This window comes from Oryctolagus cuniculus, chromosome 7, assembly GCF_964237555.1.
Source record: "Oryctolagus cuniculus chromosome 7, mOryCun1.1, whole genome shotgun sequence".
NCBI classification, from domain to species: Eukaryota; Metazoa; Chordata; class Mammalia; order Lagomorpha; family Leporidae; genus Oryctolagus; species Oryctolagus cuniculus.
Genome location: NC_091438.1, coordinates 27643544 through 27787722, shown reverse-complemented (window position 1 = coordinate 27787722; position 144179 = coordinate 27643544). Strand labels below are relative to the sequence as shown.

General features: G+C 42.3%; 3 protein-coding genes across 21 annotated transcripts; 2 read left to right on the top strand and 1 right to left on the bottom strand.

The window, feature by feature from the left end:
• The first annotated feature begins 31143 nt into the window (after positions 1-31143).
• Positions 31144-72626, top strand: SCYL3 (SCY1 like pseudokinase 3). Of its 13 annotated transcripts, none has more exons than XM_051858400.2 (13): positions 31144-31378; positions 37610-37824; positions 47299-47484; positions 50341-50454; positions 52050-52106; positions 54222-54324; positions 56581-56692; positions 59081-59158; positions 61307-61446; positions 63001-63146; positions 65938-66109; positions 70592-71268; positions 71951-72626. In XM_051858400.2, the coding sequence occupies exons 2-13, from the start codon at positions 37660-37662 to the stop codon at positions 72008-72010; spliced, it is 2010 nt and encodes a 669-aa protein (XP_051714360.2). In that variant the 5' UTR covers positions 31144-31378; positions 37610-37659; the 3' UTR covers positions 72011-72626. The 13 variants fall into 13 exon arrangements, with proteins under 13 accessions (XP_051714360.2, XP_008262311.2, XP_051714361.2 ...); XM_008264089.4 differs by having other exon boundaries at positions 62962-63146; XM_070076865.1 differs by having other exon boundaries at positions 31187-31378; positions 37610-37850; positions 62962-63146.
• FIRRM (FIGNL1 interacting regulator of recombination and mitosis) lies at positions 71964-134852 on the bottom strand. Of its 4 annotated transcripts, XM_051858392.2 has the most exons (24): positions 134657-134840; positions 130022-130062; positions 128478-128566; positions 125971-126075; positions 125373-125513; positions 124287-124452; positions 121664-121748; positions 119931-120069; positions 114163-114243; positions 105558-105622; positions 101778-101926; positions 101134-101263; positions 99313-99499; positions 98367-98449; positions 97980-98031; positions 90757-90846; positions 85734-85919; positions 82251-82373; positions 80774-80869; positions 78150-78263; positions 75778-75882; positions 75136-75216; positions 74094-74213; positions 71964-72968 (listed from the first exon to the last, which is right to left on the bottom strand). In XM_051858392.2, the coding sequence occupies exons 1-24, from the start codon at positions 134764-134766 to the stop codon at positions 72783-72785; spliced, it is 2724 nt and encodes a 907-aa protein (XP_051714352.2). In that variant the 5' UTR covers positions 134767-134840; the 3' UTR covers positions 71964-72782. The 4 variants fall into 4 exon arrangements, with proteins under 4 accessions (XP_051714352.2, XP_069932962.1, XP_017201192.3 ...); XM_070076861.1 differs by lacking the exon at positions 80774-80869 and having other exon boundaries at positions 130022-130061; positions 134656-134841; XM_017345703.3 differs by lacking the exon at positions 130022-130062 and having other exon boundaries at positions 134531-134821.
• On the top strand, positions 134842-137198 carry METTL18 (methyltransferase 18, RPL3 N3(tau)-histidine). Of its 4 annotated transcripts, none has more exons than XM_070076869.1 (2): positions 134842-135092; positions 135854-137198. In XM_070076869.1, exon 2 carries the CDS (start codon positions 136061-136063, stop codon positions 137153-137155), a length of 1095 nt encoding a protein of 364 aa, XP_069932970.1. In that variant the 5' UTR covers positions 134842-135092; positions 135854-136060; the 3' UTR covers positions 137156-137198. The 4 variants fall into 4 exon arrangements, with proteins under 4 accessions (XP_069932970.1, XP_051714366.1, XP_051714364.1 ...); XM_051858406.2 differs by having other exon boundaries at positions 134845-135007; XM_051858404.2 differs by having other exon boundaries at positions 134845-135063.
• Positions 137199-144179: the final 6981 nt, after the last annotated feature.

The window sequence follows — 144179 nt, the reverse complement described above, 5'->3', positions numbered from 1 at the left end:
TTGTAAGGGATAGCCAGTCATCTTGCCTCTTTCCAACTTCTAGTCATTGCTGGCAAGCCCCTGCATTCTTTAACATGCACATGCAGCACTCCAATACTATAGCAATATGTCTTTTTTTTAAAAAAAGAATTAGTTTATTTATTTGAAAGCGGAGTCACAGAGAAAAGTAGAGCCAGAGAGAGAGGGGTCTTCCATTCCGCTGGTTCACTCCCCAAAAGACTGCAAAGGCCAGAGCTGAGCTGATCCAAAAGCAGGAGCCAGGAGCTTCTTACAGGTCTCCAACGTGGGTGCAGGGGCCCAAAGACTTGGGCCATCTTCCACTGCTTTCCCAGGCTATAGCAGAGAGCTAGATTGGAAGAAGAGCAGCTGGACTAGAATTGATGCCCATATGGGATGCCAGCACTGTAGGTGGCGGCTCTATCTGCTATGCCACAGTGCCAGCCCCGTCAGGTACTTTTAACTGGTCTTGCATGAATAATTAAGGATTCGATTCAACATAAAGATGTCACTATAATAAACATATAAGCACCCAATTAAAGGGCACCTGGCTATTTAAAAGAATTGTTAATGACTCTAAAGGGAGGCATAGACTCCAGTAGTAATGGGGGACTTAAATACCCCACTTTCAGCAATAGACAGATTAACAAGAAAGAAAATCAGCAACGAAACAGCAGAGTTAATCAACACTATAGACCAAACAGACCTAACAGATATCTACAAAACTTTCTACCCTACAGCCACAGAATACGCATTTTTTTCTCAATAGTGCATGGAACTTTCTCTAGGATTCACCACATGGTAGGCCATAAGCAAGTCTCAGCAAATTAAAGAAAAATGAAAATCATACCATGTATGTTCTTGGACCACAATGGAAAGAAGCTGGAAATCAGCACTCAGGAATCTAAAACATAAGCAAACACATGGAGACTAAACAACATGCTCCTGAATGAACATTGTGTAATAGAAGAAATCAAAAGAGAAATCAAAAAAGTTCTGAAAACAAATGAAGATGGCAATACGATATATCAAAACTTATGTGATGGCCGGTGCCGGGGCTCACTATGATAATCCTCTGCCTGTGGCACCAGCACACCGGGTAATAGTCCCGGTTGGGGCACCGGATTCTGTCCCAGTTGCTCCTCTTCCAGTCCAGCTCTCTGCTGTGGTCGAGAGTGCAGTGGAGGATGGCCCAGGTCCTTGGGCCCTGCACCCTCATGGGAGACCAGGAGGAAGCACCTGGCTCCTGGCTTCGGATCAGCGCAGCGTGCCGGCCACAGCGCACCAACTGTAGCGGCCATTTGGGGGGGTGAACCAACAGAAAAGGAAGACCTTTCTCTCTGTCTCTCTCTCACTGTCTAACTCTGCCTATCAAAAAAAAAAAAAAAAAAACACTTATGTGGTATAGCAAAAGCAGTGTTAAGAGGAAAGTTTATAGCAAGAGGTGCCTACATCAAGAAATTACAAAGGCATCAAATAAATGAGCTATCAATGCATCTCAAGGATCTAGAAAAACAATGGCAAACCAAACCCAAAACTAGTAGGACAAAAGAAATATTTAAAATTAAAGAAATCAAAACTGAAACAAAAAAAATACAAAAGATCAACAAAATGAAGAGCTCGTTTTTTGAAAAAATAAATAAAATTGACACCACCATTGGCCAACTAACCAAAAAAAAAAAAAAAGGGAGAGGGAAGACCCAAATCAATAAAATTAGAGATGAAAAAGAAGATGTAACAATAGTCACCACAGAAATAAAAATAATCATCAGAAATTACTACAAAGAGCCATATGCCAACAAACTGGAAACCCTAGAAGAAATGGATAGATTCCTGGACACATACAACCTACCTAAATTGAGCCATGAAGACAAAGAAAATCTAAATAGACCCATTACTGAGATGGATATTGAATCAGTAATAAAGACCCTCCCAACAAAGAAAAGCCCAGATCCAGATGGCTTCACTGCTGAATTCTGCCAAACATTTAAAGAAGAACTAACTCCAGTTCTTCTCAAGTAATTCAAAACAACTGAAAGGGAGGGAATCCTCCCAAATTCTTTCAATGAAGCCAGCATCACCTTAATTCATAAATCTAGAAAAGATACAACAGAGAAAGAGAACAACAGACTAATTACCCTGATGAATATAGACACAAAAATCCTCAACAAAATAAGCCAATTGAATCCAACAACATATTAGAAAGATAATTCACCTAGACCAACTGGGATTTATCACTGGTATGCAGGAATGGTTCAACATTCATGAATCAATCAATAACATACATCACATTAACAAACTGAAGAACAAAAACAATATGATTATCTCATAGATGCAGAGAAATCATTTGATAAAATACAGCATTCTTCATGATGAAAGCCTTAAGCAAATTGGGTTTAGAAGGAACATTCCTCAACAGAATCAAAGCGATTTATGACAAACCCATAGCCAGCATCCTATTAAATGGGGAAAAGTTAGAAGCATTCCCGTTAAGATCTGGAACCTGAAAAGGATGCCCACTCTCACCATTGCTATTCAATATAGACCTCGAAGTTTTAGCTAGCCATTAGGCAAGAAAAATAAATCAAAAGGACACAAATTAGGAAGGAAGAAGTCAAAGTATCTCTATTTGTAGATGACATGATTCTATATACAGGGGATCCAAAAGACTCTGACAAAAACTATTGGAGCTCATAAAAGAGTTTGGTAAACTAGCAGGATATAAAATCAACACACAAAAAGCAACAGCCTTTGTATGTAAAACAATACCATGCCTTAGAATGAACTAGCCATCACTAGCCATCAGGGAAATGCAAATCAAGACCACAATGAGGTTTCACCTTGCCCCACCCCACCCCACCATTAGAATGGCTTTCCTACAGAAATCAACAAACAACAAATGCTGGCAAGGATGTGGGGAAAATTGTACCCTAATCCACTAATGATGAGAATGTAAACTGGTAAAACCACCATGGAAGACAGTGTAGAGATACCTCAGAAATATGAGTATAGACCTACCATATGACCCAGCCATCCCATTCCTCGGAATTTACTCAAGAGAAATGAAATTAGTTGCCTGCACCCCCATGTTTATTGTAGCTTAATATGCAATAAGATATGGAATCAACCAAAATGCCCATCAACTGAAGACTGGATAAAGAAATTATGGGATATACACTCTATGAAATACTATACAGTGGTAAAAAAAAAATAAAACAATGAATTTCTGTCATTTGCAACAAAATGTATGCAACTGGAAAACATTGTACTTACTGAAATAATCCATTCCCAAAAAGACAAATACCATATTATCTTCCTGATCTGTGGTAACTAATAAAGAACCTAAAAGATTATCTAGGGTTAGCGTTGTGGCATAGTAAGTAAAGTCATCACCTGCAGTGCTGGCATCCCATATGGGAGCCTATTTGAGTCCTGGCTTCTCCACTTCTGATCCAGCTCTCTGCTGTGGCCTGGGAAAGCAGTAGAAAATGCCCAAGTCCTTGGGCCCCTGCACCCACGTTGGAGACCTGGAAGAAGCTCCTGACTCCTGGCTTCAGATCAGCCCAGCTCTAGCCATTGCTGCCATTCGTGGAGTGAACAAGAAGAAGGAAGACCTCTCTCTGTGTCTCCTCTCTGTCTCTCTTTCTCTGCCTCTACCTCTCTCTAACTCTGCCTTTCAAATAAATAAATAAATAAATAAATCTCTTTTTTTAAAAAAAGTTAATCTATAGAATTGAAATTGACACTTTGAGATGTGATGACTGAACAGCCTTTGTCCCGACTGTCGAACATTTTTTTTGTGCTATTTGTTGAATTCTTTACTTAGTGTAAGACTCATTTTATGTGCATAAAGTTAATTGAAAATAGATCTTAGTAAAAAATGCAAATGAGAATAGGAGAGGGAGGAGGAAGAGGGATGGGAGTGCAGGTGGAAGGGAGGGTAGGATGGGAAGAATCACTATGTTCCTAAATGTGTATGGAACTATGCCCCTGTAGGTGGAAGTACACCCTGGCTTTCCTGGTTCTCTAGCTTGTGGGTAGCATGTCATGGGACTTCTCAGCCTCCATAATCTTGTGAGCCAATTCCTACAATAAATCTCCTCTTATATATCTCTCCGTTTATCCTATTTACTCTTTATCTGAAAAGCACTGGTATACTCAGTGAAAATATCTTCCAAACATGAAGGTGGAGAAAAGACATTTCACGCACAGAGAAGTTGAAGGAAGCCATCACCCGCAGACTCACAGAACATTTGTGTTAAAAGAAGCTTTTTCAGCTGAAGGGAAATGAGAGATTAAAAACGAACTCCACAAGGGAGTGATGAAAATGGTAACTGCATGGCAAATAGTCTCTATCTTTCTGATCTCAAAGGCAGAAATTCCTACTGTCACTTCTTAAGGCAAGGGGTGGGGGTGAGGGGAGAGAGGAGGAAAGAACAAAGGGAAAGAAGTAGAGAAAAAGAGAAGGAAGAAAAATATGTCTGATAAAGTATTATTAGCCAAACAGCCACGTGGCTAATTTTAGCCCTTCTGGAAAAAAAAATTTAATTCTCATGGAAATGCATCAAGCATTAGCCTCAGGACAACTAATTTCTTCTTTACAAAGGCAAATAATAGCATCAGACCACAGAGTTCTTCTCCAGCTTATTTATAATAATTGTCTTTGTCACTCATTAGTAGAAATAAAATGATGCTTGCTAAAACCCCATCAGTGGCCAACGCTGTGGCACAGTGGGTAAAGCTGCCTGCTATAGTGCCGGCATCCCATGTGGGCACTGGTTCTAGTCCTGGCTGCTCCACTTCTAATCCAGCTCTGGCCTGGGAAAGCAGTGGAGGATGGCCCAAGTTCTTGGGCCCCCTGTGGGAGACCTGGAATAAGCTCCTGGCTCCTGGCTTCAGATCCGTGCAGCTCCAGCCATTGTGGCCAATTGGGGAGTGAACTAGCAGATGAAAGAGCCCTCTTTCTCTGCCTCTCTTCTCCTTCTGTGTAACTTTAACTTTCAAATTAATAAATAAATAAATCTTTTAAAACCAGGAAAAAGAGGACACTACAATATTGTTAACAAAAGATATATTTGTTCTTTTGTGACAACTTTGACCACATTGTTATGCCAGTTAATTGCATTGTGGTGGTGGCAACATTTATCAGTCGTGTAATTCATCTGCCATTTGTGATGGCTACTAGGGCAGTTCGTTTTGTGTTTTTCAAAATCAAAGCATTTCACCAGTGCAGCGGTTCTCAAACATCAGCTTGTGTGAAGTCACTGACGGGCTTGCACCCAGTGCTTCTGACTCCGTCGAGGCAAGGTGGGACCACAACATGTACATTTCTAACAAACTTCCAGGCAATTCTGCTGGTTCTGGTCCAAGGACCACATTCTAAGAACACTGCACTAGTTTATTGTATGGATTCTGTTTTTTTATACCAGTTTACACGGAACAGAATCATCAAAGGGGCTTTTTAAAAGATTCTGATCCCCAAATGCCAACTCAAGCAAATAAAATCATAATCTTTGGAGATGGAGAGCATGCATCTTATGGTTTAAAATTGTGCCAGGTGGTTTTCATGTGCATCCAGAATTGAGAATTACTAGTTTATAGGAAATTAATTGGTAGGTATACCCTTATTTTCTGAAACCAGTAAATATATTGAGAATGTCATGCAGTTTGTTTTAAATGGCTAGGTAGGTGCTTATTCATTCACCCAAGTTATAGGTTATTGTCCAAATTATATGAGAGAATGGGCACGTTGGCAAGCGTGTAATTATTGTGCTTGTAGATACTACACCTGGAGTATTTGTTCCAGCCGATGTAGGAGATGCTGATGTTGTAACCGCGCTTCAGGCACCAGGACGTATAGGTTCTACTGTCACATAAAATTCATTACTTGACCTAAAAGCATCCACAGCAAAAAGTACCAGCTTGAATATCTATAAGCATACAATATATTATACACAAAACGAACTGCCCTAGTAACCATCACAAATGGGTGTTGAATTACACGACTGATAAATGTTATCACCACCACTAATGCAATTAATTGGCATAACAATGTGGTCAAAGCTGTCACAGAAGAAGAAATCTATCATTTGTTCATTATATTGTAGCTTATTCATCTTCACCAGATCGGAGTCAGCTGATCTCTCAATTATCTGTTTCTATTCTTCCTTTCACTGTTTCCATTTCTTTTAGGCAAGGCTTTCTCTGAGGAATCAAGCCTCTAGTCATACAAAATAAGTGTCTTCCTCCCCTAGTGGGCAAATTAATTGTCTGATTGGCGGGACAACTCCCAACAATGCTTTGTCTTTTGCTTAGGAAAGTATCCATAGAGTAGCATTAGCTACAGAGAGAGAGAGAGAGAGAGAGAGAGAGAGAGAAGAAAAGAGGAAGGGATGGAGAGAGAGGGAGAGAAGAAGAGAGGAGGAGAGAGAATAAAAGGCAGGTAGGCAGCAGGCCAGGCCAAAAGATCAGTAAATGCAATTAGGGACATCACAAGCTTTTCTAAAAATTAATTTTCTCTGCATCTGGTCAGGTATCACTATGTGATGGAACACAGACATACCTGAGATTGTCTTGCAGGGGGTTCCAGTCTTCATTTATTTCACTAATTTATTGCTTTGACCATTTTGCTCATTTCAGATAAAATCAGGTCCCAGGTGTTTTCTCACCTGTCTTTTTAAAAAGGACATTATGTTCTTCCATTATTCCAGTTATAGTCAAGTATAAGAAAAAAAATTTAAATTCCATTGACTATCCATGTTATTTGTTTGTTGCTGAATAGATTTTGTGGCAAAAAGTTGGGGGGGGGGTGTCAGGACATTTCCTTGATCAAACTCAACAGTTTCAGGTGTGTCTTTCAGACACTTCTGACCTTTTTATTTCGTTTTGACAGTCACTGTAGCGAAAGCAAATGTAGCTCAGAGAGCTGAGTGCAAGCGTAGGACAGTTAAGGCATAGTGTGTGCTGTTACTTCTCATCAGAAGTCCTATGTGAGGCGGGCATTTGTGCAGCAGTTAAGATGTCATTGGGACATCCATATCCCATATCAGAGTGCCTGGGTTTGAGTCCCAGCCCCACTTCCGAGTTCAGCTTTCTGCTTATATGTACCCTAGAAGACAGCAAATTATGACTCAAGTACTTGGCTCCCTGTGACCCATATGGGAGACCCAGATTGACTTCCAGCTTCCTGTCTTTGGCCTGGTTCCCATTGCAGACATTTGGGGAGTGAACAGTAGATGTAAGAGCGCTCTCTCTCTCTCTTTCTCTCCTCTCTCTCTCTCTCTCTCTCTCTCTCACACACACACACACACACACACATACACACACACACACACACGCCTTTCAAATAAATAAAAATGAAGGGAACAAAAGAAATTCCTGTAATCTGCCTACCATGTGACCTCAGAAATAGTCTCTGGGAACACAACCTTAGGATTTATTTCTAATACCTGTCAAGCCGCAGCAGTAAATTAGAGTCGGTTTCATGTAGCTTTCACTAATCTAGATCCTATTTTTGTTATACTTCAGTTATATATACAGGCGGTGCCCAACACTGGGGATGTTGTATGAGTTCACCTTGGTAGCATTTCCATGAAAGGATTCAGTGATGAAACTTACTCTGTTGTAGTTTTCCTTTCTAATGCTTATGGCTCAAGTCAGAGCATCTATTTCATTATTATATGCATAAGCCTCTCCATCATCAACTTGGCTCTCTCTAAAATGGCCAGAGCTTTTGATAGCTCTTTTCCAAAACTAGTTTTGCATTACTTATCGAGTTATTTGGTTCCCATCTCCTTGGCCAATCATCCATTAGCTATAGTCTAGCAATCACTTGACTTCTTGTACTGTCTGCCTTAAACTTACTTGGAACCATGCACATTGTGCCAATTAGCTTTGTACACCTATGAGGGAATACGGGATGGAAGGCAAGCCCAGCATTTGACCTAATTTCAGATTACAGTGGCATTGTTATCGTTGGCCCACCACTAGTCTCTGTCTTCCACTGTAGAGTGTACTAGGGTTGCATCATTTCAGCAGGGGCTCCCTTTCCTCTCAGCTGACGCAGACTTCACGTGGAATAGTGGAAGAGCAGTATTTGCTTGTCACCTTGGTTACAGTCTGGCCCTTTCATTAAAGTACTATTATTATTTTAGCAGGATCTAGATCGGGGCCATGCTCTGGGTGGTTTAAAGTTTAATATGATCAAAAGCATAATTAGATGCCTTGTTGTGATGTCTATAGGAACCAGGTCCATGAGGCTTTCTAACTCAGACAGGTCCAACCAGATAGACATGACTGTTTTACTAAAGGTATAAATTTACCTGCGTCCCCTTGCATTCCTCACATCCCCAGTTGGTGACTTCTGCTCCTTTCTTGACCTTATAGGGATTATCCACAATTCTAAGATCCAAGATCCAAGATCCAAGAAGCAACTAAAGAAAACTCTGGGACGGATTTGTTTAGTTACTTTTAACTGGTCTTGTATCAATCTGAGTTTGATCAGAAAAATAGAAGCACTTTGAGTGATAAAGCCAGTGGAATTGATTATAGTTTATATATAAATTAGATATAGGCAAGATTATTATATTAAATTACATATAATGTAGTATACAATTGTGGGACCTAGTGGAGAACTCTGGGAAAAGCTGTTTCTTCTGTGTCCTGAAATCACAGAACTTGATTGAAGTTGTTATAGGTCATCTGAGCTGGAGTTGGGACTTGAATAGGAAACCATTCCAAGGAACCAAAATGGGCTCCAAGTAAGGAACATTCCCTGACCCCAGAATAAAGAGAACTAGCAAATGTGCTGGGCAACTTTACAGAATTTCTATTGACCACTTAGCTCCTACACATCTCTAGTTCAGTCCTTTTTCAAGGAGAGTTTACCTTGTAGTTATCCTGGTCGTCCCTGCCTCACCAGTGTTTGCTGGCTGGGACTGGAGAAGTGAGGTAGCAGTAACTGTTTTCAGCACACAGGTTCCTGCATCAAGAGAAGATATACAAGAGGAGACCACACCCAAAGGGCCTCATTCACACCTAGATATGATTTTGAGGTTGAGATGCTGCACTTGAAGCCAGTGTCTAGTCCGACAGTGGTGAGATGTTGAGGGGAAGAGACGTGCATATTTTGCATGTGGACAGAATGTAAATATCGGTAGCAGAAGGTGATGTGTACTTGATTGAAAAAGATGGCCATGATAGCCTTCAGCTCATTTTGTCAAGAGATGGACTCTATTTCCTCACTTCCTGAAATTTGGCTCCTCTCGTATTGTGCTTCAACCAGTAGAATGACAGAAAAGATGTGTGAGTTCTGTATCTGTATCTCAAAAATATTGTTAGCTTCTGTGCCTTTGCCCTTGAATGCCCCTCTGACTGTCATGCTGTGAAAACACTTGGAGAGGGGAGCCCAGCCATCCCAGTTGACTTGTGAATAAAATTCAGTCATATGAGTGAGCCCAAGCAAGACCAAAGGACCACCCTGTCAACTCAGGAAATTGTGAAAAGCAATGAATTGGTTTTTTAAACCTGTAAGTTTGGGGCAGGTGTGCCACATGCATTCTCAACAGATGCCCCCAAAATATACTCCATCCCACATGCTCATCAGATGATGTGATAGACACTCCTCCCATCTAGTGGTAGAGTCTGTATGTCTTTCCCTTGAACCTGAGCGCACTTTTTTCTACTGTTTCAACCAACAGAATTAGGCAGAAGTGATGCAATCTGACTTCCTAGGCGAAGTCATAAAAATACTTTCACCTCTGCCTTGCTCTCTTGGAACGTGCATTCTGGAACCAGGTGCCATGCTGTGAGAAAGCCGAGTCACAAGCAGACTCCACGAACAAGTGTGTTGCAGTAATGGTCCCTGCTGAGGCCCTAAGGGCAATCAGCCCCAACTGCTAATGATTAATGAGCCCTTAGATGATTCCAGGCCCCAACCTGCAAGCTACCCCAGCTGATGTCACGTGAGCCAAGGTGAGCTGCCCTGGCAAGCCCTGCTCAAAGTGCAAATTTGTGTGCAAAATATGATTGGTATTGTTTTAATGAACTAAGCTTATGATGTTATGAAGCAAATGATAACTGGCTTAAGTTAAGTCAAGGAAAGATATATCCAAATGCCTATTCAAATTGTTCAAATCATAGCCACTATAACTTCCTTAAATCTCTTCACTCTCTCAACTTTTATCACCACCACTGGCATTTCCCAAACATACAAAGGTTACAAGGTGGAAGTTTTTACCAAAATGAAGAGCAATAGGAGACAACAAAACATCACCCAGGAGTAGCTGTAAATTAATTTAAGTTCATTCCTCAGCAAGATGATCAGTTACTATAAATCATGATCCCTCAAGGCCATGTAGAAATATTTTGATACTGGACTTTGCCTTATAAAAAGATACTTGTATTGGATTCTCATGACAGCTTAATATAAAAACTCTGTAGTCAATGAATTTGTCCAAAATAATATTTAGTTCATATATTACCTCTGCTATGAGCACAGTAGGACTTGTTAACCCAAAACTTATGCAAAATGTTTAAACTTTGATGTCTTAATATTAATGGTGGATGGGTTAAGGGTGGAGATCTAACTGTGGTGGCTAGGAGGTGGGAGGGTTTTAGGTCACCAGCAGCTTGTCCTCAGAGGGTGGTTCTCATGGGAGTGTTGATTTTTTTTAACTTAAGTTGGGACTAGTTTCTCTCTCTGCTTCCTGGGTCACCATGTGATTGTTCCTTTGCACCATCCTTAGCAGCATCCACAGACACCACACAACAGGGCTGTCTGATCCTGAACTAAAACCTCCAAACTGTAAGCTGAGATAAAACTTTTCTTCCCCCAGACGCTCCGCTCAGGTGTTCTGTTAAACTGATGAAAAGAGGAATGATACACCCTCTCTGATGCTTTCCTTTGTAAGTCTCTGCATCTTGGAATATTGAAGTAGATGATTCTGGAATCTGAAAGCTGGTTACTGCTACTTGAAAGCTGAAGAAATATTTCGCATGAGTGCAGCTCTTCGTGCTCCCCCGTTGACCACTGTTTCAAGTCCGCTGTGTACTCAGCACTACACTAGTTCAAGAATATGAAGCTGAATTGCACAGGTTGAGAATATTCCAGCTTGCACCAGGTAGGACGTGGAGGTGCTCATTAAGCCGCTGAGTCCAGGAGCCAGCGAAGGAAATGCTGCCTTTCACTGAGCTTAGCTTTCAGAACTCATTTCCTGTCCTAGATGATGGAATCAGGTTGGGTTTTTCCCCGGATTTACTGAGGTATAATTGATTAACAAAAATTATAAACACGTAACATGTACACTGTATGACTTGATACATGTACACAGTGTGAACTGGTTACTGTAATCAAATCAACACATCCATCACAGTCATTGTTTGTGTGGGGAGGCTGGGGAATCGACTCTCTAAATTGTAAGTAGACAGTGAAGGATTAACTATGGTAACCATGCTGTACATTAGATTCCCCAGAAGTTATTCCTATAATTGAAAGTTTATAGCCTCTGTCCAACATTTTCCAGTTGCCCTTCCCACCAACTCCATCAGCAATCATTGTACTCTCTGTGAAGAGTTTTATTTTATTTACAAATCGTTTATTTATCTGAGAGGCAGAGAGACAGGAGAGCGCTCATATCTGTCCCTAACTGCTCACAATGGCCTGGCCTGGGCCAGCCAAAGCCAAGAACAGGGAACTCAACACAGGTCTCCCACCTGGGTGGCAGGGACAGTCACCTAAGCCATCACTGGTGCCTCCCGTGGTCTGCGTGAGCTGGAAGACGGAGTCGGGAGTTTGAACTCAGGCGCTCTGATGAAGACTGCAGGCATCTTAACTGCCAGGTTTAACGCCTACTCCAAGGAATGGTTTTAATCTGATGATTTTGAAATGGAGAACCCCATAAGTTGAGGGGATCAACAGATCTGCAAACTCCAGAAATGCAGTGAAATACTTCGGAAAGGGAAGCCATGCCCATCAAACACTTCTCCCTGAAATCAGTAAGTCTGGCCACTTTGGTTTTACACTGTATTATTTCTCATGCTTTCTTTTAATACTATGTCAAATTAGTTTTCATTTTTTGTTAGACCCCACTTTATTTATTTACTTACTTATGGACTTGAGAGACAAAGATAGAGAAGGTGCTCCCATCTGTGGGTTCATTCCCCAAATGCCCTCAAGAGCCCGGGGGCTAAAGCCATGAGCCAGAAACTCAATCCAGGTCTACTACATTGTGGCATGAACCAAATTACCTGAGCCATCACAGCTGCCTATTATGATCTACATTAGCAAGAAGCTGAAATCAGGGACCAGAGTTAGTGGGACACAGTGCACTACCAGTGGCTTAACTGCTATTTCAAATGTCCAGCCCCTCCAACCAGACTAATAATAATATAGAATATGATGATATCAGGCACCTGCAATTGGTAGAGCTCTCTTTTGTTAGAACGGCTGCACTATGACTTGATGAATATGATATTCATTTCCTCTTCATGTTCATGTGTGCTTCTGCTCATATACATATGAGACACAGAATCTTTTCATTGAGAATAATTCATATACCATAAAAGTCACAAGTTTTTTAAAGATGTATTTATTGATTTGAGAAAGTTACAGAGAGAAGGGGAGAGAGAGAGAGAGAGAGAGAATCTTCCATCTGCTTGTTCACTCCCCAAATGGCCACCATAGCCAGTGCTGGGCCAGGCCAGAGTCAGGAACTGGGAGCTTCTTCCTGGTGTCCCACAAGATGACAGGGGCCAAAGCACTTGGTTCATCTTCCACTGCTTTTTCTAGGCCATTAGCAGGGAGCTGGATCATAAGTGGAGCAGCAGGGACTCCAACCGGCACCCATATAGGATACAGGCATCACAGGCAGCAGCTTTACCTGCTATGCCACATTGTCAGCCCCAAGTCACGGCTTTAAGATGTAAATTTCAGTGTTTTTGGTATATTATTTAGGTTGTACAGTCATGACCAGCCTCTAATTCCTGAATATTTTCATCACCTCAAAAAGAAATCCCTCAGCCATTAGCAATCACATCCCATTCCTTTCTGTTCCTAGCCCCTGGCACCCACTAATCCATTTTCTTTTTTTTTTTTTAAGTTTTATTTATTTATTTGCAAGTCAGAGTTACTCAGAGAGAGGAGAGGCGGGGGGTGGGGTGGGGAAGAGATCTTCCATCTGATGGTTCACTCCCCAATTGGCCGCAACGGCCAGAACTGCAACAATCCGAAGCCAGGAGCCAGGAGCTTCTTCCTGGTCTCCCATGCAGGTGCAGGGGCCCAAGGACTTGGGCCATCTTCTACTGCTTTCCCAGGCCATAGCAGAGAGCTGGATTGGAAGTGGAGCAGCCGGGACTAGAACCGGCGCTTCAGGCCAGGGCTTTAACCCGCTGCGCCACAGCGCCAGCCCCTCCACTTTCTATCTATATGGATTTTCCTATCCTGGACATTTAATATAAATGGACTCATGCAATGTGCTGCCTTTTGTGTCCAGCTTTTTTCAGTCAGCATAATGTTTTCAAGGCTCATTTATGTAGTAGTAAGTATGAAAATGTCATTCTTTCCTATGAACAAAAATATTCCATTGTATCAAGATGTTCATCCATTCAACAGTCCAGCTGCTTTTTAGGCAGCAAGAAAAGTACTCAAGATGAAGACGAGGTAAATACCCAAAAGCACAGGTCTACCCAGGCAACTGAGTAGCCATCACTACAAGTCTACCACCAGGGGGAGCAGAAGAGCTTCAAGGAACTGAGCTCTCCGGTGAGACCTGACCAAATATAGCCCCAGCGCAGCCTGTGCTCTGACACTTCACTTGTGGGTGTCTTCTGTTTTAGTTGTGTTTTGGTCTCCTTCTGTTTAACTTGTTGTGTTTTAAAAACTGACAGTGTAATCACATTTCCACGTAATTACTAATTACCCTTCTTGGCCTGATTTCCTATTATTAAAATGCCCTGTCGGGGCCAGCACTGTGGCATAGCTGGCAAAGCCACTATCTGAAGTTCCAGCATCCCTTATGGCAATAGTTCAAGTCCCGGCTGCTCCACTTCCGATCCAGCTCTCTGCTGTGGCCTGGGAAAGCACTAGAAGATGACCCAAGTGCTTGGGCTCCTGCGCCCAACATGGGAGACCTGGAAGAAGCGCCTGACTTCTGGCTTCTGATCTGCCCAGCTCTGCCACTGCAGTGATTTGGGGAGTGAAGCAGTGGATGGAGACCCCCCTCTCTCTGCCTCTGCCTCTCTGTAACTCTGACTTTCAAATAAATAAAAAAGTCTTTAAAAAAAATGAAAGTCCAGTGAGATACCATTTCTAACTTGCCAGTTGGAAAAATATCTCCCACAGTGACAACATAACCTGCTGGTGAGGCTGTTGGGGAAAAGGCTCTCTCATAACACTGGTGGGAATTTGACCACATCTAGCAAACTTCCAAGCACACTGATCATCTGGCCTAGATAGCTCACTTCTAGAAATATGAATCCAAAATACAGTAGCAATAAAATCGGAGACCTATAACAACTGCTTATAGCAGTGCTTGTAATAGCGATGGAAATAACCTAAGCGTTTATCATAATAAATCACTGGGGCTAGTTGAATAAATCATGCCACACACAGTAGAGTACTATGCATCTGTTTTTAAAAAGAATACCTCCATAAATTGTTAGCGTGAGATTTCTCAAAATATGTTAAATGAAAAACAAGAAAGTGAAACAAAGAAAAAGTGTAGTATTCTGCTATTTATCTAAGAAAGCCTATAATTGTATTTGTATTTCCTTAAATTTTTAAAGACAAACCATAAAATCAGCCCAGTAATTACATCTAAAGGGAGGGATATTACGTGCGGTAGAAGACAGGACTAGAAGCTAGTCTTCTCAGACTATATACAATTGCATATATTTGATTTTGGAACTGTGTTTTATGTGAATATATGACACAGTTAAAGGGAAAACAAAAAATGAATCTCTGAAATTTAAAAATGACATTAATTTTTTAAAAAGAGTTTATTTATTTGTTTGAGAGGTAGAGTTACAGACAGTGAGAGGGAGAGACAGAGAGACAGAGAGAGAGGTCTTCCATCTACTGGTTCACTCCCCAAATGGCCACAATGGCCGGAGCTGAGCTGATCCGAAGCCAGGAGCCAGGAGCTTCTTCCTGGTCTCCCACGGTGGTACAGGGGCCCAGTGACTTGGGCCATCTTCTACGGTTTTCTCAGGCCACAGCAGAAAGCCGGATTGGAAGAGGAGCAGCCAGGGACTAGAACCGGTGCCCATATGGGGTGCTGGTGCCGCAGGCGAAGGATTAACCTACTGCACCACAGCGCCGGCCCCAAAATGACATTAATTTTAATGAACCACACTGTATGTTGAGCTGGAAACTTAACCAAAAGTTGAGAAATTGTTTCAAGTAACTATTTGCTTTTATTATTTTTTTATTTTTTTGACAGGCAGAGTGGACAGTGAGAGAGACAGAGAGAAAGGTCTTCCTTTTGCCGTTGGTTCAACCTCCAATGGCCGCCACAGCCGGCGCACCGCGCTGATCCGATGGCAGGAGCCAGGTGCTTCTCCTGGTCTCCCATGGGGTGCAGGGCCCAAGCACTTGGGCCATCCTCCACTGCACTCCCTGGCCACAGCAGAGAGCTGGCCTGGAAGAGGGGCAACCAGGACAGAATCGGGCGCCCCGACCAGGACTAGAAGCCAGTTTGCCAGCGCTGCAAGGCGGAGGATTAGCCTAGTGAGCCGCGGCGCCGGCCTATTTGCTTTTATTTTAAAAAAGATTTATTTATTTTATTTGAAAGACACAGTGACAGAGAAAGGGAGAGACAGTGAGAGGCAGAGAGAGATCGTTCATCTGCTGGATCACTCCCCAAATGCCTGCAATCGCCAAAGCTAGAGCCACACCCAAGCCCAGAGCCAGGAACTCCTTCCAGGTGTTCCACATGGATGGCAGGAAACCAAATTCTTGGATCATCGTCTGTTGCCTACCAGGGGCATTGGTGGGAAGCTGGATTGGGAGCACAGAGCAGCTGAGACTCAGACCAAGCACTTCAATATTTGATGCGGGCATCCCAGGCCATGGCGTAACCTGCTGCCCCACAGCACCTGTCCCTCAAGTAACTCTAAAATCAAATCATTCAACCTACACGTACTTATCCCTGGTGTGATATATCATGAGGCCACCAAATAATTAAACTAAATAAAACAAATCCAGGTTTTTTTTTTTTTAAGTTATGTCTACTAGAAAAAGAGCTGGAAACCATTTTTAAGCTAGAAACAATTACTTTCCTAGCTCCCAGACTGAGGCCTACAATTATGACTTCTTATAAAAGAGACATACAAAAAGAATATGTAAGGAGGAAAAGAGATATGACCAGAGGACTTTTCACAAAAGTGATGACCAGACCCCCAGTGACTGGAAGTTTGTCTGGAAAACAAACTTGGGAAGACACTAGGGAGAGACAGCAGAATGAAGAAAATGTGTAGAGATATTATCTTTTGGGTAACCTTTCTAAGTCCTTTAGGCACATGTAGTAGCACAAGATGAGGCTAGGAAGATTGTTGAATGCAGAACTTGAAGAGGTTTCCCTGTCTTAGAGTTTCCCCTTATTTTCTAGACAATGTTGAATGTATTTCTAAGGTGGCATATGTTATGAATACAATGCTGATCCAGAGAGAGACCTCTTAGCCGTCTGGGGTATGGGACAGACGTGGCTCCTAAGAGAATAAAATAAGGGAAGTAGGTTAGAAGGCACCGTTTTCCAGAACAGAGGTATTTTGTACATCTGAGGAGTTACTGGTGGTTGTGGAGAAATAGCAACAAATAAAATCAAGAGATATTTGGGAAAGAGAATTGGTGGGACGTAGAACAAACTCATAAAGGTTACAGAAGCTTCTAAAGTGCAGAAATGGATGAAAATCATTCTATTTGTCAAGGCAGAGCAGGATTAGGTGAACAGATACTTCGATAGTGCACATAACAAGTTTGAGGTACACCTAAGTTCTTTTATTGCCATAAATGTCATGACCTCACTCCCTGCAAAATTGGAAATGGAAAACAGTGAATACGGTAAGGTTGAGGGTTGAATTATAATTTTCAAATGGGGGTTAGGAAAAACAAATCAGAACAGCAATGGTTACATAGAAGGGTGGGATTTAAAGTGCAGAGTGCCATATGGAAAAAGGACAAATTTGAATGATAGGGATAGAAATTATGCATAATGCAGGATGTGTAGGTAAGTGTCCTGGGCAAAGTATGTTTATTATCCTCCACAGGGAGGATCTATAGAAAAATATTTGGCCGGCGCTGCGGCTCACTAGGCTAATCCTCCACCTAGTGGCACTGGCACACCAGGTTCTAGTCCCGTTCGGGGTGCCCGATTCTGTCCCGGTTGCCCCTCTTCCAGGCCAGCTCTCTGCTGTGGCCCGGGAGTACAGTGGAGGATGGCCCAAGTGCTTGGGCCCTGCACCCCATGGGAGACCAGGATAAGTACCTGGCTCCTGCCATCGGATCAGCGCGGTGCGCCGGCCACAGCGCGCCGGCGGCGGTGGCCATTGGAGGGTGAACCAATGGCAAAGGAAGACCTTTCTCTCTGTCTCTCTCTCTCACTATCCACTCTGCCTGTCAAAAAAAAAAAAAAAAAAAAAAAAGAAAGAGAGAAAAAAGAAGAAAAATATTTAAGATATTATTACAAGGAAATCAGAAAAATCAAGATCAAATTGGAGAAAATGAAACATGTGCAAGGCGGTTCACGCCACCTTTTTGAGGCTCCCGCTAGTACTCCACCCTTTAAGGATGCTGAAGGAATCACTGAGTTCTGGGGTCTGGAAGATGGGGCATTTTATAATCCAGTCAGGGAGGGACACTGCAGAACCTGTACTTGCCAGTTCCTAGGACTTGCTGTACCTACAGGCCCCAGACACAGGCAGACTGCTTCCCAATCTTGCTGGCTAATGTGAGTGAGATACCGACATAGCTTACCAGGACCAGGTCCTGCTCACTTTTGCTTTATTGTTATTACCTGCAGAGAGTAATTCTGATCCACAGAAGAAGATGATTGGAAGCAGGAAGAAATGAGAACCACAAGTGGAAAGAAAGGTAATTTCCAGATCGCAGAGAATCTACTACTAGATAAGGAGTACCCATGATACTCACAGTTTAGTGAATGGGTTCTTATGCTTCTCTACTACTCTCTTAAATAGGATAAAGTTAATATTTTTAGTGCCTTAGCTTATCTTTAAAAAATAGATGATGATGTTAAATATTTTTTTTTAAACTTTTTTTTTTTTTTTTTGGACAGGCAGAGTGGATAGTGAGAGAGAGAGAAAGAGAGAAAGGTCTTCCTTTTGCCGTTGGTTCACCCTCCAATGGCCGCCACAGCAGGCGCGCTGCGGCCGGCACACCGCGCTGATCCAATGGCAGGAACCAGGTACTTATCCTGGTCTCCCATGGGGTGCAAGGCCCAAGGACTTGGGCTATCCTCCTCTGCACTCCCGGGCCATAGCAGAGAGCTGGCCTGGAAGAGAGGCAACCGGGACAGAATCCGGCACCCCGACCGGGACTAGAACCCGGTGTGCCGGCGCCGCTAGGTGGAGGATTAGCCTAGTGAGCAGCAGCACCGGCCTGATGTTAAATATTTTGATCATGGATTGTTTTAGTATTTCTTGAATGTTACTGTTAATGGAATATAAGATTGCATAGAGGAAAACAGAAACTCTGCAAAGAATTTTAAGCAACACAGCATGTCTGTAGACTGTTGAGAGATCGATGTAGCCATATAGTTATTTCTTGAACCAAGGGCAAAGTTGCAATGATTGATAAACTCTGTAGGCACAGGATAAATAAATCTTAAAAAAAAAAATTCACACTGGAAGGAGGTAAACTCATGAGACACGGCAGCCCTGAGATTCCTTGAAAAAGACTCAATGAGAGTGGCATAAGCAGAGCAAATAGTCTTTATATCATCCTGAGCTAGAAGTACAGATTAGAGAGAACTGAGAAAGTGGCAGAAATCACAAGTCACTATTTCTTGGCATAAAGACATTAACTTTAATGCCTTCTACCTTAACAGAAAATGCACACTTGCTGCATCCTGTCCTCTTTCTCTTTCAAACACTTTGCGTCTTCTGTCACATGACCCCAAGATTGTCATCAAATAATGAAGCATTACAGTAGCAGATGTTTCACAGACCATAGGAGCCTCCAGGGTAAGTGTAGGAGAACAGAATGTCACCCCAACGTATGCCTCTTTAGCGAAAGATTGGGCTGAACACAACTGAGACAAACAGATGAGGAAAGCTCTCTTTCCTTGCCCCATCTCCTACTTCTCTAAAAGCAGGACATAAATTTACAAACGTGTCCCCCCTCTCTCTGCCAGAAAGGACAGGGATTATCACTGAAGATGCCTGCAGAGCCGTATGAGCCTGGAGAGAACACCAGAGAATCCATGTAACAAGCACATTGTTTGCCTTTCCACAGAGCAAGTCCTTCTCTTTCATCTACCACTTCCCTAAAGATGGCTTGTTCTTTGCTGAAGACGCTACATTTGCCTGAGTTCTAAGCCATCTCTCTGAGACCTGCTCTTTCTCAAGATACGGCCTGTGTATATATGAGCTACGCATGGTAATACACTTGCTTTTCTCTGTCATTCTGTCTTTGAGAGTCCCACAATAATGAACTTAAGAGGAGCAGAAGGAAAGATGATTTTTCCTTGCCTATGCAAATTTCCAACTCTTTATTTAATAAACATTAAATACAAAAGTAATATATACTTACTGTAACACAAAATGTATACATTCATTTATTATTTATTTATTTGAAAGGCAGAATGACAGAGGGAGAGAGACAGAGAAAGAGATCGTCCATCCACTGGTTTGCTTCCCAAATGGCTGCAATTGTCTGAGCTCAGTCAGGCTGAAACCAGGAGCCTGGAACTCCACCCAGGTCGCCCTGTGGGTGGCAAGGGCCCAAGTACTTGGGCCATCTTCTTCTGCTTTTCCAAGTGTACTAGCAGGAAGCTGGATTACAAGTGAAGCAACCAGGATTTGAACTAGCACTACTTCACCTGGGTCTCCCATGTGGGTGGCAGGGGCCCAAGCAATCAGGCCATCCTCCACTGCTTTGCCCAGGCCATCAGCAGGGAGCTGGATCCGAGGTGGAGCAGCCAGAACTTGAATCAGCCATCATGTGAGATGCCAGCGTCACAAGCGGCAGCTTTGCCTGCTATGCCACAACAGCAACTCCGGCTTTCTTAACATGCTTCCAGATGATGCGTAAGGTACACTTCAAATATTAACTGCCCCGAAGAGAAAAATCTAAATTAACATGTATGTATCTCTCTCAATGCTGAAGGATGTTAAAAATTATTTTCATTGTATTTGAAAGGTACAGAGAGATACATAGTGACATAGACAGAAACACAGAGATCTCCCATCCTCCCGTTCACACCCTAAATGTCTCCAACAGCTGGGGTTGGGCCAGGCCAATACCAGGAGCTAGGAATTCAATTCAGGTCTCTCATTTGGATTGCAGGGACCCTGACCTATCACCTGCTGCCTCTCATGGTGTGCATTAGCAGGAAGTTGGAATCTTAAGTGGAGCCAGAACTGGAACCCAGCCACTCTGGTATGGGATGTTGGTGTCCCAAGTGGCATCTTCACCACTGACCAAACACCTGTCCCTCAATACTGAAGTATTTCTTTCTTTCTTTTTTTTTTTTTTTTGACAGGCAGAGTGGACAGTGAGAGAGAGAGACAGAGAGAAAGGTCTTCCTTTGCCGTGGCCAGCGCACTGTGCTGATCCGAAGCCAGGAGCCAGGTGCTTCTCCTGGTCTCCCATGGGGTGCAGGGCCCAAGCACTTGGGCCATCCTCCACTGCACTCCCTGGCCATAGCAGAGAGCTGGCCTGGAAGAGGAGCAACCGGGACAGAATCCAGCGCCCCGACTGGGACTAGAACCCTGTGTGCCGGCGCCACAAGGCGGAGGATTAGCCTATTGAGCCACAGCGCTGGCCTGTATTTCTTAAGAGGTTTATTTATAGGACTGGTGTGGCATAGTGAGTAAAGCAGCCACCTGCAATGCCAGCTTCTCATATGGGCTCGGTTTGTGTACCTGCTGCTCCATTTTTGACCCGGTTCCCTGCTAACGCACCTGGGAAGGCAGTGGAAGATGGCCAAAGTGCTTAGGCCCCTGCCACCCACATGGTGACCTGGAAGAAGCTCCTGGCTCCTGACCTTGGCCTGGCCCAGCCCTGGCTCTTGCAGCCATCTGTGCAGTGAGCCAGCAGATGGAAGATCTGGTTCTCTCTGTCTCTCCCTTTCTCTCTGTAACTCTTTCAAATAATATATCTTTAAAAGATCTGTTTATTTATTTGAAAGGCAGAGTTACAGAGAGGCAGAGAGAGAAAGAGAGGGGTCTTCCAACACTGGTTCTCTCCCCAAATGGCTGCAATGGCCAGAGCTGCAATGATCTGAAGCCAGGAGCTTCTTCTGGGTCTCCCACGCAGGTGCAGGGGCCCAAGGACTTTGGCCATTTTCCACTGATTTCCCAGGCCAAAGCAGAGAGCTGGATCAGAAGTGGAGCAGCCAGGACTCAAACTGGCACCCATATGGGATGCCAGCACTGCAGGCGGTGGCTTTACCCACTACGCCACAGCTCCAGCCCCTCAAATAAATAATCTTAAAAAAATTATTTATTTGAAAGGCAAAGTGATAAGGAGGGAAGGAGAGAGGGGGAGAGAGAGGAGAGAGCAAGACAGACAGAATTATCTTCCATCCTCTGTTAAACTCTCCAAATGGCTTCAACAGCCCAGGCTGGGCCAGGTTGCAGCCAGGAGCCTAGAACTCCATCTGGGTCTCCCTGATGGGTGCCAATGGCTCAAACACTGGGGTCATCTTCCACTGCCTTCCCAGCTGCATTAGCAGGGAGCTGCGCCATAACACAGGCCCAGTGCTGAAGTGTTTTAAAGGTTTTGACAATGTAATGTACCCATTGTTTGTCCCAAATCTTTCTCCTTTCCGGAGCAAGAGTCCAAGTTAAATCATGTACATTTTGAGGCTGAGAGGTGTCAGTAGCTGAAAGATTACCAATGGAAGTCCGCACTCCATGGGCAAACATTACAAGCGCTTTGGCTATCTCTAACTCAGAACACAAGTGGCTTAAACGTGTTAAAAGTGAATTTTCAGGGGCCAACTCCGTGGCTCACTTGGTTAATCCTCCGCCTGCGGTGCTGGCATCCCATATAGGCACCAGTTATAGTCCCAGCTGCTCCTCTTCCAGTCCAGCTCTCTGCTGTGGCCAGGTAGTGCAGTGGAGGATGGCCCAAGTGCTTGGGTCCCTGCACCTGCATGGGAGACCAGGAGGAAGCACCTGGCTCCTGGCTTCGGATCAGCATAGTTCCGGCCATAGCGGTCATTTGGGGGGTGAACCAATGGAAGGAAGACCTTTCTCTCTATCTCTCTCACTGTCTATAACTCTGTCAAATAAAAAAAAAATTAAAAAAAAGTGACACTTCGAGTCCGATGGAGTAAATAGAAACTTTGGCAAGTATCAATGTTACAAGATCAGAGTGTCAGAATCCAGTGTGTCCTGTGGATGATAGCGGATGAAAGGTGTGCATTATCTCTTCCTTCTGAAAGACCACCTCACCAGGTGGAAAAAAAACTAAAGTAGAGGCCAGTGCTGTGGTGTAATTAGCTAAGTCTCTGTCTTCAGTGCCAGCATCCCATATGGGTGCCGGTTTGAGTCCCAGCTGCTCCTCTTCCAATCTAGCTCTCTGCTAATGGCCTGGGAAAGCAATGGAAGATGGCCCAAGTGCTTGGGCCCCTGCATCCACATGGGAGAGCTGGAAGAATCTCCTGGCTCCTGGCTTCGGATCAGCCCAGCTCTGGCCATTGCGGCCATTTGGGGAATGAACCAGCAGACAGAAGATGTCTCTCCCTTCTGTAACTCTATCTCTCAAATAAATGAATAGATCTTACAAAGAAAAAAAAAACCACAAAAAACTCTACAACAAAGCAGCAATTACATCTCGGGTGAAGTCAGGTGACAGCTATAACCCAGCTGTAGAGATACTGACAAACATACTAGAAATTCCGACCTCATTGAGCAGAAGACTGAGAGCTGATCCATAGCTCTCAATCTCCAGCTGGGCATAACTATCTTGGTTAATAAAAGAAATGAGATTGGAAAAGAAGGGTTAATGTTTTCATTATTGACAGATGAAAGAATGATCAACATCAGTAAAAATATGAGAATACTTCAAAAATTTATGGAAAGTAGAATTGAAAGATAAATTTATTCCCTCATGATGGCTCAGTGGACTGGGCTGCCACCTGTGATGCCAGCATCCCACATCAGAGTGCTGGTTTGAGTCCCGGCTGTTCCACTTCTGATTCAGCTCCCTGCTAATGTGCCTGGAAAAACAGCAGAGGATGGCCCAAGTACTTGGGCCACTGTCACCCATATAGGTGACCCCAATGGAGCTCCAGGCTCCTGGCTCCAGCCTGGCCTATCCCTGGCCGTTGCAGTCATTTTGGTGGTAAGCAGGTAGACAGAAGATCTCTAACTCTGTCTCTATGTTATTCTGCCTTTCAAATAAATCTTTATAAAATAAAAAATAATAATCTAGTGAACCAAGGAATCTATACACTTTGCAAGGGGCCTTAGGTTTAATATTGCAAACCAGCCCATATACATGCAGCAACTTATAAAAATATGTTTTTACTCAATCTAATTTGGATAGCTGAATCCACTAGAATACTGTGCCATCTTCCTGCACTGGATAGATCTTTCATGCAAGGTGCTGTCCAACTCTGACCTCAGAATCACTCTTAACACTTCCTGGTCTGGCTGTAAAGCCCATGAGAGCATTTCAGGCATGGAAAGCCAAGACACTGTGGCAAAAAAATGTTCTACATGAAGGATCTCTGTGAGACCCTAGTGGAAAGAAGTGGTCATCAAAGAAGGATGTACTATTCTCTAAAGGAAGGAGAGAACTTCCACTTTGCTTATGGCCTTGTCCAAATACTGATAGAGTTTATATACATAAAAGGCCTCCATAGCATAGGCAGCTCTTGTAAAGAGCCTTGAGTGGTCACTGACATCATACATAGGAGTGCTGATTGTTAAATTAACAACAGGAGTCACTGTGCACTACTCCCTATGCAGGACCTCTGTTCTCAGTGTGTTGTATTATGAGAGTTAACTGTAAAACTAGTTATCAAACAGTGTGTGTGTCTGTGTTCAAATTATTGAAATCTTCACTTAGTATAGAGTTGGTCTTCTGTGTACAAAGTTAATTGAAAATGGATCGTAGTGGAGAATGGGACTGGCAAGGGGGGAGGGAGAGGATAAAGGGGGGGAGGACAGGTCTGGTGGGAAGAATCACTATATTCCTAAAGTTGTACAGTTTAGCACATGCTCAATCGGACTTGCACCAAACAGTAGAGTTAGAAATGTGCCAGGGGATTCCAATTCAATCCCATTAAGGTGGCATGTACCAATGCCATCTCTAGTCAAAGTGATCAGCTTCAGTTCATAACTGATCATAATGATAAGATTAACAGTCAAAGGGATCACATAAACAAGACTAGTGTCTGCTAATACTAAATGACAGAATTAAAAAGGAGAGAATGATCCAACATGGGAAGTGGGATACACAGCAGACCCATATAATGGCAGATGTGCTAAACAGCACTCTGGCCTCAGAATCAGCCCTTAAGGCATTTGGATTCGGCTAAAAAGCCCATGAGAGTATTTTAGGCATTGAAAGCCAAGACACAGTGGCAAAAAAAAAAAAAAAAAAAAAAAAAAAAAAAAAAAAAAACACCTAAATGAAAGATCTCTGTGAGTGAGATCCCAGTGGAAAGAACTGGCCATCAAGGAAGGAGGTACCTTTCTCTGAAGGGAGGAGAGAACTTCCACTGTGACTATGGCCTTGTCTAAATAAGGTCAAGTTTATGAACTCAAGAGGCTTCCATAGCCTTGGCAGCTCATGACAAGAGCCTTGGGTGGTTACTGATGCCATAAATAAGAGTGTCAAATTGTTAAATCAACAACAGGAGTCTGTGCACTTACTCCTCATGTAGGATTCTGTCCTTAATGTGTTGTACTATGTGAATTAATGGTATAACTATTACTCAAACAGTACTTTATACTTTGTGTTTCTGTGTGGGTGCAAACTGTTGAAATCTTTACTTAGTATATACTAAATTGATCTTCTGTATATAAAGATAATTGAAAATGAATCTTAATGTGAATGGGATGGAAGAGATGGGATGGTTGCGGGTGGGAGGGAGGTTATGGGCGGGGGGGAGGAGCCACTGTAATCCAAAAGCTATACTTTGGAAATTTATATTTATTAAATAAAAGTTTAAAAATAAAAAATAATTTTAAAAAAGTAAATAAAAAAAATGCTGTCCAAGCTTTTAAACAAAACAGTGGAACCTCACAGAGCCACTCCAGTGACTGTTGATAAACCTTGCTAATCACCTTTTGACTGTGTAGTGGAATCCCCCAGACTCTTGCTTTCCTTTTATTATTGTGGCTGTAGCGAGGTTACAGTGGAAAATTTTTGAAACACTCACATTCTGTAGGAATTTTCCGTTATCTACACAAATTTCCTAAAAAGGTCAAGGTCTGTTTTCTAGAGGTATTCACTACATATGGATGGTTTATATATTTGTTGGAAGGAGTGTTTGTGCTTCTGTAAAAGGGGTTATGTCCTTTTATATATCCAGATTTTAGCTGCAAAGGCATTAGTGCAACTGCACAAACTACTGAGGTGGTAAATTTAAACAGAAATAAGTCCCACCGTTTTTACTTTCCTGATTTTTTTTTTTTTCAGGAAGAGCTTATATATAGAGTTTAGTTCAAATCAAGGTGGATGGTTAGTGCTTTTTCAGGAATATCTGCAAAGTGCTCACAGTCTACTTGGGAGTCCAGGGTAGAAACATGAGTGAGTAACCAAAAGACAACCTAGAAGTGAAACTGAATAGAAAGTTGACAGGCTCTACCTTGAATCCAGATGAGGACTGACAGAAGACAAAATTCAAGTTTAGCCTTAAATATTATCATGAGGAAATTATTTGTAATAGAAAACATATTCTTTATAATCATTATATATTTATAATATATGTCTAATTAAATTATGATTTATAATTGTCACATTCCAAGGACAGTGAATCTGGGTTGCTGCAGATTCTTTTCTTTCCTGGCCCTGAAAGGAGTATTGAGGGATTAGTGAACACATGCAAGATTGGTGTACATAGAACATATATAAAGAGCTCAGAGGGAAGTTTCAGGGGACTCAGAACTGGAAGCAGAGCGACAGAGCAGGGTGGGTAAGAGCCTAGGAGTGAGAGATTCAGAACAAAGAGGCACAGAAAGGCAAAGGGAAGATGCTGGGTATACATAGCAGGCTCTCAAGCAACTCATCTTTGTAATGTTTAATGTGTATTTAGCAATGTTGTAGGCACTGGGTTACATGCTAGATATATGATAGTAAAGAGAGAAAGAGAGAGAGAGAAACCCTTTTCTCGGGGAGCCAATGTTCCACGTGTGGGACAAAGATATTGAACAATTAAATATGCCCATTGGTGAGAAGCATAAAGAAGAAAAATAAAGCAGAATTAAAGGCAGAAAAAAAAAACAGAAAAAGTTATATTTTAGATAGTGTGGTTAGGGAACTGTCTCTGATAAATTAGGTTCAAGTGGAATTTTCAAAAAGTAATCATGACTTTCATGCATGTATAAAATCAAGACATCATTTAATGAGAAAAAAAAAAAAACAAAAAGATTCTAGGACTATTTTGAAAAGCATTTGAGAAGCTAAATATTTATAGGTAACTTAATAACCCTAAGCTTTGAGATTCTTTCCTACTGGACAAAACTATGTGCATCCCTGTGGGATGAAAAATGTGCATGTTAACCTGAGACTTCAATAACTATTCCATATTTAATCAGTAGACTTAACAGGTGACATCTGTTCAGAGACTGGAGTGACATCAGGGGCACATAAATGAGTAAAGGAATAATGGGAGGGGTGGCAGAGTATGTCAAATCCCTTTGCTTCTCTCTCCAATGATCAACCATAAAATACTCTTTCCTCATTAGTATTTCAAAGAGTGGGTTTTCCTCGGGAAAACGCGAAGAAGTGCAGAGTCCTGCTCACCAGGCTGGGGAAAAAGGACAGATACTACGAGGAGCTGAGCCGCATCTGGACATTAGATTATGGATCAAGGAAAGGGATGCCCACAAGAACTCAGAGAGGAGCACACTGGGCAGAGCAAGGGCAGGTGAGCAGCTATGCTGACCACAGAAGCTTTCAAGCACCTGTTGAAAGCACTCATCTCTATTCCCTTGTAGAAGGATGAAAAACATAACGACCACACCCCCCCCCCCCCGCCCCAGGAGCTGCATGAAATGCATCAAGAGAATACTCCTCCTTCCATCCTGCAACTGGACATGCCTCACACTTCCGCTTGTAGTCTCATGGTGCTTGGGCAGCCTCTGCTGTTCCCCAGCCCCCACATTCATTTCCCATACCAGGAAGGCAAAAGCTTTCCCAAATGAACCCGCACTCTCCCCCAACTCCTCCATGACTTTGGCTGCGTCTCTCTGCCCTGAACTTGTGACCAACCTGCTGCAAGGTAGGCTCAGAAAGTGGTCGTTTTGTTTCTTACACAGTGAAGTGAGAAGGGAGAAGGGTGGGGATGGATGTTGGTGCTCATAAACCTACGATCCCTGTGCTGTTGCTGTGTTCCTGACTCTATTCCCTGAGAGAGGTTACAAACGCTAGGCCTGTCCTGATAGGGTCGAGGATGTTTACAATGTGCACTTCACAGGGTTCTTCTTTATCCTGCTGCAGGGCCTGACGCACCAGTGTCAGATCCATGACAGGCATTCGTCTCAGAGAACACGTGTCTGTACCGGCAGGTGCCCTCGCAGCTCTTGTCCGATCCACGTTCTGTTTATTCCTACCAAGATGGCCAGTCTTCAGGAATGTCCTGAACAGGAAAGAAGTTAGCTTCAGGTGTATCGTAGTCAGGTGGGACCAGGGAGGCGACTCGACAACACACATGACATAACGGAATTACTTGTAGATCCAGAGAGAAGACAGAAGCACATCTCATGGGGCCAAATGAATGGGGAAAGCCACCCTGGACCTACACTCAACCAGTGGATGTGAGGCAAGAGTGAGGGAGGACTCAGTGGGCCAAAACCTTCACTGGGGTCCTGGTGTTTCCCAACCAGGAGCCCCTTGAGGAGGCCAATCTGCTGTGTTTAAAGCGAGCAGGCGTGAGTTCGAGGGAGTCAGACTCTGAGAAGTGGTCACTGCAGTGTAACTGCCTGGTCTAGGTAGTGTGGGAGTTAGCAGGGAGAGCCAAGCAGTTGTACCGAGCTGACAGATAACCAGGTCACCACTGTGAGAAACTGGAGGAGGCAGAGAACCAGGAGTATCCAGGGTGACAGAGCCCCGCTGCTGGTATGAGAAAGTTAAAGAAAGCAGATTTCACATGGATGCCAAGGCAACAGAGAACTGTAAGAATTCACTACAGTCTGGCAGGGGCTTGAGCAAATGCTGATCTATTTCTATGGGAATGGTAGAAAGTTAAGGTGCTTCTGTCCCAGGATGCTGGTTTTCCTCTGAAAATATCATCAGCTGACAGTTGAGGAAGACAAGGGGATGGGAGGGGAGAATTACAGGTATCATCGGGACTTTGATGAGGAGGAAAGGCCAGAGTGCAAGAGTGAGAGGCACGCGCACCCTGGCAGAAGCCATGTCCCCATGTGCCTACATGGGTGGCACAACAGCAAGAACAGCACCTGATATTATTGAAAGTTAAACATGTGGTAGGTAGCCTTCTACATTTCGTACCACGGCTGACCCCCACGACACCCCCGAGAGGTGAGTGCTACTTTAATTCACATTTTGCAGCTCGGTACATGGAGGCTGAGCAAAGTCAATGTGCCTAGGGATACCCCATGGAGTAAGCAGCAAACGTGGGCTGATGTTAGTCTGGTCTCCAAAGCCCAGGCTGGCACTGGGCAGTCACTTACAAAGTACTTGCTGACGATGTAGATGAAAGAGGAGCTGTTGCCAGAGAAGGCTCAGAAGAACCTAAATGTAGTCGTTCAGTTCATATTCAGCTTCGCACAAGGAGCCTGACACTTATATCTTGGTCATGAGGCAGGGCACTCTGCAAAAACTAAAATAAAATCTCTAGTACTGGGTTTCTCATACACAGCCAATTGCCTAAAAAAAAAAAAAATCCACATTTGGGCCCCTCAAAGAACCCACTTTTCTGTAATGACTGTGGCATCTTCCTTCTTTTCTGAGTGGGCAGTGCCTGAGTGGCACAGAAAAGCTATGTGTTGAATATCTGTGGGACAAACACAGTGTGTAACAGGAGGTGGTTGTCCTACAACACACGTAAAGTGCTTACATGTAGCTTAGAGAGCAGGCCAATAGCCCTTACAGAAACACAGATGTCTGTGGCTGATTCTAAATTACTTCTGCACAGAAAGTGTAATGTTCTGTGAGGTTTTAATTGGTTGAAATTACACCTTAGGAGCAGCTAGCATTCTGGTTATCAGGAATTCTCACGCCAAGGGTAGTCAGCCAGCATCACACCAGAAAGGCCACATTCCAGAGACAGAGCCACAAATACATTAACCAGATGACACCAGAGGTTTTGGCAATTAATCAGGGGGAGTGTCAGACATAGGTTTTTACTGGCAAAATGACAATTTATTAATTATTATGTATTTTACAGATGGTCTGCTCAAAAAATTCAGGGTAGATGAATTGGACAAAAATGCTTCGACAGAGTACTCTCCGTTCTTGAATAACCACTTCTAAAAATTCAAGAAGTCCTCAGTCTTGGGAGATGCCCTCTGGGGCTTCAACCCTATTGTCCTGGCTCTCCCATTGGTCTGGGGGAGGATTTCTGTTTTCCAGTTGCTGATGACTATGCTGGTAAGAGAATCCAGTTGTTTCTCAGCTCTCTAGAGCAAGGTGGGGTCAGAGTCCCCAGATCTGCACTCTGTAAGACAACACTCCCTAGCCAAGTGTGCTAAGAGCATTAAAATGTGGCTGGTTTAAATTGTTTAAAAGAATTCTCATTTTGAAGGTAACACGTTACCTTTATTATACTGAGTGCACTTCTACATAAGTCTTTACAACATACAGAATTAAAATAGGATACCACAGGCCGGCACCGCGGCTCACTAGGCTAATCCTCCGCCTTGCGGCGCCGGCACACCGGGTTCTACTCCCGGTCGGAGCACAGGATTCTGTCCCGGTTGCCCCTCTTCCAGGCCAGCTCTCTGCTGTGGCCAGGGAGTGCAGCGGAGGATGGCCCAAGTGCTTGGGCCCTGCACCCCATGGGAGACCAGGATAAGTACCTGGCTCCTGCCATAGGATCAAAAAAAAAAAAAAAAAAAAAAAAAAGGATACCACAATTCTTCACTTCATTCTGTTTTTAACGTAGCTACGAGAGAAATCTCAAATACATTTGTGGCACGGGTGCTATTTCCATAGGACAGTACCGACCTAGGAAAGAGAGCTCGGACTTCAAGATCGTAGGATGACTGAAATTAACTGGCTGTGCCTGTCTCCTGATGCATACTTAATAATTTTAAATCGGGGCAATATTTAGTCTGACATTATCTTTTAACCCGGTGAAGGCATTATCGGGTCCTTAACCCACCTTGAACCCTGTTGGCCACGGTATCAGAAAGCACCAGCAGTTACATGTGACCAAATGTCTCAGCTGTCAACCGTGGGGGGTGTGGTACGCAGATAATGACGTCGGGAGCAAGCAGGTGCCACGCTGTCTTAAACCTACCACCTGTACTCTCACGACATCCTATAGGGAGGGGACCACCACTATTAGTACTAGGGACTGCTCTTACTGATAGTCTCCATTTGACTTCTTGCTGATCTAAGTGCGACTGGAGGTTTTCCGTCTCAAAGGCAGAAGCCGGCAATACCCACAACCGCCAGCGGCTGCCTCCGCCCAGCGCCACTCGGGCCCGCGCGGCGCAGCCAATGAGGGCTGCGGAGGCGACAGACGTCAGTCCCTCCAAAAGCCCTCGCTAATTTCCGCCCAGCTTTCTCTCGCCCGGCCCCTGTACTGGGGCATTGGGCTGAAGCCACTGGCGGCCATCTTGGGTGCGGGCGGAAATGAAATTAAAACTCACATAGTAAAAGTCTGAAAGTTCAAGTCAGCAGCGAGTGGCACGTTCGACCCACAGGTCCAGAAAACAGACGTCGCAGAGCGACTAGGCGGCTGGAAGCAGTGAGGGAAACGCTAAGCTCGGCACCGGCGCCCATACTCAAGATGGCAGCTGCCTGAGAATCACCTGTGCGGGCGCTCTATCTCGGTTCCGGGTATGTTCGCCTCTCTGGTGGCGGCAGAGGGGTGAAGGCTGGCATTCCGTCCTGTTTCCGGGGCCGTCTCTAAGGTGTCGCAGGGACCCGACCCTAGAAGATTGTGGGTGTAGTGGGTACATCTCACGGGGGAGGCGAGGGTGGCTGGTGTCCACAGGGGGCGAAGAGGGGAACGGAGCCACGACCCCCGGCCTCCTCCCCCGCCGCCCTCCCGCAGGTAACTGGGAGCCCCGCGCTGCGTCCTCCGTCCGTGCGAGACCGGGCCGCGGGGCAGGGGGCTGCGACCCGGAGAGGAGGCGGTGGGCGCGCGCCCCGCTCGCGGGTCCGCGCTCGGCGCGGCGCCGGCTGCCGGTTGAGCTCCGCGCTCCACCGCCAAGCCGCGTCTCCTTGCTCTTTGCGGGGCGCCCTTCCACTCGGGGCTTCGCGGGAGATCGGGGCTCCCGAAGGAGGTCGGGGAGTCGGCCTCGCGGGGAGGTGTGGAAGGTGAGGGGCCAGCAAGCTAAAGCGCCTCCCGGCCCCTGCGCTGCCCGGCCGCGGTCGCGGCGGGCGGGCCGGGACGGTGCCCGGGGGAGCCTGGGGTCGCCTCTGCCTTTGGCAGGGAGGCTTTAGTCGCGTTCCAAGACCGGTGCCCGGGCGCCCGAGGCCCAGCTGGCCCGTGCCTTTGCGTGTAGGATAAAATGAGACATTGCACGGAAGGTTGTGTTTAGGAAACCATGTGAGCTAACAGAGTCGGATCCTGGATTTTGGAATCACGGTTAGTGTTGTATTAAAGGACGCGTGTGCATATCCAGTGATATCGCCAAGCTGAATCATAGTTATTTTGGTCCGTAAAGACTTCGTGTATTGCTGCTCAGCCAGCAGTGCTGGACTGGATGCTGAGCCGTATCATAGGTTATCATTAGATACGGAGGTTTTCTGTTTTTCAACGCAGTGCACATCCTTCGAACTGACCCTGGAATCTTTATCTTTGGAACTTCAAGCCTAGGGAGCTAGGATTAAATAATCTGGATTAATTGCTGGATAAAACAGAGATTTTTTTTGAAGGACACAGGTTTCTTAGCTGAGTGTCCGAGTTGCCCGGGAAACTAAACAAGGGCTTTCGAAATCCACAGGTGTTCCAGAAACTTCGTGTGTTACCTAAGCAGGCAGAAAGGTGGAGAGAGGGAGGGAGGTAAACGGATCGTTACGGGGAAGACGGAGATGTATATTCAAGTCAGACACTGAATACTGAGTGTTTCCTTGTGGGGTGAGAGGCTAAATTCTGCAGAATCCCTGTGCTGTGAGATTAGAACGTCCTCTTCACCTTCTCCGGACTTTTCAGTTTCGAAGCTAAGAAGGTTTTGTGTTTTCACTCCTTAAAACAGCAAAAAAAGAGAAAGTTTTGGAAGTCCAGGTGTTACCGTTTAGCTCTTAAATTTCAGCAAGTTCATTTTAACGGAATTATTTTTAAAGTATTGGTTGTATCAACAGTATTTTTGCTCCTTTAGATACAAATACTCCTTTAGATACCCATGTGTGAAGTGAAGAATTAAGAGTTCCTAATGAAGGCATTCTCAAGCTGGAATCAACAATGCATCTTCCTGGAATAAAGTTTGCACTGGACATAGAATATAACCCTGACACTCTGTCAGATCACACTGTATGTTGTTACTGGACATCTGTCAACTGTAGCCATGCTTTCACAATAAAATGGCAGCTTTTCTCATGAGTTTTTTAAAGAAACTGAGTAATCCCCTTTTCATTGATTAAAAAAATATATATTTTTAGCTTCTTTAAAAGACACAGAGAAAGAGAAACACACCAGAAAGAGAACTGTCATGTGCTGGCTCACTCCTCCTGTCCATCTGGGTCTTTCATGTGGGTGGCAGGAACCCAGCTGCTTGTGCCAGCTCCTGCTGCCTCCCAGAGTACACATTAACAAGAAGCTGGCTAGGGAAGGGACTGGAATCGGGTGCTCCAGTCTGGGGGTGCAGGTGCCCCAAGTGATGTCTTTTTTTTTTTTTTTTTTGACAGGCAGAGTGGACAGTGAGAGAGAGAGACAGAGAGAAAGGTCTTCCTTTGCCGTTGGTTCACCCTCCAATGGCTGCCGCGGCTGGCGCCCTGCGGCCGGCGCACCGCGCTGATCCGATGGCAGGAGCCAGGAGCCAGGTGCTTTTCCTGGTTCTCCCATGGGGTGCAGGCCCAAGCACCTGGGCCATCCTCCACTGCACTCCCGGGCCACAGCAGAGAGCTGGCCTGGAAGAGGGGCAACCGGGACAGAATCGGGCGCCCCAACCGGGACTAGAACCCGGTGTGCCGGCGCTGCTAGGCAGAGGATTAGCCTAGTGAGCCGCGGCGCCGGCCACCAAGTGATGTCTTTTTGCACCAGCACTCCTTGCCCCCTTTCATTTTTAAGTGACATTTTTTAGGGTGTTAAAATGCTTTCATAGCTCGAATTGTTGGTTATCCTGTAGTGAAGTCCATAATACTGGATCAAAAGTTCATGGATGCGATGAGGTCCAATAGTCCCACAAAGGAGTCTTTTGCTATTTAGAAATTGGTCAGTTATGGGCCCATTGCCATTCTCTCTGCTGACTGCCATGCATCTAGCCAGGGAGCACTGCCCTGGACTCCTCACCGAGTTATCTCCTTTGTGGACTCCTAGTAAAACCAAACTGCAAGGGTTTCTGCCAAGGTCGTTCCTTGTCCTCAGTTTTGCTCCAGGTGTTGGTCTCCACAAGCTGTATTTTGTGGTTAAGAAGCCATCTAGACTCCCTTCAGGCAAATACTTCAGAGTAACACTTCAGCAGCTCATTCCTCTAGAGTAACCTGTCTTTCAGGCGGGAGTTAAGAAGTAGGTTTTTCCGTTTCTGAAATGGCAGTTGGTTTCACCCAGGCTACTTGAGGGAAGGGGTGCTGAGTGTGAGTGAGGGAAGTGACTTTGAAGCCGGGCTTCCTGTACCTTTGAGATGGAGGGCAGTATTGTGCCCCTGTTACTGTGACTGAGCCACTGCCAGTGTGTGTTTTGCTTACTCTTCGCTGCCTTTCTCTGTGCTTGCCCAGCTTCCTGCTTTCGTGTGGCTTCTGCTTGCTCTAGCCCCAACTCTTCCTCCTGGTAACCCTCTGCCTTCAGCTGTTCCGGCAACAGAGGAAATATCTTCTTAGTTCAGATTCCTGGGGGGAGAAAGTGACCTGGTCAGTTTATCTCTTCATTCAGGCCATCTGTGAGTTGATGTGCTTTGGCCCAGGGTAGGTACTCAGTAACTGTGCCCTAAAAAAGCCCTAAAAAGCATCTGGGTGCTAAACCTGACTCTCCCTGCTCAGCAGGAGGTGGCTACAGGCTGGACAGGCCCTACAAGGTAAGCTGCAGCACAGGGCAACTAACTGAGTTACTTTTCTTCACAATCCTGTATAAACTATTTGTAATTCCAGTAGAGGTGAATATGTTTTATACAGTTTTTTAGAACTTTTTGAAAACTTCTCTATCATTCTTAGGAAAGATAAACTAGTTAGGTAGGCTTTTTTTTTTTTCCCCCAAATCTGGGTTTGTTACAAAGTAAATAAACTTAGTTCCTACTCATGATACTTGTAGATGTGTGGGCGCTTTGAGATTTCATTTTAGGCCATTAAATACTCAGGTCACAGAGAAAGTGTTATAAGAAACTTGATCAGAGTTGGGGGTGATACAGGTGATCCAAGTAGAGAATCGATGTGTAACGATTATTGGGTATATGCTTATCTAAGGAATACAGGTTTTTAACTGAAAATTTAAAGGTCTTTTTAGGATTTTTGGTTGTGTTATTTGGAAGTAATAACTTCCTTGACACATTGCCAGTTGTTAAGAACTCTTTATTTAAAAAATTTTTATGTTATGATAAAGCCAGAACCAAAAGCTGACAGCTACAGATTTTTCAGTTAATGTTGTTTGAGCTACACATGTTAAAAAAAAATTGAGGCAATATTGAATAATCTGAGATTTCCACATCAAAATGCAAGCACATGGTTTCTCATGATGAAAGGCGTCATCTGACGACCCTGGAACTTCTGTCCTGGGTGGAACCTTCTAGCAGTTCCTTTCATCCGAGTGCAGGTCCTCACACTGCTGGGCATCCGTTGCCTCTTATAACCGTATGAGTTTGTATCTGTGTTGCAAAGAATGGTGTGTTCATGTCATAGAAGATTTGGGAGGTGAAGGCAAGTGTGTTTTGTGTATGTGTATAAAATTACCTGTAATCTGACCCCTGACAGCAAGCTTCTCCTTTATCGTAATTTTTGCATTTTCTTTTTATTATTATTATTATTATTTTTTTTTTTTTTTTATTTTTTGACAGGCAGAGTGGACAGTGAGAGAGAGAGAGACAGAGAGAAAGGTCTTCCTTTGCCGTTGGTTCACCCTCCAATGGCCGCCGCGGCCGGTGCGCTGCGGCCGGCGCACCGCGCTGATCCAATGGCAGGAGCCAGGAGCCAGGTGCTTCTCCTGGTCTCCCATGGGGTGTAGGGCCCAAGCACTTGGGCCATCCTCCACTGCACTCCCGGGCCACAGCAGAGAGCTGGCCTGGAAGGGGGGCAACCGGGACAGAATCCGGCACCCCAACCGGGACTAGAACCCGGTGTGCTGGCGCCGCTAGGCGGAGGATTAGCCTAGTGAGCCGCGGCTCCGGCCTCCATTTTCTATATATGTATAAATTGATGTATTTTTAAAAAAGATTTATTTATTTGAGAGGTAGAGTTACGGACAGAGGGAGAGACAGAGAGAAAGGTCTTCCATCCACTGGTTCACTCCTCAAGTGGCAGCAAAGGCTGGAGCTGGGCCAATCCAAAGCCAGGAGCCAGAAGCTAATTCCAGGTCTCCCATGTGGGCAGGGGCTCAAGCACTTGGGTCATCTTCCACTGCTTTCCCAGGCCAAAGCAGAAAGCTGGATTGGAAGAGGAGCTACCAGGATTTGAACAGCGCTCGTATGGGATGTTGGCACTGCAGGCCGAAGCTGAGCCTACTATACCACAGCACCAGCCCTCTTGTATGTCTTTTTAAACCTTATTGAAGTATCATTAATATGGAAGAAGCTGAACATCAAGTATACAGTTTTGTGAGTTTTTCTTTTTTACAGGCAGAGTTAGACAGTGAGAGAGAGAGACAGAGAGAAAGGTCTTCCTTTCCATTGGTTCACCCCCCCAAATGGCTGCTATGGCCGGTGCGCTGCGCCGATCGGAAGCCAGGAGCCAGGTGCTTCCTCCTGGTCTCCCATGCGGGTGTAGGGCCCAAGCACCTGGGCCATCCTCCACTGCACTCCCCGGCCACAGCAGAGAGCTGGACTGGAAGAGGAGCAACCAGGACAGAATCCAGCGCCCCGACCGGGACTAGAACCCGGGGTGCCAGCACCGCAGGCGGAGGATTAGCCAAGTGAGCTGCGGCGCTGGCAAGTTTTGTGTTTTGACATTTGTAATCACCCAACTCCATCATCAAAATGAAGATGATATATCCATTCCTTCCAAGTTCCTCGTGTATCTCTTAGTATTCTTTTCTTCCCGCCGCCTCCTAACTGAGCCCCCTCCCCAGGCATCTACTGCAGTTTTCTTTCATAGGGTAGTTTGCATTTTCTGGAGTTTTATTTGTGTGGTGTGTTGGGTTTTGTTTGTCAGAGGTTATTCATTCCTGAAGTTTCCCTGTTGTTACCTAGCATAATTTTGAACATTAATGAGATGGAGCTTTTTCCCATGTTTATTGCCATTTGCATTTCTTCAGTGGCTTGTTTTCTTTCCCATCATTCTGTTGACCTTCAAGTGTTTTACTTGCGTTATAAGAGCTCTCCATTTGTTGACTTTTTAAATCAGTGTTACAGATATTTTCCGAATTGTCTTGTTTTTCTTATAATTTTAAGTTACTTTAGGCATTCAGAAGTTTTCCTGTTTCTGAATAATCAAGTTTTGCCACCTTTTTCTTTTTGAGGTAGGAATGTAAGTGGGTTAGGGAGTATGAATTATTCCGTTTTTGCCTTTCCACTCTGAAACCGTGTGTGCTGGAGTTGAAAGAGGAGCAGTAACTGCCTAACTGGTAACATGCCGGTTCTCTGGAGGTGTTGTTAGCAAGCATCGCTGGTAACTTGCTGAGCATTTCCCATTTTTATTGTCCAATGTCTCCATTCAGAGGGTTGCACAAACTAGTAGTTTTGAGTGACTTGATATCGTCAGTATCTCTTGCTCATGTTGTAGACAGAGATTTAATGTTTGAAATGGTTTTCTGTTTTCTTTTAGGTATTCTTGGCTTAGAGGAGGCGCTTCAGTACTGCCTTACTGCTTAAGGGATGGGATCAGAGAACAGCGCTTTAAAGAGCTATACGCTGAAAGAACCGCCATTCACCTTGCCCTCTGGACTTGCTGTGTACCCCGCTGTCCTGCAGGATGGCAAATATGCTTCCGTCTTCGTGTATAAGAGAGAAAACGAAGACAAGGTTAATAAAGCTGCCAAGGTACCATAATAGGGGACGGCCCAATAGTTAGTACCTTTTACTATCTTGTTTTCTATTTTTAAAATGTGAAATTAAACAAGGTCAAGGGAGGGAAGGGTGTACAGAGTAGCAGTTTATTCATGAAAGCGTAGTGTCCCTCATGAGGCTATCTCCAGCTTCTGGGCTGCTGAGATAGCCATCACTGGAAGCCTTCATAAAACTCAGTGAGAGAAGTTGTCAGTCATCCTAGTGTATTTTTCGGGGAGAGCACTGGGGAGACGATTTTGTGTGGCTAGTAGAAATGGAGATGAATCTAGTTTAGCAAAATTGCTGTTAAGTATTGACAGCATTTTTTAAATTTATATTTATTTTTATTTTTTAATTTTTGACAGGCACAGTTAGACAGTAAGAGAGAGAGAGATAGGTCTTCCTTTTTCCGTTGGTTCAACCCCCAAGTGGCTGCTACGGCCGGCGCACTGCGCTGATGCGAAGCCAGGAGCCAGGTGCTTACCCTGGTCTCCCATGGGGTGCAGGGCCCAAGCACTTGGGCCATCCTCCACTGCCTTCCCGGGCCACAGCAGAGAGCTGGCCTGGAAGAGGGGCAACCGGGACAGAATCCGGCGCCCTGACCGGGACTAGAACCCGGTGTGCCGGGGTTGCAGGCGGAGGATTAGCCTAATGGTACCGACCGACAGCATTTTGATTACTGTGCTAGTGATAGACGTGGAAATAAAATATTTTAGGAACTTCCTGATTTTTCTTCTCTTTCTGAAATACTGTGATGGCCTAAAAAGCACGTTAGATGGGAATGGTGCGTGGGGTGCCACAGAGGGAGCGTTGGACAGGAACAGTGGGCGGGGTGCCAAGGAGGGAGCGTTGGACGGGAATGTGTGTGGGGTGCCACAGAGGGAGCTTTGGACGGGAACAGTGTGCGGGGTGCCACAGAGGGAGCGTTGGACAGGAAAGGTGTATGGGGTGCCACAGAGGGAGCATTGGACCCAGACCCTTCTCGCTGAGGGGCCTTCCACAGGCCATTCCCCTCTGGAGGCTGCAGTCTCCTCCCGAGGAAAAGGGCCATTGTCACCATTGTACCCAGGGAGGGGTCCCGTGCTTTGGCCTGCTGGCTGATGTACTGTCAGGGAACCCCAGCCTCTTATTAGACAAAAGGACTCTAGCTTGTAGTGTAATTCAGTGCAACACCCAGGAGTATTAACCCTTCAGTGTTTACAGTGGCAGGCACACTATTTCCAGGTTAAACTTGATAGCTTTATTTCTGTATTACCTTGATTCTCCTTGTAATATCAACAGGCATGGGACATCTTTAAATGGTTTTACTTCTTTAAATGAGTATAAAGGATATGTTAGTAATCTAAAGTTGGCATTTCATTGGTCACACCAGGTAATGCTTTTGATGTTGTGTCTTTAATTAGGCCCAAATTAACGGTTATAAAAGGATTCCTCAGGAAAAAGACATGTGTAGCAGTCCTCTAAGGATGCATTTTCTAGTCATGGTTTTGGTAAAAACTAAGAGTAACTTTTGTCAGTAAGACACTAGAGATTTATAATCCTTTATTTATTACAACTAATTTTTTTAACTTTTATTTAACAAATATAAATTTCCAAAGTATAGCTTATGGATTACAGTGGCTTCCCCCCCACCACATAACTTCCCTCCCATCCGCAACCCTCCCATCTCCCACTCCCTCTCCCATTCCATTCACATCAAGATTCATTTTCAATTATCTTTATATACAGAAGACCAATTTAGTATACATTAAGTAAAGATTTCATCAGTTTGCACCCACACAGAAACACAAAGTGTAAAGTAAAGTACTATTTGAGTACTATACAACTAATATTTTTAAAAATTGTATTACTCTTTAGGGAGCATGCACTAAGAAAGGTGAATAACTCAGATCATTTATTTATTTACTCATTTGAGAGGTAGAGTTACAGACAGTGAGAGGGAGAGACAGAAAGGTCTTCCTTCCGTTGGTTCACTCCCCAAGTGGCCACAACAGCTGGAGCTGTGCCAGTCCGAAGCCAGGAGCCAGGTGCTTCTTTGTTGTCTCCCATGCGGGTGCAGAGGCCCAAGCACTTGGGCCATCTTCCACTGCTTTCCCAGGCCATAGCAGAGAGCTGGGTCAGAAGAGAAGCAGCCAGGACTGGAACCAGCTCCCATAGGGGATGCCGGTGCCATTGGCAGAGGATTAACCTGTGCCATGGTGCCAGCCCCCCTAAGTTGTTTTAAAGAAAGAAACAAAAATCTTTTTTTTTTTAAGCTTGAAAGAGGAGAGACAGAAAAAGAAAAAAGAGTGCTCCCATTGCTAGTTCACTCCTCAAATGCATGTAATGACTGGGTCTAGGCTGAAGCCAAAGCCCAGAACCAGGAATTTGATCCAGGTCTGCCACTTGAGTGGCAGGGACCCAACTACTTGAACCATCACTTGCTGTCTCCTAACAGGAGGCTGAACAAAGACTTCCCCTTAATGTTTGATGATTTCTGTGCTATACAAATTACAAAATTTGAGAGGAAAGATTTTTCCCCTTTACCATCTGTAGATACCCTTGTAAGATATGAATCAGTCTTTGCAAATAGTTCATATTGTCTCTTGTTCAGCCATCCCATGACTTTGAAAACCTTAGAGAAGAATCTGAGAAATTTGAGATGACAGAATAGTAATAGGAGTTTAGATTGTCAGAATGTTTCCGATGATCTCAAAAACAAGGTCATAGTACTTGAGAAGTGTCGCTCCCCCTCTTCATGGAGGAACGACACCAAGCCCTGCCTAGGCTTCATATCCGAGTCACGGCACCATTATGTCGCTCCCCGTCTTCGTGGGGGAACGACACAAGACCCTGCGCTGTTCTTTCGTCTGCTCGGCCCTCCCCGGGTTTGCTGCTGGTTCTTCCCGGGTTGGCTACTATCCCTTCCACCTCCGTGGAAGGGCAGTTCCCCCTGGCCACATTCCCCACTTCCGCAGGGGAGCGGCACACCGCTGGCCGGCTTTCTCGGGGGCTGCACGGGTTCCCTTAGATGTTCCCCATAGATGTTCCCGGTGCATGCCGTCTCTCTCCTCCTTTATAGTCCTCCTCCGCCAATCCCAACTCGGCTGCCCACACGCCGAGTACGCTGCTCTCCAATCAGGAGCAAGTCCTACAGTTAATTGGTTGAACTGGAGGCAGCTGTGCGGAAGCTGTTTACTTCTCTCCCAGCGCCATATTGTGGGAGAGCAGATGCATAGAATAAGTCTTAATTCCAGTAACTCAGTCTAGTCCGGATTGCTCCCCACAAGAAGTGTATGTCATTCAGTGCATCTAATGTTAGGAATTTGATGCCATCAGTATCTGAAATACTGAAACAGTGTAGTCAGCTCACTTCACTCTCTAGAGTTTGGGTTTCTGATCAGCTTTGGATAGTTTTGATGACTAGCTCAAACAGGTGTATTGTTTTCCTTGAAAATATTGGGTAACAATTTTAATCTTTACTGTTATAAATAGAAAATAACCGTCACAGTATACTGTTAGGCCTCTGAAATAACATGAAATGCAAGTATAAGCTCTGATTACAGAAAAACATGGGAAGTACTTGGGTCTGACATAGCTTCTCATTCTCATCTCACTTTTCTGTTGAATTCATCAGCTATACTTAATAGTATAAATTGCTCACTGGTGATTACAACTCATTTTTTTCTTCCTTCCCCCCTCTCTCCCTTGCTCCCTCTTTCTCTCTCTCTCTCTCTCACTCTCTCTTTCACTTAAGAAAGCAATTATTTATTTATATATTTGAAAGGCAGAGTTAGAGGAGAGGGATCTTCTATCTACTGGTTCACTTCCCCAGTGGCCACAATGGCCAGGGCTGGGCAAGGCTGAAGGCAGGAACTAGGAGCCAGGAACTTCTTCCAGGTCTCTCACATGGGTTCAGAGGCCCAAGCACTTGGGCCATCTTTCACTGCTTTCCCAGGCCATTAGCAGGGAGCTGGATCAGAAGTGGAGCAGCCAGGACTCAACTGGTGCCTGTATGGGATGCCGGCATTGAAGGTGGTAGCTTAACACACTATGCCACAATGCTGGCCCCTATGACTTATTTCTAATGAATTGCTTATAAGGAATGATAGATTCTAAGTCAGAATTTGTTATTGTAGTTCACTGTAATTTAGTTAAGGCTTCATGGAAAGTGCAAGCTTTTAAAATTGATTCCTAGGTGTCTTTATGCTAGGAATCATATAGGCGTCCAGAAATAGGTATATAGATACTAGTAATATGTATTGTTCTGGGAGACATTATCCCTTTCTCCATAATGCACTCGGTTGTGGAAGGACTGGTTGACATATTTGACAACCACATTGTGTGTGCTTCACAAAAAGGTGGAAGAGGTTTTTGTTTTTGTTTTTGTTTTTTTTTTTTTTTCCAGAGGCAGAACAGCAGTGAAAAGTTAAGCTTCCAAGGCTTGAGTCAATTCTCCAAATAGTTGTGTCATAACTGATTCTTGGAAAGTGGGAATAATTTATATTTCAGGCTAGAATCTCACATTTATGTTTTCTATGTGTGAAGATTAGTGTAAATAGTATTAATAGTCACAAATTATATGGTATTATTCATATTTAGCAATAAAGATTCTTACTCAGAATAGTGCTTGAAGGATTAGCTTCTAGTGCAGTGAATGGGATTGTGATACGTGTGTGTGTGTGTGTGTATTTTTAGGTTTTCATGTATGGTTCTTGGCTCATAACTCCCCAAGACAGGCCACAGAAGCTCAGTCAGTCATAAGACACTCCTCATTCCAGGAAGGAAGGTGGAAGAATATGGAGAGACAAGCCTTGTGGAGCTTCCCCACCAGTGCCTGTGCAATGAGGTTTTCATAAAACATGCGTCTGGGTAGCTGACATGAGGACATTCCTGGAGGGTAGTGAGCTGGAGAGCGTATGGAAGCTCCTTGCTCCTTCCCTCATACCTCTCTCTGTTCCTCCTTTCATAAGTGCTCTTTGTAGTATTGTTTATAATAAGCCAGCAAATGTAAGGAAGTGTTTTCCTGGTGTTCTGCCAGCCACTCTGTGAGCAAATTGATTGAATCTCAAGGGCAGTTTAGACAATCTCAGCTTAAAGCCACAGCTAGTCAGTCAGGCACAGGTACCTGGGGCTTGTGACTGGTATCGGATTGTGGAGGGGTGTTGGGGGAGGCTCTCTTGGGGACAGAGCCCTTGTTTGTGGGGGTATGGTGCTGTCTGTCTCCAGGTAGATTGTATCAGAATTAAGTTGACTTAAAGGACACTCGGTTGCTTGCTTGCTGGTGGGGAGAAGTTGCCATACATTTTGGGATCACAGACGTCTTCTGTGTTGACTTTGTGGAGTGAGAGCAGAGAAGGAAAAAACGGGTGATTTTTCCAACAGAGGATATAATAGGCATTAAGTAACTTTGAGGCAGATACTTGGAAGTCACTGTCATTCAACAACAGGTCACCTTTCTGCACCAGAGCAAGAGACATTTATCTGTTCAGCTGATGTACACTTTGAGAAAATATTCCAGTTATGCAGAGTGCATCCCTTGCTCCCTCTGTTCTTTGGAGCAGCAAAGGCTTGATTCAAGAAATGTTTGTGTGTGATTCTTAACTGGTAGTCTTTCCTGTGAGTCTGTATGCATAATTTATGCATCCTATTGAATGGGCCAAAGGAGTAGCAAGTAAGGTTCTTACAAAGTTAAGTGCCTTGTGTAGAATCCTGCCTTGTGAATCATTTCTTCCTTTACTACACAAGCAGAATCTCACTTTGTATCAAATATTTTGCACATAAGGTAAAAAAAAAAAGCAAAAGCAAAAATAAAACTTAAGATTTCATTTGTTCATTAGAGGTACATTTATTGGCTGTATTTCCCTGCCAGCATGGTACCTGGGACACTTCCTCTGACTTAGAAGTCTCCCCTGGGAACCAGGAGAAATCAAAGAGGGTCCATAAAATCAGAGGAAAATTTTGAGATCCCTGAGACATAAAAGCTGAACAAAGAATTTTCCCTGAACAATCAGAAGTGTTTCATGCTTGGCTTGTTAGCTATTTGGAATGATTCTTCAAGCACAGAGTTGAAGGAGGCTGCATAATTTTACATAGAATTTGCATCTCAGAACACACTTATAAGAAATTTTCCTCAATTAACCACACAACATACCATGTGCCAGCACTATTTTTGGCTCATGTTGATCTTTGCTGTATTTAATTGTATGAATTGTTTTAAATGCAGGTAAGCAAATTAATAAATCATAGTTACTAGTTACATTTGTACATATATTTTATATGAAAATTTTCTTCAATATTTTAAAATTATTTCTTGTTTATTGGAATGATCTAGGGGTGGGTAATAGCTTCCTTCTTAAGAAAATAAACAGGAGATCCTATTAGAGCTATTTCTAGAATTTGCAGAATTTGGAATTATAAGGAAGAGAAATTAGAAGGGTAAGCATTTGAATAATGGTTAAAATGCTGCTTGGGACGCCTGTATTCCATATGGAGTGCCTGGGTTCAAATCCTGGCTCTGCTGATTCTAGCTTCTTAGGCGAACTCTGGAAGGCAACGGGTGATAGCTAAGGTAGTTTGGTCTCTGCCACCTATGTGGGAGACCCAGATTGAGTTCCAGGCTCTTGGTTTCCACCAGGCTCAGCCCTGGCTGTTGCAGACATTTGAAGATGAACTGGCAGATGAAAGATCCCTCTTTTTCTCTCTTTTCTTCCCTGCCTTTCAAATAAATAGAGAAGAAAAAAAAAAAGAGAGAAATTGGAAAAACCAATCCACACATTGTCTTTTCCCCCTGCTCAACTAATATAAAAGTTGTGCCACTGCTGGGTTATGGACTCCTAATGCGATCTGTATTCTTCTAAGAAGGTATTTTGGAATGTTCAGTGCTAATTGCTAGTGAAAATGAAACCTAGTGTTTGATTGAAGGTTGTTCTCCATCTGTGTCCTCCCAGTCTGATGATTTGTTTACGAGGCTTCCCCAGTTACTAGTGAAATTGTACAGGGTGGACCCTAAAGCCTTAAGGTTGTGTAATTTCTTCTGGAGTGGCTGGGTAATTTCTAAGGAAAGCACCGTTCTGGCAGCTTAGGCTTTGCTGTAAAGACATGGTGAGATTATTATCTGGGCTGGGAATTTTAGACTCTGGTTCTCCTGAGTTAGTCAAAAATGGACAGGGATGGGAAAATTCAGAGCATATGGAGACCAACCAGAGGAGGAAGGAAACCCCACAGATTAACCTCCCATGTTCAGACACAAATTGTCTTATACTTCTCTGTGTGCACCATCTGAGTAACCAAGTGGGTAGAGCCAGTGCATCTGATAGGGGCACTGGTTCAAGTCCCAGCTGCTCCACTTCCAGTCCAGCTCGCTCCTAATGGCCTGGGAAAGCAGTGGAAGATGGCCCTGCACTCATGTGGGAGACCCAGAAGAAGCTCCTGGCTGTTGCAGCCAGTTGGGGAGTGAACCAGCGGATAGAAGAGCTCTCTGTTTCTCCCTCCCTCTCTGTAACTCTGCCTTTCAAATAAATAAAATAAATCTTAAAAAAAAAAAGAAAAGAAACCAAGTGGGGGGATGGGGAATATTTCATATTAGGAGTTTTTAGAATTGGAAGATTTCATACCCAAGTGATTGTACAACATAATTCATTTAAGTTTTGGAAAAAATTTAAATTCATTTTTTATCTTTTGGTGTTTTCTGTTTTGTAGTTGTATTATAGTTTATACACACACACACACACACACACTGTATCTACTTATATACATGTAAGTATCATGAGAGTACTTCAGAAAGTTTGTGGAAAAAATAATTAAAAATAAGTTTATTTTGGTGCAAAAAATTTTGAAATCATTGCATAATTTTTAAATAATATACATTTTCCATGAACTTTTTGAAAACTTCATTTATAAGGTACTTGCCTGACATTTTTATGGGTCAGGTGTGAGAACAGAAAGTTTGGCGTTTTTCTAGAAATAAAAAGATAAAAGTTTAAAAGATGCTCACCTTCTTTAAGAGAATTAAGTACTTGATAAAAAGGTAAAAAGAAAGAAAACAAGAAAAAATTGAAATCTTTTATAAAAGTGAGTAGTTCATGTTTACTGGTGATTCAGCCCTGGATAAGCTAAGGATAGTGCTTATATTTTTAAAGGGCTGTTAAAAAAAGAGGGGGAAGGAGGGGAGACTAGGTCACAGAGACTCTATAATCTTCAGAGCCTAAAACACCTGTACTATTTGATGCTCAGTGAACTTCTTAAATCTGTACATTCAAGATCTGCCCAAATAGAAGTTTCCAGCCATTTTCTTATTTATACCCTTTCTTCTTTTTTTCTTGTTTGGGGAACTTCAGTTGTTTGCACTAGATCTTTTATTATTGTTATACAGATTCCGAAAACTTTTATAATTTTTTTAAAAATCCTTTTTGTTCTTCAGACTGATTAACATCTTTAAGATTCACTGACTCTTTCTGAGTCATTCTGTTCCTGAGCCCATATTTTTAATTTTAAATTTCCAGCATTTTAATATTTATTTCTAAAATTTCCATGTAGTTATTTTACATAACTTCCATTTTTCTGCTGAGAACATCTATCTTCTATTTGTTTCATAACTGTTTTCCTTTATCTCTAGGAATGTGATTATAATAACCACTGTAAGTTTTTCTGATAATTCTAATTTCTGGGTCATTTTAAGGTTGATAGTTTTGGGTTATTTTTCCACTAAGAGTAGGTCACATTTTCATTGTTTTTGGTGTGTTAAGTAGACATTTTGGATTGCATCATGGACTTCTGAATCTCAAGTTACATAGATTCTTGGTTCTGTTATAGTCTTCTGGAGAATGTTTAATCCCCTTAGGCTCAAACTTCAAGTTTTTGAACTCTCCTCCCGTGTTTTCTGTAAACAGTCGTTTAAACTTAGTTTGTTCCTCAAAACTTTGCTCTGCTAATTTGGGTCTCTGCTTGCATAACTGGCCCAGGGGTTGAGTCTGAGAATTTGTGGGAGTGCAGAAAATTGGATTTTGTCCTTCTCCCACTGTCTTCCTTCTGGGATATCCTCCTTATACTCTGGCCTGCTAGGTTGCTTTCTGCGATTCTTGGCCAGAAACATGGCAAAGTTTTTAGTGGAGTTGAAGCACCTTTGCTACACTGCTCTGCAGCTTAGGCCTGCATTCAGTGCCTGGCTCTTAGAGTCCGCTGTTGTTTCTGACCCTTTGTTCAGAGATTATGTAGTCAGTTGTTAGGTCTGGGCTCCTAGGGGGCTTACATTGCCATAATGGAACTGGAAGTCTTTGTGGAGTTTAAGTGTTGGTAAGTTGCAGAAAGTCAGAACATAAAGTTGTGGGTCCTCTTTTACCTACCAAAAATTTGGAAGAAGGTAGGGAGCTTGAAAGGACTTTGAATGCAAGTACACACTCTTCTTTTTACCATGACTTATATGAAAATATAGTTAATCTGGCTTTTGAATCATTAACTTCATCACCTCTTTTGTCTGTATTTTTGAAGCACTTGAAGACACTTCGTCACCCTTGCTTGCTAAGATTTTTATCCTGTACTGTGGAAGCAGATGGCATTCATCTTGTCACTGAGCGCGTGCAACCCCTGGAAGGAGCTTTGGAAACATTGTCTTCTGCAGAGGTCTGCGCTGGGATTTATGACATATTGCTGGCTCTTATCTTCCTTCATGACAGAGTAAGTACCCTGCACAATGTGCCTCACAAGCTGTGATGTAGACCGGGGGTTGATGTCTAGGGCGGTACTTGTGTGTATAGAAATTAGTAAGTGATTATAGTGTTATTATTAGAAAATTTCCTGAGAGAACAGTGACACATTAGAAGACATCTAAAGTTTTGGGATTGGCAACTGGTTCTTTGTCGCTGGGCAGTTACTGTGCTTTACTGTGCTTTGCTTCTAAGTTTGGATAAGTCTGTACTGAAAAATACCTACAGCTGGTATTTGTTGTTAAGACAAAGGAAAAAGGTTTAGCATCAGCGCTGCTATAGACCAAAGTTGCTATTTGTTTTCAGGAGTTTTGTCTGATTAATTTTTTTTAATTTGTTTATTTGAGAGGCAGAGAAAGAGACAGATAGATACAGACAGAGCTCCTACCCTCTGAATAACTCCCCAAATGTCCACAATGGCTTGGGCTAGGCCATGCTGAAGCCAAGAGCTGTTATCAGTACAGGTCTCCCATTTGCTTAGCAGGATCCGACTACTTAAGCCATCACCTGCTGCCTCACAGGGTCTGCATTAGCGGAAGACTAGACTCAGGAGCAGCCAAGACTTGAACCCAAACAATCTGAAATGGGAAGTGGGTGTCTTGACTGGTACGCCAAACACACTGCCCCACATTTTGTATTCTGAAGGGAAAAATGACCATGTCTTAGGAGGAGACAAAATTTATATACATCCTTCCCCATTGGTGTGGGAAGGACCGGTTGAGAGTCCCAAAACACTTTATGGTATAACCACTATGCTTGGCTCCTCCATGAAGCTTGCCATTAACTATAATCTGGTGGTTCCTGTGTGTATTTCTGATCTGTTTCTTGATACTGGTGCTGAATTATTGTTTCTTAATGGTGTTAGTATTCTGAAGCATTAAGGTTTCGACAGCTCCCATGATTATAAATCATCAGTCACAGAAACACTTGAATTTGACTCAACATATGTTTTAAACTTTTTTTCTGTTCATGGGAGAAGGACATTTCAAATACTATTTTGGACATATAGTCTCTGAGAAGTATATTTACAGGTTCACATAATAGCCAGAACAGTTAATACAGTTACTGGGGAAGAAAACATTCTTTGCTGGAGAAAGGACATGCACATGGGAAAAGCTGGAACAATGTGCAGTTGCATGCAGGGACAAGTAAATGTCTCCTACCCTTGAATTCACTGCCCTAATTCTTCTCCCCAAAGACAACCGTAGTAATGATTGTATTATATTCCAGAGATGTTCTTTTTGCATATAAAGCATCAATCCATGTGCTTATTCTCTTTTTTCTCGAACATACTAGACATACTAGTCTCAATTTTGCTTTTATAATGTTCTATATAAAACTATGTACAGGAGCCAGGGCTGTGGTGCAGCAGGTTGAAGGCCTGACCTGTAGTGCTGGCATCCCATATGGATACCAGTTCGAATCCCAGCTGCTCTATTTCTGACCCAGCTCCCGAATAATGTGCCTGGGAGGGCAGCGTAGGATGGCCTAGGTCCTTGGGCTTTTGTACCCATGTGGGAGACCCAGAATAAGCTGGCTCCTGGCTTCTAATTTGCTCAGCTCTGCCCACTGCAGCCATTTGGGGGGTGAATCAGCCAATGAAAGACCTCTCTCTGTCACTCTGTCTTTCAAATAAATAAAATAATCATTAAAAAAAAAAAAACCCACTACATCCAATCATTTAGTGGGTGGTCATTTGTCTACTGGAGTCATTTCTGGTTTAAAAAAAATTTGAATACTTGATCCCTGTTCTCATTTTCTCCCTTCCTCTGACTTATTTGTACTATTTTTAATAGTTTTAAAATTGGCTCTTCTATGGTCTGTGGGATATTTCTGGTGGTCCTTATCTTTCCATTTTCCTCTTCTTCAGGCAGAATTTTTTAATGCCTACTGACAAGATTTCAGGTGAAGTAGATCTGGGTTCGTGATAGAATGTAGGTGAGAAAGAACATAGAGGAGAAAATTAATAAAATAATCTATGGGAGCAAAGCTAAATTTTATCTTTAAAGGCATTGGAAGCAAATAAAAGAAGCTATAAAGACTTGTAAATTTATGTTTAAGGACACATATTGTTATATCTTAATGTTAGCCGTCGCAAAGCACACCGGACACCGGAGTAAGGGAAAGGGTTTATACAGACTGGAGTGAAGGGGCGGCAAAGGAAAAAGAGAGAAAGAGAGTATAAGAGAGAAACAGAGAGGAGAGGAGCTAGCAAGGAGAGAAGATAGAGCAGAGAAGAGGAGAGAGGAGAGTAGAGCCAAGAGACCAGAGGAGGAGGCTAGAGAGAGGAACCGAGAGAGAGCAAGAGAGAAAGGGCCAAGAGAAAGGAACCAAGAGCCAAGAGACCAGAGGAGGAGGCTGGAGAGAGGAACCCAGAGAGAGCTGGAGAGAAGGGCCAAGAGAACACGTGTTCAGGAACAGGCCCTTTTAAAACTTTGCCTGAGGGCGGGCAGGGAAGCAGGAGCAGCGAATCCCATTAGGATGGGGGTGAAGCCTGGCTCAGGTAGCTGGGCCATGCGGCCACCTGGCTACAACTGCACCAGTTTCCTAACACATATAACTCCTGACTCTCACAGAGATGGGGAGGTGATGGTGTCTGTGCAGTGGCTGTAATGTCTTTATTAACCTGCCTACAAGAAAACAAGGCTGCCCATTGCATTTTTCCTTTTTCTGACGTCATTCAGTTTGTTGTTCCTTTAAGTCTTAGTTCCATTTATTACTCCAAAGTGGGAAGGCTTATTATAATCATTTTAGTTGATCAGTATTTAGGTTTAAACAACTTCTACTTCAGAAATTGGAGTGGCAGTCTTCCTCTTCTTTTTTCCAGGGACACCTAACTCACAACAACGTCTGCTTGTCATCTGTGTTTGTGAGTGACGATGGGCACTGGAAGCTAGGTGGAATGGAGACTGTGTGCAAGGTTCCGCAGGCCACACCAGAGGTAAGCCCCACGGCAGGCTCTGTCGCAGTTCAGGAGCTGGTAGCCTCTTGGCATGTGGTTCTGTCTTGCCTAGGCACTCTCCTTCTGTCTTAGTGCATGCTCAGACTTGGGAACCTGGATTTCTTGTCAGTTCCCATGTTTATAGAATGGTGGATTTCATCCCTCAGTCACCAGGCGTTATAGATTCCTTTCTCCTAATCTTGTAGATGAAAAATCTGGACTAAAGAGGAGTAAAATGGTTTGGTCAGATATAATTAAACTTAGTTCCTCGTCCCTGCTTCTTGTCCTGCCCTGTCTTCCTTTGGTCATACCACTTAATGCTTAACATTGAAATGACCTGTATGAGTCTTCTTCTGTCCCTGTGGTTGAGCTTCTTGAAGGTGTGATAGTCTCTTACATTTATCTTTATATTTCTACCTATACTGGTGTTTGGTACGTATTAGTATTGGGTTTTGTCCTTTGAATACTCATCCACGTTGCTGGAAGTCACACATTATGTGCCATCAACTGGAATTAGGCCCCATGCGTCTTAACTCCTCCTAATGGCTGTGCTGTTACCTATGGTAGTGCTTATACTTTTGTCTGACAGATCTACATGTTTCCCCCCAAGTTGACAGTCCCTTCCTGTTGTTTGTTTTGTGTGTTTTTCCCCCACCATTTTTCATGTTGCTATTGGACTTAATCTTTCTAGAAAAAGAAAAAAAAAACTACTTCCACTGTAGTATCCCTAATGACGAAGTGGTTGCTCACTGTTGGAAACCATGTTCTCTTATGTGCTGCTTCCACACTTAATTGGGCCTTGTCTAAAGTGCACCTTCATGGTCTCTCGCTCACCTCAAATGGTATAACTACTACGAAGATCTCTAATTGTTTCTGCCACTCCATGACTTTCTTCTCTGAATCCATCTTGTGTCTAATTAGCATAACCGCATGTAATCCTTTCTGTGGGATATATTCCACAGAAACAAATTATCTGTCCTTCCTCCTGTGCTTCCATGGCACCCAGCACATTTAGTTTACATTTAAAGCTGGGAGCATTTGGGGCGGGGGGCAGGGAATTTGTTGCATTCATTTTGTGTTTCTAGTGCCCTGAATGGTGTCTGTGATATGCAAGCTCTTCAGAACTGACCTTTGAATTAGTGAATGAATGTGCTTGTGCTGTGGCTGCTGCTTTGTCTCTGTAGCTGTCAAAGTCCTTAACTTAACTTTATCTATCATGTGGCAATAACAGTTTAGATATAATTGATTTGGTGAGGAGATTAATGTTGGACTTGTTCTGTGCTGGAAAAGCCTTTTAATTGTTTGTATCTGTGAAGGAAGGGAAAGCAGTGGTCTTAATTTCTGTAAAGCAAATGGGATACACAGCGCCTCTGTGAAGGGCGTCCCTTAAACCAGCATTTGCTACTAAGCGTCATGCTGTGTCAGGTACTATATTACATTTTTTAATTAGGAAGATTTCAAATTCATCTGTGTAGCAGGTGGCATTGGGGGTTTCACTGCCTCAGTTTCTGTTAGTCATTGCTTTTGTAACTTGACATAAGAGATTGGTTCACCAAACATCTGTATGAATTATTTTCCTCCATTTATTTCTCTAGTTTTTGAAGAGTATTCAGTCAGTAAGAGACCCAACATCTATCCCTCCCGAAGAGATGGTAAGATGATCTATGTCCATGTAATGACGACTCTTTAATAAAACTTTCTTCTGCAGATCCCTCTCTTTAGCAAGTAAAGGGTGCCTTCTAATTCCTCTGGCCTTGACGGCGTCTGAGATTAATCTTAACATTAAGCCAGGGAGCCAGCTTACATTGTTTGGATAGACACCTCTGATATTCTTTAAAAATAATGGTGCCTCGTTGTGAAGAGGGTGTCATGCCCCTTTCATTATAAGTCCTTGTAAGTTGCTGGAAGTCACAGTAATTAGAGAAGCGGCATCCCTAGTCATTTCCTGTGCTTTATCCAAGCCATTCCTCTGCCTGGCTTGCCATTAGTTAAGATTCCAAGATGAAGGGTAGGCATTTGATTAGTAGTTGAGATGCTGGTTGGGAGGACATACGCATCCTACGTCACAGGGCCTGGGTTCAACTCCTGGCTCCAGCTCCTGATTCTAGCTCCTTCTAATGAGACCCTAGGAAGCAGCAGTGATAGGTCAGCTAACTGGAGACTGAGATTGAGTTCCTGGTTCTCAGCTCTTCAGGCCTTTGTGGGGTGAGCTAGAAGATGGGAATTTCCTTTTCCCTCCCTCCCTCCCTCCCTCCCCCTCCCTCCCTCCCTCCCTCCCTCCCTCCCTCTCCCCCTCCCTCCCTCCCTCTCCCTCCCTCTCCCTCTCCCTCTTCTTTTTCTTCTTCCTCTTCCCCTCGAATTAATATTACAGTGCTGCTGAAAAAAAAAATCCTAGTTCCAGTAAATTCAAAAGCAGGTGCTCCCTGTAAACTTGTTCTTATAAACACTGATTCTCAAAGACAAATTTAGTGTGCTTCACAGGAATGCAGACCCAACCGAACTATAAACTTAAATAGAGACCTGAGACGGGATAAATCAGGTGTTTCCAAATCAGTTTTTTTTTTTTTTTTAAGATTTATTTATTTATTTGAAAGGCAGAATCACAAAGAGAAGGATGGAAAGAGAGAGATATCAATATCGATTCATTTTCCATTGCTGGTTCACTCCCAAAATGGCCTCAATGGCCAGGGCTGAGCCAGGCTGAAGCCAGGAGTGTCATCTGGATCTCCCATGTGGGTGCAGGGACCCAAGCACTTGGGCCATCTTCCGCCTTCCCAGGCAAATTAGCAAGGAGCTGGATCAGAAGTCGAGCAGCCAAGACTTGAACCAGTGCCCATATGGGATGCCAGCATTGTAGGCAGTGGCTTACCCTGTTATGCCATAAATGCCAGCCTTGGGTTTATGGATCATTTTTAAGATATTTTTATTTGAAAGGCAGAGTGACACATCTTCCATCTGCTGCTTCACTCCCCAAGTAGCTGCAACAGTCAGAGCTGGACCAGGCTGAAGCCAGGAGCCAAGAACCCCATCTAGGTCTTCTACTGGGGTGGCAGAAACTCAAGTACCTCAGCTATGATTTCCTGCTTCCCAGGCACATTAGCGGGGAGCTAGCACAATAGCAGAGTAGCTGGGACTCAAATTGGCATGCTGATGTGTGTTGCAGGCGTTCTAGGCAGGGGCTTAACCCGCCACACCACAATGCCAGCCCCCAAATCAGTATTTTATATATAACCAAGTATATTTTAAACTGGTGATTGGTGATCTTAAGTAATTTAAGGTGTCCTGGCCAGGATTTTGAAAAAAAAAAAAGGGGGGGGGGGCGGGGATAAAAGAGATAAAATTGGGCATCTTCTATTGTAAAGCTAAGTATTAGTTTATGAAACATTTCCATTGTGTGTAGCTTTATATATGCATGTATACTGGGTCAGGATGAAAGAAGGTAAATTTGTTACTCCTGAGTTGCACTCAGAAATATTTTATTCTGATTTTTTCTTGTCCCTGTTGAATATTTTAAAATCTTTGATAAATTTCATTCACTGGCAGCTTTTCATTTTTGCGATGTGCTATTTTAATTGACACATTAATAATGATTCCTATTTATCAAGTATAGTGCATTAATAGCTTTAAGAGCCTTTAAATTATTGTGTGGTACAGTGAACTTGAATTTGAGTGTAATAAATGCAACCATGGGAGAAAATGCTTCAGGGAAAATTGGAACTGACTGGTAAGGCAGATCCTCTGGTTTTAATGGTGTTTACTACTTTTAGTCTCCAGAATTCACAACCCTTCCAGAGTCTCTTGGACATGCTCGGGATGCCTATTCATTTGGAACATTGGTGGAAAGTTTGCTCACAATCTTAAACGAACAGGGTGAGTTGGAGTTACATTATTGCATCCACAGAATAAGTGGGAAAATCATCTATGTCCTGTTCTGTGTGGAACTCAAAAGGACTACAGTCTCCGACCACAGTAAGGAATGTATTGCTATCCATATAACTTGTTTAAGGCAGATGTTAATGTTAGGAAAGAAGCTTTCATTAGTTTGCATACTGAAAAGAATTGAAGTAGGAAGCACTTCTTTTTTTGAAGATTTATTTATTTTTATCTGAAAGGTTTACACAGAGAAAGAAGGAGAGGCAAAGAGAGAGACATCTTCCGTCCTCTGGTTCACTCCCTAAGGGGCTGCAATGGTCAGAGCTGCACCAATCTGAAGCCAGGAGCCTGGAGCTTTTTCCAGGTCTCCCATGCAGGTGCAGAGGCCCAAGGACTTGGGCCATCTTCTACTGCTTTCCCAGGTCATAGCAGAGAGCTGGATTGGAAGTGGAGCAGCCGGGACTCGAACCAGTGCCCATGTGGGATGCCAGCACTGCAGGCAGTGGCTTTACCCACTACGCCGCAGAGCTGGCCCCAGTAGGAGGCATTTGAACTATTACTGTCAGTATCGTCTTTGATTAGCTTTTTAATTAATATTATGGTCTAAAGACTATATTCTTTATTAAGCCTGCCAACACATAAAGACATGGCATTTGTATTAGCCAGGTTTTCCTAGCTACGACTAAAATACCTGAGAGGAGCTACTTAAGGAGGAAGAAAGTTGATTTGAATTTACAGTTTTAGAGGTTCACAATCCAAGGTCAGGTGGCCTCATTATTCTGGGTGTCTGATAAGGCAATGGATGGCAGAACACTTGTGAAGGGAGGATCACACGGTGAGCCAGGAAGCAGAGAGGGAGCAACTCTGCCTTCACATCTGTGTCTCTTTATAGCCACAGTTTGATCATAGGGGCTCTGCCCTAACAGCATAATCCAGTCTAATCACTTTTCAAGGCCTCAGCTTCAGACACCATAATACAATTAAGTTCTGTCCTTAATTCATTAACATAAGACTCTGAACATCAAGGCTTAACTCATGGGTCTTTGGGGAACACCCAAATTATTTGCCAAATGTCCTAACACCGTTAATGACTTGTATATAATGATCTGAATAACAGATTTTTTTTAAAATTTATTTTATTTGAAAGTCAGAGTTACACAGAGAGAGGAGAGGCAGAGAGAGAGAAAGAGGTCTTCCATCTGCTGGTTCACTTCCCAGTTGGCCGCAATGACTGAAGCTGGGCCAATCTGAAGCCAGGAGCTCCTTCTATGTCTCCCACGCAGCTGCAGGGGCTCAAGGACTTGGGCCATCTTCTACTGCTTTCCCAGGCCATAGCAGAGAGCTGGATCGGAAGTGGAGCAGCAGGGACTCAAACTGGTGCCCGTATGGGATGACGGCACTGCAGGTGGCAGCTTCACCTGCTGCACCACAGCGCCGGTCCCCTGAATAACAGATTAAGGTTCAACATCTTTTATTAATTTCTAAATCAAGACTTTTTTCAAAGCCTTTTGATTTTTTTTCCTCTTGCTGTAATTTACTCATTATTTTTTTCTTCCATCATCCTTTGAAACCTAGACTACAAAAGACTTGTTTTCTGTGTTCTCTAATTGCACGCTCAGCAGCCTGCTTCACTGTCTGGGGACCCCTCAAGTTTACTGGGACCTGCTGTTGAGTTTACTGAGGCACGTGTCCCATAATGCCCATTCCTGGCCTGTGTCTCCCATTGTGAAGCTTTGTGCTGTTGCAGTGCGGTTTCTTTCTAACAGGCTTATGGAGTGTTCATTCAGCTGTTAGCTGTAAATTTTCCCAGCTTAAGTACTTGAGAATTAAACTCTAAGGTAAACATATGTAATAAGCTAACTACTATGCATCTGTAATGGTGGCAAGTATGTACCATACTTGGTAGAATTTAAAACAAGAGTCATTTAAATAACTTTTATCTTCTGTGGCTGAGGAACCCTGGGTGAGAAAGGCCCTTAAATCTGCCACAGAGTAAGCCTTTGTTTGGCCTGAGCCGAGTTCAGCAGTGAGGAAGTCAGGACGTGGAAGGGGCGAGGTCGGACATGTTGGCAGGACAGCACTCTGCACCTGTCAGGGACTGGGCATAAGGCAAGCAGGAAGCTGTTCAGCAACAGCAGGGGCTTTGTTTGTTTGGGCTTTTACAGGTTGGTTTTTGCCCTCGTCAGTCTCCAGCTGTAGAGGCCCTGAAAAGAGGAGAAGGCATTGGAAACTAACTGTAGCTCTGGATTTCAGTTTCAGCGGATGTTCTCTCCAGCTTTCAACAGACCTTGCACTCAACTTTGCTGAATCCCATTCCACAGTGCCGGCCAGCGCTCTGCACCTTACTCTCCCATGACTTCTTCAGGTGAGAGCACCGAGTGTGGTGCTGTCCTGTTTTTATCATTAGGGGAGACTGACCAAGTGCACAGGGAAGTAGATGGAGCACTGACTGACTGTCCAGCTCCTGTCACAGATAGTGAGTTTTACAAATCCTTGGTTGTCCTGAAGGCTCTGGTTTAGAAATCGTAGCCCATTTCCTTAGGGCTTCTGATTGTGGAGAAGCCAGGTTGTGTCTGACGTGACTTAACTGAGAGTCAGTGAGCACGCCTCTCCTTTCTGGTGCTCTTGTATTAGTGTGAATTTGTTACTGTTGGATTTTTCTCTTGGTGGGAGAGGGAATGCTTATTTTTTCTCAGGCAGAGCATTTTTTTTCTTTGTTTAGTAATACATGATGGAAAAGCAAAGTTGATTTAGAGGGAGAGGCACAATATAACTTAATACTTTTCCGGATTCAGAGATGTTTTTGAACCTCTGTCCAAGGTTAGTTGTAATTACATGTACCTTATTTTTTATTTCCATGACTACAGAGCTTCTGCACAGGTCAGTTTCATGTTCAATTTTTACTAACAAAGCCAACCTTATATTAGTTTTGAAACTAAATATTCTTGTGTGTTTGCAGTTGGAAAAATCAGAGTCAAGAGTAAACATCATTCCTGACAGGGGAACGCTTAGGATAGTACTGGTGGGATGGCATATTATTAAATCAGTCATATTTGTAATTACTGGAGTTATTCTGGCATTTATGTGTCAAAGAAACTGTTTAGATCCTTCCCCCTTAGGCATTTTAAACATTATTTTAATTGACAAAAATTGTATGTTTATTGTCTTTTAACCAAGGTATTTTGTTTTCCTTTTGGATGACTTAATTTTTTCTCTTGATTTCTCATCATGGTGAATACTTGTAGATTTTCTCATCACTGCAAGTAGCTTGAGTCCTTTATTAAGAACTGTATTTTGGGGCTGGTGCTGTGATGTAGCGGGTAAAGCCACCGCCTGCAGTGCCGGTATCCCATATGGGCTCCAGTTTGAGTCCTGGCAGCCCCACTTCCTATCCAGCTCTTTGCTGTGGCCTGGGAAGGCAGTAGAAGATGGCCCAAGTGCTTGAGCCCCTGCACCCGCGTGGGAGACCCAGAAGAAGCTCCAGACTCCTGGCTTTGGATCGGCTTAGCTCTGGCTGTTGTGGCCAATTGGGCAGTGAACCAGCATGTGGAAGACCTCTCTCTCTGCCTCTGCTTCTCTCTGTGTGTAATTGACTTTCAAATAAATAAATAAATCTTAAAAAAAAAACCCAAATCACTGTATTTTAAGTAGAGCAAGGAGAAGAAAGCTGAAAACACACCAACCAGTGTTCCTCAAATTCCGTTCTCACACGTGAGGTGAGAACCTCTGTCAGAGATGACACAGCCGGTGTCCCCGTTGCTTAGGTTTAAGTTAAGGCATCTGTGTGTTTTCACAGCTGGAGCTGTGCTTCCGAGGTTGCACAGCCTGTGTGCTGAAGCGCGCAGTCTCGTGGTAGGGTGTGGGCAGTGCTCTCTCCGAGCAAAGCAGCCCAGAGCCTTTGGGACTCTGCTGGCTGGAACCTGGCCTCTCCTCCCGTACTGCCCCCTGCCTGTCTGAAGGAGTGGCTGGGTAACTTAGAGCAGGAGAAAGATTCCTGTGACTTGTACAGAAATCTACTTTCCCAACCCTCTTTAATAGTTTTTACTTCACCAAAGGAGAAAAGAGAATAGCAATCATTTTGTCATAGGAATGTCACTTCTCTCAAGATATTTCGTTTGATAGCATACTATTATAGCCAAAAATTTGGGAGATTATGACAGCTATTTATAAAGCATGTTAGCATGTGTGTGTTTAAGCTGGTGTCTTTTTCACAGAACTATTTAATACTCTTTTTTTATTAAAGATTTTATTTATTTGAGAGGTAGAGTGAGAGAGGGAGAGACAGAGAGAAAGGTCTTCTGTCCACTGGTTCACTCCCCAAATGGCTACAGCAGCCAGAGCTGGGCCCATCTGAAGTAGGAGCCAGGAGCCTCTTCTGGGTCTCCCACATGGGTACAGGGGCCCAAGCACTTGGGCCATCTTCTGCTTTCCCAGGCTATTAGCTGAGAGCTGAATCAGAAGTGGAGCAGCTGGGGCTAGAACTGGGACCCATATGGGATGCTGGCACTGCATACAGTAGCTTTTCCCACTATGCCACAGCGTTGATACCCTCTTTGATATTCTTAAAATAACAGATTCCATGTAGGCTTGTTCAAAAGTATTTGTCTCTTAAGTTGTTTAGTTTATATTAGATTTATTTTAAATGACACAGAAGATTGTTTCTTTAATTGAAAATTGTAATGGTGTGGTCTGTGGTTGTGGTCTCAATATTTGCCATACTTTATTATCCTTTTTTTTTCTTTTGGACATTTAGGAATGATTTTTTAGAAGTTGTGAACTTCTTGAAAAGCTTAACATTGAAGAGTGAAGAGGAAAAAACTGAATTCTTCAAGTAAGTTCAGAAAGTTAAGACTTTAAATTCCATAACTTGCATTAAGTCCTTGTAATAACTTCAGCTGTTCTTCACTACGTTTGAACAGTTCCTGCATGTCAGGCTTTCTGCTGGGCCCTGGGACAGAGAGTTCTGGTGGGGGACACATTTCTGGGCTGATCATTCTTAAACAAAAGGCTGGGTGCAGTGATAGGGCTTTCAAAGGCAGTCCTGGGAACTGGGAACACAGGGTGGGGCAGAGGGGGTTAGAGAAACGGGATTTGCAAAGGCAAGACCCAGTGTGACTGGTGTGGGGAGTGATAAGCAGTAGAGTCCTGTTGGAGGGCGGGTTCCAAGACAAGGACAGAGAAGAGGCGGCCCTTTTATGTGGCGGTGAGGACCATTGATACTGTTAGTACATACTGTGCTTCAGACATTGAAGCCATTGCGAGGAGTGAGTGCAGTGCGTGAAATGGTTAAATTTCCCTTTAGATGGATCACTGTGTTGCCCGTGGAAGAGGCAGGCTTAAATGATTCAAAACTTGCATCTATTAGTAGACTGTGCCAATTCAGCAGTAGCCGTGAAGCCATGCATAGGACATTGATGGTCCCACTGAAGATACTGAAATAAGAGCTATTTAAAAGATAATGTAGGCTTGATGGGAGGACCTACTCTGCAGGGGAAAGATGGTCAGGGCAGGGTTGAGTGTGTTGGTTTGAAGCATCTGGGACATTAGACAGCATTGTGCAAGGACAGTTGGCCAGACTGGTCTGAAGGTCAGGAGAGAAGTCTTAAGGTGATGAGCTGGAAGTAAACCTTAGGGTGCCGTCAGCTTATAGTTGGGAGTGTTTTCCTAGGGAGCACGGATAGCCTGAAGAGGACAGTAGGCCCAAGCTGGTTCCCTGGGGCACTAGATCTTGTAAGTAGGTAAGTGGGAAGAAGTAGTTGATGAATGAGACAAAGAAGCAATGGATAGAAGAGATTCAGAGAGAGAGACAGAGACAGATAGGAAGCAAGTGGTATTACTAGAGAAGCAGGGAATTTTGGCAAGGTCGTAGGAATCACGAAATGGCTGTTCATTCAGCAAGCAAGAAGGCTCGGGTCACCTTGTCTAGGCAAGATCTGTTTCAGCAGTGGGTTGGGAAGAGCATGGAAAGGTGAAAAAGTGGACATGAAGCAAATCCTCCTAAAAATCTGAGGAGGAGAAAACATACTGTTGCTAAAGAAGGAGGCAGATTAAGGAGGGAGTTTTTAAGGATGGAAGGGGCAAGCATGGTTATAGATGAGGTGCAGGAGTTAGTGGAAGACTGGGAGGAGCAGTTGAAGCTGTGGTCACGTTGGCGGCTGCGGGTGCTGTTGGAGCATGGTCTGAGGGGAAGGGAGTCTTGGGGCGTGGCCTTAAACGGAGACCTAGAAAGGAGGTGAGAATGAGTGGGACGTAGACCCTGTTGTCATTAGTGGTGTATGGCTGTGAAGGTGCTAATGTGTGATGTGTTCTAATAAAGTAGGAGGCATGGTTAGAAGTATTATTACTGTTAAAACCTGGTTTCTCTTTCTCAACACAGTGCTATTACATGTGTCGTTTAATTTAGTGATGTTAGTAACACCAACCTATGCAGGTTAAGCGTCCCTAATCTAAAAGTCTAGACTACTTTGAAATCTGAAACTCTGAGTATCATTGTTGGTGCTCAGAAAGCTTGGATTTAGGAATATTTCAGATTATGAGTGCACAGTTGGTAAATTCTGTGCAAATATTCCAGAACTTCAAAACTTCCAAATCTGAAACATTTCTGGTCCCAGGCATTTCAGATAAGGGTTACTCAACCTATATTTTGTTTGATATGAAAACTGTAGATAACCTAATGCCCTGTATCATTTCAATTTGAGGGAGTCCTTATTAGGGGAAAAGTCACTTGTGCTATGAAGAAGAAGAGGTAATCGGTTGAAAACGTTTCCTAGTTTGCACTGGAGTGTTACCTAGCTGGCCTTAGCTCACGTTCCCTGCATTCTTTACAAGCGCAAAGGGACCAGCCTGCTCACCTTCCCCAGCTGCAGTTCAAAATGCATCACTCTGGTAGAAGTGGGAAGGAGCCGAATGTGGCTAACCTGTACCAGTAGATCGCTGCCGTGTCACAGCCAGTTTCTCAGGCTTCCTTCTTTGTCCGCAGGTTTCTGCTGGACAGGGTCAGCTGCTTGTCAGAAGAATTAATAGCTTCAAGGTTGGTGCCTCTTTTGCTTAATCAGTTGGTGTTTGCAGAGCCGGTAGCTGTCAAGAGTTTTCTTCCTCATCTACTCGGTCCCAAAAAAGGTGAGTTCAGTTGTTTTGCGAAGTATTATTGGTACTTAAGGAGTCTGATAATTATCAGTCTGTACTTCAGCATGTTAGATTACCGTGTGGTTTAATTACTGGCCACTGATGTGATAACTTTCATTCAAACCTGGATACCTAAGCCAATAGGGTAAATATGGAGCACCTTCCTGGAAAGTGAGATGTATTTCAGTAAGTGGTTTTATATATGTGATTGTGTGTGGGGGTTGGGGGTGGGATATACGTGTACTTTATTTGAATATGAATACATAGGAGGTAAGCATTTAGCCTTCTGCCATCTGACTTACCATTTATTTTGTTTTCCGTGAGAGAAATATTAAGATTGTTTTACTTGCTGGTGCTTCAGGTTTTTTCTGAAATGAGGTTATTTGAAACTTTATAGCACTCTAGCTGATAACACAGCAAGTTAGAGAGTGGAGCATTAATATTATCCTACAGAATTTTGAGTTAGGATTGTACTTTCACAATCTCAATCCAGAAAGCAGTGTTAGAGGTCATTGTATTACAATTTGGAATTTCCTTATAGGAGGGTACTTCAGAAAGCTTGTGGACAGATGGAATTAAAAGATAAGTTACACAAGCAGTTGGAAATCCATGCATATGAGGAGTCTACAAAATGTTTATGGAAAATGTATTATAAAAAAACTACATGTGGATTTCAAAATTTTTTGCATCAAAATAAACTTACTTTTTCATTGCATTTATCCACAAATGTTTTGAAGCATGTTTGTATCTCTACTTTGATGTCATGAATTTTTTAGCCTTTAGCTGTGAGTTTTTTTTTAAAGCTCTTCATCTTCATATTCTGTAGAGCTTGGGTAGTGGTATACCTCTGAGTTACTAGGCTGCTGTTTAAAAATTTGTCTGTATGCCTGATCCACTGGCCCTGGGACACTCAGGACACAGGTTTATACATTCGTGTACCACATAACATTTCTGTCAGTGACAGACCTCATAGTATAACAGTGGTCCCATAAGGTTCTATGAAACGCAACACCACAGCCATTTCTGTTTGTACAAGAACTCAGTGATGCTTGCACAACCATGAATCACTTAACACATTTCTCCAAACATGTCCCCACTGTTGGGAAAATGTGACTGTGTATATTTTTAAAGCCCCCAAATGAATCTCATGCATACATACCTCTGTTTGTTAGACACTAGGAAGAGAATACTCAGCATCAATACCATTGTAGCACCTCTTGATTTTGCAAATAAAATGGCAACATCAGTGTCAACATGTTCAGGATTCTGTTAACATACAATCTGGAGTATTTGAAAAACATTTTTACAAAGTAGAATGTACTTAGGATCATTATGCCTTGAGCAATTTTGGTTCAGTAACAACAAAGAAAACTGGTTTAGAGCCTGCGAACTCAGAGGGTGTTTGGAGTATGTGTGGTTCGAGGCTCAGTATGAATTGTGCTAGTCCTGTTTTCAGTGAAGTGACACTCTGCGTTTTCGTCCTCACCCCTTTCTGATTCTCTGGGGTAGATAATGCGCAGGGAGAAACCCCTTGCTTGCTCTCACCAGCCCTGTTCCAGGCGCGGGTGATCCCCGTGCTTCTGCAGTTGTTCGAGGTTCATGAGGAACATGTGCGGATGGTGCTGCTGTCTCACATTGAGGCCTACGTGGAGCACTTCACTCAGGAGCAGCTGAAGAAGGTCATCTTGCCGCAGGTCAGAGACGTCAGCCAGGGGCCTCCAGAGGAGGCGGGGAGAGGGGGCAGAGCTTGGCGGTTTGGAGACTGAACAAGAGAGGAGGGTTAGGGTATTCAGATAACAGCTAGAAAGCCTTGAGGCACCCATTCAGTTTAAAAGCCTCCTGGAATTGGGGCTAGCACGGTGGCTTGGCAGATGAAGCTGCTGTCTGTATATGGGCGCAGGTTCGAGTCCTAGCCACTGCACTTCCAAACCAGCTCCCTGATAATGTGCCTGGGAAAGCAAGGGAAGATGGCACAAGTGCTTGGGCCCCTGCATCCACCTGGGAGACCTGGAGAAAACTCCTGGCTCCTGGTTTCTGACTTCAGCCTAGTTTAGCCCTGGCTGTTGTAGCCAGTTGGGGAATGAACCAGTGGATGGAAGACTTCTCTCTCTTCCTGTGCCTCTGACTTTCCCTCTCTATAACACCACCTTTCAAATAGATAAGTAAATCTTAAAAAAAAAAAAAAGCCCCCTGGAATAGGGGCTGGATTTCAAATCGCCCTTCCAAACCATTCTCACAGGCAAATCAGTTGACATATTTGTTCTTGGCAGAAAGTGTGTTTCTGTTGCTGATTCTTTGTTTTGTTTTGTTGTTTCTCTCTCAGAGATCTCTCCTCCATCTACTGGTTCACTTCCTGAATGGCCAGAACAGCCAGGACTGGGCCAGGTTGAAGCCAGGAGCCCGGCCCTCTCTCTGGGTCCCCCACATGTGTGGCAGGGCCCAAACATTTAGGTTATCCTCCACTGCTTTTCCAGACACATTAGTAAGGAGCTGGTTTGGATGGATGTGGGGCCGTGCTCATATGGGATGCCAGCTGCAAGAGGTGGCACAACCTGCTATGTCACAGGGCTGGCTGGCACCTGTTTGCTGATTCTTTTGTGGAAAAACAAACAAGTCATTTTTGGAATGCTTTGTGAACATAAACCAAGATTGGCTATAATTAAATTACTGCAAGATAAACAGGAAAGGAAGGAGTGATCAGCACCATCGATGGTGGATGACCGTGGGGCTCCAGGTTTCTCACGTCTGCCCTGACGTTGAGGACCTTAGCTTCCCTTTAGCCTGAAGTCCAGAACCAGAAAGTCAGCAAGAGCAGGCTCCAGGGAGAATCTGTTTCTTCTTAGCTTCTGGTAGCTCCCAGAAATCCATGGAATTTCTTGGTCTGAAGCTGCCTCATTTGTCTTTGCCTTTAATTGTGTGCCTGTGTCTTTACGTGGTCTTGAAAGGATAGCAGTCATTGAGTTTAGGGTTCACTTAAATCCAGTATGCCTCATCGGACGGTCATATTCTGTGTGGAAGCTTCCTTTGGAGCGATGCTATTCAGCGTAGGACAAGGTTTTGTTTGTTTTTATTTTTTAAAGATTAAAACGATTCCAATCACGTGGTGACTTTCAGATTACTTGTTTTCCTATGAGATCTGTGAACATGCTGCCCGCTTTCAAGGAGCTAGTAGTGGGAAAGATGTTTCAGTATCTGCTGCTGGGTCACAAATCACCCCCGTGTTGCTTTATAAAGCAGCAGTCACCTGAGTGACTCACGATGGTTGGGACTGCCTGGGTTCAGCTTGGGGGTCTGTTGTTCCTCAGGATGCAGCCCCTGACGCGGCTCCTTCATGTCCTGGGGATGCTGAAGGCCTTGGCTCAGGGAGACTGGAAAGGCTGTGCTTGTCCATGAACGCAGGTCGCAGAGCTCTGTGCCTCGTTTCAGATGATTTCTCTAACAAGGGAGGTGGACTTCTTCCCAGGCTTGTCAGGGCTAACGAAAGGGCAAAGGCAGCCTCTTCCAGAGTAGGCTGGGAGTTGGCAGCGTCATGTCTGCCACGTTGTGCTTATAGTGAGTCAGGGTCAGCCCAGGTATACCACGTGCTGAGTTTACACAAGGGGGGCTGACTTTGGAGCCCCACTCCCACGATACAGTTGTGTTAAAACCTTTGATATTATATGTAAATGAAGAAACTAAACCAGGAAAATAAAAGGATCAGTCGGTCTGGCTCTGTTGTGAATTCCCAGAAATAGGACCAGAAGCAGTATTCTGATGCCTTTCATGCCGTCACTTCTGTGGGGCAGGCAGCTACCCTGGCCTCCCGATACGTGCGCCCGATTATCATAATCATAGCTAAGAGGTGCGTTTCATTGCAAGTTACTGAAAACCACATTAGACCCGCTAAAGCAAAAAAGAATGTAGTACAAGGATGTCAGACCATTTCACGGGGAAACCAGCAGCTAAGCCTCACAGACTGACGGTTTTCATTCCTTTTGCTGCACTGGAAAGCCAGTTTTTATTGTTTTCACATACATACGCCAAACATGCTTGTCCCTTAACTCCCAAGTTAGCTGTCCTCATTTTAAGCAAACCATGGAGCCCCAAGTTTCTTTAGACTGCATTTTCCATTCCTGGGTCAGATCACAGTTGCCTCACTTTGCGGCAGGCGAGCCCACTGAGATGGGGATGAGGACAGTCAGTCCTCAGTGCCCTGCATAGCGTCACTAGTCAGGGTTCTGCGAGGAGGTGAGTAGGGAAAGATAAGCAATTTGATGGAGTAATCTTAGGTTGATGTCCATTTTCGTTTTGTATTTTTAAAGAGTACGTGATAAGATTAGGCTTTTAGTATGTGTAGTTTGAGAACCACGGACCTAGAACACGCACCTAAGAAAATGTAATTCATCTGGATGAGCACAGTGTGATTGCTGCCCACTTGCCTGCTGACATGAGGAGGGAAAAAGAGGTGATGTGGTTGTCTGCACTCACTGCCTCGTTCGCTCCTAGGTATTACTGGGCCTGCGTGACACCAGTGATTCCATCGTGGCCATTACCCTTCATAGCCTAGCAGTGCTGGTCTCTCTGCTTGGACCAGAGGTGGTTGTGGGTGGACAAAGAACCAAGATCTTCAAACGCACTGCCCCAAGTTTTACTAAAACTGTTGACCTTTCCCCAGAAGGTAAGAAGATTCTAAGACTTACTGTGATGCTGTTAGTTCATTAGATTTTTAATATTATACAAGTAATGCCAGGAGAGTTATAGTCAGTCAAATGCTAGAGAGAAGTATAAGGAGAAACGTAATTTCTCTTTCCTAACTAGGTACCCAGTTTTAGTAGGTTAGTGGGAATTCCTTATCTTTTTAAGGCTCACGTACATATCTATATAGTATTTTTGGTAATGTTGAGGAAACAAACATGAAAAATCTAGAACTTATTTTCTTAGATCTAGAACTGTTTCCAGATCAATACATAAAAATCCAGCTTTTTGATAGCTGACTAGTATTTTATTGAATATAGTTCACTCATTTCCTTATTTGCAAAAGTAACACCCATTTCTGGGTTTTTAATCACTACAAGCAGTGCTGGAATAAATATCCCTTTACACGCATCCTGTGTGCTTTGGGTTTCACTGCTATTGAACAAACACTCAGAGGTACCCTTTCTGGAACAGAAATATATTTTTAGTAGATACTGTCAGTTTCCAAAAGGGTGAAGTTCTTATTAGTTCTTGTTTACAGTAGATGTTTCTTTTGATTTTTTTTTTAACTTATTGGGTACAAAGCTAATGATTTTTAGATACTTCAAGTTCTTATGTGAGGCACCAGTTTAATCTTTGGTCTTATAAAATTTTGTATCAGCAGTGTTGTTGCTTCCTTGCTCCTTTGGATAATCTTGAATAGAACAATGACCTTGTCAGCAGTGAGGGATCTCTAAACCTCCTAGATAGAGGAAGTAGATAGCATGGAATCCGTTATTAGTAGAAAAGAGCTACCAGTTAGGCTTTTCTCTAATTTTGATGTCAAAAGAATTTTTTATTTATCTGAAAGAGAGTTTCACAGAGAGAGATCTTCCATCCACTGGTTCATTTCCCAAATGGTCGCAACGGCCAGAGCTGAGCCAATCCACAGCCAGGAGCCAGGAGCTTCTTCTGGGACTCCCACATGGGTACAGGGGCCCAAGGACCCTGGGCCATCCTCCGCTTTCCCAGGTGCTGGATCGGAAGTGGAGCAGCCAGGACTTGAACTGGCACCCATATGGGATGCCGGCACTGCAAGCCAGGGCTTTAAACTGCTGTGCCACAGCACTGACCTCCACAAGAATTTTTAAAGCACCCTGGCTTCCTGAAAGTTTGAAGAGTTCATCTCCTCGTTGTCAATGCACTGGTGTTAGTGTGGCTCAGAGGAACTTAAAGGGCTGAGGGAGAGATGCTTACCTCCTTTCCAGCTCTGAAACGCATACTGAATGGGCTGAATTGGGCAGGGTCAGATACCAGGTCTTTTTTTTTTTTTTTTTTTAAAGCAAATTACATCAAATAACAAGTGAGAGGTTTATATATCATACCACACCTTTATGGGGGGGGGCATTGTTTTGTGATAAGGGTGAACATTAGGCTAGTCTTTGGCACAGTATTGTATACTGAATTGAAAGGTAGAGACAGATCTTCCATCCATATGCTGGTTCACTCCAAAATGCCTCCCATGGCTGGGACTGAGCCAGCCAGGAGCCTGGTATCCAGGTTTACAGTGTGGGTGGGAGGGATCAAATACTTGCGTCATCACTTGCTGCCTCCCAGGATGTGCATTAGCAGGAAGCTGGAATTAGAAGAGCCAGGACTCAAACACAGGCACTCTGTACAGGATGCAGGCATCCAAAGCAGGGCCTTGAACACCGTGCCAAACTCCCGGCCCTGTTTATTGCGTTACCTAGTTGTAGACATTCTGTATACTTAAGATAGACATTTGTTTATATCTGTCTCGATTACTTTGTGATCTTAGTAAGAAACTGGAACAGCAGAAGGTTAAGTTTTCTTGTGATATCAAGGCCTAATTCCACTGACTTGCCAAGTGAGGTTCTACATGCAGAAAGATTAGCAGAGCCCAGGCAGCACCCTACCTTTCAAGTTTAAGTCCATAGGAGCATTTCTGAAGAAGCAGGGTCGTATAAGGGAGGTGATCCTACATTTTTTCAGTCTCTTGTAATTCACCTGTATGGTCAGACTTAAAAATAAGGGCTAATATAAAGTAAGTCTGCTTGAAATGAGTTGGGGAGCACAGTTTAGAGAGGGCCCTGGGTAAGAAAAACATAGAACTCTCTTTAGCAAGGGTAGTGGTACAGATAAGCAGAAGACTGGAGGGTGTGTAGAGACCAGGCCTTGCAGGGCTGGGGGTAAGGGAGGAGGCTGCAGTGCTGAGAGCTGGCAGCCTGCTAGAGCTGGCTTCCCAGGGGCATTCCTTCGTGGGCACCTTAAAGCAGGAGGTACTTGTAATCCTCTGAAATCATTTCGAACAGTGCCCAATCTGTAGTGTAAACCTTTCTGAATACAACTGTTAAAGACAACATTTTTTTAAAATAATCATTTTTACTGGGGGTTAAATATCTATAGCATAAAATTTGACATTTTAGCCATCTTAAAAAAGCATATATTTACTGTTGTGCTTGTACTCTTAGACTTTATTCCTAGGTGGAAAGTAGAATCAGTTTTAAGTCACTACCACACTAAGGGCTGTAATTTTTAATTAAATGTCAAAGGTTATATATGCATACATGCTTGATCCTTTCTATGACCAAGTGGAGTGGATACAGTCTATTAAACACCTCTAGGTGCAGGTAATTCATTCCATAAAAGGTTTGTGTCTTCAAATATTTGAGATGTTCTCCCTAGAGCTTTTACGAGTGTTAAATATCCACTTCCTTTAACCATTGCTCACCAACAGTGACAGATCAAGAAGCCATTTATTAGCCTTTTCACTTTTTGAACTTATTTACCTTCAAATTCTCCCAAATACGTCATCTGCAGCCAGCAGTCAGATCTTGCCAATCTTGGAGAAACCCTCTGCTAGCATATCCCCTAAATGTTTCCTACTGGCAACGTGCCCAACAACAGCAAAAAGCACACACAGCAAGATTCCTGCAGACAGGTAGAAGTGTTAAGTCTATACAGCTTTCCCATTGCTTGGATGAGTGTTTTCCTAATAGAACCCAGCTTTGGTCTCATCTTGCTTCCCTGGACCACTTTGTTTCTACCTACCCTACCTGGTGAGAGCAGGTTATTACTTGCTTGCTTTTTAGTTTTTTTTTTTTTTTTTTTTTCCAGCAGAAACTTTGCTTTGGACTTTTGGAGACTTAGTATAGCATCTTTAGCATTGTGCCAAGAACAGTAGTTAAGAAAGTTGTTAATAGAGACTGATGTAACATAGTGGGTTAAGCTGCTGCCATTGATGTTGGCATCCTCTATGAGGCCTGGTTGGAGTCCCAGCTGCTCTAGTTCCAATCCAGGTCCCTGTGGTAATGTGCCTGGGAAGGCAGAAGATGGCCCAAGTGCTTGGGCCCCTGTCACTCTCGTGGCAGACCTGGATGGAGGTCCAGGTTCCTGCCTTTGACCCAGTCCCCATCATCTGAGGAAAGAACCAGTAGATGGAAGATCTCCATCTGTCTCTCCCTTTCAAATAAAAATCAGTTAAAAAAAAAGTTGGGGCCAGTGCTGTGGTGCAGCGGGTTAACACCCTAGCCTGAAGTGCCGGCATCCCATATGGGTGCCAGTTCAAGACCTGGCTGCTCCACTTCCAATCCAGCTCTCTGCTATGGCCTGGGAAGGCAGTAGAGGATGGCCCAAGTCCTTGAGCCCCTGCACCCACGTGAAGACCCAGAAGAAGCTCCTGGTTCTGGACCGGCACAGCTCTGGCCATTGTGGCCAACTGGGGAGTGAACCAGCGGACAGAGGACCTCTCTCTCTCTCTCTCTTTAAAAAAAAAAAAAAAAAAAGGTTCCTGGGCATGTCATGGGAAGGAGTCCTGTGTTTCAATGTTCGGGAAATCTTGGCCTAAGATTTCTTAACACCTGAACCATATTTAGGGAAGTCTTTAAAACAAGGATAGCAGCTCCCTGCTATGGCCTGGGAAGGTAGTGGAGGATGGCTCAAGTGCTTGGGCCCTGCACCCATGTAGGAGACCCAGAAGCAGCTCCTGGCTTCAGCATAGCCCAGGCCTGGCTATTGTGGCCATTTGGGGAGTGAACCAACAGGTAGTGGTTCACTGTGTCTCTCTCTGCCTTTCAAATAAATCAATCTTTTAAAAAAAAAAACACACAAACGGATAAGCTGGGTTCAGGAAATTTGAGCACACATTTTTTCAGAGTTTATGCAGTTAACATTTTGAGGCTTAGAACATTTCTGTATTTACAGACAATTTTACCAATGAACAGTACGTTTAGGTATTTGGTAAAGAATTGGATGCCCCAGTTGTTACTTGGTATGTGCTTCCAGTGAGGTAACCTTCTCGTTCAGTCAGTGCCACCCAGGAAGCATCTGGATAACTTACCTCACGTCTTAGATGTTGTGCTCTGCCAGGATCTTTTTTTTAGTGTACATTAATGTTAAACCTCCATGTTCCCTTAATGCTAACTTTCCCCTAAATAGGAGAGTAATTCTTGTATATATCCCACAGGCAATCAGTTTTCCATGAATGGAGTCTCAGATGTTAAAAATACTTCAGGGGACAGTGAAAATTTCCCATCAGATTCTAAAAAGTCAGAGGAGTGGCCCGACTGGAGTGAGCCTGAGGAGTCTGAGCACCAAACCGTCAGCATTCAGATTTGGCCGAGAGAACCAGGTGATGCCGCGGAGTCCCAGGGCACTGGCATGGATGCGCAGTCGTCTTGGGGCGACTGTGAGCCCAGCAGTGTGGATGCTGAAGTAAACCCAGACACTGGAATCTCTGCTCCGAGACCTGTTACCTCACGGGGGCAGGAGCCTGTTCCTGCTCTGCTCTCACTCACTGAAGAATCTAAGCCTTTGAAATCAAGTCTACCACAAAAGACCAGTCTTGTACAAAGTGGGGGTGACCCAGACCAAATCAGGCCACCAAAAGTGCTGTCACAAGAAAGGCCACTTAAGGTCCCATCAGAACTTGGTTTAGGAGAGGAATTTACCATTCAGGTGAAAAAGAAGCCAGTACAAGATCCTGAGTTGGACTGGTTTGCTGATATGATCCCTGAAATCAAGCCTTCCGCTGCTTTTCTTATTTTACCTGAACTGAGGACAGAAATGATGGTCCCCGGCAAGGACAATATCTCACCAGTGATGCAGTTTTCTTCCAAATTTGCTGCAGCAGAGATTACTGAGGTAAGTGCTTGCTTTGTTGTTGTCGAGCCATTTGCTCACTCCCCAGATACCTGCCCACAATGGCTCCGACCAAGGCTGGGAGCCAGGCTTCCCATGTGGGTGACAGGAACCCAGCTTTGAGGCATGTCAACACTGCCTCCCGCGAAGCCAGAATCGAAGTGCTGAACCCAGGCACTCCAATGTGGGATGCAGGCATCTTATCCACACTCTAACCCCTGCCCCTAGTTAGTACTTTTCACAATTGTGCTATTAGTTTAAGGATTTCCCTTGTAGGTACCACTGTAACACACGTGCTGTTGGCCCAATGAAGATTAATGTGCACCATTAGTTAAAATGATCAAATCTGGCATAGAATTAACAAAACCAGATCCAAGAATGGTCTTTCCTTCCCTAGAAAAATGTAGCAACCTATGGGTTGACTGTTTAATGGTCCCTTCCATGTCATTAGGACTGCCTTTACTGGGTTATGTGGTTCTTAAAATGTGTCTTTGGTTTTGTAACACTGGAACCAGAACAGTGTCTGTACTTTTCTGCTCTCAGTTATAGCTTTCTCTTACTTAGCATGAGCCAGTGTATTCTGGCATTAAAAGACAAGGGTTGGGTTAAGTCTAAATTCTCAGCCTCTCAGATGTGGTATGGTTTGTTCCAGTAGGTTGCTTTTGGTGTGTTTCTTTTGTTGCAGGGGGAGGCTGAAGGCTGGGGAGACGAAGGGGAGCTGAACTGGGAAGATAATAACTGGTGACAATGGATATGAGTTAAACCCTAGCAAAAAGGATGTTTCCCCCCCAAAAAGTGAAATCAATACCTCAACAGCAGGCCATGTGGACAATAAAACCCAGCAGCAGCCCGTTCGGCCCATCCCAGGAGCTCTTGTTGTCCGGTCTGTGCCAAGTGAAGTGTGGAAAGGGCTCACTTCTAAAAGCTCTGGGTGGTGAGAGGCTCACAGAACTGCTTCTCGGGAGAAGAACCTGTGTGCATTTGAAACAAGTAGCTGAGGAAATATGGAATATACAGTTTTTTTTCCAGGACAATTCTGGAAGTAAAGACAATAAATACAAAAATTCAAGCTGATTAGCTTAATTCTGTGCCATTTCTTTATCAGAAGAGAAGCTCTATTATGAAATACAACTTGCTGAATAAATTTTAGCTATAAATTATATAAATGATTTTAAATTGCTAAGGTCTCCTTAGGCAGCTTATTTATTTGTTTACAGTTGTACTGTCTGAGTGAACGGTCCTGTGAGGAGGAACCTGGGCAGGAACTGTTCCACATGTATGACGTTGTACCAAAGCTCTTATTAAAAAATACCCCCACAATCCTGTTCTTTAAATGTCAAATAAAGACTATTTTCACTAGATTCAACTTTATAGAAGCTGTTTTATGTGCTAGAAAATGTATAGACATAATTACATTATGATTTTCATTTACAAAATGGAGACGTGTTCTGTACAGTGACAAAGCATCAAGCCAGTTCTGAGCAGGGATACTGTGACCCAGTCCATTAAGTGGTACCCTAGAGCATGCGTTTTAGCTTCTCAATCCTCTCCTGGAGCGCCTCCATTTCCATTAGGAGCCAGGGTGGAGCAGGAGCCTTTTGCAGTAACGACTCGGTTGCCTCCACGGCCCCTGCTGCTGCTAGCAGTGCTGACCTGTACTCTTCTTCCAAGAGGAGCTCTGGATGGGCCCTCTGTGCGTAAGGCTGGAAAATGAGGAAACATAAGTTATGGCGTAATACCCGGTCTAAAAATAAAGTACCTTTTAGATGAATACAGCTTGATCCAACAGATTTTAAAACTACATTTATATGCAAATTTTATTCTAGCCATTGGATCCCAAGGATGGAAAGGTACCCCTCCCTCCATTACAGTTATCTAGAAGGCATTTTTGGTTTGTCATAGTGAGTCAAGGTGCTTTTACCAATGGCTTTTGTTTGTGACTGGCATACAACAGTGTCCACTCTCAATGAGAAATGCTGCCTAGCCCAGTAATTTCTAACGAGGATTCATCAGACAGCTCACACCCTGTCCTTAGTAAAGCCTCAAGTACACATTTTCTAAATGCTTCCATTTTCATGTTAATGCTAAATTTGTAAGTGATGAGAGCTACAGTCTTTCAGATGCATTTGGAGCCAGATCAAGAAAAGTCAGGCTCTCAAACATCACGGCACAGCCATGAGGAGCAAGGTCTGCAGCCAAGATATCTTTCAAAATCACAGTCTTCCAAGGCAAGGCAGGTCACAAAAAATACATTCATGAGGGCTTATTTATCTGGTACAGTGAATTTGAGATTTCAGGCATGAAAGTTGCATGTCTTTTAAAACCACAGTACTCTGTTGTTACGGATTTATATTCCAGATACACACTCCTAGTGCTTGAAACAATTTTGAATATCCTTAGAGATGTCTAATTTCTGCCTCTTAACAGGCATATATGATATTTAGACATTGCTAGAAATTATTAGGGGGCTGGTTTGATGAATGAGGCAAGAAGTTCAATTAACCATTTTAGAAGGAAAGTAAATTCATTATCTTTCGTGGTTCAGAAACAGCTACATTTAAAGCACTGTTAGTCCAATATGTAACTTCCCCAAAGGTCACTACAAATTACTGAAAGTTATTATTCAAAGAGCATATTTGATATGCACCTTCCAGGAAGACGTGATTTTTTAAAAGAACAATTAATGCAAGACAGGAGAATTTTACTTGTCTAGATCTGTTTGACTTGAAATTCAACACCAGGCCAAGAACCAGCCGGTTTCTCAGTAAGTAAAAAGGGCAGGATTTTCTTTAACAAAGTTGGACCCACACTCAGAAGCCAGTCCGTACCTGTGAAGGTGGCCACTTTGATTCTTCTGTGGTCACTTTAGCAAAGCGTTCCCAGAAAAGAACTTTCTCCTGTTTCACACGTTCCACTTTGGCAACTTCAGTTTCATCTATAAACCCAGTCTGCCAGAAACCATGAAACACCAAGTAAACGCCAGTGTGTACGATAGTCTACCAGATATCAAATGGTACAATATTCAAAAAATGAAAAAGCCAGTAATTTGTGTGTAAGGACTGAGCATTAAACCACACAAGCAGGCAAAACTGGGTAGTTGGACTCCTCCATTGATGCTTCCTTTTAGTGCAAACTGCATAAAGTCACTCTACAAAGCTCCCCCCCCCCCCCAAAAAAAAAAAAAGCTATTGAGTCTTCTTTCTAGGAAAACAGTGAGTTGGCTGACTTGCTAGAGGCAAAGAAACTGGCAACAGCAGTATACACACAAGTACTTAACATCTGGCTTACAGGGGCCGGCAATGTGGCAAAGCGGGTAAAGCTGTCACCACCAGCAACCTTTACGGGCTGTGGTTCAAGTCCCTACTGCTCCTCTTCCATCCAGCTCTCTGCTATGGGAAACCAGTAGAAGGTGCTCCAAGTACTTGGGCCCCTGCACGGTGTGGGAGACCTGGAAGAAGCTCCTGGCTTCGGATCGGCTCAGCTCTGGCTGTTGTGGCCATTTGGGGAGTGAACCAGTGGATGGAAGACCTTTCTCTCTTTCTCCCTCTCACTGTCTGTCACTCTACCTCTCAAATAAATAAATAAAAATCTTTAAAAAAAAAATAAGTTTACTATGGTGCAAAATATTCTGAAATCCATGCATACAAGGTGTCTACCAAATATTCTTGGAAAATTTGTATTATGAAAAAACTGAATGTAAAATTTTTGCGCAATAATAAGCCTATTTTAATTCCATTTTTCCATGAACTTTTTTAAGTCCTTCATAGGGTCTCAGTTGCTTAATAATCTATGTCAGCTCTGTGCTGAGCACTGGGGGTAAGAGGAGGACAGATTATGATCAAGAATAAAATAGCTATATAAATGCAGTACCTTCTCCAGAAAGCATACGACTTTGTTCTTAGTTTCTTCAGAACTGATACACTGTGGAACTATGTCTTCATGATTTGTTCCCTATTAAAAAGTGGGTAAACAAGACCAATTTTCATAACTTTGAGCAACTTGCAAAGACAAATACATGACTTTTAAGAATTGCCTTAATTAAAAATTCACTTTAATGCAAAGTAGTGCCAGAGGATACTCAAAGATGGTATGTTCACAGTTCTTTTAGGGTGCACAGGGAAACACATTAACCTGTACACATTTAGAATTGCAAGCTTTCCTGCTGTGCAGTCACACTATTGCCTCTGCACTCCTTATGACTACACAGCAAGAGGTCAGATAAAGCAGCAACCTATGGCAGGAGTTGCTTTCTCTAAGAACTGAACTAACAGGTTGAGGTTGATAATGAAAGGTATCATCACTCAACCTAAAACTACTATCTGGAAGACTGCCTGCCGTGAATATCTCTTGTAGTTTCAGTTCTCTGGGCCTCATTTCGAAATCTTGTTAAAAAAAAATCAGTAATGTCCCCACCAGCAGAATATTTTATAATTAAAAATACAGAAGCAGCAGCTCAAGAAATGCTGACATGCTTTTTGGAGGTCACTGTGATAAATCAGTTTTTACAATTACCTCAGCAAACAGAGTGAATGCCTCCAGGGCGTGTTGTTCTATCAGCCAGTTCCTCTCAGAGAGCAGCAAGGCAAAGATGCAAGACAGGTTGGGCAGAATTTTGTCCTAAGGAGAATGAAACCTTATTAGAGGAATCTGAGTGGAATACATTCAGTATGCTCAATGTTGTCAAGTTTTCAGGGTCTTGTCCCTGGAACACGTATTAGAGCGTCATGTCACTTCTGAACTCCGTACCATGGCTTGCCCAGCTCCATGTGCAGGCTTCTAGTGCTCCTCTGCATCTACCAGGCATGCTCCTGTCCCACAGGATTTGCACACGCTGTGTCCTGTGTGTGGAAGGGCCCCCAGGCAGCGCGTGGCTTGCTTCCCTTACTTACGTGTCGCCTCAGGGATGTCCCAGACTACCCCACGTACGTATTCTTCATCCCTCCCTTCCCTGCTTTTTCCTCCATAGCACTTGCCACCATTAAATACAGTACAGACATTACCCTTATATACTGCCACCATCATAAATATGCTACATATATACATATACATAGCCATTCAAATTTTCTTTGATAGGTAAATGCACTTATCACAAGGCTTTAAATTATGCCTCTTATATGCTGATGAGTCCCCAAAATTTCTTTGGGTCCTGACCTCACCCCTGGGAATGTATAAGACATCAGTTTTTTATTTTTATTTTTAATATTTATAGACTCTGAGGTATCTAGTTAAGTGCAGCATGACACTATCTTTTATAGCATGAATCTAAATTATTATTTCTACTTATGTGAAAGGCAGATTTCAGAGACACACATAGACACACAAAAAGAGAGCTTCCATCCACTGGTTCACTCCCCAAATGCCTGCAACTGCCAGGCCTAGCTGAAAAGAGGTCAGAACCCAATTTAGATCTCCCACAAGGGTGGTAGGGACTCGAGTGCTTGAGCCATCACCTACTGCCTCCAAAGGCACACATTAGCAGGAAGGTGGACTCGCAAGGGGACTTGAACCCAGGCACCCTGTATAGGATGTGGGCATCCCAAGCGGTAGCTGAACAATGGCACTAGACGCCTGCCCCAAAACATTGTAGTTTCCGATAATACTTGTATAACATTTATTCCATAGGTCTCAGCCCATGCAGGGTTGCCAGATAGGTACAAATTAATTAGCATTTCAGAATAAGCTTATTTTTTGGTTTAAAAGAGGACACATCAAATCCAAGTATCTCTGGGTACTTTTGTGAAGAGACCTGAAGAAAAGCTATCAACATCTACACTTACCTTGTTAAACATTACCTTACGTGTAATTTATTTATGAAATTTTAAAAAACTTTAGAATTGATCAGTTATGTTTTTAGATTTAAAGATTTTAATCACATGTGCTGTCTTCTACTATGTTTGGTTCTATTACATGAGAAAATTCTCATCAGTGAGTTCTTTTTGCATTCTCTCCCTTGAGAGTAAAAAAAAGTCAACTATCTAGAACTGTTGGGCTTTGACTATAGTAAAAAGGAAGGCAGAACTCTCAATTTAGGAGGATCTCTGCTGTGAGGTCTGTCTTGAAAGTCAACAGACACATATAGCCAGGCCTTTTACAGTACAATAAAAAATATATCCCTTGTGGGCAATATATACTTTGCATCATTTTTTAAATAGTGTCTCATTATAAACTCCCTTTCATGGAGATAAAGCCAAGAGAGTAACTTCAAGGAATTACTAATTTCCTTGTTACATACTGTTCCTCAGAAGACATAAGTAATGTTCTCTGCCCAATGGAACTTTATATGCCAGAACCCAGCTGGAATATAAATGAATTTTTTTTTTTTGGACAGGTAGAGTTAGACAGTGAGAGACAGAGAGAAAGGTCTTCCTTCTGTTGGTTCACCCCCGAAATGGCCGCTACAGCTGGCACGCTGTGCCAATCCAAAGCCAGGAGCCAGGTGCTTCCTCCTGGTCTCCCATGCGGGGGTGCAGGGCCCAAGGACTTGGGTCATCCTCCACTGCACTCCCGGGCCACAGCAGAGAGCTGGACTGGAAGAGGAGCAACCAGGACAGAATCCGGCGCCCTGACCGGGACTAGAACCTGGGGTGCCGGCACCGCAGGCGGAGGATTAGCCAAGTGAGACCCGGCGCCAGCCTATGAATGAATGTCTTGTCTCAAACAGTAACTAAGCCGATCAATTATTTGTATGTCAACATACAATTTTCTAAAGGAAAACAAGTTCTATTTTGAGTCACCTTCTCATTAGAAAACATTTTCCCCCAACTTTCACTGTTAGTAATCTGCAGAATTTTAGAAGTGAAAGACTTAAAAATCCCTCAGGCACATTCTTACAGAAATTTTGTTTTCAATTAACACAAGCATAACAAGAATTAAGAGAGTATTACCTGGATAGCTTGAGGTATAAAAAGCTTGCCCAGAGTAGACAGAAAATCCAGCATTGCCAAACGAACGTGGTCGGGAGGCTCAAACTTAAGTAGTGAGGTCTGCAGAGTTACTACCTGAAGAGGCAGAAACCAAAGAAAAGTTTATGGGAACAGAATTTTGTATAGATGCACGACTACCTAAGATCGGACTCGGTATGTAGGAAACAGAACATAAGGCAGAACAGCCAATGCTCCGTGAAGCCTGACTTCACAAGTAAAAGCTGAGCAAGACGATCAAATAAATGAATCATGATTACTAACATTCTTCTGACCACATCCCCCTGCCTCCAACCATAAACACATGTGTTCCTAAAAAACATTACCAAACCTTTAAAAATTTTGTATTTTAAATCCTAGTGAGGGGCTGGTGCTGTGGTGTAGAAGGTTAAGCCACCGCCTGCAGTGCTGGCATCCCATGTGGGCACTGGTTCAATTCCTGGCTGCTCCACTTTTGATACAGCTCCCTGCTTATGGCCTGTGAAAGCAGCAGAGGATGCCCAAGTCCTTGGTTGCCTGCATCCATGAGGGAGACATGGAGGAAGCTCTTGGCTTTGGCCTGGCCCAGCCACAGCTGCTGTGGCCATTTGGGAATGGACCAACGGATGGTCTTTCTGTATTGCTGTATTCCAAATAAATAAATAAATCTTTAAATAAAAAATTCTATTGAAGAAAATTGATCACTTGAAGCAAGTTTTGGGTAACTATCCATAAAGGGCCAACTAGTAAATATGTTAGGCTTTGCAAGGCAATGGGTTCTCTATTGCACAGGTTTTAAAAATGTTACAGACCTTTACAAATACAGAAACCATCCTTAACTTTTGGGCTGAAAACAGGAGGGTGAAATCTATCGAGGAGAATAGCCTGCCAATCCCTGATTTAGACTTCACTGAAGTGAAGGCTTTCTATAAAGGAAGAGATATCTATATGACCTATTTACCTGAGATACTGAGTTTCCAGAATTTTTTTCTTTTAAAGATTTACTTACTTTATTTGAAAGACAGAGAGAGTGCGAGAGCTTTCCCATCTGCTGGTTCACTCCCAAAATGGCTGCAAAAGCCAGGGCCGGGCCAGGCTGAAGCCAGTAGCTTCATCTGGGTCTCCTACCAGGGTGGCAGGAGCCAAGCACTTGGGCCATCTTCTGTTGTTTTCCCAGGCCATTAGCAGAGTGCTGGACTGAAGTGGAGCAGTCAAGACTCCAAATGGCACCCCTGTGGGATGCAGGCAGCGGCTTAACACCCTATGCCTCATTTGGGTTTTTTAAAGGTAGACATGTTAAAACAAAATTAATCTGTATTTAATTTTTGAAAGAGTATTAGAACCTTCAGAGTCAGCAATGTCAAACTGTTGCTTTCAATATGAGTCACTTCTTTTTACTTTATTCTCATTCTTTACAACTTACTAACACATGTTATATCAATTAATTAAAGAATACAAGGAAACTTTAAACTCTTTAAAGAGTTCATGAAAAATTGCTATTATTAAAAAATTATGCATGGATTTAAGAAGTTTTTTGCACCAAAACAGATATAAGATAAGTACATATTTCCATTATGACATGACTTTTGAAGTCAAGTATCTAGTTACCAGGCAATAACTTCTTCAGATGCAGACTATTAACAGGACCTACTGAAACCCAAGGTTCTTAATAGTTTCAATTCTTTACGTACCACCACATAAAGGGCTGTTATCTCCTACATCTTCCTAAAAAGAAGAGTTAGTATCTCCTCTTAACAATTTTTGTTTCTATTTCCTACTTGACCCTGACCTTGATTTTTGATTCAGGGGATTAATTCGGCCCAATACAGACTTACTCCAAATCTTCCAATTCACTTTAGATAAGAAAATCACGTCACTTTCTCTCTCTGGTGACTTATAACCTCCAAAGGAAGGCATAATCGGGGCCAGAGTCCTAAGCTCTCCTTGTCACAGCTGAGCTTGAGTCCACAGAAAATTCAGTATACTCTTTCAAAATGATTGCATTTCTTCATGGAAATAACAGCTATCTCAAGTGCTCACTGGTTATATTCCATAATCCCACAGCTGCTGAAACGCCTTTGAAGTGCTGTGAATGCAGGCTTCAACAGAGCAACTGTAACTCCTCACTTCTGGGATTTTTTTTTTCTTGAGGAGTTAACAGCAACAACAAAAAGTTTTGACTGCTCAGCATCAGGGTGACAGGTAAGAACAGATAAAGCCTAGTATAAACAATATTCTAGAAGAAAGAAGGCAGAGAATTAAGGAGACATCCTGGAAGAAAAGTGAATCTGACACTTGGTTCAGTTCACTAAGAAAGTAGCAAGCAAATGGCAATAAATAAAAGCGACTTTCTAGAAAGTGACTTTAAGCAGTACCAATTTAACAATCTCCATTTAAATATATATACACACACACACACACACACACACACACACATATATTTCTACTTACTCAAAAGGCAGAATGAGAGGAAAAAGTGAGCAAGCTTTCATCCACTGGTTCACTCCCCAGATGCCTGCATCAGCTAGGACTGTGCCAAACTGAAACCAGGAGCCATGAACTGTATCTGGGTCTTGGCGAACAAAGTGTGATTGATCGCCTGTTCTTACCTGACTGATCAGCTGAGGTTCTAGAGTCCGAATGAAAAATCCCAAGAGTGGAAGTAAAAGGCTAAACGTCTGCTGAACACAGGGTTGACCCGTTACCTTAAGAAACAAAACAATTCTGGTGAAATTTTTTCAATTACATAAGGAAAACTATACTAGAAACCTTTAATTGAGCGTTTATTATATATGAGGCAATATGCTAAGTCCGTTATTACCTCATTTATATCCTACAAGAACTCTATGGGTGGATATCATTGCCCTCATTTTAATACAGAGCCGGAAGTTAAATAAACTGCTACAGGTGATGTGAGTAGGAAAAGGCAGAGCCATAATTCAAATCCAAATTTAACTCTGAAAGGGATCTAGTTGCTCCTACCACTGAAAAGTCTGTTTGTTCCTTAACCTTCTTAAAATTCCATTTCTCCAGAGCCAGCATTGTGGTGCTTCCCTTATAGGTGCTGATTTGTGTCCTACCCGCTCCACTTCTGATCCAGCTCCCTGCTGATGGCCCGGGAAGTAGTGGAAGATGGCCCAAGTGTTTGGGCACCTGCCACTCACATGGGAGACCTGAATGAAGCTCCTGGCTCCTGGCTTTAGCCTGGCCTAGCTTGGGCCGTTGCAGCCAGCAGTGGAGTGAACCAGTGGATGGAAGGTCTCTGTCTCTCCCTCTCTGTAACACTTACAAATAAATTAATTAAAATTCCTGTTTCTCCCCTCCATAATTATTGTGTATTTTAAGTTATAGCCCAAGAAGATTATCTTTTTCAATTTTTAAAAAAATATTTATTTGGTAGGTGGAGTGACAGAGGGAAGGAGAGATCTTCAATATTCCAGTTTGCTCCCAAATGTCTGCAACAGCCTGGGCTGGGCCAGCCGTCAAGTCAGGAGTCCACAGTTCCATCCTGGTCTCCCACGTGGGTATCAGGGACACAAATTCCTGGGCCATCATCTGTTACCTTTCCAGGCACATAAGCAAGGTGCTGGAATAGAAGCAGAGGAGCTGGGCTACAATTGGCACTCTGATATTGAAGTTTACAGCTGTTGGTAGTATGTAGATCATTCTAATTTTAGTCTGATCGTCACTTCGCTTCTTTGCTTTGCTGAGAGGGGAAATCAGTGACATCCATTCACTACCCTTCCACCTTTAGGTCAGATCCCTCTCCCTGCCCAGGTTTTGTAAACACAGTAGGATCATGGAACAGTTACATAAGCCCAAAAGAGAACAGCCACAGAAGAGAGTTTTCAAAAAAGCAGAGTCCAGTAAGTCATGAAAATAGATTCTAATTGTATTAATATGTACCATCACATTCTGGGAAAAAAAAACATGCCTGAGAAAGTACAAACAGTTATTTTAAATTTTAATCACAAGTTCCACCAAAAAGGTAGATAAACCTACTGCAGAGGGAAATTTCAATACGGTTCTCTTTTATTCAGTATTTTTTAGTTATTCTTCAGGGAAATAATCAGTTGCTCGCCTTACCTGTTTAATGTTTAAAAAAGGCCAAAGCTGACTCCCAGCTTCCATAATTGCAGTCTGCTGTCGGACATCCAAAGCTTCCCCAGCAGAATGACACAGAGCCAACAAAGACGACAGCACTGTGTTCTACGGCAGTGAGAGAGGAAGACGACCTGAGGTTAGGAACCAGACTAAAGGACCAAGAGCCTAATGACCCAGAGGTTCCAGAGTTACTTAGGATGTTTCACAAAAGTCCATTTAGAATAGTGTTTCTAAGAACCAAAATGGTATTTTCAGTTATTTTTAAAAAAATATTCTTTAAAAAACAAACAGTTATCCCTCAGTATACATGGGAGACTGGTTCCAGGACCCCTCCAGCCTCCACCTCCACTGGCCCGTATACTTTAAGTCATCTACAGCTTACTTCTAATACTTAACACAATGTAGACACGCTGTTTAGGAATGACAAAAAAAAATCTGCACACTAAGTACAGAGCAGTTTTTGTGGGATTCTTGGAGATCAGAAGGCTAACTGTGTATTTTATTAAAACTAATTTACTTTATATATAGAAACATTCGTGTTATTTTCTCTGAAAATACTGACTTAAAAGGGAAACACTATGGCATTTTCATAAATTTCCTTTAAGTGGTCAGTACAGTCAACCTAATTCATGATATTCATCAGTGAAAAGTTCTATTTTTTCACCTTACGCACCAGCAATATTTACAGCTTGCTAGATTTTTATTATTCCTCTTTTAAAATTTGAAATTTCTAGGGTCGGCACTGTGGCATATGGGTGCTGGTTAGAGTCCTGGCTGCTCCACTTCTGATCCAGCTCCCTGCTAACATGCCTGGGAAAGTGGTGAAAGATGGTACAAGTTCTTGGGCCCCTGCACCCATGAAGGAGACACAGCAGTTCCTGGCTCTTGACTTTGGATCAGCCCAGTGGATGGAAGACCTCTCTCTCTTGCTCTCTGTCTCTGCCTTTCTATAACTCTTTGAAATAAATAAATCTGTTTTTTTTTTTTTTAAAGATTTTATTTATTTATTTGAGAGGTACAGTTAAAGACAGTGAGAGGGAGAGACAGAGAGAAAGGTCTTCCCTCCACTGGTTCACTCCCCAGATGGCCGCAATGGCCACAGCTGCACCACTCTGAAGCCAGGAGCCAGGAGCTTCTTTCTGGTCTTCCATGTGGAGGGACCATCTTCTACTGCTATCCCAGGCCATAGCAGAGAGCTGGATGGGAAGAGGAGCAGCTGGGACTAGAACCCGCGCCCATATGGGATGCTGGCACCGCAGGCGGAGGATTAACCTACTGTGCCATGGCGCCAGCCCCAAATAAATAAATCTTTAAAAACTTTTTTTGAAATTTCTAGCAATTTAATAAGCTAGTACTTAGAAGTATACTGTCTGAAATTTTAAACTAAATGTATTTTTTTGAATCACTCCTATCTGTATGTGAAAAATACTCAAATCTCTCTCTCTCTGGCCTGGAATGGGGTTGTTTTTGGCATGGTGGGGTGGCAGGGTGAAGGACATGAGACAATCTAATGATCAGTACGGAAACCTTTAATCCATGTACTTCAACACACATTTCATTGTATGTAATCACTACAGAGCTCCTTATTGGCCACTTACCTACTTCCTTTTATAAACAAACACACTCAGTGATCTGCTAGACTGAAGTTTCAGTCATAGCCTTAAGGGCTTACTCAAGTTTAGAACACTGTTGCTTTTATTTTACCTAAAATACAGAAGACTTTTTGTATTTACTATAAAAACTGCCACGCATTAAAGTCAAAATATGAGCAAAAATTGTAATAGAATCCTGACTAGGTATTTAACAGGTTTTCCAAAATGAAGGCACATTAAAAAAATTATTTCCTTTGCATATATGTAAGTTTTTAGAATTATCTTAATCATGGCCAAGTGCCATAACCTAACAGAGTAACAAACATACTCAAGATGGAAACACAGGCCCTGAGAAAATGCTCAGTTCCTAATTTGAATTGCAAATAGGCCTCCAGCCTCTTGAATACCCTACTCCTTATTCTTGCTTGATTTTTTTCCACTTATCATAAACTGGCATTTCCTGTCCACTGCTAAACTAGAATACAGCACCATGAAAGTGGCCATTTTTGGTTTTATTCCCCAGTATAACCTAATTCCCAGAACTGAACGTGCCAATAATAGCACTGAGATCTATTTGCTGAGTAAAGGAGTGAATTCATGATGGAATTAACACTAAATTGGAAGACTGAGCTACATGTACTACATCCAGTCAATGGATGTAGATCCCTGAGAAATCACCTATTTTCTAGGGGGGGAAGAAGTGACTTAGAAGCCAGCCCTGCATAATATGCTGCAGACAGGCAGGTGCTCCGAGTGGCTGCCCAGGGTGCTCATGGGAAGGATGGTCCAGAAGGAAGGTAAGGGGACGATCTGCCTCCAGGACTGGGTAACTTAATGGCAGCACCACACACAGAATGTGAGGCCCCTCTGAATGCCATGTGGAGTGTTGGGCGGAATGAAGAGTTTAAAGAATGCAAGGCTCAAAATGCATGTCAATCCACGACTCCCTGGAAGTGACTGGAGGGGGCTTTCCACTGTGCCATGGCTCAAAGTGAAGAAAGCCTGGAAGATGGTGGGAGAGCAAGCGTGTGGGCCTCTCATGCAAAGTGGAGGTACAGGACATGTGGGGTCAATGCTGTGTCTTCCCCTGTCAGGAGGTAGGACTATGCTTGTGACATACACTTGCAGAACGAGGCAGATGCAAACAGGAGGTGACCCCTAACTTCAGGCCCACCAAAGTGTGGGAAGGAGAAGTGAACTCTGGGCAGCACCATGGCAAGGATATAATGGAGGCTCCCAAAGGGTTGACTCAGGGTCCAAGTGCATGTGGAGGGAGGTGTGGAAAGGGAGAGGTGGGATGCCCTGAGGCAGTAGATAGATGACAGATACAGATCTGAGCCAGTGCCGACTTCCAGACACAGAGTGGGGTGGGGAAGGTCTATGAGATTTACTCCCTTAACCTGTGTATGTGTAACTTTGATTAATGGTAACAACCAAATAAAATAATAAAAATGAGATATTTTCTACCTGTAGTAGATGAGTCTCTTTAATCCACTATTTCAGGAGGGGACATTTTAAATAGATGCACAAAGGATCAGAGTAGATTTGCATAAAATAGTTATATTTTGCCAAATAAAAGAATTGTGTCTGCCTAATCCAGGGATGCATCAGCAGAGACATTACAAATGAAGTATTTCCTAATGTGCTTCACATTGTCCCAGTGTGCCTTGACAGAGAAACACACTTGGTATAGTTTACATCAATTAAGAGGACAGAAGTTTCTCACTGATTCTTTAACAGAAACTGAAAATCTTGCTGAGTTCTAACACAGACAGAGGCACAGGTGGTGTCCGTCTTGCTGCTGTAACCTCTATCCCTAGTCACTAAAACAGTGTTAGGTAAACATGTGCTGGCTGGATCAAAATCATCTCACCAGAGACTCCAGATCTCCCAAAGTGTGACTGCTGCTCAGCCACTCCCTGCACTGTGCGGTGCCTACTGTGGCGACTTCCTCTGTAGTCTGTCTCTTAAGTTCTGCAGACAATGCCTGGAAGGAAATATATTGCCACAGACGCAAATTTTCCACTTCTTTCGGAGAAAATTTCTGGATAAACTCCACCTGAGAGAGTTAAAAGACAGAAAAGTAACATGAGATGGTTAAGAGGATACACACGCACTATGTACTAGCTTCCAGATTTAAGATTTTAAAAGGTTTTTAACTGCATAGTAATATCACTAGGCATCAGACCAACGTAATTTAAATGAACATGCATTATCATTTTTGTTGGATTTGTTTCCAAAATGAAAAGCACAGTTTAAGTGGAGCGTGATATAACTGGACTAAGCAATGTTAAATAATGTATTTCATCATTAGTCACATCAGACTGTATCAATTCCCACCACTAAATTTACTCATTATTTTCCTAAGTACTAAGTCCAAAGTAATAACCCAAATATGCCAACGAGATTGTTTTAGCTTACTATTAGCTCAGTTGACAATAGCAGAAAACTTAAAAGAAGCAAAGATCATAGGTTAAGTTTTCAAATGGGCTCTTGTTTTGCTCTACATTAAACAGCATGCTAAGTTTTTTTAAAAATATTTATTTATTTATTTGAAAGGCAGAGTTACAGAGAGGGAGAGGCAGAGGCAGAGAGAGAGAGGCCTTCTATCCACTGGCGTACTCTGCAATTGGCCACAACAGCCGGAGGTGTGCCAATCCGAAGGTAGGAGCCAGGAGCTTCTTCCAAGTCTCCCAAGTGGGTGCAGGGGCCCAAGCACTTGGGCCATCTTCCACTGCTTCCCTAGGCCACAGCAGAGAGCTGGATCGGAAGTAGGGCAGCTGGTCTCGAACTGGCGCTCATATAGGATGCCGGCACTGCAGGCAGTGGCTTTACCCGCTATACCACAGTGCCAGCTCTAGCATACTAAGTTTTATAAAGGTAAACCACCAATCAGTAAAGTTTGCAAAGCCATTCTACCACCGAGATAACAATTCAAAGTGCTTAGTGGGTTAACAGAGCAGTAGTGGTTTTGTTAAAATGCAGGTATCCACAGATGACTAAAGATGAGAAATAGAAGTTTTAAAAAACATTTAAAATGTTAAATTGTTTTTGGTTGAAAACTAACAGTATAAAGCATATGACTGTATTTTTTAAAGAAGTGAAATAATTTACAGTATTCAAGATATACTTGATAAATTAAAACTTTTCCTACATCAAAAACTAAAAACACTACATTAAATTTGACAGAGAAACTCCTATGTCATACGTTCTACAATCATGTGCCCATAACAATCTTTGGGTCAATGATTCACTGCATCTATAATGGAAGTCCCACAAGATACTACCTGGTGACACAGCTGTCTTACTATATATAAGCATATTACAATGTCCGCACATGGATGAAACCACCTAACACACTTCTCAAAATATAACCCTGCCATTAAACAATTCATTACTGTATTCGAATTTTATTTCTTCTGCAGAAAATACTGAGCTGTCAAAACAAGCAATAAACCATGTGACTATATACTGTGACAGTCTACAGACAGAAAATTTGATTTCTTGATGGCCTGAGTGCATATTATAAGCAGTTTGATTCATTAAACCAAACTGCATCAGGAAAACAAAAGAATTATGCTCACTGGTGAACATTCCAACATCACCATTCTGTAAAGTCCAATGAATGAATGGACTTGTTTCCTTTCATGAACAAATTAAATAATAATGCCTTGGACAACACAAAAGGGTAGGTTTTGGAAAAATCTATTACCTAGAAAGAGTTCAAAATCCTATCCTGATGTTGAAAACTCTCGTTTGGACACAATTTTAAACATTTAAAACTGGTAGGGTGACAACTGGTAGGAATGAAGTATAAGAGGATTAATATACAGAGAATTTTTCTTTCCTTAAAATTGAGAAGAGATAAAATACACCTGTAGGCTTAACATGCAAATAAATACAGGTTTTACTTTACATAAAAATGGTAGCACATCTATCAGTGTACTGAAGGCATACTATTTTTCCTCAATTTGATAACTCCCTGGTACTACTGCTTTTCTTCATAAAGCACTAATATTGTCTATAGTTACACACTAAAGAAATAATGCAATATTCAGTAATTACGCCACATATCAAAACAGTAAACATATTTTAATGTACATATGTACTGGCATATCACCCCAAATTATCAAAAACAACTTTATTTTTTAAGTAAAACATCACTATATGGGGTAATTATCATTTATGTTAAAAACGCTGCATCACTGAAATAAAACTGATTTTTCATTTCACTATTTAAAAAGGCATCATCTTGAGGGACAGTCCTGTGGCACAGTGGGTTAAGGCACAGCCTGCAGCACTAGCATCCCATATGGGCGCCGGTTCAAGTCCAAGCTGCTCCACTTTCGATCTAGCTCCCTGCTAATGTGCCCGGGGAAAGCAGTGGAGGAATGGCCCAAATACTTGGTCCCCTGTACCCACATGGGAGACCAAGAAGAAGCTCCTGGGTCCTGGCTTCAGCCTGGCCCAGCAATGGTCATCGTAGCCATTTGGGGAATGAACCAGTGAATGGAAGATCTCTATGACTCTGCCTCTCCAATCAATCAATCAATCTTTAAAAAAAAAAAAAGTATCATCTTACATGCAAATGGATTAATTATCCCTCGCTTCTCCTTTCTCCCCAGCCTGTGCTTTCTTGCCTTTCCTCTATCACCTCCCTCCCATTTTCACTCATCTGTTAGCACATACCTCAGATGTGTTTACAGTATCTACTAGATTATATATTCCTTGAGATGCTACCATACAGTACAAGAGTTTCCTATTTTATTTTTTTTAAAGATTTATTTTGTTTGAAGGCAGATTTACAGAAAGGGAAGGAGGGAGGGAGAGAGAGAGAGAAGTCTTACATCCACTGGTTCACTCCCCAGATGGCCACAACAGCTGGAGCTGTGCCAGGAGCCAGATTTTTCTGGGTCTTCCACATGGGTGCAGGGGCCCAAGCACTTGGGCCATCTTCTACTGCTTTCCCAGGCCATAGCAAAGAGCTGGATTGGAAGTGGAGCAGCTGGGACTCAAACTGGAGGTAGGCACTTGGCACAATAGTTGGGAGGCCGCTTGTGAGGTCTGCATCCCATACAGGAATACCTGGGTTTGAGCCCCAGCTGTATTCCAGCTTTTCTGCTAACGTACACCCTAGGAAGCAGCAGGTAATGGCCCAAGTGTTTGGGTCACTGCCACCCACATGGGAGACCTGGTTAAGTTCCTGGCTCCTGGCTTCAGTCTGGGATCCTAAGGACTCTCAGGAAGAACAGAGATTCAAAATCAGGTTGTCCTTTGATCTTAAATTTAAGGTCATAAATAAAATTTACATCGACCTCACTAAGAGTTAATTCTTTCTCAAGCTATACTATTCTAAACCTTTAAATTTCACAACAATTTTGGATGTTAATTTTAACCCTATTTTGTGAATAAGGAAACTGAGGTTGAAAATAAATGGAATGCTTTAAAAATCACATTGCTAGTGACTCTCTCCCAGTCCTACTTCCTCTGAGAGAACTGGCATAGATAAAGCTTGATGTTTGGGAAGGAAGACAAGCAACCTGCATGTGTGCAGGAGCTGCTGTGCTTTCTGCCCTAGACAGAGGTGGCTGGAGCTCTCCTCAAGCCTGAAACTCCTCATGCCCTGGACTCAGGGCAAATATCTTCGTCAGAAATAACTCCTAGCATTTATTGAGTACCCTTTAGAAGCCCAGCACGAAGCTAAGTGTTTTACATATATTATCCCCAAGACTTTACAAAATTGTTCAAAATAGTTACACCTTGTAGACAGGGAAACTGAGGTACAGAAATGATGACCTTCTCCAAGGACACAGTGAGCCAGGATTTGAACTGCGGCCGCAGCACCAGAGTACCATCTCCTTCACTGACCTAGTGATGAAGGCCTCAGAAAAATTACTGAGCCTACTTCACACCCACCACACTCATAGGCTGGTGTTCAGGAGTCCACATTTTATTAAAAACTCCTGTAAGAATGTGAGACGACCAGTTCAAGGGACTATACTAGGCTGATAGGTTCAAATAAGTAGAGAATCTCCTCTATCATGGATAGCTTGTTTTCCCCAAAGTAGCAAACAACTAAGGCTGCTATTTGTAATTCTTCTCCTAAAAGCTAAACTATGAAAAACTAACTGACATTACTCAGAGCATACATAATATTCTAACTCTGAAACAAGTTAACGGGGGAAGGAAAAACAGATTTCACATGTCTCAAATGAACAAAAACAAGGGAAAGTTACATTGCAGGACAATGGAATTAGAATATTCTAGTACAGTAGAATTATCTATAACTTAAAGATATCAAAATCTACACCCAGCTAAAGACAATGAACAAAGTGTAAATTAAGAATTTACACTCAGGGGCCAGCATTGTGGAGTGTAGGTTTGGCCTCTGCCTGCGGTGCTGGCATCCCATATGAGGGCCTGAATGCTCCACTTTCTATCCAGCTCCCTGCTAATGTGTCTGGGAAAGCAGCAGCAGATGATGGCCCAAGTACCTGGCCCCTGCCAGCCATGTCGAAGACCCAGAGAGAGTTCTAGGTTGCCTGGCTTCAGCCTGGCCCAGCCTTGGACGCTGCATCCACTTGGGGAGTGAACCAGTGGATGAAGATTGATACCTTTCCCACCCTCATAATTCTGCCTTTCAAGTAAATAAACCCTTAAAAAATTTATGCTCATATTTACTTAATTGGTAAAATACATGCTACAGTGGTTTGGGGTGAGTATTCAGCCATAATACAAAAAGTAATAATAATAAATAAAACAGGTACATGGACACTGCAATAAAGAAAAAAAAAAGCTATAAGAACGTAAGTTATAATGAGAGGAAAAAGGGCCTTCAAAGGCATCTGAATCTAGCCCTCAGCAGCTACCTGAAGAAGTGACAAAAATGATCTTACCTGATGTGATGGGGCCATGAAGAAAAAGAGACGCCTCAACAGTACTGATAGATTGATGAGCTGGTAACATTCTCCCGGGCAAGATTTTATCTAGGAAAAGATAGCAAGGGAGAGATCGACAGATTTAAATTTGGAGATTTTATAAGATGAAAATATGCCAAAATATTAACAGTAGTTCTTTCCGGGAGATAAGATTACAGGTAAATTTAATTTTTTTTTATTTAAAAAGATTTACTTATTTTATTTGAAAGGCAAAGTTACAGAGAGAGTCTTTCCATCCATTGGTTCACCCCCAAAATAGCCACAAAGGCTGGAGCTGGGAGCTGGGCCAGACCGAAGCCAGGAGCTTCTTCTGGGTCCCCCATGAGGGTGCAGGGCCCCAAGCACTTGGGCCATCTTCTGCTGCTTTTTCCAGGTACATGAGTAGGGAGCTGGATTGGAAGTGGAGGAGCCAGGACTTGAATCAATGCCCATATGGGATGCTGGTGAAGCAGGCAACGGCTTTATCCTCTATGCCACGGAGCCAGCTCCATAATTTTAATTTTTATCTTTGGGCTTTATTTAATTTATTTTCTTTAATTATTACTTTCATGAGAAAATTTTGACCTGGTATGTAAAAACAGCCCTAATTTCTTTTTCTAATTATGATTTTGATAACTTGGTATGTTAACCTGCCTACTCTGATAACTTACAGAACTTTCAGATAAAGCATAATAATGCAGAGGTGGATATAACTCTACAAGACAAAAGCTTCATTAACAGACTTCATAGATTTAGTTTTATCAAATCCTATCATGTTGTAGTATAACCCTGGTGTCCATTCCTATCAAAATGTGCTAGGAGAGTTTTTACTTAAAAACTTGAGACTTAAAACAAACAAAAATCATTCTTTTTCATCAGTTTTGTCCAAGATGTGTGCAGGATTTAGCAAAACAAGTGAGAAGTGATGATCCAGATCACCAGACACAGAGACCCCGATGCCAGCTGTTTGGGTATTATTCACCTCACTGACTTAGTTCACAGAATCCTTTGAAAAGTAAACCAGGCTGGCGCCGTGCTCACTAGGCTAATCTCCACCTGCAGCGCCAGCACCCCGGGTTCTAGTCCCGGTTGGGGCTCCAGTTCCGTCCCGGTTGCTCCTCTTCCAGTCCAGCTCTCTGCTGTGGCCCGGGAGTGCAGTGGAGGATGGCCCAAGTGCTTGAGCCCCTGCACCCGCATAGGAGACCAGGAGGAAGCACCTGGCTCCTGGCTTCGGATCGGCGCGGCATGCCGATGGTAGCAGCCATTTTGGGGGTGAACCAACGGAAAGGAAGACCTTTCTCTCTGTCTCTCTCTCGTTGTCTAACTCTGCCTGTTAAAAACAAAAACAAAAACAAAAAAAACAAAGCAAAAAAGAAGTAAACCAATAAATGAAAAAGTTACTCTACCAGGAAACAAATAATGCATGAACCCACATAAGATCCTTACCAAAGCCAAGGGCAAAAGGTAATAGACAGGTCATTCTGAAAGTGAAAGGTTGGAAAAAGATATTCCATGCCAACAGAAACCAAAAAAAAGCAGGTGTAGCCATATTAATATCAGACAAAATAAACTTTAATACAAAAACTGTTAAGAGAGAGAAAGAGGGACACTATATAATGATTAAGGGTTCAATTCAACAGGAAGATGTAACTATTATAAATGTATACGCACCTAATTACAGGGCACCGGTCTATTTAAAAGATATGTTAAGGGACTTAAAGGGAGATTTAGATTCCAATACAATAGTACTGGGGGACTTCAATACTCCACTCTCAGAAATAGACAGATCATCCAGACAGAAGATCAACAAGGAAACAGCAGATTTAATTGACACTATTGCCCAAATGGATCTAACAGATATCTACAGAACTTTCAACCCTACATCTACAGACTTCACATTCTTCTCAGCAGTGCATGGAACCTTCTCTAGGATTGATCACATACTAGGCCATAAAGCAAGTCTCAGCAAATTTAAAAGAATTAGAATCATACCATGCAGCTTCTCAGACCACAGCAGAATGAAGCTGGAAATTAGCAACTCAGGAAACTCCAGAAAGTATGCAAACACATGGAGACTGAACAACATGCTCCTGAATGAACACTGGGTCATTCAAGAAATCAAAAGAGAAATCAGAAACTTTCTGGAAGTAAATGAGGATAACAACACAACATATCAAAACTTATGGGATACGGCAAAAGCAGTATTGAGAGGCAAGTTTATAGCAATAGGGGCCTATATCAAGAAATTGGAAAGGCACCAAATAGATGAGCTTTCAGCGCATCTCAAGGACGTAGAAAAACTGCAGCAAACCAAACCCAAATCTAGTAGGAGAAGAGAAATAATTAAAACCAGAGAAGAAATTAACAGGATTGAATCCAAAAAAACACTACAAAAAATCAGCCAAGCGAGAAGCTGGTTTTTTGAAAAAATAAACAAAATTGACACCCCATTGGCCCAACTAACTAAAAAAAGAAGAGAAAAGACCCAAATCAATAAAATCAGAGATGAAAAAGGAAACATAACAACAGACACCACAGAAATAAAAAGAATCATCAGAAATTACTACAAGGACCTATATGCCAGCAAACAGGAAAATCTATCAGAAATGGATAGATTCCTGGACACATGCAATCTACCAAAATTGAACCATGAAGACATAGAAAACCTAAACAGACCCATAACTGAAACAGAAATTGAAACAGTAATAAAGGCCCTCCCAACAAAGAAAAGCCCAGGACCAGATGGATTCATTGCTGAATTCTACCAGACATTTAAAGAAGAACTAATCCCATTTCTTCTCAAACTATTCAGAGCAATCAAAAAGAGGGAATCCTCCCAAATTCTTTCTATGAAGCCAGCATCACCTTAATCCCTAAGCCAGAGAAAGATGCAGCACTGAAAGAAAACTACAGACCAATATCCCTGATGAACATAGACACAAAAATCCTCAATAAAATTCTGGCCAATAGAGTACAACAACACATCAGGAAAATCATCCACCCAGACCAAGTGGGATTCATCCCTGGTATGCAGGGATGGTTCAACATTCCCAAATCAATCAATGTGATACACCACATTAACAGACTGCAAAAGAAAAACCATATGATTATCTCAATTGATGCAGAGAAAGCATTTGATAAAATTCAACACCCTTTCATGATGAAAACTCTAAGCAAATTGGGTATAGAAGGAACATTCCTCAATACAATCAAAGCAATCTATGAAAAACCCACAGCCAACATCCTATTGAATGGGGAAAAGTTGGAAGCATTTCCACTGAAATCTGGCACCAGGCAGGGATGCCCACTCTCACCACTACTATTTAACATAGTTCTGGAAGTTTTAGCCAGAGCCATCAGACAAGAAAAAGAAATCAAAGGAATACAAATTGAGAAGGAAGAAGTCAAACTATCCCTCTTTGCAGACGATATGATTCTTTACTTAGAGGATCCAAAGAACTCTACTAAGAGACTATTGGAACTCATAGAGGAGTTTGGCAAAGTGGCAGGATATAAAATCAATGCACAAAAATCAACAGCCTTTGTATACACAAGCAATGCCATGACTGAGAAAGAACTGCTAAGATCAATCCCATTCACAATAGCTACAAAAACAATCAAATACCTGGGAATAAACTTAACCAAGGACGTTAAAGATCTCTACGATGAGAATTACAAAATCTTAAAGAAAGAAATAGAAGAGGATACCAAAAAATGGAAAAATCTTCCATGCTCATGGATTGGAAGAATCAACATCATCAAAATGTCCATTCTCCCAAAAGCAATTTATAGATTCAATGCAATCCCAATCAAGATACCAAAGACATTCTTCTCAGGTCTAGAAAAAATGATGCTGAAATTCATATGGAGGCACAAGAGACCTCGAATAGCTAAAGCAATCTTGTACAACAAAAACAAAGCCGGAGGTATCACAATACCAGATTTCAGGACATACTACAGGGCAGTTTTAATCAAAAGAGCATGGTACTGGTACAGAAACAGATGGATAGACCAATGGAACAGAATTGAAACACCAGAAATCAACCCAAACATCTACAGCCAACTTATATTTGATCAAGGATCTAAAACCAATTCCTGGAGCAAGGACAGTCTATTCAATAAATGGTGCTGGGAAAATTGGATTTCCACGTGCAGAAGCATGAAGCAAGACCCCTACCTTACACCTTACACAAAAATCTACTCAACGTGGATTAAAGACCTAAATCTACGTCCTGACACCATCAAGTTATTAGAGAACATTGGAGAAACCCTTCATGATATTGGCACAGGCAAAGAATTTCTGGAAAAGACCCGGGAGGCACAGGCAGTCAAAGCCAAAATCAACTATTGGGATTGCATCAAATTGAGAAGTTTCTGTACTGCAAAAGAAACAGTCAGGAGAGTGAAGAGACAACCGACAGAATGGGAAAAAATATTTGCAAACTATGCAACAGATAAAGGGTTAATAACCAGAATCTACAAAGAGATCAAGAAACTCCACAAAAACAAAACCAACAACCCACTTAAGAGATGGGCCAAGGACCTCAATAGACATTTTTCAAAAGAGGAAATCCAAATGGCCAACAGGCACATGAAAAAATGTTCAAGGTCACTAGCAATCAGGGAAATGCAAATCAAAACCACAATGAGGTTTCACCTCACCCCGGTGAGAATGGCTCACATACAGAAATCTACCAACAACAGATGCTGGCGAGGATGTGGGGAAAAAGGGACACTAACCCACTGTTGGTGGGAATGCAAACTGGTCAAGCCACTATGGAAGTCAGTCTGGAGATTCCTCAGAAACCTGAATATAACCCTACCGTTCGACCCAGCCATCCCACTCCTTGGAATTTACCCAAAGGAGTTTAAATTGGCAAACAAAAAAGCGGTCTGCACCCTAATGTTTATCGCAGCACAATTCACAATAGGCAAGACCTGGAACCAACCTAAATGCCCATCAACGGTAGACTGGATAAAGAAATTATGGGATATGTACTCTTTAGAATACTATACCGCAGTAAGAAACAACGAAATCCAGTCATTTGCAACAAAATGGAGGAATCTGGAACACATCATGCTGAGTGAAGTAAGCCAGTCCCAAAGGGACAAATACCATATGTTCTCCCTGATCGATGACAACTGACTGAACACCAAAAAGGAAACCTCCTGAAGTGAAATGGACACTATGGGAAACGGTGACTTGATCAGCATAGCCCTGACTGTTAATGAACAACTTAATACATTATCCCTCTTAGTATTTTTTTTTTTGTCTGTTCTAGTTAATATGACTGGTTTAATTCTGTAATTATCACACAGTTATTCTTAAGTGTTGAAAATTAACTGAAATGTGATCCCTGTTAAACATAAGAGTGGGAATAAGAGAGGGAAGAGATGTATAATTTGGGACATGCTCAAGCTGACTTGCCCCAAATGGTAGAGTTAGAAACATACCAGGGGATTCCAATTCAATCCCATCAAGGTGGCATGTACCAATGCCATCTCACTACTCCAAGTGATCAATTTCAGTTCACAATTGATCATAATGAAAGGACTAAGGGTCAAAGGGAGCACATAAACAAGTCTAGTACCTGCTAACACTAACCGATAGAATAAATAAAGGGGAGAGTGATCCAACATGGGAAGCGAGATACTCAGCAGACTCATAGAATGGCAGATGTCCTAAATAGCACTCTGGCCTCAGAAACAGCCCTAAAGGCATTCGGATCTGGCTGAAAAGCCCATGAGAGTATTTCAGGCATGGAAAGCCAAGACACTCTGGCAAAAAGATCTCTGTGAGTGAGATCCCAGTGGAAAGAACAGGTCTTCAAAGAAGGAGGTACCTTTCTCTGAAGGGAGGAGAGAACCTCCACTTTGACTATGACCTTGTCTAAACAAGATAAGAGTCAGAGAACTCAGAGAGCTTCCATAGCCTTGGAAACTCATGACTGGAGCATAGGGAGATTACTGATGCCATAGACAGGAGTGTCAATTTGTAAAGTCAACAACAGGAGTCACTGTGCACTTACTCCTCATGTAGGATCACTGTCCTTAATGTGCTGCACATTGAGATTTAATGCTATAACGAGTACTCAAACAACATATTTCACTTTGTGTTTCTATGGGGGTGCAAACTGTTGAAATCTTTACTTAATGCATACTAAACTGATCTTCTGTAAAAAAAAAAAAAAAAAAAGAAAGAAATTATCAATTCCCAACTTGACTCTCACTGGGATTAAACATGACAATAGGTCTGATCTGATTTCATCATCATTTAAAAAAATCATCTATTATTTTTCACTTTATGTTTCTGTGTGGGAGCAAACTGTTGAAATCCTTGCTTAATGTATACTAAGCTGATCTTCTGTATATTAAGATAATCGAAAATGAATCTTGATGTGAATGGAAGGGGAGAGGGAGTGGGAAAGGGGAGGGTTGTGGGTGGGAGGGACGGTATGGGGGGGAAGCCATTGTAATCCATAAGCTGTACTTTGGAAATTTATATTCATTAAATAAAAGTTAAAAAAAAAATAGACAGGTCATTAACTATTGTATATAGACCTCATCAAACATCTCACAATTTAAAAGTCAAAAAAGCTCCCAACACAAAGAAATGATGAATGTCTGAGGTGAAAGATATGCCAATTATTCTCGCCTCATCACCATACACCATTTACAGATGTTGAAATACCACACTGTACCTCATAAATATGTACAACTACTATGTGTCACCTTATACTGATTCATAAATGTTACTTCTTTTCCCAAAGGCATTGCTCACTATCAAACTTAGTCCCTCTCAAATCATCCTGACTGAAAGAAATACAACCAAGCAAAGAGTCAGCTGGCTTAAGTCATATTAAAACAAGAAAAAGAAATGAATTCTTAGCCATCAATATTACATCTAACTCTAAATTTTACATGCTGCATTCAATTTTAAATTTATTCTCACTTAACCTAGCTCCCTTGGAACAGTTTGTGGCACTCTAAAATTCTGAAAATATGAGAGTCTCTCCAGTTTTACACTGGTAGTCTTAGTACTATTTCTTAACAGTATCTGCATCAATATAGAGCAAAGAACTATCAAAATAATCTAACTACCACACTGTTTCCTCATTTGATATTCACATTATTTAAGATTATCATACCCCCAAAGTAACTGCATAGAATGCAAGTATTATAGGTCCTATAATTCCACTTACCAGATGAGCCAATATGGTGACATGATGTGCGCAGAGTTCAGCAGTCCCGTACCTATAATAGAGAAGGCAATTAAGTTTACTCAGAACAGTAGAACCTCTATAAAACATAAAATATTCTGATGAAAACATATGATCTACCATTACCCCATGGCCAAGTACTGTTAAAAAAATACAAAAACAACACAAGTAATATTTATTGGCTTGAACCAAAGAAAGGAAAGAGAGAACCTATTTCATAATTTAGTGCTATATAGGAAACTGAACAATTTTGGGGCATACTAAAGAATTATCAATAAATGTTTGTATATGTTTATAATTACAAAGCCATTTACTGTCAGTGACTACTGGAAACCAACCCAATCACTGAAAAAATTAAGTATTTTGTACCGAGCAAGGAAGCACCAGGCATCCATAGCTAACAAAGAGGTGATCATATTAGCACTAAGCACAGCATTCAACAGAGCAGCATCCTAATGAAAAACAGAAAAGTTCATTTATTTATATGCTAAATTTCATGACACATTATAATATCACATTTGTCAAAATAAAATAAGCACCAGCAAAGTTAAAATAACTGATCTTCAGTGAGAAAGCTCTACTTTGTACCATCTGAAAGAACTTATACTGCCATTCCCTCTACATTTACTGAGTGGCTCCTCTATATTAAGTAATGTGCTGGGCTATGAGGAATCAAATGTCATTTTAAGCGTAGTATTCAATCACTAGGATCCACAGACTCTACACAGTTTCAAATCTTTGAAGCAACATAAAAACATATATGGTTGTACTTTTCTCTTAGCCTTTAACCATTCACACAGAATACTTATTATGTGCTAGGTAATATCTATTGTATAGTGTCTTGAATGATGCTAATTCTTATGTAACTTCTAGGGACTTTTTCTTCACATTGTCTCAAATCTCTTTTTCTCTAATCCAATGTCACTGGGGTGCAGGAGGGAATGACCCACATTAAGGTTAAGACCTACAGGAGATCTGGCATTATATAGTATTTACTTCTTTTCTTTGTGAATCCCAACTAGGTAAGAATTCTGTATATTTTGCCTTTCATGTCTTCCATATCTTCCCATGCAAAATGCTTTCTCAAATATTTTGAGTAAACATGAGTTCTAAATACTGCAGGAATTGAGGATTACCATTTCCTAGGAGACAACTGAATTAAAGGGTAAAATGTGCAAGCTGAAAGAATGGAATTCAAAAGAAATGTACATTAACTATGCCCACTTTCTTATGCACACAAATCACTATTTCAACAGGAAAAAAAAAAAGTAAAAGTGTAACCTCAGCCTAGCTTAGCAAGTAATAATAAGCTTACCAGTTCAGGAAACAGGGAGGGATGAAAGGTAGCAATAAAGGTACACAGATGAACACAAACATGCTGATACAAAGTGACAGCCACCTCAGCTTGCCCTTTAGTTGGTACTCCCCTTAAATGGACAGGCAGAGAAAGTTCGCCAGAACACTGCTCAAAACTGTAGAACATGGCTTTGAGTAGAGGTATCCTGTGGGGAAATTGAGACACGGAAGCCAGTATTAGTAACCCTTAACACTTAACAGATACAACAACGATAATGTCATAGGAGGGTTATTTTAGGAAAGCAAAATGTCTCAAGAGGCATAATCACAAGTTTCCAATGCGCAAATATGTATACATAAAATGAGAGAGTCACTGTCAAAGAAATTCTGTAAAAAATAATTTTCATAGATTTTCTTTACTGAATTATAAAAGTTCTTCAATAGGCCGGCACCATGGCTCACTAGGCTAATCCTCTGCCTTGCGGCGCCGGCACACCGGGTTCTAGTCCCGGTCGGGGCACTGGATTCTGTCCCAGTTGCCCCTCTTCCAGGCCAGCTCTCTGCTGTGGCCAGGGAGTGCAGTGGAGGATGGCCCAAGTACTTGGGCCCTGCACCCCATGGGAGACCAGGATAGGTACCTGGCTCCTGCCATCAGATCAGCGCTGTGCGCTGGCCGTGGCGGCCATTGGAGGGTGAACCAATGGCAAAGGACAACCTTTCTCTCTGTCTCTCTCTCTCTCACTGTCCACTCTGCCTGTCACAAAAAAAAAAAAAAAAGTTCTTCAATAAACTTAAAACTTAAATAGCTAAATTAGGTGTCATATGTAAAACATAAAATAACTATTTTAGTTCAGAGAAGGATGGGATATTTGAGGATTGAAATGTCATAGAAACTTTCAGATAAGATTTAAACAACAAATTCAAAACAAGCAAAAAAAAAAAAATTCAAAACAAGCAAGAGAGAGGGAATTTAGCATAGAGGTTCCAATGAAGCTCAGATACCCACACCCCCTATCAGAATGCCTAAGTTCAAGTCTTGCCTCCTCTCTCAATTCCAGGTGATGGCCACCCTTGCAGGAACCCTGGACTGATCTCCTGGCCCTGCCCCAGACATTGTAGGCATTAGGGAGTAAACCATCAGATGGAGGCACACGTTGCTTTCTCTCTCTGCTCTCAAGTAAATAAATAAAAACATAATATATAAATAAGTAAAGATATAAATAAGTATATAAATAAGTAAAGACAAAGCAAGAGTAAAAAGACAGAAGCAAGATACATGTGCTGAAAATGAATGAAAGGGTGAGGAGCAAAGGCAGGAGCAAAGGGTAGATTTCAGTGCAAAGCTGCGGCGTTCTGGCATATGCTTCAGTTTCTGAGCCACGTTTAGGGAGACTAACCTGAGGGCCTAAAGGAAGGGTGAAAACTTAGAGAATAGCAAGAACCCAGGGAGTAAGGAACTAGACTCGTTGTTAGCAAAGAGGATGATTACAAGATTCCCACAAGACACCTCACAGTATCTAGACACCCATTTCTCAGAACTCATTTTTTAATCTGACTCCTTACACACCTACTCTATTACACTCACAGTTTATAATGCTGGCCACTAGGCAATAAACATTGACTAAAATTAAGATATTTTAGTGTCTAGTGTTACAGATTTATATATTTTATACTCATATTTATCTATTTTTATAAAGCATCACTACACACACACACTCACACACACACACACGAGGACTAACTAGAATAGCTGATATAACAAAGTTAATTTCCAGATCATTCTAAACAGGCATGGTACGCTATTGCTAATGTGACTGAAAATAAACACCACATCTGCTACCTGGTTGTAGCTTCCGAGGACTGATTTTCTGTGCACCACAGAGTCTGCACATCTTCAGGGAGAGAGGGCAGCTTATCCATGACAACAACCAGAAGGAGACACTGTGGCAACTGCAGTTCACATGGCAGGTCTGACAGTAATGAAAACACAGTCACAGCAAATCGGTACAAACATATCTCAAATGTTTTCAACAGAAATTTGATTTGTGATATGCAAAGACATTAAAGGAATAATTTAGTTAAGAGAGAGTGATGGAGAGACAGCAAGATGCCCTAAGTGCCTCAATGGATAGAGCTGGGAGCAGGGCTGACACTGGGAAAGCAATCCAGGTCTCCTAAGTGGGTAACAGGAACCCAATTACTTAAACCCATCACAGCTGCCTCCCAGGGTCTGCATTAGCAGGAAGCTGGAGGTAAGAACTGGATACTGAGCCCAGGTACTATGATGTAGGATGTGGGCATCTTAACTTCTAAGGCAAATGCCTACCAGAGGCATAATTCTTTTTAAAGGATAAATGTTTCAATAAAAGAAAGCGGAAAAAAATTTAAATAAAAATCTTAAAGACATAAGGAGAAACAGCCCTGTCTGTAACATGTCATAATTGATGGGAGATGATTTAACATTAAATCTGTTCTGAAGTTTACCTAATTTACTGTCTAAAACCGCCTGCACAAAAGGCTGGAATGTGAGCAGCTGACTGATGAGTGGATCCAGTGTCACCAGGAAAGCACCTGCTATTTCTTCTTGTTGTGCTTTCAATATCCTGGTTGCGTACAGGCTTGGAGGAAATTTGCTGGAAAGAGAGTGAGAAAAAACCTCATTAAGAGCTATCTTCTTATTTTGGGAGGATGATAAACCGATGATCTAGTAGTATTATATAAAAATTAGTCTGCATTTTATAAAACAAATTCAACACCCTGAACTGATATCTGAATTGCACAAAAGCCTAAGAACTAAATAATATAGCTTTAATTATATACAATTAAAAGCTTATAGTATTGAACAAGTCTTAAATATTGCTTTGATACATTTTAAAAACCATTTTGACAATATCTATAAACATATTGTAAAATACTAAAACAGCAAATAAAAACATACACAAAAATGTATTTCTGATCAATGCTGGCTAAACTACTTCAATTAAAAGTTGTTTTAAAATCAGTAGAATGCTGAATTTACTATGAATTAATGCTAGATTTCTCAGAAGCAAGGGCTTTACAAGACAAATTCGAAGACTAACACTGAAGAAGGTTGAAAAGACTTTTTCAGGGAATCATTCATAATTGGAGTTTAAGCTAAACTTCATTCAAAACTTACAGGAAATAAGAGATGTATCCCATAGTTTGTTCGGTTATTTTAATTGTAGTAAGTTTGCCAACACATGAGTGAGAAAATGGTCTTGTCAGGGTTAATAACATTTAAATAGGAAGGACAGACAATGGAGGATTTTGTAATACATGGAAAAAAAAACGCCTATCTGTCAATTACTGGTTACATTACTGGCTTATTAATTTGACCTTACTGAGGCTCAGTTTCATCATTTGTGACACTGATTCAGAGTTACTGTGAGGATTAAATTATAGGCAAAGTATATTCCATACAAGGGGGCTTCAAAAAGTTCACAGAAGGTAGAATTAAAAGGTAAAGCTGTTGTCTGCAGTGCTGGCATCCCATATGGGCACCAGTTTGAGACCCAGCTGCTCCATTTCCAATCCAGCTGTCTGTTGTGGCCTGGAGAAGCAGTGGAAGATGGCCGAAGTCTTTGGGCCCCTGCACCCACGTGGGAGACCCGGCAGAAGCTCCTGGCTCCTGACTTCAGATTGTCCCAACTTTGGACATTGAGACCATCTGTGGAGTGAACCAGTGGATGGAAGACCTCTCTCTCTGTGTCTCTTTCTCACTCTCTGTAACTCTGACTTTGAAATAATTAAAAAAAAAAAAAAAAAAAAGATTCAAATATTCCATGAACAACTGAGTCACCTTTGTACAAAAAATAAATTACAGACTTGAACTACAGCTACCGACCATCAGGTTTTTTTTTTAAATAAAATGATGTTTTTAATTGACAACTTTTAAAAAAAAATATTTATTTATCTGAAAGGCAGAGTTATAGAGAGGGAGGGTGAGACAGAGATCATCCATCTACTGGTTCACTCCTCAAGTGGCTGGGCTAGGCCAAGGCTAGGAGCCTGGAACTCCATCAGGGTCTCTCATATAGGTGGCAGTGGCCCAAGTACTTGGGCTATCTTCAGCTGCTTTCCCAGTCACATTAGCAGGGAGCTCGATGGGAAGGGGAGTACTCTGGACATGAACCAGTGCACATATGGGATGTTGGCTTCACAGGCAGCAGCTCTACTTGCTGTGCCACGATGCCAACCCTGAGAAATGTTTATTAAGTGCACTGATTCAGGAGTGGGTGACACAGTGGTAAACAAAATAAACAAAGTTATTGCCTTTATAGAGTTTACATTCTTTTTTAAAAATAATCTCATCTCTATTTCCCAAACTTATTTCTTACTTTTTTTTTTTTAAATATTATTTATTTGAGAGACAGAGAGTGAGAGTGAGTTGGAGATCTCCCACTCAGTGGCTCACTCTCCAAATGCCCACAATAGCTGGGGCTGGGCCAGGCCAAAACCAGGAGCCAATAATTGAATCCAGATCTCCTACATGGATGAGGGTGGCAGAGACTCAACAACTTGAGCTATCACCTGCTGCCCTGCAAGGATGTGCATTCGCAAGAATCTAGAATTGAAAGCAAAGCCAGGACTCAAGCCCAAACACTCCAACATGGAATGCAGGCATCCCAAGTGGCATCCTAACATCTACAGCAAATGCCCACCCCCGTATTTAATATAATGAAAGGGATAGTTAACAACTAAGTAAAAAGGGACAGTTAAACAAGTGAGCAAGGAAATATGTAACAGAGCAGGTGTTAAGTGCTATGGAGAAAAAAGAAAAGAAGAAAAAGTAGACAGGAAATTGTGTTGATGAAGACCATTTGAGGATTTCAGAAGAGAAGACATATGATTTGCGTGATTGGATTCTGTGTGTATGTATGTGTATACTTAGGCATACAGTTCATTTATAGCGGTAAGGGGATGAATATCAGGTGGATTAGTTGATGTGTTTGAGGGAGTATATGGAAGCTCTTTTTTTTTCCCCCAGGAAGTTATACAAATTTTAATTTTTGTATTATTTGGAAGGCAGAGAGGGAGAGAGGGAAGGAGTGAGAATGTTTCCCACCTGCCAGTTCACTCCCCAAAAGACAACACGATGATCTGGGTGGGGCTAAGCTGAAGCCAGGAGCCAGGAACTCCATCAGGGCCTCCCACATGGGTTCACAGGGGCTCAAGTATTTGGGCCATAAATAGCTGCTTCCAGGGAGCTGGACTGGAAACAAGCAGGGGGGGACTCGAACCAGTGCTCATATGGGGGTACTGTAGTCACATGGGGCAGGGAAGCTCTTTTCTAAATGCTTCCAATTTTCAGTGACATAGGAAATGAGGCCATTTATTGACACTGAGAAATGGGGAGGAGCTGTGGGAGATTTGAGAAGTTTAAAATTGAAGTGTGAAAAAGTTGCCTTGGAGGCTAAATGAATTAGGAAACTACAACAGGGCTCCTGGATAAATGAGCTAACAGACTATTTTCGTGTCAAATTTAGGGCTCTTCTAAGGTAACTGTCAATTTCAAATGTCACTGAGATCCTCCCTATCTAAACTATGAAACCTTTCTGTAATTCAATTCTTCTCCAAGTCACAATTTTTACCACCTGACTTAAACTTCATGGAAGTAAAATTAATAATGATTAAGAAGTATGCTTTTGCAAATACATAGATGCATATACAATCCTTTGTTTTTCATATTCATCACCATAGGGGTTATATATCATGTATAAAGTGAAACATACAGGGACAGGCGCTGGCACAGTGGGTTAAGCCATCTCCAGCAATGCATGCATCCAGATGAGCAGCAGTTTGTGTCCCAGCTGCTTTTCTGATCCAGCTCCCTGCTAATGCACCTGGGAACGCAATGGAAGATGGCTCAAGTGCTTGGGCCCCTGCATCTACGTGGGAGACCTGGATGAAGCGCCTGGTTTTCACCAGGCCTAGTCCCAGCCACTGCAGCCACTTCGGAGTGAACCAGTGGGCAGAAGATTTCTCTATCTCTTCCCTTCTAACTCTGCCTTTCAAATAAATAAATAATAAACAATCTTTTAAAAAAATAATAAAGTTACAAATACAAAGATAAGTAAAACAAGGTAACTATCAAGTTTTCATCCCCAATTATTTAAAGAAATAAAAATTTACTAAAACATTAAGAAAAATTATTCCAATCTTTTGAATTCCCTTGTACACTTAAGCTTTGCAAGATATAAATAACACTGTCACATTTTAATAATGATATGGCATCTGTCTTACCTGTGGATCTGAAGATAAAGCTGGTGTAATGTACAGCAAGAATCAGAAAGAAAAGGAAGAAATTCCTGAAATAAAACAATTCATACTTGTATTCAATGTGACTTTATAACACATATGCTCCCACAAAGGCATGCAAAATAAAATTCTTGATGTGCCACATTTAAAAAACAAGTCTTACATAGAGTAAAAAGGAGTATGACACTAATTAACTAAAACTCTTTACTGTTACGACTACCACTATAGCCACAATTTAAAACATTTAAAAATTCCTTGATGGAAAAGTTTTAACTGGCATAATTAGGGACAAATTTTGCCTCCTACACACCAAGCAAATATCACATTGGTAACTATTCCACGTGCCATTTGGTGTACTTCCCACAATGTGTTTTGATCTCTGGAATATACATCCTGCAAGCTGCAGAGGTCCCAGCATAAGCAGCAGCCAACGACCACCAAAGGCAGCTGCCCAGAGGACCAATTCAGTCAGCACATCAAACTGGATGGCAAGTTGTTGGAGCCAAGTGCCAGCCTCAAAATTCTATGATCTGTAGTCACTGGAGATCCTTCTCTTTCCTCAGAAAGGAGTGGATGAAACTGAAAACAAATTCAACTTGGACAATAGTTTCCAAAAAAAAAAAAAAAATCACTAACATATATTAACAATGTTTGTTCCACAGGCTGCACTACATAGGCATTCTCTGATCTTCTTTTCAAATAATCTGCTTTGGCAACTTATTTCTCCTAGTCATGCATCTGCAACTATCACTGCTGTTCTGATGATTCCCAAATAGGCAAGGCTCCTTAAAATTACACCAATTTCAAGTCTGAACATTTAAACTGTAACAATCTAAGTTAGAGACACAGTAGAAATAATGTGCAAATGCTATTTAAAAGCAAATTGAATTATCTTCTGAAAACTGATTTATGCTTACAAAAATAGCTTGTGAAACCATTTTTTACAGATTTGAATAAATAGCAATTTAATATGCTCAGTATGTTAAATCATATTCTAAAAGATAAATGTGGAAAATAATTTCAATATTGTTTTTGGCACAGATTTTGATAAAAACACAATAATTTGGAGATTCAAAGATGGCAGATTAGGAAACAACATACTCCATAAGGCTAGGGATAAACAGTAGGAAAAAAAAGAGTGTAGGATGTACACTCTCAGGGGAGAATTGGAGAGAAAACCACACTGGAAATCCTGTAAGAGGAAGAGGATCGTCGTGGACCTATGAGTTCACACAGCAGGAACACAAACACAATGCACAACTGTAGCAGCTGAGAGCCTGAGCAGGCAGCAGCTTGGAAACAGGGTGATAGAGCTGGAAGGAGAGTGTGATAAGAGTCCAGACTGGAGCCCTGAGAGCTAGCGGTTGCCCACGGACCCAGTGGAAGTGAGGGGCATGTTTACCTCACACCAACTTCCCCACAATAATGCCCACTGCCTGGCTGAGAAAGGGCAGATTCCATTTTGGGTTTGGGCGGCAGCTGCAGAACACTTTGCATGCGCCCACAGCAAATGGCTGAGACAGGACACCATCTCCTCAGCGGTACTGGCAGCAGTGACGGGGAGAGTGACATTCGGCCAGTGACTCTTGTGTACACATGTGATCCAGAAATTCTATAGATGAATAAATCCATAGTCCCCACTGACTATGAGCCTGGTTGGGAGGTGGCTGGGCAACTACATAGGACGCTGAGGCGCCCACAGCCTCCCAGGATCAAGGTGCCAAGCTGCAGCTGTCTCAGGGAACATCAGCCTCTCTGTTGACTTGGCAGGCTCTTAGGGCAGACAGAAACCTCTGCACTCGGCGACTGTGGGAGCCTTGTATGCTGAGACCATGGGGACTCAGTGGTTACAAGAGAAGGTGCAGCAAGTACCTGGGTCTCTGGGCAATCACCGGGTGCAGCTCCAAACCCTCAGAGCTCATTGGTTGCCCAGAGCAGGTCATTGCAATGGAACTGTGCTCACAGTGAGGGCTGCACAGATCATTTGTGCGGTTTGTACAGTGATGTGGAAAACACTGGGAGCTAACACTCGGGCAATGAGTGTTGCCCTGGATACTCGCCCCACCCTGGAGCACTGACCAGAGCTCCCAGGCCACACCCACCACACACCTCTTGGTATTCACTGAAAGTGCAGACATTCCACTAAGCCACAGAGGCATAACTCAAAGATAAAAGCAATCAGAGAAAAAAAAAAACAAAACAAAAATCAACCTCACAAATGCCTAAAAGCAAACAGAAATTCAAGAAACAATAAGGAAGACACCATGATCCCCCCACCCCAAAAGGAACAGAACAGCATTTCAGCACAGCGTGTCTGTTTATGGTACCTGAGGAACTGGTGATTGAGCTGAGGATGAGAAGTAGAATTTTCCAAGTCAAAGGGAAGAAACTAACCCATGAAAGTCCTGTCTCCAGTGCCTGGACATAAAGCAGAGACTGAAAGCTAAGCTAACGTCCTGGCTGGCCCAGGAAGCCAAGGGCATCAGGAGGACAGAGGCTATAGCCGGGTGTGTTTGTATTCCACGTGTCTTTTTGTCTTCCTCTTTCAATGTGAGAGATTGTTGGCAGTGACTCTACTGTGTAGGGCTCTTGGTACTAGCCTAAGTCCTCTAAGTTATGCTGCCTGGAAGAGGGGTCACTGAGGAGCTCTGACCCCTCCCCCTTACCTATTCACAACACTGTACACAAGGTAGTTTTAGGTTTGCTATGAACCTGTTCCCTCGAGCGCAGCCTCTTTCCGTCCACACTCAGAATGTTTCCAGTCAAGGTGATAGGTAAAGCAGCCCCAGTGTGGCTCTGTTTTCTACATGAGGCAGGTCCACAATCTGGTTCAAACTGCCGTCTAGGGTTCTGATCTACAATGCGGTGTGTATCTACTTCAGGCTACCTATGTGCAACCCAGGGGCCTCACCCGTGGTCTGAGTGGCAGCTAGGAAGAAGGAATGAACAGAGGAGTCTCAGGCAGGTCAGGGTGTTAGGGCCAGGTTGGGGATCTGTGTGATGGGATGGAGGGGGACCGGTACACCACACTTTCCCTCCCTGACCTGTAGAGCTGGTCTCTGCAGTGACTCACACAAATTAGGCTGCATTTTTGAATCAGCTGGTAAGTAACTGCTTTCTGAAATTCAGGAGGCATTTAGTGAATCTGAGGAAGGTATGAAATCTGAGAGACATCCAGGACTCAAGGGTTTGTTAGTTTTACAAGTAGGACTGTAACAAAGCAGTTGAGAGTAAGCCTGTGAGGCTGGCTGAAGCTTTTAGAAATCACAGGGCCCAGAACAACTCATTCAGCACTTAGGAGGGCAGCCTGGACAATGCTGGAAGGGCTGCTCTGGAGAGATGCTGGCCCAGTGTGTGCTGGGTCCAAAGAAAAACAAACATGTTATCCTGCTTTGTGGCAAATGCTTGTGTGCTACCTGTGGATGACTTGGGCTGTATACCCTAAAGACTTCCGAAACTGGAGAAGGGGAGCTGTGAGGGCATTGGTGGCTCTTCACTGTGGAGGGACAAGCTAATGGAGGTGGCTGAAGTCCCTTCTCAGCCACATACTTGACATGTGAAAGGAACCTTTACCTATCTCATAGCAGACCTGGAATATAAACTCGAGAGCTAATGCTATTGGTGGAAAATGTGGAAGGATAAAGCAGGCTTTAAATTTTTGGACACAGGCGGACGCTGTAGCACAGCGAGTTAACACCCTGGCCTGAAGTGCCGGCATCCCATATGGGTGCCGCTTCAAGACCCGGCTGCTCCATTTCCAATCTGGCTCTCTGTTATGGCCTGGGATAGCAGTAGAAGATGGCCCAAGACCTTGGGCCCCTGCACCCACATGGGAGACCCAGGGAAGGCTCCTGTCTCCTGGCTTCGGATCAGCGCAGCCAATTGGGGAGTGAACACAGTGGATGGTAGACCTCTCTCTCTCTGCCTCTTCTCTCTCTGTGTAACTCTGACTTTCAAATAAATAAATGAATGGCTCTTTAAAAAAAAGAAAAAAAATAAATTTTTGGACGAGAACATGTTGGTGCCCCATGGAAGACGTCCTTGGGATCTGTTCATTCTTCACCACAAGAACGGTCTTGGGCTAGATGGGCTATGCAGCTGAGCTCCTATAATGGTGGTTCTTATGTTAGTAAAAAAAAAAAAAAAAAAAAAAAAGGTGAAGATGAAAAGACTAAGGAAATTCTGGAACCAGAATTCAAAAATTAATCACAGGACTACTCAAAAGCAATCAGAAGCAAATCCATGAAATGAAGAAAACCATAAATGACATGAATGAAAATTTTTCCCATGAAATCATCATGATTTTAGAGAGAAATCAAAATGAAATATTAGAAGAGAAGAACTCAATAAATCAAATAAAAAATGCAGTGGAAAGCCATAACAGTAGACTTGGTGAGCCAGAAGAAATATCCAAATTAGAAGACAAATCTTTGGAAATCTTACAGTCATATCAATAAAAACAAGAGGAAAACAGAAAATTTAGCATAGTGTTGGAGATTTATGGGAGACTAACAAACAATTTAACATACAGGTCTTAGGAGTTCCTGAAGGAGTGGAAAGAGAGAATGATCTAGAAGACCTATTTAGTGAAATAATTACAGAAAACTCCCCCAAATTGGAGAAAGAAAGGGACAAACCCACTGCTAGCATCCTATTAAAGTGGGGAAAAGCTGGAAGCATTCCTCCTGAGATCTGGAACCAGACAAGGATGCCCACTTTCACCATTGCTATTTAATATAGTCCTGGAAGTTTTAGCCAGAACCATTAGCCAAGAAAAATAAATCAAACAGATACAAATTGGAAAGGAGGAAATCAAACTATCCCTATTACAGATGACATGATCCTATATATAGGAGATTCAAAAGACTCCACTCATAGACTACTGAAACTCATAAAAGAGTTTGGTAAAGAGGCAGGATATAAAATCAACACGGAAAAATTAATAGCCTTTGTATACACAGACAATGTTGTGGCTGAGGAAGAACTTTTAAAATCAGTCTCATTCACAATAACTCCAAAAAGAATTAAATACCTTGGAATAAATTTAACAAAGGTATCAAAGATCTCTATGATGAAAATCATGAAATAATAAATAGAAGAAAGACATCAAAAAATGGAAAAATCTTCCATGTTCATGGATTGGAATAATCAATATCATCAAAATGTCCATACTCCCAAAATTTAAAGATTTAATGTGATCCCAATCAAAAACTTATGACATTTTTCACAGATCTAGAAAAAAATGATGCTAGAACTCACATGGAAACACATGAGACCCCAAATAGCTAAAGCAATCTCATACAACAAAAAGAAAACCGGAGGCATCAGAACACCTGATTTCAAGACACACTACAGGGCAGCAATACTAAGAATAGCATGGTACTGGTGCAAACAGACTGTAGACCAACAGAATAGAAAAGCAACTCCAGGGGCCAGCGCTGTGGTGCAGCGGGTTAAAGCCCCAGCCTACAGTGCTGGCAACCAATATGGGTGCCGGTTCAAGTCCCCATTGCTCCTCTTCCAATCCAGCTCTCTGCTATAGCCTGGGAAAGCAATAAAAGATGGTCCAACTCCTTGGGCCCCTGCACCCATGTGGGAGACCTGGAAGAAGCTCCGAGCTCCTGGATTCAGATGAACTCAGCTTTGGCCATTGCAGTCATTTGGGGAGTGAACCAGCAAAATGGAAGACCTCTCTGTGGCTCTACCTCTCTCTGTAATGGAAGGAAGGAAGGAAGGAAGGCAGGCAGGGAGGGAGGAGAGAGGGAGGGAGGGAGAAAGGAGGGAGGGAGAGAGGGAGGGAAGGAGGGAGGGAGGAAGAAAAGCAACTCCAGAAATCAATCCATGCATTTACAATCAACTTATCTTTGACAAAAGAGATAAAATCAATCCCTTGAGCTGGACAGTCTCTTTATTCTATTATTTTTTTTCCCAAAGAAAACTTTTAATTAAGGAATACAAACTTCATGCATTTCATAAGTACCATATATTGAAATTATATTGATTTTTTTTTATTACTTTTTTTTTAACAGGCAGAGGGAACAGTGAGAGAGACAGAGAGAAAGGTCTTCCTTTTCCGTAGGTTCACCCCCCAATGGCCGCTGCGGCCAGCGCACTGCGGCTGGCACACTGCCCTGATCCGAAGCCAGGAGCCAGGTGCTTCTCCTGGTCTCCCATGAGGGTGCAGGGCCCAAGGACTTGGGCCATTAGCAGAGAGCTGGACTGGAAGAGGAGCAACCGGGACAGAATCCGGCGCCCCGACCGGGACTAGAACCTGGTGTGCCGGTGCCGCAGGCAGAGGATTAGCCTATTGAGCCACAGTGCCGGCCACTTATATTGATTCTTCCCACCATATCCACTGTTCCTCAACAGTCAAGACAAAGGCTGTCCAAAGTCACTGTATCTCGAAGCTAGTTTCACTTTTTTTTTTTTAGAAACTTAATTCACTGTAAAGAAGTACCCAAGAACAATTCATTTTTTACAATCACTTAGACATAACTATAACTTGTGAGATGTAAGAATACCCTCCACTTAATACATTAAAAGAAAGTAAGTCCTTGAGAACAAGTTTTACCATTAAGGAAGCACCTAAGAAAACAAGCAATGGAGTTGGACACTTAGTCATATCTAAAACTTAAGAGATTTAAGTATATCCTCAACTTAATACACTAAAATGAAATAAATCTTTAAAAACAAGTTTTTACTATTAACTCTCATAATAAAAACATAGTAAAATATTTACACATTAACTCTCATAATAAAAAAACTCTCATATCAAAAACAAGTTTTACTACTAACTCTCATAATACAACTCTTTGAGGACAGAGGAAGGACACAGTCTCTTTAACAAATGGTACTGGGGAAACTGGATCTCCACATACAGAATTATGAAACTAGACCCATATCTTACACTTTACACAAAAAAATATACTCAAAATGGATCCAAGACCTAAATCTATGACCTGATACCATCAAATTACTTGAGAACATTGGGAAAACTCTGCAAGACATTGTCATAGGCAAAGAGTTCTTGGAAAAGACCTCAGAAGCACAGGCAATCATAGTAAAAATTGACAAATGGGATTACACCAAGCTGAGAAGCTTCTATGCTGCAAAAGAAACATTCAGCAAAGTGAAGAAGCAACTGGCAGAACGGGAGAAAATATCTGCAAACTATGCAACTGATAAAGGGTTAACATTCAGAATCTATAAAGAGCTCAAGAAATTCAACAACAACGAAACAAACAACCCAATTAAGATACAGGCAAAGGACTTGAACAGGCATTTTTCAAGACAGGAAATTCAAATGCCCAACAGACACTTGAAAATGCTCACGATCATTACCTGTCAGAGAAATGCAAATCAAAACCGCAATGAGGTTTCATTCACCTCACTCTGTCCAATTAGAATGGCTCTCATACAGAAATCAACAAATGACAAATGCTGGCGAAGAGGCGGGGGAAAAGGTACCCTGGTCCACTGTTGGTGGGAATGCAAATTGGTGCAGCCACTGTTTAAGACAGTATGCAGATACCTCAGAAATCTGAATACAGACCCACCATATGATCCAGCCACTCCACTCCTAAGAATTTTCCCAAACTAAAAGAAATCAGCATATGAAGAGTTTTCTGTACCCTGACTTTCATTACAGGACAATTCACAATAGCTAAGACATGGAATCTACCCAGATAGCCATCAACTGTCGACTAGATAACGAAATTATGGTAGTACCACTCAGTTGTAAAAAAGAATGAGGGGGCCGGCACTGCAGCGTAGTGGGTAAAGCTGCCACCTGTAGTGCTGGCATCCCATATGGGCGCCGATGCGAGTCCTGGCTACTCCACTTCCGATCCAGCTCTCTGCTATGGCCTGGCAAAGCAGCAGAAGATGGCCCAAGGCCTTGGGCCCCTCCACTGGTGTGGGAGACCCAGAAGAAGCTCCTGGCTCCCAGCTTCGGACTGGCACAGCTCAAGCGGTTGCAGCCAATTGGGGAGTGAACCAGCAGATGGAAGACCTCTCTCTCTCTCTCTCTCTCTCTCTCTGTGTAACTCTGACTTTCAAAATAAATAAATAAACCTTAAAAAAAAAAAAGAATGAGATCCCGTCTTTTGCAATAAGATGGACGCAACTGCAAACCATTACACTTAGTGAAATAACCCAGTCCCAAAAAGACAGGCACCATGTTTTCCCCGATCCAAGGTAACTAATAGAGTACCTGAAATGCAATGTGAAACAGACATTTTGAAATTCAATGTTTGTTTACCGCCCTTGTCTCTTCTGTGGAGGAAAAGTGTTTTGTTTTTTCTTCATACTATTTTTTGAACTCTTTTACTTAGTGTAGGGTTAACTATATGATCATTATGTAAATTAAAAATTGATCTTTGAAAACATTAAGAGTGGGAATGTGAGAGGGAAGAAGGTTTGGTGCATTGGCAGGAGGGAGGGTAGGGGTGGAAGTATAACTATGTTCCTAAATCTATAGATATGAAATACAGGAAACTTGTGTAACATAAATAACATTTTAAAAAACATAATTAAAAAAGGATAATTTATGTAGGTTTTACATATAAGTGTTATAAATAATTGGTCTTACCTTAGTATAGTGCAAAAGAGAGTTGGCAAAGAAGCGACACAACTTGAGTGTTTTTTGGAATAATCTGTAGTCAGTGTTATCCTGTTCCAAAAAAGGAAATAAGAGAGCATAATAAATGAGAAAAAAGAAATTAAATAACTCTGTAAATGAGACAATATTTTCATAAAGACCAGTTAGCAAACTATAAAAATTTTCCAAGAAAACATCATTCTGTGAATTAGTGTTAAAGACAATATAAACAAAAATGACTAATACTAAGATTATTGTAAGTTTTAAACAGTGTCTGGTACTGAGGCAATTCAGTTCAATAAATATTGGTTGTCATGTCACCATAAGTATACTACACAGTACAATCCAAAGAACTTTAAATTAGTGCTAGAAAATTAACTCAAATAAATTAGTCTTTAATTTTCAGAATTACTTTCATACAATAGCATATCTCAGCTTTAATGCTAACTGATTACTGACTATGGTTGATTCCCAACAACACAGGAAAATCTTAACTAAACCCAATTATAAAGAATCAGATAATCAACTAATGGAATATTAACCTTTATTATAAACATCTGAAAAAAGTCAATTTTCCCAGGGCCAACTCTGTGGCGTAGCAGGTAAAGCCACCACCTGATGGATGTAGTGCTGGCATCCCATATGGGAACCGGTTCAAGTCCCAGCTGCTACACTTCTCATCCAGCTCTCTGATATGGCCCGGGAAAGCAGTAAAAGCTGGCCCAAGTCCTTGGGCCCCTGCACCTGCACGGGAGACCCAAAAGAAGCTCCTGACTCCTGGCTTCGGATTGGCTCAGCTCTGGCCAAGGGGCCATCTGGGGAATGAACCAGCGGATGGCATATTTCTCTTTCCCTCTGCCTCTGCCTCTCTGAAACTCTGCCTTTCAAATCAATAAATAAATTTTAAAAGAAAAGTCAATTTTCCTTAGGAGAAATAGAATATTAGAAAATTTAATTTTCTTTCATCATCATGAACTCTCTTATATACTGCTATGCAAGTGTAGGAGAGTGAAGATGAATCTATGCTCACTTCATAACACGTTGTTCAGCAGAGATCTCAGATCACCATAAATGTGCCCTGACTTCATGACTGGTTACCCACTTGCACTCTCATGAGCCAACTCCCCAGCCCTCTCGAGATCACAGTATTCTATAATTGCCTACTTATTTGTCTCCAGAAATAAATTCTCTCAGGAGTTGCTGAGGGCAGAGAATGTGACTTCGCACCCAGTATATTTCTGCCACACAAGAAAACATTCTGGAAATACTGGCTAAATGAGTGATTGAACCACACATAAGTTATTATCAATTTGCTTAAATTTCTTCTTCACCCACTCAAGGAGAAATTATACAAGATTTGGCTGAACATTCTAGTTTCACTTCACTACTAAATAGTATACCACTAATCAAATCTAGAGAGCTCTTATTTTGATGTTTTCAAAAATCAAGTAAATAACACAAATCAGCAACAGTCTTATCTCAATTCACTCAACTGTTTGCTTCCAAGAAAGACCATTTTCCCATTCTTCTTCCTTTCAACAATTAAGTCACTGAACAATTCTAAATGTAGTACACAATAAAGCTAAGCAAGGGAACCAATGTAATGGTACATGCTTATTTTCTGAAAAACAAATTTCTAGCAGTATTACATAAACAAAGGAAGGAATTACAGTAGAAACTGTATCTATGGGTCCTACAATAAATTCCCACACATCATTACAGAAACTGTATCAATAGTGGCTAAAAAATACTGTGTTATCAAGTCTAACAGTCTCTTTCTGAAGAGCTCTCAAAGAATAAATACCAATGTCTGAAGTTCTTATGGGGTAAACTGTGTCCCCTTCCCAAAAAATATGTTTAAGTTGTAATCTCAATACTTCAGAATATGGCCTTAATTTGGAGATATGTTCGTGGTACACATTAGCTAAGATAGGGTCATACTGAAAAAAACTATGTCCTGTTTCCAATGTGACTGGTGTTCTTATAAAAAGACGATGTGAAGACACACAGAAAGAATACATTGTGATATGGAGGCAGACTGGAGTTATGTAGCTGCAAACTGAAGAACGCCAAGGATTGCCAGTGACACCAGAAACTAGGAAAAAGGCATGAAATAGATTATCTACAACCACATAAGAAAACTGCCCTGTTGACAAATTCCAGACTTCCTGCCTATAAAACTGTGAAAGATTAAATTTCTCTTCTTTGAAGCCACCAGTTTATGGTAATTTATGGTAACTCCAGAAAACTAATACAGAGATTGATCCATTCATATGCTCCATGAATACCATACTACTAATTAAATCTGCTGGTTGTATTTGGACATTTCTGGAAGCTAGGTGCTATGTTTTAAATGATGGTATTCCTCCAAAATTCATACATTGGAACCTAATATCTAAAGTGACAGAATTAAAAGGTGAGGCATTTTAAACCTGAGAACCTCCACCCGATACACATCCTTAGGAGATGCCTTGCCCTTCCTGTCCTAAGGACATGGCAAGAAGGTTCCATTTTTGAAGCAGAGAGCAAGTCTTCACTATACAGTGAACCAACTGGCACCTTGATCTGGGACTTCCCAGCCACTAGAACCATGAGAAAGAAATTCCTATTATTTATAAATTACTCAGTATTTTGTTATAGCAGCCCAAACAGATTAAGAACACAAGATAAAAACTGCTTGAAACACTTTTAAATGTTTTAACTTCTAAATTAATATCAGTAGATCAGTAATCAACAGCAGATGGTGTTGCTGATCATAATTTAGTTAAGAATGGAGAAAGTATGCAGCCCATCTGAGAGCTCTATTTCAGGCAATGAACAGTGAGTACAGGTAGTCACATTTATCAGTCATAAATTTGCATAAATGTTAGGTAAACATGAGAATTTGCTTGGAAATTAGAATTTGCCAAGTAAATTCTGATTTTCATATACAAGCAGTTTACATAAACTATATTAACATGCTATTTTTGGTAAAGATTTGTTTATTTGAAAGGTACAGAGACAGAGAGTGAGCATCTTACATCTACTGGTTTACTCCCCTAATGACTGGAAACCAGTCAGAAGACCAGAATTCAACCTGGGTCTAAAACTTGAGAGGCAGGGGATCAAGTACTTAGGCCATCATCCACTGCCTTACCAAGCACAGGAGCAGGAAGCTGGATCAAAGGCAGAGCATCCAGGACTCAAATCGGCATTCTGATATGAGACGCTGGTACTGCAAGTGGAGCTTAACCCATTGTGCCACAATGCTGGCTCCCTTATATATATAGGGGGGAGGGAGGGAGGCAGGGAAGATTTTACTTATTTGAGAAGTAGACAGTATGGACAGTGAGAGGAAGAGACAGAGAGAAAGGTCTTCCATCCACTGGTTCACTCCCCAAATGGCTGCAATGGCTGGGCCGGGCTGATCTGAAGCCAGGAGCCAGGAACTCCTTCCAGGTCTTCAATGCAGGTGCAGGTGCAGCTGCTTGGGCCATCTTCCACTGCTTTCCTAGGCCATAGGAGAGAGCTGGATTGGAAGAGGAGCAGTGGGGACTCGAACTGGTGGCCATATGGGATTCCAGTGCCACAGGCGGAGGATAAACCTACTGCGTTAACAGCCCCTGGCCCCCCCCCCCCCCCCCCGCAAATATATTCTAGGTACAAATGGCCACCGTGGCTAGGAAATCCCCTGACTCTTGCCTGAATCTACATTCTACACCTTTGCTTGGGCTTTCCACATCTCGCTCCAGGTCAGAAATTCTCATTCTCATTCTCTCTCTTTATTTACTTGAAAGTCAGAGTTACAGAGAGAGGGACAGACAGCGTAGAGCTGGTCACTCTCCAAATGGCCAAAATGTCAGAGCTGGGCCAGGCTGAAGCCAGGAGCCAGGAGCTCCCTCCAGTTCCCTCAATGGGTACCCAGGGCCTAAGTACTTGGGCCATCTTCCACTGCTTTCCCAGGCATATCAGCAGGGAGCTGGATCAGAAGTGGAACAGCCAGTACTTGAACCATGCCTGCAGGAGGCAGCTTAACCAGCTACAACACAACATTGGCCTCTCTGTCTAATCTTATTCTCCAAGGACTAGCTGGGGAGTCTGTGGTATCAAGATAACAAAGAAAGAAACTGGAAAAGGAGAAAGTTGGAGTTGAAGATATGTTTGTACAGAATAAAGGTGGAAAAGGGAACAACTTTCCCAACTAAATAACTTCCTTTCAGCTAGGTGAGAATCAGAAAAGGTACATGAAGGAGTGAGGATGAAACAAAGGAAAAACAAAAGATAAAATAGGCAAGAGAAAAAGAAAAGAGAGGGAGAAACAAGAACAAGGTGAGCCTTTCCTAAAGCTACTCCTTACTTTCTTCTTACTACCTTCAGAACCCAGTTTCAAATTTCTACCCTTCCTGTAACGTCTGTCCTTCCAAATCATCCCTGCTCCATGAACTTTTATTGGTTTTAGGACTTGGATGAATTCCTATACCTCCTCCACTACCACAGCTACAGGAAGCACATATATAAAGGAATTCCCTGAATCAATTTGTTTGTCTACAGCAGAGGAACTGTGTTAATAAAACAGCTATTCTAGGAAGAAAGATTCAATTCATCTTCCAATTATATGAAGGTATTTCTAAAGTTCATGAAAAATTGAATTAAAAGACAAGTTTCTTTTGGTGCCAAAAAATTCAAATTCCATGCATGTATAGTTTTTTCACAATAGGCATTTTCCACATATTAGGAAAAATAAATTTTCTGCATTCAAAAACAATTTGGTACCAAAATAAGCTCATACATATAATTCCATTTTCCATGAACATTCTGAAATATCATTACATAACTGTTAGGTCCTAGATACTGTTAATCTTATATGTTACAGAGCTAGCGCTGTGGCATAGTGGGTAAAGTCGCAGCTTATAGTGCAGGCATCCCATACCTGTGCCAGTTTGCATCCTGGCTGCTCTACTTCCGATCCAGCTCCCTGCTAAAGTACATGGGAAAGCAGTGGAAGATGGCCCAAGTGCTTGCCCCTTCACCCACATGGGAGACCCCAAAGAAACTCCTGGCTTTTGGTATCAGATCAGCCCAGCTCCAGCAGTTGTGGCCACTTGGGGAGTGAACCAGCAGATGGAATATCTTTCTCTCTGTCTCTGCCTCTCTGTAATTCTGCCTTTCAAATAAATAAATAAATCTTTAAAAAAAATCCTGTATTTTAGGGCTATTATGAATTAAATAACATTATAGGGTATGTCTGAGAACAAGGAACCATGTATAGCATTATTATCAGAAAAGAACCATAATCTCCAATTATCATACTACATATCCTTAACACACAATTTCACAAATCAATTCAATAATATAACAATTTTAAAAGGCACACAAATATACACCTCGCACTTGTAGCACTCAAGACTGTAATGCACTGGTAAAGAAAAGACAGAAACTGTGGCTACATCAAGAATACCCTAAATAAATATAGGACAAAGGAATTAGAATTCTGTCCTAGGACAGAAAAGAATGAAAAGATCTGAGAATTGAGCATGCCTGTAGCAACCAGTTAGTATATATAGGAACGGCTGGTACACCCCAGAGATGATGAAAGTCTAATGCAGTGTTCTGGGAAAAAAGTAATAATGGAATGTAAATAATCCCACAGATTAAAAATAGTGAAACAAATGTACTTTTTTTAGGTAGACTGATGTATATATTCAGACTGATGTATGTATTCAAATGAGACTTCAGCAACTACCAAAGAAATTAAGAACTACCATCAGACCATATTTTACCTGTGTATCTGCTTGTGTCATCTGCTCAGCTAACTGTAAGCAAGAATGGAAGGAGAAAAGAATGTCGTCACACAAGCTGGTAATTATATCTTTGTGTTTCAATTGGCTCTTTAAAACCGACTGGTGTTTAAGGCTCTGTCTAAATGAATAAAAAGAAAAAAATACAATCACCACATAAAGCAATTTAGGACTGTAGAAAATCTACTTTATAGGACGTTAAAAAAATCACAATGCATTATATACATTCATTAGATGTGTTATAATTAAGATGTATCAATTTTACTTCTGATGCGGTTTTATTTAAGTAAATTGTTTTTATTTCTATGCATAAAATATTAACTGATCTCTATGTGCCAGAAACATTAAAACCTGGGGATAAATAAATAAATCAAATAGACATAATCGCTGTCCTGCCTCCATGGATCCTGTGGTCTAGCACATCAAAGCATTGTAAGAACAATTAATTAATTATAGTTGCGATAAATCTTACAAATGGAAAAGCTTAAAGTGCTATTCAAAGACCTAATCTAACTTATTCTCAGGGTAAGAACAGCAAGGAATGCTATCATGAAGATCTAAGACTTAAGCCGAGAAATGAAAGATAAACAGGAGTTAGCAAGGTGCACAATAAGAGACAGCAGCACTCCAGGCAGAGTAGAAAGGCCCAGAGACAGGAAGACTTGGTCAATCTGAACAACAGTATGAGAGCAGTATGAGAAGGGCTGGGGAATGAGGCAGGGTCCAGAGAGAATTAAATCATTACACTTAGTAAAATGGGCAGATTTTAAGCAGCAGAAAGACTTTTTGGGTAAGTTTTATTATTAAAAAAAAGTTTTACAGTACATAATTCTCCATGAACAAGATTAAGTTGCCCCAAGGGGCAGGAGAACAGACACAGACACAACCTGGTGGGTCAAGGCAGCGCAAAACTCCAGTCCCAAAAAAGAGTGGAAGATTCTTATTGATGAGTATGATGTGACTATTCATTAAGCTCTCACTGGTGCCATGCCTAATTCTAAGCACTTCACAATAATACTATCAAGATAGTTCTACTATTAGTACTTTTGTTTTCAGCTGATTAAAAATAAGACTCAGAGAAATGAATCAGTTATCCAACAGTTCAGCAGTAAATAAACTTCAGGAGGATTCAAGCACGTGCAGTACAGGACACTCTCAGCCACTGCACGATTGCGTATTGGCAACTGAATGACCTGGTGATGCAAGAACAGCACCTAAGACCTGAGAGTATTACAGTGACCTTTAATGTTTTATGCATGTGTACAAAGTAGAAGTTCTTAACCATTTTTACATTTCAACCGTATCTCCTCCCACCTCGAAGAATCTGAAGAATGTTACAGCACTCTCCCTAGGAACCCCTCATAATGGCCGAATTTCAGAGAGTTAAAATTACTTTACAAGTGGAATTAAACTTGAACAATTCAAACATATGTCATACAGAGTTTAGAATCAGCACTAATTATAGTTATTAAGCTACCTAAGTCTAGAACTAGGACAGAATGGCAGCAGGCAAATGGTTGAGATCTAGTGTGGTGCCTAGCCCATTATTTCAGAATTACCAGCTAACTAGCAAGACTTTTTTAAGCAGCAGAGACCCAATTTAGCTTTGGATCTACAACTATCTGGATACCAGACAGTCAATAAACATCAAACATATCTACACAAAAGTCTTTAAATGCAATCTAAGAAATCTTACGAATAATTAAGTAACTTACTTAATTATAAACTTCCAAGTGTTGGCATGAAATGCATGATCCATACTGGAAATAACAGAGCAGATATCCAATAATGAATGAATAACTACAAAGAAAGATAACAGAACTCTGAGGACATTCAAATGTCACATACAGTGAGTCCTCCTATATTTAGCATACTTATTTTCATTTTATTTGGAAGGCAGAAAGAGAAAGGAAGAAATCTTGAATCAGTTGGTTCATTCTCCAAATCCTGCAGTAGCCAGGGTCGGGGCCAGGTCAAAGTCAAGAGCTAAGAATTCAATCTGGATCTTCTACCTGGGACCTGAGTACTTAAGCCTTAGCATTTACTGCTTCCTAGGATGTACATTAGCAGAAAGCTGGAACTCAGAGCAGAGCCTGGACACAAACCCTGACACTCTGATACAGAACACAGGAGTCCCAGTGTTGTAACTAGTGCAGCAAACACTTGCCCTCTCCTATACTTAAAAGTATCTATTGAACATTTCAACATATTAAGATAGGTGATGCAATTTGAAAATAACTGTGTCAAAACAATTATTGAAAATGTTACATTTTTGATTTAAGGTTTTTATCAACTCAACTTGATGTGTACACCTGTCCTATGACCTAAAGAGAACTAAAATTATTCAGTGGGATCAAAGGTTTACTCTATTATAACCAAAATATTTTATAGACCCCATTTTAATTCAAAATGAAAAAATAAACTTCTAAGGAAAGAAAACCCAACAGAGAATTAAAGCAAATTTACACAGTATTTAGTGTTACACCCAGTATTTTACTTTGCCCATAGCAGATCATTTGTAAAACTGGTCATAATAACTGTCCTTTCCGTGTTTATTCCTCTTGACTCTGGGCTTTGCCTCATGGTTTGCTTTGGCCAAGCAAAAAAATAATAAAAGTGAGGCAAGCAATTAAAAGTGTTTGCATTTAGATAACTTGCCCTTTTTTTTTTTTTTTTTTTTTTGACAGGCAGAGTGGACAGTGAGAGAGAAACAGAGAGAAAGGTCTTCCTTTGTAGTTGGTTCACCCTCCAATGGCTGCCGCGGCTGGTGCGCTGCGGCCTGCGCACCGCGCTGATCTGATGGCAGGAGCCAGGTGCTTCTCCTGGTCTCCCATGCGGGTGCAGGGCCCAAGCACTTGGGCCATCCTCCACTGCACTCCCGGGCCACAGCAGAGAGCTGGCCTGGAAGAGGGGCAAGCGGGACAAAATCTGGCGCCCCGACCAGGACTAGAATCCGGGGTGCCGGCACTGCAGGTGGAGGATTATTAGCCTATTGAGCCGTGGCACCAGCCTGATAACTTGCCTTCTCTCACTGATCTTGGAAACACTGGGTCCACCATAAGGTGAGTGAGCTCAGGTTAGTCTTCAAGGTGATAAATTATTTTATCAGTACTTTTGCCTCTGCCAACAGCCAGATGAAAAGTGAAGTTAATGGCTACAAACCAACTGTACCATGATCTCTGCTGAGCCTAGTCTAAACTAGACTCACGAGTCATGAATAATTAAAATGTTGCTTTTAAGCCAACAGATTTTGGAGTGGTTATAGAGCAAAAGATACTTAATATACTGTAAAAACCAACCTATTCTTTTGATTTCGAAGTTCTGAAAGTAATCTTTGCTTTTGTACATTATTGTTTTTCAAACTCTGGGTCATAATCCATTAGTGAATGATGAAATGAATAAAGCTGGTTACAACCAGCCATTCGTTAAAAATACAACAATACAGAATGCATCACATGTAAAATGGGTATTGTTCCATTATAATAAATAAATGGGTTTGGGCTATATACATACACATGTATTTACACGAGGGATATTCAAAAAGTTCATGGAAATACACATAATGAAAACATTACGCATAATTTCAATTTTTGTAACAAAATAAATTTATCTTTAAATTTTATTTTGCCATGAATTTCCTGAAGTACCCTTGTATATATTCTGGGAAGGGATGTAAATTGCATTTCTTGCTAGAAATTATGGTTAAAAACATCTGAAAAGCTACTATCAGAATATGGACTTCAGAGTTAATCTCTGTTAATCATCATGGGGAAACTACCCAATGAATTTTATTAGTAATATGCAAATCTATACTAAAGCACCAAGAATCAATTTCACAAATTCTAACATTTAAAAAATTGGGGCCAGCAGCATGGTGCAGTGGGTTAAGCAACTGCCTGTAACGCCAGCATCCCCTAAGGGTGCCGGATGCATTCTCAATTGCGCCACTGCTGGTGCAGCTCCCTGCTAATGTGCCTGGGAAAGCAGTGCAAGGTGGCCCAAGTGGTTAGACCCTTGTACCTACATAGAAGACCTAGATGGAATTACTGGCTCTTGGCTCTGGCTTGGCCTAGCCCAAGCTGTTGCAGCCATTTGAGGAGTGAACAAGCATAGAAGATTCTCATTCTCTCTCTCTAACAGCCTTTTAAGTAAAATAAATAAATCTTTAAAAATAAAATTTAGAAGATTAAAAATGTATCCAGTTAGATTTAACTTATTTTTATACATATAATGAGTAAGATGTTACGGATCATTAGAAACAACGTTGGGTTCAATAACTGATACATGCCTTACAGTCACTGTACCTCCCATGTGAAGTGGTAAGTTCTCTTCACTCACCTACTACCATACTCAAAATATCGTCATTCTCATCCGCTGAAGGATCCATGTGAACCATGTCCAGAAGTTCCATCAGCTGCTTCTGAAGAGAATAGGCCTCTTTGAAAAGAGCTTGCAGAAGGTCTGAGACTAGGTGCAAACGCCCAGAATATACAGATTCACTATTCTGATCAAAAATAAACACAAATGAGAGAAAAAAAGAAATCAGAAAAAGCTCAAGTGTCAAATTCCTACCTCCTACCATCAGAGACTATAAATTTACTGTTTTGGACTAAATCACATATTCATTCAACAAATGGTTCATAAATATTCATTATATATGTAGTTTTCTTAAAGAGATGCAAGATACGTAAAATATGATTTCTGACTTTCATGATCTGGCAAATACAAAAAGGTCAAATGTGTGACATTTTAGCACTTTATCAGCAGAGAAGTATCAACTAACTAGTATCAAAACTGCCTATGCCCCACAAATTCTAGGCCCTTTTAAAAAAAAAAGATTTACTTGAAAGAGTGACAGAAAAGGAGAGGGAAACAGGGGGACTCCATCTGCAGTGACAGGGACCCAAGTACTTGGGCCATCACCTGCTCCTTCCAGGATGTGTCTGTGCAGGAAAGTAGATGGGAAAGAGGTGGGATTCAAACCAGGCACTCCAGTACGGGATAAGGCCATCCCAAGGAGTGGTTTAACCTGCTGCACCTCAATGCCTGCCCCAGGCCAGCTTTTGCACCTTAATGTTTCTTCAGGAATAAGAGATGGACTAAATAACTTCCCTTTATAATAAGAGGTCCCAGCACTTTGTCATCATTTATTCATCAATCACTGACAGAACGATTTCAGGATCTCTGACTCAACATAAATCCTTAACACTTTTTTCTTTATATAGCAGAAAAAGGATAAAACAAAAAAAAAAATTCAAAAGGACACTTTTGTGACTTCCTTATAAGCACTTTACTTAAAACAATTATTTAAGATATGCCCTTGTTCTATGGAGAAGTTTCTTATGTATAATAATCTTATGTATACTCAGTCCCTTTGTTCATTAATTCTAGGCTACTTGAAGTATACTTAGACCCATTACTCACCTTACAATGTACAAATGTACTTTTGATTACATGGAGGACTGAGAAGGGGAGACTATGAATATTTTCTAAAATGATGGATTCCTGTGAGGCACAAACATGCTGAACACATCCTGTAAGAGCTCCTAAGACTTGTACCATTATCTGGAAATAAAGAAAGAAGTTTCATTCAAAATTTGTGTGTGTGTGTGTGTGTGTGCGCGTGTGCACACTAAAAAGGTATCAGAGAGTATGCTGGGTGCTAGCAACACAGTAGTGAAGTTCAGTCTATCAGAACTACAAATACTGAACTGACTACTGATCAACTGGAATCGTAGTAGGTTCCTTAGTAGGTACACAGTAGGTGTTCTATACATATACTTTGAAATTGAAGTTGATGATCTTATTGTAAGCTGTCTTATTCAAGTTGTACTAAATTGTATAAAAATTCAGAAATTGTATAAAATTCAGAATTTATGTTTCTGTATTCTTATCTTCAGTTCTAAATATTTAATTTCACCATTAGGCAATTACATAAAGGATACAGAGCTAATCAATGTCAATATTAAAATACTCATACTCCAAGCTCCCCCTCTCTTAATTTCTAATACATTTTATTTACCTGTAAAATATTCCTTAGAGTGGTCTGGATTTCCAAATTCTGGCTTGATAATTCTTTGGCTTGACTGGTTAAGTCATTAATCATCTCATCAAATAATTTTACAGTCTGTGAAAACAAATCAGGTTATAAATAAGAATAGAGATGCAAAGACATGTCTTCAAAAAGAAAAAAAAAAAAGAATTGGATAGGGGCAGAGTTTGGCTCAGTGCCTTACGTCCCCTCTTGGGATACCCACATCTCATATCAAAACAAAATGCCTGGTTTGAGGACCAGCGCCGTGGCACAGCAGGCTAAGCCTCCGTCTGCACTGCCAGCATCCCATATGAGTGCAGGTTCAAGTCCTGGCTGCTCTTCTTCCAATCCAGCTCTCTGCTTATGGCCTGGAATGCAGTAAAAGATGAACCAAGTGTTTGGGACCCTGCATCCACGTGAGAAACCTGGAAGAAGCTCCTGGCTCCTGGCTCCTGGCTTCAGATTGGCCCTGCTCTGCCCGTTGTAGCCATCTGGCGAGTGAACCAGAGGATGGAAGACCTTTCTGTCTCTCCCTCTGTCTGTTACTCTCTATCTCCCTCACAAATAAATAAGTATTAAAAAAAAAAAAAAAAAAAAAGGGCCTGGTTTCTGTCCCAGCTCTCTTGCCTCTGATCCAGCTTCCTGCTAATGTGCATCCTGGGAGGAAGCAGATGATGGCTGAAGTCACTTGAGTCTCTGCCACCCACTTCAAGGACCCAGATGGAGTTCCAGGCTCCTGGCTTCAACATGGCCCAGCCCCAGCTGTTGCAGACACTGAGAAGTGAACCAGCAAATGGGACATCTCTTTGTATGTGTCTGTCTCTTTCTGCCTTTCAAATAAAATGAAAATAAAATTGGATGGGATATTATTTAACTTAACAAATACACTTATTGAACCTAATTAAAAAAGAAAACCCAAAAGGTATTTCTGCAATGTAATACTTTTTTCAAAAAGCTTCAGACAGAAATTGATTTATTTCCCATTTCTGTGGTATGAATCTATTTAAAAACATCAATGAAAAAAATCACTCAAAGCTCAATTATAAGGTATGCAACAAATGTAAATACTCTTTCCACCACAAATATTGACTTCCTACTGACCAATCAACATTCACAATTTTGGTGGTGGTAATGAATTTATCCTAAAATCACTTTCTCACTATTCACTTATCTTCTAACCTGCTCTTGTTTTTCTAGATGAGAGGTCCAACATGTGCCCTGACAACTAAGATTTTGCTCCTGGTAAATTAGCCACCCTAAGATTTTTAACACTCAGATCATTCAAAAACAATTTAACATTGCATGAATAACAATACAATCAACATCACAATATAAAGAGGATATTGTTTCCAATAGGTGTGTTACTGTTCGGCATTCTGTTTCCATCTATATGATAGCTGGGCCTCTGTGTAGTGGTCAAGAACAAATTCTAGAGACAAGGAAGATGGCAGAATAGGGAGAGAGCTTCTACTGTAGTCTAGGGGAAGATAGTTAAAAAAAAAAAATGCAGAAAGTGCCATCTCAGGAAAGTTAGGGAGAAAATGGCACAGAAAACTCCATGCAAACTTGAGTGACACTGTGGATCCACGAGGAGGGTGTGGATTATGTACAACTCAGGACCCCAGCAGCCGAGAGCCTCAGCACCAGCTTTGGAGTGAGGTGGGACCAGACTGCAGTAGCCCAAGCCACTAGTGATAAAGCTGCAGGAATAGCCTGGTGTGAGTCTGGCTTGGAGCCCTGTAAGAGATAGTGTACACCACATTCCTAAAGTTGTGTTTATGAAATTTATATTCCTTAAATAAAAGGTTTCTGTGGGGAAAAAAAGAAGAAATAATTTTTTTTAAAGATTTATTTTCTTTATTTGAGAGAGTTACAGAGAGAGGTAGAGAGAGAGGGAAGAGGTCTTCCATCCACTGGTTCACTCCCCAGATGGCTGCAACGGCCTGAGCTGTGCCGATCCGAAGCCAGAAACCAGGAGCTTCTTCCGGGTCTGCCACGTGGGTGCAGGGGCCCAAGGACTTGGGCCATCTTCTACCGCTATCCCAGGCCATAGCAGAGAGCTGGATCAGAAGAGGAGCAGCCAGGACTAGAACCAGCGCCCATATGGGATGCCGGTGCTTCAGGCTAGGGCTTTAACCCACTGTGCCACAGCGCCGGCCCCAAGAAGAAATAATTCTAAGAAGTTTTTTTAGACAGAGGATATTCAAGTGACTGTGAGTAAAAGGAATTTGGATAATCACTGACTAGCTTTAAATACAAGAATACATAAAATTAACCATAATTTAAACTCAATTAGTGGAGAATACATGAAATATGAATCATATAATGATCACACTAACATATAGCATTTTCATTAGATCTACTATTTAATACTCATATTTCAAGTATTTTGGCATATTAGAAAAACAGAGCCACAATTAAGAATAGTTTACCTAAAACAGACTAGATTTTAGTAACTTTATAATATCTAGAATAAGACAATAATAATACTATACCTTTGGTAATACTTGCGAAAAAAAAGTCTGTTCCAATGTCAGGTGGTCCACATGAGGCAAAAACATTTTTACAATAACTTTCAAAATTTCTATGAAGGAAAACAGTAATATAGTCTATAAAAATAATAAATCACATCAGCCAATACATCCATTATCCTTTACCCAGTGTGAGACTATGTCAAGTGCTAAGAATCTAAAGCTTTGTATAGTGTCAAAATGCCATAATGTACATAGAAAAACTAAGGATACATATTTGCTATGACTATTAAGTACAGATAGCAATAAATATCAATATCCACAATAGCAAATTAAAAAAAAGGGGGGAACAGGCACTGGGCATTTGGCCTATCATTTAAGACACTGGTTAAGATGCATGCATCCGGGGCCGGTACTGTGGCACAGTGGGTTAAAGCCTTGGCCTGATGCGCCGGCATCCCATATGGGCGTTGGTTCTAGTCCCGGCTCCTCCTCTTCTAATCCAGCTCTCTGCTATGGCCTGGAATAGCAGTGGAAGATGGCCCAAGTCCTTGGGTCCCTGCACCTGCATGGGAGACCTGGAAGAAGCTCCACGCTCCTGGCTTTGGATCAGCGCAGCTCTGGCCATTGTGGCCGTCTGGGGAGTGAACCAGTGGATGGAAGACCTCTCTCTGTAACTCTTTCAAATAAATAAAAATAAATCTTAAAAAAAAAAAGATGCATGCATCCCAGAGTGCCTGGCTTCAAATAAACAAACAAAAAATCAAAATAAACAGTGAATTAAGAAAAAAAACAAAAACAACTGGAACAAACCTAAAATTCCAGCAACTGAGGACCAGTAAACTGGATGTGGATACATCTATTGAATAGAATCAGCTATCATTAAAATTATCCTTTAAAACATGAAAAAGATGTTCACAATATACATATAGTTTCTAAAAGAGCATAATCCTTATTTGAATGTATAGAAACTTATATATACACAAAGGATGATGGGCCAGCAGGACTGTATTGAAATAAGATCAAACCATTTCCATCAAATAATTAACCATTTCAGATTTCAAATTTTGTAAAATGAACATGCATTAATTTTTATACTCAAATTTTAAAACCTGTTACCTAAGAAAATGAGACCCCAACAAACAACATACTCAAAATTATAAGCAAATAGTTCACAAAGCAAAATGTAAGTAGAATATACTAACTCAAAATATGCAATTTTCTGTAACTTTTTTCTATAAGTTTTTCTTAAATGACAGTGAACATTAACAAAGGCTGAAAGTTATGAAGGACAACAAATTCAGTTTCCAATAGGTCTACATTTGAACAACTAATACGTCCACATAAAGAACACTTTATTATTTATCCATAATGGAATATCAAACTTTAGGCACTGTAATTGAAAGGAATTTGATTATTTCAAGTAACTAAAAGTTAGAGTTTATAACATAGAAAATGATCACATTTTAAGGAAATACAAAACTACAAGGTCATATTCATTGAATTATGAGTGCCTTAGACCTTAATGACATTGAAGTATATCATACAATTAGAATAATTTTACTTACGAATATGTTCAATCCAATTATCAGAATGTTGACACATAGAGTAAAATAATTAAGGAAGACACTATCAAACCAGAATATTTACTACTAAGAATTAATTCACAAAATCACTTTCTTGAAATGAAAGCAAAGATCTTTAAGCAATTGAAATTAGACTCAAATTACGGGCTTAATTTTCCTTTGAAAAAATTCAATGTTTAGCAGGTAAACAAGCAGTATGGTGCAAATGAGGAACTACTTTCAAAACTGCTCAAGGATAAGTTTGCCTTTTCAAACCATGTGCAGTCATGAAACATTTCTGACAGATGATAAGCAATGGTCCAATAATCCATTGACTTCAGGTTTATATGACAGGAAACAAATTTCTCCATAGCATTTCAGCAGTATTTCATTTGTACCCATCTTCACGTCACTCAATACTTTCTTCTTTTCATGTTACTTCCATACCTATCTTAACCTTATCAGGCTGAAATTATACTTACAGCAGGGGCTAAGAAACATGTGGCAAATTACCTTATGTTCAATACAAAAGTTAGCAGTAATCATATTCTAAACTATATCATTGTACAGCATGGAGAATAACTGTTAGAAATACTTTACAAAATAAACATAAGAATTGGGGCCAACGCTGGCGTGCCGCAGGCTAAGCTGCCACCTGAGACACTGGAATCCCATACGAAGTGCTGGTTTCAGTCCCAGCTGCTCTGCTTGTGATCTAGCTCCCTGCTGATGCACCAGGGAGGGCAGCAGAGGATGGCTCAAATGCTTAGGCCTCTGCCATCCACATGGGAGACCTGTATGGAATTCTAGGCTCCGGACTTAAGCCTGGCCTATATCTACAGTTTTGACTATTTAGGAAGTCAACCAGCAGATGGAGGATCTCTGTCTCCTTTCTCTGTAACTCTGCCTTGTTTTTTTTTTTTTTTTTTTTTGTTGTTGTTGTTTTGTTTTGTTTTGACAGGCAGAGTGGACAGTGAGAGAGAGAGAGAGAAAGAAAGGTCTTCCTTTTCCGTTGGTTCACCCTCCAATGGCTGCTGCGGCCGGCGCACCGCGCTGATCCAAAGGCAGGAGCCAGGTGTTTCTCCTGGTCTCCCACGTGGGTGCAGGGACCAAGGACTTGAGCCATCCTCCACTGCACTCCCGGGCCACGGCTGAGAGCTGGACTGGAAGAGGAGCAACCGGGACAGAATCTGGCGCCCCAACAGGAACTAGAACCTGGGGTGCCGGCACCACAGGTGGAGGATTAGCCTATTGAGCCACGGCACCGGCCTAACTCTGCCTTTCAAATAAATCTTAAAAAAAAAAAAATGTAAGAATCATTAAAGAATATAAGGATCATTAAATAATACATCAACAAGAAAAATAAATACCCTTAACTATTACACTAATACAAAAATTGGTTCCTTTCTCAAATTGGTTCCTTACTTATTTTGTGTATATACTCATGTTACTACAGTAGCAACCAAAATGAGTCATCATAGTTAACACATCTGAGTTCAGTAGTATAGAATTTATCTTAAGGAAAAGCTTCAGTAAAGCTCAAAAAATTCCCACTATTCCAAAGTTAGTGTTGTTTATGTAGTCATGAAAGACTAGAAAATAAGTAACATGCAAGATATGAAAATAACTATGTTTGGAAGATGGATTGCAGATTTAATACAAACTTGCATTTGTTGAAAATGACAAATACTACCAAACTTAAAAAAAAATGCTTTCTACTGAGACTGCAAGCATTTTTAAAACATTAAATATTGTTAGCCCTCTCCTGAATGCTTACTATCTGCCAGGCACTGTTCTCAATGCTGAGGCTTAATCAGTGAACAAAACCAAGTTCCTACCTTTATGAACTTTATAGTACAGTGAGAAGTAGAAAATTAACAAAGCAAATAAAGATAATTTCTGGGCCAGGTTTTCTGAAGCAGTGGGTTAACCCACTGCCTGCAACATCAGCATCCCATATGAAAACTGGCTGGACTCTCTGCTGTGGCCAGGGAGTGCAGTGGAGGCTGGCCCAAGTGCTTGGGCCCTGCACCCCATGTGAGACCAGGAGAAGCACCTGGCTCCTGCCATCAGATCAGCGCGGTGCGCCGGCCGCAGTGCGCCGGCCACGGCGGCCATTGGAGGGTGAACCAACGGCAAAGGAAGACCTTCCTTTCTCTCTCTCTCACTGTCCAATCTGCCTGTCAAAAAATTTAAAAAAATAATAATAATAAAAAAAAGAAAAGAAAACTGGCTGGAGCCATGGCTGCTTCACTTCTGGTCCAGCTCCTTCCTAATGCGCCTGGGAAGGCAGTGGAAGATGGACCAAGTGCCTGGGCCCCTACACCCATGTGAGACATCCAAATGGAGTTCCTGGCCTCTGGCTTCTGTCTGACCATTGTGGTGGCCATCTAGGGAGTGAACCAGCAAACAAAAGTGTATGCACTCTAAGTGCCTTTCAACTAAATCTTAAGTGTAGTGGTAAAAGTGTAGTGGACTAAGGTTTCTGAAAAGGCCCCTCTGGGGAGGTAACATTGGAGCCAAGACCTGAATAATGAGATGGACAAAAAGCTAGAATAAGCTAAGCTGAGCACAAGATCCTGAGGCAGGAGAGCTTGATGTCAAAGTGTTTATGGAGAGAGTATAGTTAGCTACGTATGAGAGAAGGACAAAGCTTAGAGCAATTGGAGCCTTCGATATAAGTTTGGATTTTATCCCCAATTTGACAAGTCATCGGGGTTGGTTTAAAAAAAAGGAAGTCTTTTTCACTGAAAATTTTTTTGAAGGACAAATTACAGAAGGACCTAAGTAGAAACAAGCAAACCATTAACAGTACAGGTGATAGGAGTTTTGAACCAGATTGGTAGCAATGGGGATGGAGATAAGTGGACCGACTGAAGATATAATAATTCAGAGCAGAAACAACAGAACTTGCTGACTGGGTATGAGAGAAGATTCAGGGCTTTGGTTTGTGAAACTATTTACTCAGCTGAAGAAAACCGGAGTAAGAACAAGTTATGTCCCTTTGAGTACGTTAAAACGAGATGAAAATATTGCCTTTGCATTTAATGAAGTCCTTCTGTAAGCCTGAGGGGAAATGAAGTCCTTGTTCCTTATCGTTGTTCCCTAAAAACCCAACACCAGGCCTGATGCACATGTACAAACGCTTTTGAGTAGGATAGCTCTTCATTTCCAAGTCAAACTCCTTGAGGACAAATCCACATCTACACAATGACTTAAAAGAAGGGCTTTGGTACCATCTGGGATTTTTCTCACATCTGAGTGAATGGCTGCTATATGAAGGTAATATTTAGTTACTTTGGGCTTTAGCTGTGAAAATTTGTAGGGCCTGCACTGTGGGATAGTGGGTAAAGCTGCCGCCTGTAGTGCCTGCATCCCCATATGTGCCCCTGGTTCGAGTCCCGGCTGCTCCACTTCCCATTCAGCTCTCTGCTATGGCCTGGGAAAGCAGAAGATGGCCCAGGTCCTTGGGACCCTGCACCAACGTGGGAGACCCAGAAGAGCCTCCTGGCTCCAGGCTTCAGGTTGGTGCCATTGTGGTTATCTGAAGAGTGAACCAGCAGATGGAAGACCTCTCTCTCTCTGCCCAGCTGTAACTCTGCCTTTCAAATATGTCTTAAAAAATTATTTGTGCAGTGTTGAGACTTTATATTTTTTTTAATTTATTTATTTGAAAGACAGTTATAAAGAGAGGAGAAGCAGAGAGAGAGTCTTCCATCTGCTGATTCACTCCCCAATTGGCCACAAAGGCTGGAATTGTGCCCATCTGGAGTCAGGAGCTTCTTCCTGGTCTCCCACACAGGTGCAGGGGCCCAAGGACTTGGGCCATCTTCTACTGCTTTCCCAGGCCATAGCAGAGAGCCGGATTGGAAGTGGAGTACCCGGGTCTTGAACCGGCACCTATATGGGATGCAGGCCCCGATCATTTTATTTTTCTTACGAGTGTAATTTCATGTCATCGGTGACCTCAAAGACAAAAACAAAAACTAAAAACCTTTTCTCATGAGGGCCTAGGACTCCTGTCACATTTACAAGGGCATGAACCTACTAAGGAATGGTCTACAGCTGGACAACAGTCATTTAACAGCTCAAGGCCACAGGTGGACGCCAACAAGAAATGGAGCGGGTCTGCCTAACAGCAATACATGAAAAGGGGTCCGGGACAGGCGACGAAGGGGGAAACTACGTCCTTTAATTCTCACAGTCCTGAGGACGGGGTTATCCAAATTCATCAACCATCTGACAGATGATAAAAGCTCAGAGCATCTCTCCCGCCCTACTTCACAAAGCCAGAGCTGGCCATGCAGGTCGGGTCTGAGCCCTTGCAGCGCCCGCTGCCCACATGCAAAGGCATTTACATTTAGTTGCAAGCAAATCTGCACCGGCACGAAGGAATGGGAGACAACGCCAGAACCAGTTCACAACACATCTTGGAGCCCTACCAGAGCCCAAGCCAGAGGGCCGCGATCTCGGGGCCCACGGTTCTCACTCAACCCTCCTGGACCCACTCACCAAAATAGGGGTTCAGGCCGCAGCGAGGCAACACAGCCCGGCGGGGGAAGGGGTACGACGGGGCAGAGGACGGACTCGCGACCCGCCCGCGCCTCTCGCGGCGTGGAAATGACAAGCAAGGATATGAGGAGCCGGGGCAGAACGGACGGCAGCTCCCGGCGGCATAGTTCCTCCGGCCAGCCGCTTAACTCGTCCAAGGCGAGCGCGCCGGGCGAGACCGCGCGCTCCTGAGCCATGCTGCGCCCCACGGCGAAGCTTCAAACCGAGCCCGCCACAGCCCGCACCGGAAACGGCGCGGTCCCGGCAGGCCTTGCGGGCTCCCCGCGCCCTCCGAACCATAGAGAGGAAGCCGGCTGAGTTCCTCGTAGCTGGACAGAAAGCCGGGCTTGTCAGGCCCCCGGAGGACCCAACTCGCTGGTTTGCGGTTTCCGTGGAGAGGACGCGCTGTGTGACACGAGGGTTTTATTTTTTTGCCTGGTGAGCCCAGTACACGCCGGACAGCGAGAGTCCCCGGGTCTGCATTGCTGTAAACGGTACACTGAGTTGGGGGCGCTTCCGGGAGGTGAGGGCTGGAAGTCCCCAGGGCGCTGCCTTCGCTCCCGTGGGGAATGGAGATAGCGCATCTGGGGTTTGAGCTGAGCCCCAGCCCTCATAAGGGGTGGTTGCAGCCTTTTAACCGTGCGATCAAGGAAATAGAGATCCCATCTGCTTCAGGTGCGGTGCAGATCGACGCAAATCAATCAAATGTCTCGCACCGTGGGTAAAGATTCCCAAAAAGTTACTTCCTCAGACGGCTGCTGCAGTGCCCGTGTTTCGGAACTGTTGTACAGTTAAATGAATTCCTCCGAAATTACCCCCAGCGTTGCTGGTCCGGACTAAACGTTTCGTAATGAAGTAATTTGGATGAATCGCCTTGCGCCACAGCGCTCCTGTGCCGGCTCAGTTAGCACAATAAAGTCTTGAGCATCTAGTACTTGACACAGTAACAGACAGAAGTGTATATTTGGGCACAGACGGGACAGTTGAAAGACAGCCGGAGAGCGAGGCCGTCCGGTCTGAAAATCTCGGACTTGATGCCTGTTCTGGCCGTTGGTACTGCTGCTGTTCTTTCGTTTTTAGCGTTTGTTTTCCAACTTTGGAACCCGTAAGGTTTGCATGTTTTTGTTTTTACAAATCTCTGATTTCCACGCTCCTGCCCCCTCCCACACACAGCTGCTTTTTTTTTGTTTTTAGAAAAGGCAGCTGTGGGGCTGGGGGAGGAAGCGATTTAATGCTGCATTCTAGTGAGGTGTGACTTTGCTTTTATCATTCCCTTTCTTCCAGAACTAAGCTGAAAGAGACCAGCAATCTCCAAAAAGTCATCTGGAAACATCTCTGAATATTTGGAACAGTGTATAAGCAGATAAAGAGAAACTAACAAAAAAAGAAGTAAAATGAATAATTGAGGCAGGTTTCTGTGTGTCTCCACTTTCTATCTGGAAGTTGAAGAATCTTCCTTGGAATTTAAGGATTTTGTGTTTTTAAGAAGAGATGACCTTTCAATTTAATTTCGCTATAGAAGAACATCTGGAAAATGAATTAACACCCCCTGGAGTTGCAGCAGTAACTGTGGGTTCCTCAAAAAAGTTGTCGGTCTCAAAAAGTCAAAAGGAGAAACAGAAGGACTTGGCTCCGGCTCCCACGTGGGAACCTAAGTCAGTGGGGAACGCAGCTTCCTGTCAACACACAGACAACCTATGCAGTGCGACTGACAGTTCAAGGCTCTTGGAGCCACATGAAAAGCAGTGCTGCTTGAGAGTTGCCAAAGAGCATGTTATGCCCACAGATGTGAAGAAAGTGTTAGAAAATAAAGTCATAGACGCGGTACCAGGTCTCCAGAATGTCAGCCTGTCAGTAGTGAAGACCGCCTTGTTGAAGGAGAGCTGCTCTGGAGAAAACATAGTTTCGAAGAGCTTTTCTTGTCACTCTGATCTGATTACAGGTGTTTATGAAGGAGGCTTAAAAATCTGGGAATGTACCTATGACCTCCTGGCTTATTTCACAAAGGCCAAAGTAAAGTTTGCTGGCAAAAAAGTGTTGGATCTTGGCTGTGGATCAGGGTTGCTGGGTATAACTGCTTTCAAGAGAGGGGCCAAAGAAGTTCATTTTCAAGATTATAATGGGATGGTGATTGATGAAGTAACCTTACCTAATGTTGTGGCTAACTGCACTTTGGAAGGTGAAGAAAATGATGTAAAAGAGCCAGATGTGAAAAGAGGTAGGAATTCAAGAGTAGCAGAAGAGCTATGTAAATGCCGGTTCTTTTCTGGGGAGTGGTCTGAGTTCTGTAACCTTGTCCTGAGCAGTGAGGAACTCTTTGTAAAATATGACCTCATTCTCACTTCAGAAACCATTTACAATCCAGATTACTATAGTACTTTGCATCAAACATTCCTTAGACTGTTGGGAAAAAATGGACGGGTGCTTTTGGCCAGCAAAGCACATTATTTTGGTGTAGGTGGAGGTGTTCATCTGTTTCAGAAGTTTGTAGAAGAAAGGGATGTATTTGAAACTAGAACACTTGAAATCATTGATGAAGGACTAAAGAGGTTCCTAATTGAGTTGACTTTTAAGTTCCCTAATTAGTGTTCACTGGATGTCCTAAGTGAAATAAACAGATTGACAAAAACATGTTTTGAATATTTAATTCTGGTTTTTCTATTATTATTTTGTTGACGTTATGAATTTTTTTGTTTTGTTTATCCAAATAGGCCAGCTGTGTAGCAACCTTGTACTTACTGGGTAAGACTGAGGAAGTATCCCTAGGTGTTTGATGAACTTAGGAAATCATTGTAGTGAAGTTCTCTGTCTTCTTCCTTCATTGTTTGCCTTTTCTACCACCTTTTTTTTTTTTTTTAAGATTTATTTATTTATTTGAAAGAGTTACACAGAGAGAGGAGAGGCAGAGAGTGAGAGAGGTCTTCCATCTGATGGTTCACTCCTCAGGTGGCTGCAACGGCCGGAGCTGCACCCATCTGAAGCCAAGAGCCAGGAGCTTCTTCTGGATCTCCCACGTGGGTGCAGGGGCCCAAGGACTTGGGCCATCTTCTACTGCTTTCCCAGGCCACAGCAGAGAGCTGGATCGGAAGAGGAGCAGCCAGGACTAGAACCGGCACCCATTTGGGATGCCAGTGCTTCAGGCCAGGACGTTAACCCTCTGCTCCACAGCGCCGGCTCCTCTACCACCTTTGACATCATATAACATTATTCTCAGAAATCCTGCCATTCCCTTATCTCGTTTGTAAATTCTCCCTGAGTTCCTTGTTCACATGAAGTGCCTAGGCAGGTAACCATGCCATTAGTTGTAAGGCATACATGATATGTTCAGAACCACTAAATGGTTCTGAATCAAAATTGGCCTTGTGACCTGGGTCCTTCAAAAAGTTCATGGAAGATGGAATTAAAAATTGTTTTATTTTGTTGCAAAAAATTTTGAACTCCATACATATGAGTAGTCTGTAAAAGCATGGAAATTGTGTATTGTGGAAATACTATACATGAACTTCAAATTTTTGCACCAATATAAACTTTATTTTTAAAAAAAAAAAAATCGAGAGAGACAGAAAGTATATACCTGCTGAAGCTGAAGCTAAAGTTGTATTTTAAGTCTATTTTTCCATGTACTTTTTCAGGTATCCTTGAAGCTAGGAAGAAACTTTGATTTTGTTTTTCCTATTCATTTACATTGCATAATAAGGATTAGGATGCTGAGCAGTTGCATTCACATTGAGATGCAGAAACTGGAGTCAATTTCTCGTTTTTGTTGAAAAGGCAGAGACAGAGTGAGATCTCCCATCTGCTGGTTTACTCCCTAACTGCCTGCAACAGCCAGGGATGGACTAGGGCTGAGCCAGGAGCCAGGAACTGAATCCAGGTCTCCTAAGTAATCGAGCCAGCATCTACTGCCTCCCAGGATGCAAGCAGGAAGCTGGAACTGAAAGCAGAGCCAGGACTTGAACCCAGGCACTCTGATATTGGATGCAAGCATCCCAGCAACATCTAATCCCTGTGTGAAATGCTTACCCCTAAATTTTTTTTTAAGATTTATTTTATTTATTTGAAAGGCAGACTTACAGAGAAAGAGAGGAGAGATAGGTCTTCCATCTGCTGATTCGCTCCCCAAATAGCCACAATGGCTAGGGTTGGGCCAGGCGGAAGCCAGAAGCTTCTTCCAGGTCTCCAGAATGAGTGGCAGGGGCCCAAGCATCTTCCATTGTTTTCCCAGGTGCATTAGCAGGGAGCTGGATGGGAAGTGGAGCAGCTGGGACTTGAACCGGTGCCCATATGGGATGCTGATACTGCAGGCATTGGCTTTACACCACCCCCCCAAGACTTTTAATTCCATTTTTTCATGAACTCTTTGAAGTCTCCTTGTATATATAAGATAATGTGTTTTGGAGCCTTGGAATAAAGTTCAATTTATCCATCTGCAAAATAACTAATTTTTTATAACAGATTTATTTATTTGAAAGAGTTACAGAGAGGTCCTCCATCCACTGGTTCAATCCTCAGATGGCCACAATAGCCAGGGCTAGGCCAGGCCAAAACCAGGAGCTTCTTCCAGGTCACTCACATAAGTAAAAGGGGCCTAAGCACTTGGGCCATCTTCCACTGCTTTTCCCCAGGCCATTAGCAGGAAACTGGATCAGAAGTGGAGCAGTTACAATGCTGGCCTCAGTGCAAAACAGTTTATAACAGTGTATCCATGACAGAATAGTTTGAAGAATGAGAGCTAATTTTGAGCATTTATCATGGTTCTTATCACATGATTCCCATGTTTAAATGGACATTATTCTTTCCAAGAATTCATATAATTCTCAGGCACTCTGTTTTCTCAGCCAGATAGAAAGATCTGTTTACTTTTGTTTAAAATGGGGTTTGTGGAGGCTGGTGCTGTGGCATAGTGGGTAAAGCTGCCGCCTGTAGAGCGAGCATCTCATAAGGGTGCCAGTTTGAGTCCCAGCTGCTCTATTTCTAGTCCAGCTTCCTTGAGGGCTGGCGCTGTGGCTCACTTGGTTAATCCTCCGCCTGCGGCACCGGCATCCCATATGGGCGCCGGGTTCTAGTCCCAGTAGCTCCTCTTCCAGTCCAGCTCTCTGCTGTGGCCCGGGAGGGCAGTGGAGGATGGCCCTAGTGCTTGGGCCCCTGCACCCGCATGGGAGACCAGGAAGAAACACCTGGCTCCTGGCTTCAGGTCGGTGCGGCGCCAGCCTTAGTGGCCATTTAGGGAGTGAACCAACAGAAGGAAGACCTTTCTCTCTGTCTCTCTCTCTCTCACTAACTCTATATCTGTCAAATAAATAAAAAAAATTAAAATCCAGCTTCCTGCTGATGCACCTAGGAAAGCAGCAGAAGATAGCCCAAGTGCTTGAGCCACTGCAGCCACATGGGAGACCTGCAAGAAGCTCCTGGCTCCTGGCTCCAGCCCTGACTGCTGCAGTCACCTGGGGAGTGAACCGGCAGAGGAAAGCTCTCCCTGTCTCTGTGTCTCTCCCTCTCTCTGTCTCTAACTCAGCCTTTCAAGTAAATAAATAAAAAGGAGGAGGAGGAGGAGGAGGAGGAGGAGGGGGAGGAGGACCAGGAAGCTGTAAAGATTTCCCTGTGCCATAGAAGTGTCCTTTATTGCAGCCCAGATCATAACCTCTTTCCAACCTGGATGGTGGGGGGCAGCCACAATACACTCATAGCAACTAGCAATCTCTCACAGTTCCAATTTCTGCCTTTTTAAGAGATTAAAAGTGAACTCAGATAACCCTTCAAAGGAAGCTTGTCATCTACAGGGGAAATTCTAAGGGAAGTGCTTTTTTAGGATAAGGATTATTTCTCTGTTTGAAAAAAATGTAAAAATTACAACCACACTAAACAGCTTGGTAATATAAATATTACACAAAGAAACGGGAAATTTGGGCATTTTTCTACTCACAGAGAAGTATAATCGATATATGATCTGCAAAAATCTGATAAAGGGAAGCTGTAATTATCCTTTTCCATAGTGTTTACTTATGTGATAGGGAAAGTGCACGTGAAATCTTGTTTCGGCATTATGCGAGTGTATCTCAAGCCTTTACCATAGAGTCAGACTCGTGAAATCCAAATGCCTCAGTCACATGCTGCTGCTGGAGTGTGCAGCACCTTTATGCAAAGATAAAGCAGACTCCTGCCTCCAGGCAGGGTCAGCTCCGAGTTAGGGAGCACAGGGGAGCAGGGGAACGAGTTCTGTTTCAGCCCTCCTCATCTTATGTTAGAAGTCCCATGTGTTAATCCTACACATATCCACAGGGTTCAGACTGAAGATGTAGAAAACTGAGCCATAAACTGACCACCATCAGAACAACAAGGCACTCCCTGCAGATAAAGGAAGAGGGTGGTAAGAGATGGATTTTTTTCCTCCTCATGACGATCTGCTGCCTCTTTGTTGTGGGCATCCAGCGTGGCAAAATGCAATGAGGTTTTCATTATTTTGCTGCAGGTGAACACAAAGCAAATGTGTGCACTGGCGGCTGGAGCCACAGAAGGAAGTGTTCCATGCAGTGACAACTCAAGGTGGGTGCTGACGTCAGATGACTGCTGAAGCCTGTCCCTGTCACCCATCCAAGAGTCTTAGAAGTTCTTTCCTTGTCCTGGTTTCACTGCAGCAGCAGAACCGTTCTGAAAGCCTGCTAACACCTCCAGTCAGCCATACAGGATGGATGTAGCTCTAGCAATTATCTCCACTTTTCGGATCTCCAACAGGTACCCACGGAGCATTCAGCCAGCCTGATGCTGCACGGGAGAAATTGACATGTCTTGATACGTTGACCATAAGTTGCACACTGCAAAATTCAGAGAAAATTATTTAAAGAGTTCAGGTCTGGCGCTGTTACATAGTGGAAGTCCTTGGGCCCCTGCACCTGCATGGGAGACCTGGAAGAAGCTCCTGTTTCCTGGCTTAGGATAGGCACAGCTCCGGTCATTGTGGCCAACTGGGGAGTGAACCAGTGGATGGAAGGCCTCTCCTCTCTCCCTCTCTCTCTGACTCTCCTTTTCTCTTTGTGTAACTCTGACTTTCAAATAAATAAATCTTAAAAAAAAAAAAAAAAGAGTTCAATGGAAAGAAGCCATTATCCTCATTCTGTCATATCTGTTCAAAGCTTATCCAAATTCTTTCCATGTGGCTAAAAATGTCCTAGAACTCAAAATTCTGAATCTCTGCTATTCAAGGCTAAATAACCTCTAATGAATTTCTACAAATTGGAGTCTGAATATATTTTAAATTTATTGGGAGGCATTTTTTAGGGGAGAATATTTGTGGAAAGGTAGAACACAGCTTAGAAATTAAAAACACGTGTAGTCAGCCCATTGGCACACCACATTTTCATTAACTGATCTGAGCCAGATTTTTTATTATCCTTGCATTTCCACTCTCTTTGTGTTTTAAGAATCTTCAGTGAGAGACACATTTTCAGTGATTTGCTTTTCTTCCCTGTACTTTCCACAAATTGAATTCTGTTTCCTGCTTGCTTTGTTGTCTTTGAGTTTCTGCAGGTTATTACAACGAGAACCAAAATATTCTCTATTCTGTGGAAAAGTACCTCAGAGGAACATTTTCTGGGAAGGCTGGTGCAGATGTTTCTAATGCCCTGCATTTTAGTTCCTTTACTAGAGCATGCATTCAAACTTGAATTTTAAACTTTAAAACAACCACTGTCTTAACTTCATCACTGGATTTCATTTTTCCAAAGTGGGAAAAAGATCTTATTAGGTGACTTCCTCCAGCAATACTTCAGAAACTCTTCTGTCTTGTCTCCTAATGTAGCTCAACATAAAGGGAAATAATGTATTTAGAGTCAAAATCATTAAAGATTGTTATTTATGTGTTAATTTTAATTGGTTCGCTATCATTTATTACTGCCATATAAAGATTTTATTCAATTGCTTAAAATACATAAAGCCAAATATCTCAACCTGAATGTAAATTGTCTTATCTGTAATAAGAGACTTTGAGTAGGATATCTAGAGATATCCTAGATGGGCTGATTAGTCAACCATGTGCAAACATTCATATAAAGTTTTCTATTTTTCAGCAATATTTTAACAACAAGAATTGAGAGTCCCTCCTATCTGCTAGGTGCCAGTTCCTTTGGGTTTAACTTTCTGCAATATTTACAAATCAAATACAATTACAGGTCTCTACATTAAAGCCCAAATACTCTTTCTATCAAGAATTCACTTATTACTTACTGTGGATATAGAAGACAGTTTCTATGTTCAGTAATTTCTGTTAAAGAAACTTGTGACCTGTAAGGAAAATTTACTCTTGTGTTCTCCAGTGACTCACCACACCTCCAGCAATGCTCCATTTCTCCTGGCTCTTCTTTGAAAGCAGAGTGATGAACAGACAAGTGCCCAGGGACATTTGTGTTCTTTGTGCCCCTTTTACTGTGACTTATGCACTTCCTTTGTTAATCAAGAGATTTCACCAAATCTAACTTATGAAGGGTCAGAGATTAATTAGTGAGAAACAGAATGGTAGGTAACTGGCAGCTGTGAACTCAAGCCTCCCCAGAAGAAAAGTGTATTAAGGCAAAACAAACAAACAAACAAAAAGGGAGAGGAAAGAGATGAAAAATCACCTAGAGAGATCAACACAGAATTATATGAATTCAAATTTAGAATGGTAGAAAGTGCTGGCAGGGGTTGGCGCTGTGGCACAGAGGGTTAACGCCCTGGCCTGCAATGCCAGCATCCCATATGGGTGCCAGTTCTAGTCTCAGCTGCTCTACTTCCAATCCAGCTCTCTGCTACAGCCTGGGAAAGCAGTGGAAGATGGCCCAAGTCCTTGGGCCCCTGCACCTATGTGGGAGACCTGGAGGAAGCTCCTGGCTCCTGGCTTCAGATCAGTGCAGCTCTGGCCGTTGCAGCCATCTGGGGAGTGAACCATCGGATGGAAGACCTCTCTCTCTGCCTCTCCTCTCTCTGTGTAACTCTGACTTTCAAATAAATAAATCTTTAAAAAAAATAAAATAAAAAAGTGCTGACAGAGGAAAAGCCAGCCCTAGAAAGAAGGCTGGGCCATCAGGGAGTCAGAGGTTGCCTGGAAATAGCACAATAGTTGAACATTTAAACAAGTGACTGGGGGTGGAATTTTTGATCACACATGGGAGAACATACAAGCAAGGGGCAGGATTCACAAGAGCCCAGGGAGAAACAAGTACTTGATGATGGTCCAAGTAACCCTGTTTTGCCCATGGCATTGCATCCCAATTTGAGTTCTGTGTTGTAGACTAACACTGGTGAACTTTATACTCAGACTAATCTTCATCCCAATTTGCCTGAGACAGTCTTGGATCAAGTATGTTGTTCCAGTGTCCCTCCTGGCCTAACATTACAGCACTGTCAATAGTTTCTGGATCATGCTCAGCTTATTTAAACCAATCTGGAAGCACTAGCCTTAACCTTATACTTTTGTGAAGTGAGTCACAATAGAAAAAAAGAACACTCAATACATAAATATCAACTTCCAATAATGTCAGACACTAAGCTTGAAAATGGAAACTAAAATGAAAATGATAGTTTACATCTTATCTGTGCTTGTAGGGTGCTTCCGATCTGGCATAGAAATAGTAAGGCA

Excerpts from the sequence above, each read along its gene's own strand:
- FIRRM (XM_051858392.2), bottom strand. The coding sequence starts at position 134,766 with ATGGCTCAGGAGCGCGCGGTCTCGCCCGGCGCGCTCGCCTTGGACGAG. Across the intron at positions 125,514-125,970 it reads CTCTAAGGAATATTTTACAG|ATAATGGTACAAGTCTTAGG; the intron begins GTAAATAAAATG and ends CTTTATTTCCAG. Across the intron at positions 75,217-75,777 it reads CATTCACTCTGTTTGCTGAG|GGAACAAATCATGAAGACAT; the intron begins GTAATTGTAAAA and ends ACTTTTTAATAG.
- METTL18 (XM_070076869.1), top strand. The coding sequence starts at position 136,061 with ATGACCTTTCAATTTAATTTCGCTATAGAAGAACATCTGGAAAATGAA.
- SCYL3 (XM_008264089.4), top strand. The coding sequence starts at position 37,660 with ATGGGATCAGAGAACAGCGCTTTAAAGAGCTATACGCTGAAAGAACCG. Across the intron at positions 47,485-50,340 it reads TTATCTTCCTTCATGACAGA|GGACACCTAACTCACAACAA; the intron begins GTAAGTACCCTG and ends TCTTTTTTCCAG. Across the intron at positions 50,455-52,049 it reads TTCCGCAGGCCACACCAGAG|TTTTTGAAGAGTATTCAGTC; the intron begins GTAAGCCCCACG and ends TTATTTCTCTAG.